Below are 143,679 nucleotides of genomic sequence, written 5' to 3' on the forward strand. Positions count from 1 at the left end.
ATAGGTTAGAATGTGTATTCTTCAATCTGCTAAGCAAAAGCCATAGCAAACATGAGCACCAGGATGTGAAACACCAGCAGAGGTAGAGCATACCCAGGATGAGGGTTTATTTGCCTTCCTGATTTTCTCCCTAAATGTCCTCACTATATTTCTCTGCAATTCTGTATTCTCTCTGCAAGGACACACTGCAGTACTCTGAGATCAACGCTTCCGTCATTGGAATGATAGGGGGAAAGCTGAGCAAGCTAAAGAAGTGACAGGTGAAATGTATTATCCTTTTCCATATATATGTGCACCTTCAGGACAGAAGTACCATCAGCAGCATGAAAACCACAGGCTGCTGTCATATGAGCTAAAAGGCATACTCCCCTAATAAGAAGCCTTGCCTCTTTGGCAGGGCAGCAGCTGCAGGCAGACGTAATTTCACGCCCCGACACAGGCCGGTAATGCAGGAGGCAGAAGAGGGCTGTCAGCCCCAGCCCCGATGTTAAGCTGTCACGGAGCAGACACGCGCTACATTGCCACCCCCATGGCACTTGTCAGGGATGCTCTGCTCACCTTGAACACAGACACAGCTTAAGTCTGGGTTTAGCTCACAGCTGTCAAGTTATTGTCTTCCTCTGCATAGGAGTATGATTGCAGGGTGCAGATGATACATTGCAGGGCAAACAGAGGTATGGAAGTGAGCCTCTAGCCAAAGCCTGTTTCTCATCCATCCAGCTGCAACGAACTTTGCCATGGGGCTGGGGACCCCAAGGAAGCTGGGTGCAGGGCAATGCACTTTGCTCTCCCATGTGCTATAAGCTAGAGAAACAGCACTTTTACCTATACTGAGTTTGACTTTGTTTTCCGCGTTGCAACTGACAACACATACTTTTTGTAACATCACTGAAGAATTTGATGACTCAGCCAGCAACTGACCCCGCTAGGCACACCCCCCGGGCTCAAAAGCAAAGCCACCAGCCCCAGGGGTACGTCGGTGTCATGGATGAGAAGGCAGTGGCTGCACGCCCAGCTCCCGCAGCTGGAAACTTCCATTTCTCAGGGTGGCCATGAGCTTGTCACCTTCAGAAAGACTCCTAAACACCCAGCTTGCTTTCTAGTGTGAACAAGTGCCTGTGGCAGAGCTACAGTACCCCGACAGGAGTTTGGGCTGAAAAAGGCAAGCTACTGTTTATTAAGTTAAGAATTACGTTCTTCTTACCAGGAGGGTTTGTTTCACAAACAGGCTTCAAACATCATTTGTTAGACATACAATCTGCCAAAGTGTTACCAAAAATTAACATGCACAAGCCTAAAAACCAAGCAAAACCCGTTTAAAATGTTCATTGAAAGCAGCAGAAAAATGATATTTTTTTAAGGGCATTTTGATCTAAGTAGAAGGAAACAGCCAGGGGTGCTCGGAGATGAATCTGTTCCTGCAGGCCTCCACTTACGTTGATAAACTGCCTCCATGCTCTAACCTTCCCAGTTACCTTACACTGAATACTTTCCAATAGCAGTTTTCTGGCTTTTAACCAACTCAGTGCCCACATTGTTTTCACTGCTCTTCAGGTGTGTTAGGCACACAGTTCTTCACATTAGCCTTTTCATTTTTCCTGGTAACCCCCAATTTCATGATCTTTTTAACCTATCTACCATTTTATTTAAGGTGATTGACAAGAGAGCATCTTCAGAAGCCACATTAATTAAACAGCAGAAATCAAAGGCTCCCATAGCTGTAAGACCTCTCGTTGACTCTAAAGCAGCTTTGCCACATTTTTTTCTAACTCCTGTCGATGTAATTGCTGCATTATGCCTTATATAAACCTCATTTCCTTGCTAGACCAGGAAATTTAGTACTTGGCTTTCTGGGGTATAGAAATTTCAACGATCCAAAGCTTTTTGGCGCCCAGTTCATCAACACTTTGCTTTCGAAAGACAAAAATGAAAGTTCGGATTATTTCATCTAACTCGCTGCTTAAAAACGAGAGCGCATAGAGCTCCGCTGCTCTTTGCCAGCAGATGCAAAATGAATTGAAATCCCAGATGGTCAAGGCTGCACCATATCTCCAGCCTAATGAGGCTGAGACCAGGAGCACAAGAGGGATATCGGGGAGTGCCTGGAGTGAAGACAGACGGGACGGGATCTGGCTGCATACAAAGACACCCAAATTTACATGTATACTGAGAAGTACTTGCATGTGTGCTGGGTTTGCCAGCTCCCATTACAGCCAAAAGAGATCTGTCCAATGCAGCCTTTGAAGTCAGAGTTGTGATTCATTTCATCCTGGAGGAGACACCGGCACCCAAGCACGACACAAGCCTCACAGATCTGTACCTTTGCAAAGCCACAGCAGGACACTAGGGTACCGCAGGTATCACTAGGTGCCTACCTGTGGGCAACTGAACTAAGCCCTAGATTCTCACTGGCTCCAGTGGGACCTCGGACTTCTGCCTTGTCTGTAGGCCACTACATGTACACACTTGACCTGTGAAACATGATCATCCAAGAATGAGTTTTCTAGTGTGACCTTTTTAAAATGAAGTCTTTAAGAAGCATGCTGCCTATGAACAGCCCATCTTCTAGGGACAGTTTTCTTCTTTTTCCCACTAGGCACTTGCTTTGGTCTTTCTTTGAATCACATAAAAGTATTTTCTACCTCAGTTCTTCAAGATAGTCATGTGTAAATCAACAGGGTCCTAGAAACAGCAAGGCCACCCAAGGAAATAAAGGTGAGAATCTATGTTCAGATGAAGGAAATAGCCACCTTTTTGTAGTGAATACATGAGCACGCAGTGGAAAAGGGATGCAAACAAAGCCAGTCTTATGGGTCACCTACTTCCAAGCAAAAGATGTGAAAACCTGAAGGTAAAAATAAGTTTCTGTACCAAAAAAAAGGTGCTTAAAAATAATTGTTGCAGCCGAGGTAGTACAGTTTCTCTGCTCACAAGCTCATGTGCTACATGGGCTGTGTTAACACAGTTTTCTTTGAGGGTATTGTTTTTACAGTGTATCTGTGTTGTTGAAATATGTGGCAATGGACTGTATAAAAACATCTTTTAGTCTATAGGCAGAGAAAGGAAATGCGAACACGGTGGAAATCGGCAATAGCCATGCATCCATGTATGAGCCACAGCCTCATGCAGGTGCTCTCCAGGACAGCCTGGTTTGCACAGCTGCACAAGAGAGAAGCATCAGCGCTTTGAGAAGCAGCATGGTTAAGGGATTAGTCTCTAGGACCATGGCTTCACTGCTCTGTCAGGTTGTCACGACCACATGAATACTGCTGGACAGAGAGTAATATCAGTCACAGGCTACTGGGTGACACACTCCAGCTAGGTTTCCCGTCCTAGTCTCACCTCCAGTCATCCTCCTGCACTCACTCAAGAAGGGAGAGAAAAGCAGCAGGAGATCCTTGCACACTCCAGGCACATGGGGTCACGCCACAGTGCTCTCTGTCACCTGTACTGCAGATATCCCAGGTGTATCTTAGGAGCTGAAGCCCCAGCAGCAACTCCCAGCAACAGCTCGTCTTTCACATACCAAAAGTATGGCCCATTGTCTGGAGTTGTTGCCATGTGTTATAGACCTACTATGTCTTGACTGTTCTGGACACACCACAAACCCTGTTGGGACTACCCTATACTTCTGATCTGGGAGAGTGTTAAGTCACTAATTTGAGGATGTGGATCTTCATGGTCCTGGGCCCAGAACAGCCACCAGCTTTGTAGTGACAGCTCACCAATGTCCTGACCTCAATCCCAGCACAGATATGGGTAATTACTCGCTTCCGAATGCTGGTCACATCAGTTTCCTATCCCCTCTGCCCCACATTAGGAGCTAACCATTAGCAAGTTCATGGTGGCCATCTTTATCACAGAAGCCTGCAAGTCATACTGTCATCTGCCGCCTCTCCAGCTCATTCCTCCCCTGTCCCAGTTCAGACCTCACCACCCCTTCCTATAGAAGCAGTACGCCCAACTGTCTTGGAGCCATTGACTGGACACCTATATCCCATGCAGTATCCCTCAAAGCGACGTAGTGGTTATTGCAGTCACAGGATGAGCAATTTCTTCATGCACTGAGGGTCCACCAGCCACTGCCACGATTCACACACACCAACATCATTTGCAAATACCATGCTGTCGAACTCTGGAGCCCTGGTCTTTCCGTAAGACATGTACCTATACTGACACCTAGGGTGTAATGATGATGACACTTGCCAATTTTATCACCATTTTTACCATCATTCTACCATCGTAGCAATCACAGTGTTCACTGGAAGACCAAAAGTGTTGCCATTTCCCACCTGACGCTGTCAAGCACAGATTTTGGTGGCTGAAGACCAGCTGGTACTACCTACAAGACCAGCCAGAGCCAAGGAGACTGCCTAGACCACTGTCACCAATCCGTGCATTTCACACACTGTGGCGAAATGGTGGGAAGTGGATGCTGAGTAGGTGGAAGCAGACTAGACAGTGTGGAGGGCTCTTACCCAGCCAGCTGACCACCTTGGACACAGTTTTGGTCCATGTAGGTCCCATAAAGGACATATATCATGCTACCTGAGGCTCTGTTCAAAAGCCCAACAAGAAAGGGAGAGCCAGGAAGGGAAGCACAGGGAGCACGTGAGGAAGGGGCAGCAGGCACAAGGCGGTGTCAGAAGATGCTGTAATTCACACAGGTCTGTCTGACACCATTCCAGTCCTAAGTGAATGAAGAATAACTCACGCTTCAAAGATAACCAACAACCACCCCCCAGTTCTTCAGAAAGCATAGTGCCGAATGACCCCAGTCTGCAATATTAGAAGCAGCAAGTGTTACACTCAGACCTTCTGAAATAGGCTTCCTAAACAGATTCCCCAATTCCTTCCCTTCCTTTTTAGGAAATTAACCTCAATTAAACACAAAGCATTAAACTCGTGGCTGTTAGATTTAGTGTTTGTACCTGCAGTGGTCTAACAGTCTGACAAACACATTGCTGTAGTGTTGATGCTGACAGCCTTGTCTGTAGTAGATAATCCATCTCAGACAGCCAGCAGATCATGAGGCTGGGAGGACCTCATCCATTCCCCAGCCTCAAGCAGGGTCACCTGCAGCCATGTCATTTCTGACAAATGTTGGTTCAATCTGTTCTTAAGATCCTCCAGTGATGGAGATGCCTCATCTTCCTCAGCCTATTTCCCTGATTCACTTCCTTCAGCAACAGAAAGCTTTATTCATTATCTAACCTGGATCTCCTTTGCTGCAATTGGAGCATGTTGCTTTTCACCCTGTCTATCACAAAGAGGGGAGAAAAATGCACTGTTCTTTGCAGCAGCCTCTGAACACTTTCACCTCACACATCTTCCTTCCTGTTCTGTTTCTGACTTACCCACAAACAGATTGCAGCTATTCGGACATCGTGGTCGGAAAAGTTTCCCTCAAAGCATCATGTGTTTTTAAGGTTTCCAATCTGAAGACTGCTGTTTGCTGCAATTATTTCACTAAACCCCCTGAGACCTCTTCTGCTCAGTTCAGCCACGGAAGAAGGCACTAATACTTACACTCCAGCTTCTGCTGAGACTGTTTGCTGACAGCAAATTTCAAATTTGCTTAATATCAATATTTGCTGAATAAACTTTGGCTGCACAAAAATATATGGGAAGCATGGCAAAAAGTTTTTCTGCAGACAGGCATTCAGTGTTCAGTGCAGGAAGACACACACTGCAAAAGAAGGTATTTAAGATCAGTCTTCACCATCACCTCCTACCTGCACCCTCACCCGCAGTTGCCTCCTGGACTCCTTAGTGCTCTGCATCTCCTGACCCACCAGCCTCCTCCTTGAGGCACCATCAACCATCTCTTCTTCCTCAGTGTCCTCCTCTCTGTCTCAGGTCCCAGTAGTGCCACTGCAGAGCCCAAACCAGCAAGATGAGCACAGCTCAACAGGGGGGATGCTGCTTTACCATCACAATGTATAACGGTGGCAGGACTTTGAGGTTCATCTCACCAGTTAGCAAACGGTGCTGTAGGAAACAGGCAGGACTCGTTTCACCTAGTTTTGGCCACACAGAAATGAGGCACCTGAGCTACTCATGTAGTCTTCTCCACTATGTGACAAGGACACAAATGACCCCTGTACAGGGACGTGCCTCCCTCCACCGTTTATAGGCGTAGCCCTAGTACCTAGGCAATTTAACAAATCCCACTCCCAGTGAAGAGAAACGGTTTGCATCATCAATGGCAAAGCCACTGGATATCACATAGTTTCCAACAAAACTCAAACAAGGAACAGAATTTGAACAAAATAGGACCATCTCACACGTAATAAAGAAGATGTCAAGGTCAGTATCAAAGCCTCACTGCAAAAGTACCTTTTCTTAAGATGCTTGTTTTTCTGCAGATCTCAGTGCCCAAGGACTTTGAAACCCGTGAGTTGTAAGTGAAAAAGACGACCATCAACTCCTGCTCGAGTCAACAGGAGCAGAAGATGAGAAACCAGCCTACATTCAACAAGCGGTTCAGAATGACACACTTTCTTTTTATCCCTCTTCAGCTGAGTGCCTATTACAAGAAGTGCTTACAAGTATGAAATGCCCCACACAGCATACATTTAGCTACCAGAATATTCTTCAGCAACTCTTATTTCAACAGAGAACTATTCCAGGAAACACACCATTTAAACAAGCACATGTTTACCAGAAAAAGAAACAACCTTTAGCAGCAAGAGGAATCTCAGGCACATCTCTCAGCTCCAGGCTTTACGGCCAATCACTTTTCATATGCCTCGCATATATGTATGAAAAAGTTGTTTTTCAGTGAAGTACATAAGCCCTGTATATAAAATTAAGCGTTTATCCTTAGGTGGCATTCTCAAATATCCCTGGCAGGCTCTGACTAGGGAAGGAGAGCTCAAGTGATTCCCGGCTCAGCTAGCAGCTGGCATGGCAATCCAGCCATCTAGCACATCTAGGACCAACTTGTACAATAGTGCCAGCCCTTCTCACTTCAGTCTTGTCTCTCTCCTTGCTCCACATACGCTGTGCAGCAGAGCCAATCCGAGGTAAGAGAGAGCATATCTGTAAACCTAGGACTGGATGGGATATCCATGTCTCTGCCCTGATGCCGTCCCCCAAACGCTGTTTCATACCATGTCTTTTACAAACAGACCACATGCACTTGAGTCTAGTTTTCCTATTTCTTTGTGCACCTTAGAACAGGAGTTTCTTCCAAAATCCCACTGATTTGACAGCGTGAGCCGGTGGGAGCTTGAAGCTCAGTGGTCTTCAACCCATGTGCTGGGATGGGCTGCTCCTCAGCAGCCATCTGGTGGCATTATAGATTTGGGCTTACCTCTACATTATGGCTTTCTGAGCTATCAAAATATTGCTGAATGGACAAACGTGACAGCTTACTATTCAGTTTCTAATTCTTCCAGGGGCTCTGAGTACAGCAGTGCTTGCTTAAACACAGCCTGGGCTATCACAGCTGCAGAGGGCGTATGTCTACGTAATGTTGCTGGGAAAGCTGGTGGACTCAGCTGTCTGTGACACATCCTTCTTCTTCCAATAAATTTGGGACAGTTCCCCAGATTAGCTCCCAGAAGTTGGTAGTCAAGCACATGAAGACACCCAAAGCATCATACCCTTGCCGTTGCACTGGGCAGCCACTTCGTTCTTCCAGCCCATGTACAAACCAAGGCAACCACAGGAACTGCTGCATGATGCCAGCAGACCATGACTTCCATTGCATTGTGTTGACATACTCCAAGGACCTCTCTCCTACCTCTGTCCCAAGGGACAATGAGATTCTGTCATGTATATACATGAAAATGGGTAAGACTAAGTTTGTCTCTCACCATGCCTGAGCTGCAGAACCAATACAGGGAGAAAACTCAGGTCCGTTTACTAGAAATCCAGAGGAAAATTCCAGTTTTGTCACTTTTCTGAGCTCTTCTGCAAAGGTATAAATGAAATCACAGCACACAAGGCAACAGCGTCACAGCCTTCAGGTTCCCTCTCCTTGCAAAAGAGCAAGAATTTATCCCACCACATGCCTGACATAAGCTTTGTCTTGTAGTGGTCAACACTTATATTAAGACAGGCTTCAGCCTACCCTGACTGACTAGGATTTCTATGTAAATAGTAATTTCTCACTTCTCTTTGCTTCTGCACCCACCCCACCCCACTTCAGAGACCAGCAGTCTCAATCCCCTGTGCACTGAGCTTTCTGAATGTAGACATGGACCATGCTCAGGGCCTCAGACCATTCTGAAAAAGTAATTCTTTTTTCTTTTGGTTGTAAATCACACAAAAAGTTCTAGTTTCCTTCCAGAACATGGTCAGGGAATGCCTTCTATTGTTCCCCAATACAGCACCCACCACATCTGGTTATTACTGGTAGGAGATTCAACTGTAACAGCTAGCAGTGGTGCAGAATTAGTAAGGCACGCTAAGATTTCGTGAGTGGTCCTAAACATGCTACTTGATGGAAACAGCCTGTGCATACCTCAGTGATAACCACTACAGCATTTCCATTGAAATACATAAATATGGGCATGCCCATCATTCTCAACCAAACTTAAAATCTGGATATAGAATTTGAGCTTCTCTCCATCTTTTAACTCCAAGATACCAGTGTGATAATCAAAATCTCAGCCTGGAGAAACCAGCCCCCCATCTTCTAAACTTCTTCCCAGCGTTCACTGACTGATTTTGGGTGGTGAGTTCAGCTGGCACAGCTGTAGCTCTTATGTGTGTTTCCACCTCTCTTCCCCAGGTAACCATTGCAGATGCAGGGTGGCTTAAGAACACCAATATCTCCTCTTCAGCAGTTTACAGTTCAGTGATTTAATAATGTATTTAAGATAGCCTTAATGCAACTATACATATTCTCCTCTTCCTCCTACACTGTTGCACAGTGCAGTGGCAGCTACAAACCACTGGGAATTTAAAACAACATCAAAGACAGACCAGTGCAATCATGTTTCCTAAAGTCCATTTTCAAATGTTTAATTCCTCCCTTGGAGAAAATTAGACAAAGGAATCTATTTCAGGAGATTTTCAACACAAACCAGCAGCACAGCCATCCGCCACTCATGCTTTGGGCATCTTGAAACAGCAGTGTTTCCAATTAACCTCAGTGTTAACTCACTAATATTTATTTGTCAGATCTTAACAATTCCTTGAAAAAAGTTTCCATGAAACAAGTAGCAGAAACACCATGAAAGTGTGTTTTCAAAACTGGCAGAGTCCCCAGAAAAATCAAAGTCCAAGCTTCATTTGTGGCTGTGGAAGGAACAGGAAAGTAAACGACTTCATGAAGTGTCACCTAAAGTTTCCATTCATTTGCATTACAGTAGAGCATTGACAGGCAGCATTTGTCAAAGCTCTGCAGATGGTTTCTGGACAAGAATATTAATGCATTTTCCAGTAAAGCAACAGGAAGAGGTTTCTAGTTAAAAATTTAACAAGCCATCACAAAACAGTACCTTCTCACGGAAGTTCTCCCGTCCATCCTTGATGGACTGAACTCTGCCAAACTCACCTTCTACAGGGAAGATGTTTCGGCCCTGGATTTCTCTTGACAAAGAAACAAAGTGTAAAACAGTGTAGTTATCCTCTACAAAGGGAAAGACAGTGCCATCTGATTCAGCTTCTTGTCCTACGGGTTTGTTTAATTTCAGATCCCCCTAGTCCTTGGGGTCTCCAATGTTGACTCTCTCTAGCCTACTGACCTTTAAGGCTCCTCTTCCCCCAAGAGCGTTCCCAAATCACAAGGGTAGAACCTTAGCTTTGCACTGACTAAAGTCAAACTTCTCTCTCCTGCTACTTGGCGATTACACTGCAGTCCCAGTTTTTTATCTACTATCCACCCACCCCACCCATGTACTCAGGTAATTCACCACAAGAAGTCTTCAGGAGAACAGCTGAGCTACATGATGGAAAAGGTCAGTCCACAGAAAAGCAACAAAACCTCTTCACCTGACTTCAGGTTGGGTTCACATGAACGGGACATAAACAAAACTCAAGCGCACCCAAAGAAAACTCAATGAATTCAGTAATCACTTCTAGGAACACAGGTGGGAGATGATCTCCTCTTCCTTGCACAGCTGCTGCTCCAAGCACCTTGGCCACCGGTAGGGGTATGCTTGGTCTCATCCACTCAGCGATGACCTGCTCCAGCGGCCTTTGTACCCACAGTTTTCTTCCTGATTTTTTTTACCTAAACCTTGCTGGTTGTACATTAAGACATTTTCTTTTTTTTTCTTGTCCTGTCCCACCACCTTTTCTACTGATGTCTATACAAGAATTTTTGTTCTGCCAGGAGGTTATTAAGTTCCCTTCAGCTCTCTCTTTCCTGGGCCAAACAAGCCCACATCCTCCAGCTTTCCTTCACACCTCCTGTGTCCTGCACCCCTGATAAGACACAATCTGCCCACAAATGCCTTCTTCCCCCAGAGATGAACACAGCCAAGCAAATACTTTTTTCTCTTGCAGACTCCTGTCCATCTCATTCAGTACGAGGTGTCTTTTGGCTTTTTGTTTTTGAGTTAGCAATGCCAGATTTGTTCCGTGCAGCTTGTGACAAGGGGCTTTTATTCTGCTGCTGAAATGCTTTTGTAGAGATATTTATTTTTAGATATGTACTCTGTGTTAGACTTTCTACGTGTTACGCTTTTACTTGCCTTTGTCTTTATTTCATCTCCTTGATTCTGGAACATTTGCCCAATTTATCAAAATCCATGTGAATTCTCCTCCTTCAAGCTACATAAAACCACTGACTACTTAATGTCATCCGCAAATGTTGCAAAAGTCCCAGGTAGTTTATCATCCAAGTCATCAATAAAAATAATGACTAAAGCTGCCCTCAGTTCTTGTCCCACAGGACTGCATTTGCAAAGTCTTCCTCCTTTGACAGTGAATCCTTGAAAATTATTTATGAGCACAGTTTTTCAGTTAGTTGTGCACTCATCTAGGAATGAAAATCTTCTCTGGACCCAGAAATGATTTGAAAGTAATTTATCCAATAGCTGTACCAGAGTTTGACTTAAATGCAAGGTAGATTACATTTCTCACTTCCCCTCATAGAGTGGCCATTATCCTGTCAAAGAATGAAACTAGTTTTCTTTGACACAATTTATTTTCAACAAATCTATGCCAACTATTTCTTTTTGCTTCAGAAGATGTATACAGTTTGATTACTTAAAAGTACGTCCTACATCTTTTCAGGTGTCAGAGTCAGTCTGGCTGGGCCTGTAGAAGGTTTTTATGTTTTAGGAATGATACTATTCGAGCCCTGTCTGCCCTTTTCTTCAACACAAGCACACTGAGTCTCCCCACACTCCTTTAATTCCCTGTGATAGTTGTTAATCACACAGTGGAGGCTTTGACTAGTTCTCTCCATACTTCTTTAATCAGACGCAGTCAGCCTGAAGATGTCAAACTTACATGTTCTTTTGACCTGTTCTTTGAATTATTTTTAGTCTGTTCTTTAATCACCCCTTCCCCCTTCTGGCCTTGTTGTGGAGAAGAGAGGAGAAAGTGGCAAAGAAGCAGGGCTGTCCTCCCCTCCTGAACCTGTAGCTTCTCACATTTGATTAGTTTTGATGGCATCTGCTGGCAGGCATGGGATATGCTGCTGCGAAGCAGAGAGGAGCCAGCAGACACGGACTGTCAACAGGAATATTTGCACCCCCATTACAGGAAACAAAGTGAGACAGAACTGTAAGGATAGGTCCCGATGAAAACGAGGATGTTTTGTGAGGAAATTATCTCTACCCAGCATCCAAGCTTGATCCTGCGCTGCCGGAAGCAACACTTCATGCAAATGCTACATGCAACTACATTTAACATTTACCTACACTACATGCAAATAGAGAGGAACACATCAAACTGCACATTACTCAGAAATACTAGGAGAGGGTCCAGGCAGAAGCCCTGCTGCAAGGCAGAAGCATGCTTGTGCGGCACTAGGACAGCACAGGTCTCGACATGGCTGCAAAATGTGCCTGTCAGCCTCTCCAGACACGAGAGCCACCGCCTCTGATTGCGTAGGACTGGCAGAAAAGCAGGTGTACGGCACAAATTGGGGCTGTCTCTGCCGACATTGGAGATTTGTGCTGCCTGCTGGCATCGCCACCATCCTGAGTCCAGCAGGGCATGTGGCAATGACTGCAGGGTATCCTGCAGGCAGGCACAAACACCCGTGCAAACGGTACCTGTGTCAGGATTAACTCAGTGCAGAAGGCACATTCCCTCTCTGCTTCTTGAATCAGCTTCTTCTATCCCTCTACCAGGAATTCCTGGCTAGCCCCAACAATGGAGGGAGACGCTGAACGCCCTGGGCAGCCTGAAGAGGACAGTCAGAAGTGAGGAGCAGAGGCAGATGCTGGAAGGACCAGGCACCCTGGACCATAGGGAGCCCTGCCTGCCTCTACCTGTCTCCACTTGGGTGCCTTCCTCCAAGATGTGGGGGTCCAAGGAAAGCAGGGAAGCTTCAAAACATGGTACCACTAAAAGCTGTAAAACTAGCAGGCAAATAAACTTACAATTTATTGCTGCTAATAATTTCATTAATTTTACGCTACAACCATAATTTTTGAGGCTTGATCTGTTCTTATTGCTCAGCATTTGGAGAACTGCTACGAACCCTGGTTTCTAAGAGCACTTTGTTCCTTGAGCAATGCGGTGAATAGGAGAGAGATGTGCCTTGCCTTAAGAGAAGTGTTCGCAGGATCTTCATGAAAAAGGCATTGGGAATATGCCTGTCAAAGCAAACAGTAAAGAAAAGTAGCACCAACAGAACTCAGTAATACCTCTTTCCTGGGATTAGTGTTCAGGAACAGGCAGACTTGGAGCATTAATCCCAAAATATAAGCCACTGTTTGAAATTTACACCTAGGGAAGTCAGTGGCATTGCGGATCCTATAGTCCCCATCCCACAGCAGTCCTCCCAAACATGCAAACTGTTTAAATACTCAGGATGAAATGAAAACAGGAGTAGGCGCCATTTAGTGCCTCAACACAACAGCTAAGGACTGAGCAGCCATTAAAGCCAGTGCCAAACCACTATAAACAGTGTCTGGGGTTCAGGGCGATACGTGACCACTATATGCTGGAAGCCCAGGGCTTGTACACAAAAGGCACAGACAGCCAACTAACAGTACAAACTCTTGCTCCCAGCTCCTGAGGCCAGCTCAGGAGCTTTCCATCTTTCTCCAAACTTGTCCTCCAACACTGGAGCCATACTGGAACAGTCCCCAGTGCTCTCTCCAGAAGCAGGTCTGAGACTTCTGCTGGATGGCATAAACCAACATGACATCATGGACTGTGCTAACAGGTCACCAGTATGAGACCAAGTAGCTGGGGATGTCCCCTGCCACTGTCTGAGGGTAGCCAGGGAGAGGGGACCTGGTAGGTGGAAACGTGGATATCCATCCATCTCTACACTCCAAATCCTTGCGAGGCAATTGGTGAGCAGGGGTCCACATAGAAGCCTTTTTATTGTCGTTTTGGGGTGGTTTTTTAATTGTTTCTTTCTGGTTTCTGGTCGTTTACCTCTTTGTTCATTCTACATTGCCGTCATGAAGTGGCAGGGATGGGGAAAAGCAGAAACTGGGCGCAGTGAGAAAACACTATAAACCTGACTTTTTAAACCATGCTTTAAGAACTGAGCAACGACAACTATTTGAAGAACTGTGCTTATTCTATACATTTCTTCTTTGGGTGTTTTTATAAAAAACAAACTTTTCAAAAAACTGTCTATTTTTCACTTCCAAACAAACCTGCTGTTTATCAGACAGGCTGAACTGATGGAGTTTGTTTTGACCTGCAGTCTGTGTTTTTGTAATTGCATAGAATCAAATCCTTACTGAATCCACACCATATGAAAGTCAGTAAGTACTCTTACTTAAGTAACAATATATTCTCAACAAGGCATATTTTGCAATCTCTGCATGTCAAGTCTCTGAAATACCCAGTTATTCCAAAGCCCTGCATGGATATGGTTAATGAAGCAGTCTCCCTCCAAGCCAGTTCACATTTAAGCTCTCCTGATCTAGCAAATCCCAAGAAAAAAATCTGCCTAAAATAATCGCGATGAAGATGAAAAAGTCAGCCCTTGCAGTTCTTTAAAGCTTGAGCTTTAAAGCTAGAAAAGTTCAAATTATAAATAGGGTGTATTTCTGTCTCACATTTTAAAAACTGTGAAACAGCAGATGGCTTTTCTATTGCTGTGACCTGCCATATAAAAGATATTTTTATGGTTTCTGATTTGACTACAAATAGGACACAGGAATGATACACTGTTAATTAGAAGTAATTCTACGTGTGAACTTGCTGTGGCTGGAGGCATTTATCAGGAGGCTGGGGATGCCCTGCCTTTCCACCACTGGATGGCATTCAAGGGCCATAAATACACCAGGAACTGCAGCAAAAGAAATTGCTTCTTAGAAAATTAAAAACACCAAGCGTCCAAAGCCTCTGGATTCTTGGTAATGCTTCTGTAATAAATTCATGGTTTTGAAGTTCCAAAGAAATAAATCCGGAAAAAATGAAAAAACAGTTTCTGAGGAGAAAGGAGCTTTCCTCTGAGATGCAATCGAATATGCCTGTAGGACACAGGACAGGAGATCTGAAAGCGGTATTTCAGTTAGAAGAATCCAATAGTCATATCTAGGCATCTGAGTCTACACCAACACTAATACAGGTTGGCAGGAGTCAGTTGGGTGAGACTTTTGCTTTTCCTTCCAGATGTAGACCCAACAAGGAGAGAAAAAGTGAGACGTATTAACTTGACCCTGGGTCAACAGAGGCATGAAGCCCTGGTTGTGCAATACCTGCACACACAAAAAGCTCTTTAAAGCATTTCTGCCTTTGTCTTCCTTCTTTAAAGCTCAGACCTGTCCTACCACCAGGCAGCACCATTAAAAGCCACCACATCTCACAGCTGTGAGAAGGTTGGGCTGGAGACCTCCTGGGGTCCCTTCTCACCTGAACCACCCTGCACTTCCACAGCCTCATTAAGAATAAAGACAGACTGAGTTACTTTTTATAGATAACACCCCACAGTAGTAACAGTGTTTGTGAGGGTGTAGCCAGAAGTGTCTGGGAGTGCAGGTAGGGTCAGGCTTGCAGAAAGACAGCTGCTTTTACACACCAGCTGATATACCCAGGAAAGAAGGGTGAGCTCTGGAACAGATGAGCATCTCCTCAAGTCTGAAAGAGCACAGCAAGCTTCAGGCTAGCTGCAAGCAGGCAATATTTACTGAGTTTCACCAATTAAAGGATTTTAAAGAAAAGGACAGTTTGCACCTCTGTGGTTGTAGTGGGTTTGCGTGGCAAGGTTTTGGTAGCAGGGTGAGGGCCTACAGGGGTGGATTCTGTGAGAAGCTGCCAGAAGCTTCCCCCATGTCCAATGGAACCAATGCCAGCTGGCTTCAAGGTGGACCCACTGCTGGCCAAGGCCGAGCCCATCAGTGGCAGCGGTAGCGCCTCTGGGATAACATAGTTAAGAAGGGGAAAAAAATCTGCACAAGAAAATTGGGGCAGAAGTGGGAATATGTGAGAGCAACAACTCTGCAGACCCCATGGGCAGTGAAGAAGGAGGGGAAGGAGATGCTCCAGGTGCCAGAGCAGAGATTGCCCCGCAGCCCACGGTGAGGCAGGCTGTGCCCCTGCAACCCATGGAGGTCCGTGGTGGAGCAGATACCCACTTGCAGCCCGGGGAGGATCCCATGCCAGAGCAGATGCATGTGCCCGAAGGAGGCTGTGACACATGGGAAGCTGAAACAAGTTTGCTGGCAGGACCTGTGGACCCGTGGAGAGAGGAGCCCAGGCTGGAGCAGGTTTGCTGGCAGGGCTTGTGACCCCACGGGGGACCCACGCTGGAGCAGTCTGATCCTGAAGGACTGTCTCCCATGGAAGGGACCCACGCTGGAGCAGGGGAAGAGTGTGAGGAGGAAGGAGCGGCAGAAACAACGTGTGATGGACTGACCGTAATCCCCATTCCCTGCCCCCCTGAGCCGCTCAGGGGGAGGAGGTAGAGAAATCAAGAATTAAGTTAAGCCGGGGAAGAAGGGAGGGGTGGGGAGAAGGTGTTTCTAAGTTTTTAGTTCTCATTATCCTACTCTGATTGGAACAGTAATAAATTAAACTTAATTCCCTAAATCATGTCTGTTTTGCCCATGACAGCAGTCGCTGAGGGACCTCCCTGTCCTTACCTCGACCCATGAACCTTTTGTCATGTTTTCTCTCCCCTTTACAGCTGAGGACAGGAGTGATAGAGGGGCTTTGGTGGGCATTTGTTGCCCAGCCAGGGTCAGCTCACCACAGTAGTACAAGAAAGGTTTGGAAGAGGAGCGGTGACTGAGCCATAGCCTCTGCAGTATAAAGATGGGGTACATGCCTTAGAGGGTAAAAGAGGGGGATCTGAGAATACCTAAGTTAAAATGTGGCCTTCTCCAGGTATTATATAGGGCACTCTGCAACAAAGAGAAGCATACAGCTGATGGGGCTTCATCTTCCTATTGCAGCAAATGTGTATGTAACGTTCAAGTAGCTCATGAAAGATATATATGTATTCACATCCCTGGAGATGTGTCCTTGTTCAGACATCCCATGTGGCATGTGGAGTGCTCTCCGCACAACAGCTGGTAGTATCTTAAAACCCAGCTACGCACAGCTTTTTGGGGTGTTTAGTTGCTGGTTTTCTGGAGAGGCTCATGTTGGTCCTTGGGTCTTTGATATACGATAACTTGTAATTATTGAGTTCAACTGTTAACCTAGCTCTGCCAAGTCCACTGCCAACTCCACCACTAAACATGTCCCTAAGCACCACATCTGCATGTCTTTTAAATACCTCCAGGGATGGTGACTCAACCACATCCCTGGGCAGCCTGTTACAATGCTTGATAAACCTTTTGTGGAACAAATTTTTCCTAACATCGAATCTAAACCTCCCACACACAATTTGAGGCCATTTCCTCTCATTGTATCACTTGTTACCTGGGAGAAGAGACCGACCCCACCTGCCTACAACCTCCTTTCAGGCAGCTGTAGAGAGCGATAAGGTCTCCCCTCAGCCTCCTTCCCTCCAGGCTAAACAGCCCCAGTTCCCTCAGCTGCTGCTCATCAGACTTGTGCTCCAGCCCCTTCCCCGGCTCCGCTGCCCTGCTCTGGGCACGCTCCAGCACCTCAGTGTCTGTCTGGCAGTGAGGGGCCCAAACCTGAACCCAGGGTTCGAGGGGCGGCCTCACCAGTGCCCAGTACAGGGGGACAGTCACTGCCCTGGTCCTGCTGGCCACACTGTGTCTGACACAAGCCAGGATGTCATTGCATTCATAGCTGCAAATGTTACTAAGGGCCATACAACTACCCATCTCTTTAAAATGTTGTTAGAGCCGTTTCAGACTCTTACCTCCAGCCCTGTACTTGGAGGCCCCATCAGCTGGAGCTCTTTCCCTCAAGCTCCCAGGCAACTGCACACCCTTATGTCTTTTCAAGAACACATGGCTCAGTGTTCTGCACTTTAATTTTTTTGGTGACTTTTCAGAATTGCGTTGTTGCTGTGTCCTCCTCTGGGAGTACATTTGCATGAAAGGAACATTATGAACCACTTATGACATGCAGACGTGGCACTTGGGAACATAGTTTAGAGGTGGACTTGGCAGTGCTGGGTTAACAGTTGGACTCAATAATCTTAAAGGTCTTTTCCAACCTAAACTATTCTATGATTCTATGATTCTATGACAGGGTCTGTATCTGATAAGGAGTCCTCTGAGCAGATGGTGTAAAAGAAGACAAGAAGATTGCTCCCTGAGAGCCTCTCCCTGCCCTCAAGCCCTGACGTGAAGAATAGTGCACAGGCTGGGAGAACAAGGTTGTACGTGCAGGACTATTGTAACTCCATCGCCTTCTTTCTAGGCCTCATAACCTATCAGGGAGATAATTACAAGCTATTATATATCAAAGACCCACAGACCAACATGAGCCGCTCCAGAAAACCAGCAACCAAACCCCCCTAAAACCTTTATGCCTTAATACCAAGACATAAAATAAGTGAAATTACAAACACATGTAAAAACACGGCTATTCCAAAACAAGCTAACACAAAAACTTACAGGCAGGGAAAAAAATAATTCCTCCTTCATGCCCTCATCTGGCCTTACCTTACTAGGCAAATTAATGAGTGTACACTCATGTCAAGGAGAATAAGGAATAACATCCTGTCTCCCTGTCTGCTGAGGATGAGAGCTGATGGGCTTCTGCACTCACTTGAGTATCATGATGGAGGAGATGGGTAGAGAATGATGAAGGGGAAGAAAATGGAAAGAAAAAAGAGAGAGAAAAAAAGACCATGTTGGCTCTTCCTCTTTAAACACCGGTTAGCTTAGCTGTGACCATGTGGTAGAAGTTACTGTGTTGATACAGGCTAGAAGTGACTTAGCATAATCACTTCTGGAAAGAGGAGAAGCAGGGATAGGAGCCGTGGTCAGAGTGGTGGTTTTATTTCTGGACAGATTCTTCTCCAGGCTCTCTCCATGCAGAGGTGCAGGAAGTGGCAACGCAGCTAGAAAGCTCAAGCCTTGCTGTCTCTGAGCCTAACTATAACTAGGCTTGCTCCTAAAGAAAATACCCTTATGAAATTTTCAGGAAAGGAAAACTGACACAGCTGAAAGGAGACCTGACTCCAAACCCAGCGGCAGGGTGAAGGCACTCTTAGTAGTCACTGGGCAGTTTTCGATCTCAGTCAAGCAGCAGCTTGAGGCAACCTGAGTTGGATACTAAGATTTGGGGTGTTTTAAAATTATAACACTGCAGAAAATGAAGACATGCCAAAATAATGTTGAAAGAGTGTTTTGAAAGAAACTCAAGTTGCCACAGAGTTGGAAGAAAGGCTTCTCTTAGAAAGTAAAAGCTGGCTAAAGGATAGGAAACAAAGGGTAAGGCTTAACGGGGCTTTTTTAATTTCAAGGGAAAATACTAGAATCAATTTTATTCAATATATTCATCAGAGACCTAGTGAAGGAAATCCACAGTGAGATCTCCATATTCACAGATTGTACTAAACTCTTTTTCAGGCAGCCAACCCTTACACTGATTGTGAAGAACCCCAGAAAGACCACACAAAACAAAATGGGCAAACAGGCGTCAGATAAGCTTCAGAGTAAATATATGTAAGTTATGTATTTAGGGAAAAATAAACCAAACCACACCTACATGATGCTGAATATAGGACTCAGAGTGGCATGCCAGAGAAAAAAAAGATCTTAAGAGTCATCATTGACAAGTAAGTCTCTGGTCATCTATAAAAGCCAAAAGCAGATCATGAAGAAGGGTACTGAGAACGAGACGGAGGGCATCATTTTGCTGCTGCATAAAACTCTGGTGTAACCACACCTGAGTACAGTACATGGTCTGCTCTCGGCATCTCCAGAAGCATGTAGTAGAGTTAAAGCAGGTATGGAGAAAACCAACCGAAATGATCAACCAGCTGCCTGACAAGGGAAAGCCTAAAAACGCTGAGCTCTTTGTGATGGAGAGGAAAACACTAAGAAGAGGAACAGCTGAGTGTTACAAAATAATGAAGGCAATATCTAGGAAATTGGTTTAAAACAGATTATTTTCTATACTTCTCTAACGTATCGTGACAGGAGGTTACGGAGGCAGATAATATCAGAAAGTTCAAACCAGACTAGATAAATTCATAGAAAAGAAGTGCATGGGTAGATATGAAAAGAACAAGGCAGAGAAGTACCCTCTAATACTCCCCAGTGGATACTGGGGGTGGCACAGGGGAAACTGACTGCAAGAACTGGCCAGACCCATGTGCTCCCATAAACAGCGTCTGATATTGCCAGCGTCAGAAACAGTACTTGGGCTAGAAGGATGATTGCTTTGACCAGAAAGGCACTTCTTATGCTTTTAGACCATCCAAATCATGGAGAGAGACAGATGATTGTAAAAACAAATAATCAAATGAATAAAAAACCAATTCCCACGGAAGTACACTGAGCTGAAATTTTCTGGCTTTTATGTTTCCCTCCACCAAAAGAATACTGGTTTCTCTCATACGTCAACACCCAGAATGGTTTGGCAGGACAGTAACTGTTAGATTTACTGCTTACACATGTGCATATAACGAGATGGCATCTTATTTCAACCTGATCACGGGCCAAGTGCTGGGTTAACATATGCCAGAGACATGGGAAACCGTGGAGCAACAGGGAAACCCCTTAAATGGGGAAATCCACCAGACATTAATGAAGTGATTAACTGTTAGTTTTATTAAATCACAAAATGTGTTTACATGTTTCCTAACATCATCTTCAAATCTCTCTTTTTTAATGGCAATCTTCTTTGACACAGCCAAATGCACTTCCCCTCCGCTGCAAGAGGCTCCTATTATACATGAATATATTTTAGTGACTTCCAAGTCAGTAAGGAACTTTCACCCAGCTGTAAAGGGGAGATGCACAGCCTGCACTTATCCAACCAAGCCCTGAGATAACCTTCTCTTTCCCCCTCACCACTATTTAAAATCATTGTTTAGGCAGGGTGACAGGGAGCGAAAATGAAGGCTACTGCTCACTTGGCACTTTTCAGTCTTGCTAGGAGTAAGAAGTCTGGTCTGAAATTTCAGTTCATTAAAATCCCTACAGCTTGACAGCTTTATCTTTCTGCTGAGGAGACACCCTTCCTGCATGCACCAGCTGTGGACTGGAAGTCCCACTATCTGTGAATCATCCAAAGGATTTTCAGGCTGGCACCTTGAAGCATCGAGGCCCTCACACTGTCTGTCTGTCTGTCCACACAGCTGTCAGACAGCTGATCCGCAGCAGCTGTTTAACCCTTTGGTCAGCTCTCAGCATTTTCCGGTGATGGGTAATGACCTCAGCCCTCGGAAGGTCTTACCAGCTTTGTGAAAATCATCACCTGCTAACGGCAAAATATAAAAATTGGGGTCTGATTGAAAAGAAATCAGTAGCAGCCTTAAGGAAGCACACCAAACACACAAGAGCAGCGCAGCCCTGGCTCTGGCTGATGGCTCGGCAGCAGCTCAGGAGGGCACCCCATGGGACTGCCCAGGGAGGAGGGAGAGGGGTTTGCTGAGGGCAAGGCAAAACAGATCTTCGGTGAGGCAGGGCACAGACCGTCAGGGATTCAAGCTTCACTGGACCCTCTGCTCACAGAATGAGTTTGTTACTAGGACTATGGTGATGTAGGTTTATATAGGTCACTGTGACAGTAAAGACACATCATTTTCATCTTCAGTCTGCTTGATCTTCAGCATCTTTAATCCATGGAATCAGCATGACTGATTTATTACTACTTATAAACCACAGTGACAAGGTCTTCATTTTATCTCTATGCATCTCTTGCCCTGTTCTTAAAATACAGATGCACATTGGCTATCTGTGTAAACAAGAGATCAGTCTTTCTTCTGATTTTGTGACATTGTCTCTCCATGCCCTCTCAAATATATATGATTGATTTAGCCTCCGTCTCAGCCATTTGCTATTGTAAGGAAACTATATTGTATTTTTTTTCTGTTTTCCATTTCTACCGGAAATCTGGTATTAAATCCTTACAGACGTAAATCTAGCTTGTCTTCCAGCATATATTTCCATTCGTATCCCATTTATTCTCTATTACTGTCAGCTGTATTAACTTCCTACCGACACATAGCATGGTTTTTCCTAGCCCTGGCTGTGTTAGGCTCACTGACCTACCACCACCACTCTTCTGACTATGGCTTGGGGGTTTATGCTCACTTTCAAACAAAAACAGTTAAATTCTGACCTGATTCTAACAGCTACGATCTCAAAAAATGTATTCAGAGAATATATGTTAAGGATGTAAAGGTTGGCTGCTGAATCCCGTGGACTCCAGGACCCAGGGATCCCTCCTTGCTGACTGCTGCAGCCCAGCCAGGGGCACACAGGGACTCAGGAGGTCTCTCCATCCCCGCCTGATGGACTCGGGTCCTGTCCCCGTGTGCAGGTTTGGCCAGCAGTGAAGGTGAGCACTTGTCCCAGACGGGCACACACACACATGTACAGAGAGGGCACCAAGGCAGCTGGACATGCAGACTACCCGACAGACCACTGTCTTCAGCCGCACTCACACAAAACCCAACATCCCTCACTTTAAAGGTAAGTAAGCCCAGTCCTGTTCCTCCTCTCTGGCTGATCAGATTGAAGTCCCCTATGAAAACATACACGCCCTCACCTTCTAGAATCGCAAGCACAGTCACATTCACAGATCCTCGAATACCTGCCCAGCACAGCTGTAAAGCCCTCGAACACCCATGCCCGCACTCCCTTACCAGGTAAGCAGGTCTCCTCCCATTCTCCAGCCAGTCCAGCCTGAAGTTTGCTCGCAGGCAGATATATGTGCTACACATTTGTCTCACAAGCATCCACACAGCCATGGATTCCTTTAATATTAGCACAGCTCCTCAGTCTTCCTGTGCCCAGACCCTGGGTCCCCTCACCCAGCATGGGCTCGGACCCTCGGACCTCAACTCCTTCCAGATGCAGGCTGCCTCCTGCTCACCAACTAGCCCAGCTTAAAATTTGCTTTACAATTGCACATCATGTACACACAGGATTAAATTAACTGGGGGGGGGGGGAATAAACAGACTTTGGTATTTACAGGTGCGGCTATTTAGACCTCTCCCACATAAACATACACCCCAGCCCCTCCAGTTGCTGACACCTGGAGCTACCAAGCCTTAAGTTCCATGAGTCCCACGGTTCCTCCAGCCGGGATCCCCCACGCCTCTCTTGCACATTGGTCTCTCTAGATGCTGCCACCAAGACCTGCGAGTCCCTTCCCCAGTTGCTGGCACTGGCACCTTGCAGCACTCACACGTGGGATACAAAATGAGATCATACAGAAAACCAAACCAGTTAAGTAAAGGGTTTAATGGGGAGGCAGGACAGGCTGCAGCATCCAGCAGGGGCTCGGTCACACGAGCGCACTGCCGGGCAGCCTGCACACACGGCCGGCCCCTTTGCCGCCCCTCTCCCCTGTGTTCCCACACTTGCTCCTCTCAGTCCACCCTCACCCCCGCCACCACCTTTCTCCACCTTTGGCCCTTCCTCTGAACATCCTCTAACAAGTACCGAAGGGTTCCCCGTCCGCGGTTTCGCGCAGCCCCCCCGTGCCCCCCGCTGACACCCCGCGGCGGGGGCAGCCCTGCCCGCCCCCCCAAAGCGGAGAGCTCAGGCTGCCCCTCCCGCACCGGCCCTAACGGCCCATCAACCGGCGGCCCAAGGGGTCTGGTCTTCCGTATCGTCTCCCTTACTGCCTGCTGTTAGGTTTGTGTATCTGCGTGTTTATTTTGTCACTTTCCTTGTTATCTCTTCTGAAGAGTGGGAGCCGGGTCACTTAACGAGGCAATGCTCCCGCATTCCACATCCCCCCCATACACACCCCGCGAGCTCCTGATGCCCGAGGTCACCTTAGGAGGGAGAGAGATCGTGAGTTGAGAAGTTCATGACTAAATGACTTTGTAACAAGCAGGAGGGAAGAGCCGCTGAAAAACAGAGGAGGCATCCTAGAATGACACAGGGCTACAGTATCTCAGGTCTTCCTTAAAGCGTGGGTTTCACTCCAACTGGTTACTGGTTTTCAGTATTTCTATGGGTTTACAACGCAAAATACAGAAACCGATTCCGAAGATGCAAACAGAAGTTTATCATGTCACCAACCTGCTACTGTGGGCAGCACAGGCATGGATAGACAAGCAAATACTTGATACTGCCAGAGGAGCTCACTTCAGCAAGAAGAGGTCATCCAAGAAGTTTGGCAAGATGAAAAGGTCCATCTCCCCTGCAAGTGAACTTCGGAGAATGTGTTTCTCCGCTCTCCCTTGCAGTCCTGTCAAAGTTATGAGAAAATGCAATACCATTCCCAAACCTAATCACCTTGCAGCTTCAAATCACTCCTCTCTTGTTGCCCAGAAATCCCAGGCAGGACCTGGCTCTCCTGCAGAAGTACCCACACCAATCACATTTAATAAAATTGTGCAACAACTTGGAATTATGAGTCAGCTATAGCAGCTGCTTGACATGTATTCCTGTAATGTCTTGAGTGATGATCTGGAATGAGAAATTCAACTTCCTATTGTGACAACCTGTATTGCTGATGTTATTGAACTCATCCTAAAGACCACCCTACCAGACTACCTCCCCTTTTACCAAAAGTAATGTCAAAGCAAATAGACATAGATAAAACATTAAGGGAAAACGTTGTAGAAGATTGAAATTTTCCAGCATGGTAAGAATAGTGAAGCAACAAGATCGGTCTCCTTGGCAGATTCTGGAATAACCACTGAGGTTTTTTTCAAGACCAAGTCAGGCAAAACATCTCCCAGGAATGGCAGAGTGCAGTTGATTCTGCGCTGGGACGTGGGCCTGGACCAGATCAGTGAGTCCCAGGGGGGAGAGGCTGAATCAAGGGGTTAAGGCATGGAGATCAGGAAAATAAGGTTTACTGGACATATGCTGAATAATGGTTCTCCAAGAACCTCATCTTCCCTATTTGTGAGAGGTCTTTTCTTCCCCACAAAGCCCCATGATTGTATTCTTAGAAAACAGCACTGAATTTGCACTCTGATAGACATACTGGATGAATCGTGGATTTTAAACCATCATTAGATCCTGGTCTTGGCCTGCTGAAGTGCCCCATCACAGCTCAGCCCTGGAGACTACTTCAGACATTTGGCACTGAGCACATATTAGCTAGGGCCGTGCCCCAGGACAGACCAGCCACCCTCACAGCCTCACCTCAGGCAGCTTTCCCTGTCCCCATTAGAAGCTCTTACTGCTACCCTCACAGCATCTGCTGCAGGGAAATCCCCCACAAATATATCTGAGGTTTTTTGAATGAGCACATTTAAACCCTTGCAGCTAACGACCATAGCAAGGCTGGTGTTCTCACCCCAAAAATTAGGGAAAGGAGCAGGCGAATTCACTCACTTTGGTTCCCATGGGTGGGCTCCAGACCTGCAAGCCGTTCCTCCAGAGACCTGAATCCAACCCACCAGAACTGAACAAATACTATCTCTAAAATCCCAGTTTATGTTATTAAGGTCATGGATTCTGAGTACGTATTCTGTGGTTCTCTTCTCATCTAACATAATTCCTGCCTTTCCCATTTGTGTATCTGGGTCCAGCACATTGTATTTGGGTATTACTAAAGCCCTGTACCATGCTGCTCAGACACACCTTACACAGCTATTACTATTGCACCGCTCCTCTATTCCACTATTCCACATTGCTACCTGAAACTGTAAAATCCTTTATAATGACTGATTCTGCATCCATTTACCCGTCTATATGGGAGGAGATTAACTTCAAAGAAAAATAAAAGATGGCACAGAAAGACAGAGCACTGTGCATAGATGATACACTGTTACACTTTCTGCCCATAAGGTAAAGAAAAAACCAGAAGAGAAACAGGAGAACCAAACTGTTGAGTCTTCAAAAAATCTAGTTGCTAAATGAATAAGGGGAAATTATTGCTTCTTTTTCTGTCCACTTTCCCATCCCTCCCTTCCTCTTTCCCTCCCTCTCCCACAAAAAAAAAAAATAATCTAGAAATTAACTGCAGCAGAATCATTTTTGTTTTAAGCTATTAAATCATCATTTTTCCTCAAGAAACATTGATGATCTAACTGACAGTTTATTTTAAAAATAGATCAAGCGTTTGGTTGTGATGCAAGTGCTGTATTTTATCCCTAATGGAAATAATTAAACTTACTTATATGCATGAAGAAGCAAAGAGGAAATAAAACAGCCATCCATCTTATTCAAAGGACTACCCAGTGTCTTGACCAGAAAACATAAGATTTTACACAGCGGTGCTATAAAAGCTGAAATCCATTCACCGTTGTCCTTGATCATTAACAAACGGACTGGCTTTAGGATTTATGATAGTAGCAGGTACTGCAGTGACAGTCTGTATGGTTCTCTATCTTCACATTGTCCTTAAGGGTAATCTTAAAAAAAAGAAAACACACACATATAACAAATAATTAGATTTAGCTACACAGTAAAACCAGCATTCTCAAGTGAAAGTTGTCTGGAGCCCTTTTCTTAGCCACAAGGTACACAGACTCCTTGGGGTGTGTGTACTAGAACAGCCTCTGGATGCCTGCCTGTGAAGCTACATCATCAGTGACTTCCGGAGCTATAAAGAGAAGGTTTTCAATAGTGACATAGTCTGGTGTCCTTAATTTGGCATATCTTAAAGTCTCTAATTTTCAAAAGATGTCAAGTAACCAATCTATGAAAAATCAGGCAGTGTCCTCATAATATTTCACATGGGGATTAAAAAAACTGAGGCCACAAACACAACAAGTCATCTTCATTTTTAATGTCAATCAAATTCTAGTTGCTGCCTCAGGGCAAGTATGATATTGGTGGTCTAGAAAAAGGTTTATGCTCTACTCAGATGAAGAGCCAGGATGGGTTCAGCTGTAGGTAAGTCAGGTATCTGGGCTCTCATCACAGCCAGTGGAGCGCCAGCGCTCCATTCAGCTGCACACACAGAGCTGTCAATTGCCATTTGAGATGTCAGAGGGGATCTCGCCAACCCTCCAGGTGCCACTCTAGAAGGTCTTTTATGGGTCCTGTCTGCCAGCCATACACAGGTGTCTTCAGCACCCCAGGGTATCTCAAATGGCACCAGATCTGTGAGTGGCCAACTGAACTGAGCCTCCAGTTGACACACTTAATGAGCCTGATTCAGATCACCATAGGATAGACACCATAGCTTGTTTCAACTAGCCCACCGTTTATTACATCCAATTTAAAGTTTCTTTACCAGGAGCAGAATCACTCCCAATATAATCAACTTTGGCAGAATCTCTCTTTAAAAGATCCTTGCAGATGAGTGTGTTAAATGCTCAAAGTAGTTGCACACGCTTACAGTTTCCTCTTGGTGATATTATTAAAACACAATCTCAGTTAATCTAATGAGCACAGATGGTTTTGGTCCCTCATTCCCATATATGTAATTGATAGTATTGACCAGCCACCTTCCTGGAGAACTCCTGCCTATGCAGGAAAGAAGCAAGGAAAATGACTTGTTAAAATCCAATGCACACTGCATTTAAGGGCAAGGTGCACATGTAGGAGAGTTGGAAACGAGGGGGACAAGTCCACCACCAGAACTGCAGGTGTCATGAGACAAAGCAGTTTCATTGAAGTCAGTGGCATTGCACCAATTTCCACATCCCAACTTAATATCAGACTCAGTACTGGTTGACACTTTAATTTCCTCTTGAGAAAAAAGAAAGAACCCAACTGCAAAGGATATAAATGCCAAGGGTGCTTCCCTCAAATAGTTTTCCAATGTCCTCCAGCAAAAACATATCCGTTTCTATTCACTGCTTCAGTCAAACACACTGCATCCTAAAAGAAGCTTAAACGGGTCTCATTCACACCCTCACCTTGGTAAAAGCCTTTGCTACGCAGCACGTTGCTTCTGATGTAATGTTCTTTGGAACAAGCATGGTCTTCTTGGACCTCATCGGAGTGGGATAGGCCCGGGAGAAACAGCACCCAGTGCACTGGTAAACGGGTGCTCCTGGCTTGGAAAAGAATCTGTTCTCCCCTAGCTTGCACTCTGGACAACCTGCCATAAAAATATAAGGAAAAGACTTTTACTCGGTCTCCAGCTGTATTTTCATTTCCAAGAAGAAAGGGAAAGCGCGGGCAGTAAGAGGAAGCACTGGCTACATTCTGCTGCTTGCTGTCTGCAGAACAGTCACAGACACCAAAGATCCCCTCTTCAAGGTCCTTCAGCTCTGCAACACACACCAGCTGTAAAACTAGACCGTGGCTTTCTAGGTAAGGCAAAAGCATTATTGTATCTTTTCTGCTTTTCTTTTCACTATTGTTGACAGTTGTGGAGGGCTTTTTGTATGTCCTACTGCACTAGCTGTCCCGAGAGAACTTCCTATTAGCTAGAGATAAATAGCGCCAGCATGACCTGTAGTGCTTCTCAGACGCTCCCTGTTTTCAGGCAAGACTCTGTTATCAAGTTTTTAAAATGCCCAGTGATCCCGAGATTTTTGTAGCTGCATTTTCCTATATTCAGTTTGAGGCCGAATAAAAAAAAAACCACAACCTTCAAACACACGCATCCCCCGCCCCCCGCAAAATAATAAAATCTTCCTAATACGCCCCTTTTATAGACTGCTACACCACCAACATCCCATATTCTGGGATCTACAGAGGGAAAATATTATGCATATTATGAGGAGAAGCCAGGCTTCTGCTGTTCCTGACATTATGTTGCCATTTAGATTTCAGGAGTACAAGAAACCAAAACGCTTCTATTTGATAATGTTTCAAGGATTAAGATCACCCACGTCAACATGAAGGCACAGTCATCTGGGAGACTCTTGACCTGAAGAAATGAAGTTTAGAGAAGAAATAGGAAGCATACTCATAGCAAAATTACCTTGATTTATTATACCTGCATATCTCAGTGTCAATAAACGCAACTGAATGATAAGATTTATGACCACATTTATAAAACTTGTGAAAACTTAATTAATACTCTTTACGACTAATTGCCCTATTCCTGAATGCTGAGAGCAGCTTACCCTGCATGAGAAACTCTCCATCGGGGAAAGCATGAAGAAGATGCAGAAATACAGACAAAATGGTCAAAGTGACAGCTGCATACTTCCCGTAGCAATCCATGATCTGTCTGGAAACACAAACACACACATCTTTAAAGGACTGTTTTGAACTGGGTGTAGTACTGGTTGGTATCCAGGCTACACACCGATAAAGCGCGTTCAGTGCAAGTAACAGAGACAATTTAGAACCAGGACTGGAAACTGAAAATGCAGTGTACTGATGTGCATTTTATGGGCTTAGAAAATTGCCTTCATCACAAGAACAAAAATCTGCCTTTCTTTCTGGCCTTAACAATTTTTTTCTGAATATTAACATAAGCCACAACACACGAATATCAAATGTCATAACTGTCTAATATTTATGGTAGACTGGATAAATCCAGCAAGCGCTTATGGAGAAGAAGAAAGAATCTGCAGAATCTGGGATATGGAGAGACTAATTTCAGAGAAAATAATTTCACATCAGGACATAATTTCCTGAAACAGCCTCAAGCTGTGCCAGGGGAGGTTTAGACTGGATATTAGGAAAAATTTCGTTCCACAAAAGGGTGGTCAAGCATTGGAACAGGCTGCCCAGGGAAGTGGTGGAGTCACCATCCCTGGAGGTATTAAGAAGACAGGCAGATGTCTGGGCACACAGTTTAGTGGCGGACTGGGCAGCGCCAGGTTAACAGTTGGACTCGATGAACTTAAAGGTCTTTTCCAATCTAAATGATTCTGTGATTCTATGATCTCTTTAGTGCAAAAGTCCCCATGAACGGATTTTCACAGTCCTGTCCCTTGGCAGGAGAAAGCTCCTCCGATCTATGTAATTAGAGAGGCACTGCACACCGTGCTCCAGAGCACCTGGGGAGACACAGTGCCAGACCGAGCTCAGGAGGGCTTGAAACAGCCCCAGGGCCACCTCCACCACCCAGGGTCAGGGGTCTTTTAGGCTCTTAGGCTTCATTTTACTGTGGCAGCACCTTGGCTTTTGGGCTCTGAGTAACAGAAAGCTGCTTTGATATAAATATATCCTGGTTGGCTCAAACTTTTACGATTTTTTTCCATAGATTAATGTTGTGCAAGAAGGCTACATGCAGCACTGCACATCTGTCCTTCTACAGCTAGCGCACAAGATGAAGTGGCCATAAATAGCATATCGCTTGTTCTCTGGGTAATTCAACAGAAATGTAGTTGTGTGGCTATATTTGATCCAGATCAAATCTATGCCACAGGGTAATGCATATCTCTGATACGAATAACTGGGGGAACCATAATATTAAAGATACAGAATATATAGTTTGTAACAGTATGAATATCATACAAAATTCTCTGCTTGTTTTTTTGTTTTTTTTTTTTTAAATTAATCTACTTTTTTCATTATTATTCACAATGAGATTTCCTGGTCAGGGCGGGGGGAATGAAACCTCAGTTCTCTCTCTATCCAAACATCAGATCTACTAAGTAAGGGCTACATGAAGATGAGCACGATGCTTCAGAATAATTTTAAAGGTCCTGTGGTAGTTACCAAAAAGTATTTCGTACGAGCCTGCTCAGACAAAAAAAATGGTCATAAAAACTTGTTGTTTATTTTGAGCCAGAGAACTGCTGTGTGCCTATGGCATGACCTGGGAGGACCTCCCTTACTGGAAGGTCAGGCAGGATCTAAGTTAGGCTAAAGATGCCACACATATTTTCAGATCTGCATGTCATAAACAACTGGTCAGCTAACGCTACTTTCAAAAATCATGGATTCAGCTGAGCTAAGAACACATAAAAAAAACACTGAGCCTCACTTCTGCTCTTGTCAGTATTAAAATGTAGTAATTTAGGTATGAAGTTTGTAACCTTCCTTCTCAAGCACTAAAGCCTCCTTATTGTACTGACAATTCTGTTGTGCCCAAGCAAAGACCATTTTGGCCCAATCTCTCACTCAGAAAGCAGAATTTCCCCCTTTAAAACTATTTTCTTCCAAAGCATAGAGCTGAGCCCGCCCTTTAGAGATGAACAGGAATTACTCATATCCCATGGTGAAGTAATTGGGTCCGTGGACAAAAGAGGATATAGGATATATGCAAAGGAGTAGAAAGGATGTTGAAGTATTAAATTCCCAAAGCAGGGCAGCCTGTGCAGGTGACAGAGACAGCAGCGCTCCTTCGCCCAGCCTGGCTGGCTGGGGGACAGCCTTGCCTTGGGGGATTGAGTTTCAGGGTCTTCTTATTGCTGAGTCACAGAGCACATTTCAACAGGGGGACTTCCCCTGCCCTTGCAGATGATCGTGTGAGGGATTCTGGGCTAAGCACCGCTCACCTTCACCTTGAAGAGAGAGGAGCAGCAGTGCCTATTTCGCTGGCCCCAGTTGTTGGTGACTGGCTTCACCCCAGGCAGCATCCCAAGCCAGCAGCTTCCAATCACCAGACTATTTACCTGCCTTCTCAGAAACGATCACACAGGTCTCTCTCCACCTCTGCAGGCAATGCCCCAGGCCATGCCTGGAGCTAACCCACAACTTGTCTGGGCACAGCCGGAGCTGCAGTGCTGAGGGCATCTCCAGACTGCAACTGGATCTTCTGGACAGTGTTTCTGTGCCTGCATAGATCACCCGATCCCTTGACTTCAAAAGACTAAAACTGTCACACAAGAGCATGATGTGCTAATGACTGATCTGTGGGATAAGGCCCCAAGCTGACAACAGATATATACATTTTAGATACTAAAAAACTACAGTGCTTAGCAAGCAAGCAAGCAAAAAAAAAGGCATTCAGTCCTTAACTACTTAAGAGGCTCTCTTCCAAATACACCAGTCAATGCTGCTGCTCCATGATAAATATTATCCAGGGACAGATCAAATTATGGCCCCAAATATTTCTGAAAATGAGGAGACAATGAGAAGGACAACTCTGCCAGCAACAAAGAAATTGATCTTGAGATTTGGTGTAGACGTCATTTAAGCTTGCTATACTGATCAGAGAAGGCACTGCCAACCCAAACTGGGAAAGATGGTAGAAAATCAAGTATAATTAAACAAAGATAGCTTTCACATAATGGAAATGCATTTCTTTGTAGATTTTGCACCTACCCAGCAGAATCCCTACAAGGACTGCCACAATGATGCAAACGTTCAAATAATGCCTGCGCACATCTGGAGGGAGAGGGAAACCTGAGGTGGTCCAACGAGTGAAGCCACTTGCCCGATATCATTATCTGGCACACCTGCATGTGTGCAAAAAATTGTATTGATGAGCAAGGGATGCTCCATCACTACACAAATTTCCAGAGATATATAGGGATGTGAGGCTGCTACGCACAGGTCAGGTCTTGGTTCATTGAGTAAACAGACCTATAGTACAGTCATCAAAGGCAGCAGTTCACATGGCAGTGGAGCACAGGCCCTAGAAGGTAGCTTTGAAACCCGGAAAAAAAATCAAAGACAGCTCCATCCTTGCAGCAATCAGAAAAAGATCATGCCCTGGCAGATGAGGATGAAACCAAATGCAGGATGACAATCACATGGCCCTTGCCTGACTGGGGTTAGCAAAGTGGAAAGAAACAAAGTTTATGAGCAGGAGTGATGTGCAAAAGTGGAAACAAGCCTCTTTCTATTTAAGATGGCAAAAACTAGAGATAAGAGACCAATCCAAAGCCCAGCTAAACTGAATGGCTAAGAGGCCAATGAGGTTGCAATTAATGAATGGCAAGGGCTGGGTTCTGGGTACAAGTAACTTGGCTTCCTCCCTCCCACCTGCCCAGTGAGTCAGTTCATGCTGGCAGAAAACAGAGCACAAAGGAGTTGAAAGGAGCCAGTAATGAAGAAGAAAACCCGCTGGCAGCAGCTGTGGAAGCACTGGAAAGAAGCATTTGGAAGAGGTATCAAAAAGCCAGTTCAATGTATGTATGTACACATGCAGGCTGAGTGCAACCTGTAGTTACTCATTTCTGCTTGAGCTTTTACCAAAACCCCATTCAAGTACGAGAAATAGTCTTGTGATGTTAGTTAACAGGCAACAAAGGAAACGGGGGATGCCATTAACATGGTAGATCCATGGAAATGTTGAACATGGCTCTCAGGTTTTTGAGAAGCAGCTGCCAGCTCTCTGCACCCTGTTCCCTCAACAAGAGTACCTGTGTCCTCAGGAGAAAGGTGATCCCTCACACCACTTAGATCCACAGCCTCCTACGGTCCTGCCAAACATTTTGGGAACTGAAGTGAGCTCAGCTGCATCTATGGAGTTGTGCTGAATAAATTGTCTGGATCCCTCTCTCTAGTAAATAAGGCTTTTTTAAAGGTTATTTATATATACTCTCTCCAGCCTCATGGAGGGGGTGTGACTGCCGGCAGACTTGTCTACAGTGGGACACAATTCCACAGTTTAATGTCAAGCCCTGCTCTATCCAAGGGGACATGCCCCAGAGCGTGAGAAGCCGGCTGGAGGGGCTCATGCACCGGCAGGAGAAGACAGACAGCCTTTTCCAAATTACCTGTTTCCACGCCATCCTGAGCCTTCTGATAGTCTGGATGTGCCAATGGCTCCAGTGAGATGGCATCCACAGGAATAACCCTTGATTGATTATTCCGTGATTTCATGCTCTTTGCTGAAGGCACGGTGGCACTCTCCATCCCAATTTTTCCAAGAACACACAATGCTACGATTTGGTACAAGTGTTTCAGGCAATCCCAGAGGGAAGTTCTTTAACTTACATTACATTACAATAACCAAAAGGGGAATTGAAATTGCAGTTTTGCACTTCCTCTATTGAGTCGGACTGTCAGGCTCATACCAAAACCACCAAAGAGCTAGCTGTCACTAGCACCCAGATGTGATCTCCTTTACTCTTCCATTGCAACAGCCATTTTTCCTAATGGTATTACCTGGTTCTTTGACTGTGCCCATGCTGCTAACCCAGTTAACGTCTACACTAACTACATTTCATCTCACCATCAAAGGAAGCTTTTACTTTGCCCTATTAAATATTATCTTTCTTAAGCGATTGGAACATTATATAATGCATGAATTTCAGCATCTCTTCGGAAAAATGGTAATTTTGAGTCTTCCCTAGCAGTTAAAAGTCTCACCTCATTATTTACAATATCTTGTCTTTTCCTGTAAATAAGTTGTCATGTTACCAGTTACCATCACAAAGACAGGGGATCATCTGTATTTGCAAACAGGTCTTCTGTTCAGGTACACACGGGACTCAGTGGATGCTTTTACATTCACCTGAGGCTCCACTGGATCAGAATCCCTCATCTAACCCTGTGGTCCATATCCTGGAACAGATATGCCCGCAAGCTCTGTTCAGCGGGCATCCTTTGTACTGATTGTGCTAAATAACCTGATGTTTTCAGCGTAAACTTGGGATGTCCTTCCATACTTTTTCATAGGGTGGTATTGTCATATCCAACAGAAGTTAAAACACTTTGCACATAGTGTTCATTTCTTTCTGGGATGCTTGGACACGAGGTACCGCTGTGTGACAGCTACAATGAACAACTGCCAGTGCTCCACTTGCAGCCCAGTGTCATGCACACAGCAATCGGCTAGCAAACTGCTGAAGACCGAGAAACCTTCACTAACGTGTTTGGGTTTTTTTTTCCCTTCCCTTAACATGTTTAATCACGACTGGCAATTTAAAGACTGTAAAAGATGTATTCACACCACAGGTAGTGTAACATTCAACATTTAACAGCAACACTGTTGACCAAGGAGAAAAACACAACGTTACTGATTAAGAATTACTAGACCCTAGGAGAAATCACAAAATACAAACATTAGTACAATTCTAAAACCTTGTTTTCTCTTACTTACAAAGCTAGTTTAACCAAAAGCACTGATGTTTTAGTCTAAAAGCAATCCTTAAGTTAAGTTTCAAAATAAAAACTCACAGAATGGAAGGAGAAGAAAACTTTTGGAGAGAAGGGGAAGAGAATGTCAAAACACATGCAATTGTTTCTCTTTAACAGTAACAAAAATTTAAAAATATATTACCTCAGTTGTTCAACAAGAATAAATCAGACAGCTGAGAAACTGCAGGATGGTGTTTGAAGGTAAATTGTCCTTGACGCTTGGATGTACGTTCCTGAAACTGATGTATGAAAAAGTTGCATCTTTCTTTTATACCAGTAAAGCTAGATTACATTCCTCGCCCACATCTAAGCCATAGGATCAACTGTACATTTTACCTAATGACTGAACATTACTTTATGTAATTACCAGCCCACCATGCTGATCTTATCTGCAACTTGACTTCCACAAAGATTTTTTTTTTCCTTATATAATGAAAGAAAGGTCAGCTTACGAGCACAAACCCAACGCTGTATGAGTTTCCTGGGGAACTCAAATATCAAGCATCCAGTCATTTGCTGCAGTCTTCAGTGAACACAATCTCATTTTAAAAAAGGAAGAGTTACTAAGGTTTCCTAATGCTTCTTATTAAACTGGAGAATAATATTTTTTTTAAAAAAAACAAACAACCAACCAAAAATAAAACACTTGTACAGCAATGGCATTTTTTTAGCAAAGAATAACAAAACAAAGAGCAGCAGTGATCTATACAAACATTTACAAGATGAATCTCCATTTGAATTTAATGCCCAGAGAATGAATTCAGGGATAAATACAGAAAGATTACCTTAATAAAGGTAAGATTTCTGGCAAGATCTCATCTTGTTTTTAGTAAAGCTAATGCAATGGAGGCACTTCTGAAAACTGCACTAGGGTGCAGATTCTAAAAGCTTAGGGACTTTTATGTCCTCAATTCCAAGTGACAGAGTCTATGCCAGTGCTGGCTAAATAAGACAGGTCCCACTCTACCTTCTGGCACCGAGGCCAAGCAGCACAGCAGGGCTTGCATCCACTCAGCTCTTCCCTTCCCCTTCCCAAAGGGGAGGCACACATCCAAAGCCTACCGGGAACAGCCCCTGGCAATGCAGACAGTCCTGGGTCATTCTTAAGGCCATTCCTGCAACTCTGTTGTGTTTTCAGGTCCTGGAGGCATGAGGGAGAGTCACTTCAGCTGTCAGAAGTTCACTTCAGAAGTTAGCTGTCTAAACCTGAGTTACTGCTCTAGACTGCCTTTATAGTCAATGGAGAGAAATAGCCTTAAACATCTGTTTTGATACAAGACCAAGTTACTTTTCCAGTGCACCTATTTTTCACCATTGAGAGCCCAGGGTAACTAGCTTGGACTGCTCACTGTCTCATCTTTAAAGATTTACGAGCACTTTATTAGCTTTAAGAAACTCCTAAACATCAAAAGGCTTAGAATTACCTTTTAAGCACCTACTTTTTGTCACTCGTTGTTGGAGATGCAATATTGAATGGGACCCCTGTAGCTTCTTATGTTCTATGAAAATGAGGCTTTGATTTGCCATTCAGTCTCTTCCAGAATGTTTATTATATAGGCAGATTTGGTGAATTGCACCTGTCCAGATTTCTGTGGTTCTCTTTTCTTGTCCCTTGCCTTGACTCTCTTTCTAATACAGGCAGCACCCCCTGACTCAGTTATTTCAGACACATTTATTGCAACCTTATCACTGACTTCACTAACATCCTCACCTGCTTCAAGGGGTTGGACACCTCTTTCTCTTCTGTTTGTTCAACTGATCACTATAACAAAGTTAAACTCAAAACAATTGTCCCCAGCTTACGCTCAGCTTGAAATTGGCTTCTGTTTCAAAACTGAAGACAGATTTCTGTACCTGGAAGCTTGTCTTGTTTTTATCCAACAAAATGAGCTGGTCTAATAAAAGATAAATAATAATAAAAAAAGTCTCTCTCCCTACAGTCTTGCTTCATTTAATAACAAAAGCATAAGGCTGACATTTGAAAGCTATTGGTAAACATAGTTTACTGAGAAATATTCCCCTGGAAGGCAGAAGCTTAATATTTCTTGTCATTCAAACCAAATCGATGAAAATTGCTTAAGTTTACAGAGTGCCTCTGACTTGGCTCTGTGCTGCCCATCTCATACTCACTCCAGCTTGCAGTCCAAAGGGAAACCCAAGATGACTTGTGATGCTTCACAAAACCCAGAAAACTATCTTCATCAGCAGGAAAATAAGTAATGATTGTATTATATATTCATATTTGGTACTTATTTGCTTGTGTATTGCAGTATGTCATCAACTAGTAAAAAGGAAATGCTGTACAAAATAGTTCTTTCATTAGAATGACTCAAGCACAGTGACAAGGCTATCCCCACAGTGTAAAAGAAAAATAAAAGTGCCCACAACCTGGTACTCTTTTCCTATCAGAATGTATTAGGAATAAATCTTGTGGAGTCAATGGAATTACACTGGTATAAAAGACAGTTTAAAAAAAGCTCCTATTTTTATTAAGAGGATTTCTTAGTTTAGCCGCTCCAAATCTCCAACTAAAAATACTTGGTCAAATCTGTCTTAATGTGTGACTGAATGAGAAATGAGAGAATGTGGCTCACTGTTTTGGGGAGGGGGGGCTCCAGTTTATCAAACAGGGTGTTCTCAAATCGCTTAACAATACTCTAACAGGTTTTTTGATACACTCTGATATGATTTTGTAACCTGTATAAGTATATGGATGAAAAGATAGGCAAATATGTGCACCAAACTGGACCATCGAACATGCTTCGGCAAGGTCAGTATTTTGTTTCCTATTCAGGGGTGGAGAAAGGTAACAAACTGCTAAAATGTTCAAGTTTCTTTGAGGCTGCTATGTTCCTAAATTGGACTGGGACTTTACTAAGAACCGTAAATGAAACTAAATATAGCACTTGTTAAGACCGAAATCAGTGTGAGCTGATACCTAAATACTATGGAGTTTCAGAACTTTTGGCTCTTTTCGAGGAGCTGGGTCCCTACAGCTCCTTCTCTGGCTTTCTCTGGAAAGGAGAGTTCATGTCTCTTCCCTTGCTCTGCCAGATGCTGTCTCAGGGTATCTGTCCTACTTCCCTACTTAGTGATATCTGCTTATCTGCAGGCTGCTTCCTGATGCCGCCTCTTCTTCCCTAGAGGAAAGCTTTTTTACTTTGCCATTCAGCACTGACAGTGCTGGGCATCCCTGCTGTCAGCAAAAGAATGGGAAAGGGCTCCCTCGCTTCAGAAAATAAACTCTTCCATTCAAAATAACTCCACTTAATCAATAAACAGACACACCCACACAAGCATGGTCACAGATTAGCGCTATTAAACAGAATCTACCTACTTTTAATAAGGGCAATACAAGGTTTCCTATATCTTGCCCCAACAGAAGAGACAGTACAGAGCACACCTACTTTTCTAAAAATTTAATTTAATTTAATTAGAACCATTCCTGCCTTCTTTCTTGGTTTTCCTACTCTTTGTAGATAAGCAAATGAGAAGTAACAGCCTTTGGAATGAAGTTCTGATGGCATTTTTGGCTTGGATGGACAAGCAGGTTGAGTTCTGGAGGAATTTAAAAAAAAATAATAATCAAATCACATTTCAGAACTTCCTCCAAACACAGCCAAAATCCACCCTTCACCAAACTCAGAAAACAGCAGCCCCCCAACCTGAGAATGGGATGGCTCGCTGAACGCCAGAAGCTTCTCTTTCCTATCCCCTTGCAATCTGTGAATACCTCCTTGGCTTCTTTGGCCAGCCCTGCCCTGCAAGCTGACACAGCACACACGAGCCCAAGCCTGCACCATACCCTGCACCAGAAAGTATCCTGAAGCACTGGTACTATCTCTTGCATTTTTGGTGTCACTTCCTTCATTTCTCATGTTATCTCCCAGGCATACCAGGAGGAGAGAGGTTCCCACATACTACAAGCTACTCTGCACTGATGCAGGCAACTTATCGGAGTTGCTGAAGAGAGATAACAACAAATGGCCCCACCAGAATGAGAGAGAGCATATCCTGGAGAGAAAAATTTGCTGGGGATTCAAGGAAAAAAGAAGTAATTTGCATGTTGAACAAAAAGATATACAGGTATTTCAATATTTCACTGAGTCTCCCCTCTCCTTCCCAGTTTGCTCGTAAATTTTCCAGTTGCAATCCATTTATTCCCAGAGACAGGAACACCAGCTGAGTAGACATACACTTAGACAAGGTTCCCCAAGGCAACAGAAAATACAGATATACACCATTCTGCAGTCAGGAGCTCTTGTCTGCTGAAATACTTCATACCATAATATGTGGAAAGCAAAAGTCAAGCTTTCTGCTCTTTTACAGATGTTGGCAACTGATTATCTAAAATTATCTCTCAAAGCAATACTTTTCAGCCGCATCTTCCTTCACATAAAATCAATGGGAGTTCTGCCATTATTTCAAATGACACTGGATCAGGACTTTTAAGATTAGCTATTAGTGTTCTCAACCTTCAGCCAAACATTGATTATTCTGAGATAATAAGGCTTTCAGTACTTATTGCACATAAATAATTGACTGCAAAGCCTCTCCTATTCTAAAACCATAGTGTAAAGTGGGTTCACTAATACATATCTTTTTTTTTGTTTTCAAAGGAATTAACATTACTGATAATTGCATTTCAGAAATATGTGCAATGATAATTATTTCACCAAAGCTAAGTAAAAATTGTGCCTTTGAAGAAAAATAGTAAGATCATAAGGAATACCATGCTTTTCCCCCTTTTTTATTGTAACTTGTCAAAGTCAAAATGTTTAATGATGACACATTATTAGGCAACTTATGGTTCTAACAGGATGATGGCTTGTTTAGCTCTGTTTTCATGCTTCTATTTGGAATAGGTTTATTTGAAATCCAATTTCTTTGAGCAAAATTAGAATAGATAATATTACAACTGTCACAGCATTGTGGAATGGCAAACAAAATGCCATTAACGTGTAGGTTTGACCTCAAGGGCTTTAGAGATTGTATTTCAATATTCTTTATCTCTACTGTTAATTAATAAAAGTAACGACACCTCATATGATGACTAAACCAGCTCACAAGGTCAGGAAGGACTATTCCTGCTACATATAACATTGCGCAGTTGGAGTAACCAGGTTTGTTAGACTCCTGAAACGTCAAGTGCTTATTATCAGACAGGGGTAAAACACTAGACTAGATAGACTGCTGATCAAACTGATTATGTCAAAATGTTCCTGCACCATAAGGGTAGTCCATGAGAGATAAATAATGCAGCCTTACTTTAAACATATTTCAGTATTTAGCTTTTTTCATGAAAAAAAAAATTACCATATGAATGGATCATTTCATGTCAGGTTTAGATCTGATAAATTGCCATGTAAAAGTGGAATGTATATCCAGAGCAGCTAAAACAAAGAAGCCTGATCAATAATGCAGGATGTCTCATTTATACAACTAGCACTTTCAGCAACTCTCATTATCTAATACAGAAATAATTGTTCAGACAATTAGCTCTTATCTTTTCCTAGCCCGAAATCTGAACACGTTCATGTGCTCACCGTATCACCTCTTCCATTAGTGGACATTTCTATTAAGAATTGCTTTCACATTTCATAGAACTGTATTTCTTGCTTTTTACAAATGAAAGCAGAAAAATCGCTGAAGTTCATCAAATTCCAATCAAACTGCAGTAAGCAAGAAGCAGCCTACAGTGCTGATAATAAAAAAAAATGCACTGACATAGAAACGTAACTGGAAAAGGGATTCTGAAGAAAATAGCTTATTTCTATCACATTACCAAGAGGCTTATTACCAGGTTGCTGTCACCCTCTCTGGTGTCACTGCAGAGAGAAACCTGGCTGCCAGGTTATTCTGCTGAATAAAAAATCCACCATACTTATGAACCATATTGCAGCAGCAGCTAAGGAACCGACATCGAGACCAAGCAGAGACAGTCCTCTGCCCCAGAGAACTCGCCATCTCATACTGGCTTTGGAGGGGTAAAGTTGTTCCCTCAAACTCCTCCCACTCCACCCACTTGGGCATTTTTCTGAAGACATCAGACCTCAAACTGATGTTCTTGGCTTCACCAAAATTTCCAGATGAAGTTCTAGGTCTATGCGGTGCTGTAGGTCAGTTCCCACACTCACAGTGGTCTCGTTTGATCACACATCTAAACAATTCCTTCACTCAGCCACTTGCCCCTCCAGAGGAACTGTGTGTAGCATATGTTTCACATTTGCCAGAGACTTTCAGAGCAAAAAATGAAGGGAATTACATGCGGTATTGGGTTATCAGTGTGACTCAGTGCATGGAAAATGGGCTAGTGCATTATAATTAATGCCACATTGGAAAGTAAAGCAGGCCAATGTTGCCCACCTCCGTACAGTTGCCTTTCAGAAATAAAAAGGGCTTACATTTACATAATAACACTTCAACATAGATCTTACAGTGCTTTGAAAGCTGGATATTGAGAGTTGATTTCCCACATTGTTGAAGTTTAGCCACTTCTAAGAGGCAGAACAGTAGCCATCCACTGCCAGCAACATTACGTGACTGTCCTCAGAGGGCCAGCCATGAATCACAGCTATGACTCAAATTTAAGCTAAATGTCTATCTAAGTTGACTGCAAAGGTCTAAGCTATAAATTTATGGGGAGGGAGAGGGCACGGAAGGTGGTCCAAAAACCAGTAAAAATTTTAAAGATGCTATTTTATATTGCTCTGTGGTCCAGGTTATTTCGTAGCTAAGGTTGGACTATAAAACGAAAGAGCTGAGAAAAGTTTAAATAAAATCTCCTAGTTCAAATAGTCTAGATGGTGCATGTGTCCTCTTTACAGACATGGAAAATGCAGTGGGAAATGCTTTAGGGGATCACTCCCTGCTTCAACAGTAAGGAATTATTTTGTCCATGCAAACTTCTGGATGCACTTCAATAATAAGCTGTCAAGAAGTATAGGTTATTGATATTTTACCCTTGCACAAGTGCATAGGAGAGAAGATACCACAGTGGGATTCAATTCCTCCCAGCTTTAGACATCTGTGGTACAGATGGACAGTGTCCAAGCTGGTTGGTCTGGCTACCTCTACAGTCAATGGGAAGACAGGCATTTTCAGAGAGCAGTTCACCTAATCTATTTTAGCGCTCTCCTTAGGATGAAATGGGTGATGTCCTACAATTGCTTGTTTCTCTCCACTGGTTATAGGCTGGTCAAAAAAAATGGCTTCAATAGTCGTACCCATTTTTTTAGATATCTGCACTTGACCAGATGAATCCAGCCCAAAGCATCTTTTGTTTTGTGGCTAATATGCAGAAAAACAATCATGCTTGGTTTTTTACACTTAGACTATCTGAGGTCCATGCTGTTTCCCAAGTTCTCTGTAACTTCCTACAGCCCATCTAGGAGGTTAGGAAGGGGAGGAAGGCAAGAATTGATCTTATCTGTTAACTACCTCCTCGATTCATTCCCTTTGCTTGTGTTCATTTGTCATCTCTTGACTCATTTGATATTTAGCTTGAAAATTCTCTGAAGCAAATGCTATCCTTCTATTCAATCTGGTTTTACCCATGATCAGGGCTCCTAGACAGTATAACCATTACAGACCAACACTCTGCTTGCTTGATGCTAAGAAGGTAATGCACCGCATCCTTACAAAGGATGGTGCTGCAAGTGCAGCTGCTGTGATGACAGTAAGCAGACTTTCAGAAACGTAATCACCTTCCCAGAGCTATTCCCAGTTAGGGATAACTTCACAGAGACGTAGAGCCTGATAGGCATAAAGAAGCCCACAGACTAACACAAAATGCATTTAACAGTACTTGCTTTGATTTCACAGAAACTTGTTTTGAGGTCCTTCAGCTTTTAGTCTTTGGTACAGGCAGACACTCACCAACCAGAGCAAAATGATGCCGGTGAGTGCCACACACAATCCTCCAAGTAAACCCTCAGCTCTGACTTTGGGATGTTGATGTCTTTTTCAGCAGTGTGCTACACCTTGCTCCAAAAAGGCAGCCAGACCTTTTGGTTAGCAAGTTAATAAAAACATTTCAATGCCACCATTTGTTAACTGACTGCATTTTTTCCTGGGAACATCCTTTAGAGTTGTTTCGATATTTTTTAAAATTTAAAATGTCATAGCTATATGTTAGATGGGTAATTCAGAGCTAGCACAACTCTGCTACTTCTGTTGGCCAGTACCAAATACCACCAAGTGAAGTGTCACTAGGTAACAAATGTTAATATCTGATATGCCTTATCAAGCTGAAACAAGAATTTTTTTATTTTAAGCAGAGCTTCACTCCAGCACTGAAGCAGGCGGAGTGCACTGGCCAGTGAAACCAGATTTGCTGCTGTTTGATATGCTGCAGAACAGGGCAATACAACTGATTCATTACAGCAAATAAAGTCACGAGTTTGCCATTGATTTATCGGTTTAAAGGATTGCATGTGTGAAATCAGCTCACTCTGACAGGGAAAAGTAAAGCTCAGTGCCAATGTCTTTGTGTTTTAACAGTTTCCTGGCTGGCTGCTTTAGCTCTTCCACTGATGTTGCTTTAATATGCAGTGAAACAGAGGAAGCAATGTTCTTGGGAAATTTTTCAGCCCTGATACTCATAGTAGTGTGCTTTAAAAAGCTATATTAAACAAATTGTGAACTCATAGACATACGATCAGTAGTCCTCAGAGCACAACTTACAGAATTGCTCTGTGCAAACAGGCAGGACAGGGAATGTAGTGAGCGAAGGGTTCCGTTTCACAGGGTATACAAAAGAGTCCTCTCTGCCTACCTTTGATTTATGTTACTCATCCTGCTGTCCACAAACAACTGCTGGGTCACGAGGTATCTGGGTGGTGGCCTAGCAAACCTTTGCAAGAAGTTGTTAAAATCCTATGCACATGCTTCCCCTCCCACTCAACCAAATCCTACATACAAAGTTGCAGTCTGTACCATCTACAAACCAGGAATGAGCAAGCACTAACCATGGAGAAAGTGATTCATCAGTCTAGCAAATTAAAGTCTAATAAAATAAAATTGAATGCAGATGAAAGAGTGGGGAAGAGAAATGAGAAAAAAAGCAGGCGTGGATATGAACTGATACTTTCATTATTTACTGTATTTGGAATGCATTTTTGAGGGTATGGCTACACATAGTGTGCAAAATTTACTAGAATAAGCCAGAGATTTGTCTCATCGAATGCAGGCAACTACAATGCCATATAGACACCTGAGCTGACTGTCTAGATTCCCTTAGAATCAAAAGAGAAAAAAGACATTTGTAGACCTCTTTTTGACAACTGTCTCAGGACAAGATAAACTGATCACTCTCCTTGGTTAAAAGGGGAACCTACACAACTCTCTCAAATGTAGGCATCCACCGCTGTACTTCAGATTCTTAACATTTGGTCAGATAAAGCTCACAGGAAGCCCCGAAAGACTAAAACTCATTTTTTAAAAGGCTGCCTAAATTTACTGTATCTATTCCCTATTTCAACCACTACAGCTCATCTCAGAGCATCACTACAGATACTGAGGTTCTGAAAGCAGGTTAAAAAGGGCCAAGGAGGGTATCGATGCAGATCTAGAGGCATCCTGCAGACACCAAATAGTGCCAGGTCATCCACCAGCGTGGTATGCCCCGTACAAACACACCAGCTCGGTCCCAAAAGAAGCGGAGACACAGCAGCATGCTGCCACATCTGAATGACTGAGTTCAGCTGAGAAGCAAGGCTTGTCACCAGAGTCACAGATATCCCGGTACAGCTGTACTGCTCGTGTACCCAGGACCAGCATGGCTTAGGCACCTCTGCACACGCTTCCCTGCTCGGCATGCAGCTCACCCAAGCAATCTGCCCGAGGCCAAAGGCAAGGCTCGGTGCTTGAGGCTAGGCTGGCACACATCCTAGCCTAACACCTCAGCAGCAGCCCAGCACATCCAGCAGTGACCACGCTTACCTCTCTCTTCCCCACCAACATGCTCTCTCCTTCTATCCCGGTATGCAGAAAAAGATGTAATTTCCAACAGCGAGTAGACGGTCAAATACAATTTAGTGCAGGGGATCACACCAGATCCCCAGCTGAGCCATGTGCAGTTGTTTGTAGAGCAGCCACTGGTGTGAAGTCTTGCTAACTTTGGTAATGTAGCAAGTCCCAGTGATTTCAGAAGCATTTAATCATGTACCCACACGTTGGCTGAGCAGGGCTGTACATAAGCACACATGCTTTGCTGATTACAACAATTTTTTGACACTAAGCACACACACCGCAGAATGGTATCAGGATTGTCAAGTACAAGCTTAGAGAGCCCAGCCTTTGATCCCATGATACTGGGGGTGGGGTGGGGGGGTGGGGGGGGTGGGGGGCGGGAAGTTAGAGATACTTAGGGGAAAAAGACATTAGAGGTGTTTAAGTTAGTGAGCTATGTGAGCTGTATTAGTGAGAAATTCACCATGAATGTTCAGAGAACTAGCTGAAGCAACGTTTGAATCACTGATGATCATTTTCAAGAAATAACAGCAAGCAAGGAAGGTTCAAACTTTCAAAAAGCATAAATGCAAGACTTATTTTTAAAAGAGAGGACAGAGGACTTAAAGCATTTTATACCTGTCAACCTAACTTTCACCCCTTGAAACGGAACAAATTATTAAATAAAGAATTTGTAAATACCTGGAGGATGATGATAATTATTAAAAAACAGTCAAAATGGGTTTGTCATGAAAGGAATCATACCAATTGATGCTAATCTCCTCCTCTGACAGGATAATTGCTCTAGCAAATAAGTGCAAATAGCAGATATGATGCATCTTGACAATGACAAGCTTTTGACACTGTCCCACACAGCATTTTCCTAAGCAAGCCACGACAGTGCATTCCAGAGGTAATTAGCAAGCCAGTAGGTGCACAGCATTTGAAAAATTGTTCTCAAAGTTCAGTAATTGGTGGTTTGCTGCCATTCTGGGCAGGTTTTTCCAGAGGAGAGTCACAGGACTTTGTCCTGGGGCCACTTTTATTCCCGACATCCATGAACATCCTGGGTAACGGCAGATGAGTGCACTGCCACAGTCTGGCAGTGACATCAGCCTGGGGGAGGTGGCAAAGTGCTTTTAAGTATGAAAATAACACTAAAAATGGGCCCCCAAAACTGAAGAAACAGCCTAAAATCAACCAGACAAAATACAAACACCACTTTGGAAAGAGAAATCTAACAAGGACAGAAAGTTAAATATAGAAAGGGAAATTACTGTGTAGGCAGAACACAATGTGGGAGATCACAAACTAAAGAGTCAACGGTGTACTAGATGACTTTGACAAAGAGTGAATTATTCCACTTAACCCAGTTCTGGTGAAGTCCCAGCAAGTGTAGTACTGGCTTTGGCATTGGTCATGTAGCCCACGAAAGATAAGGGCAATCAACCAGGGGGGATGTATGACAGCAAGAAGAGTTTAGGAAATACCAGCTGTGAGGAAAGCTAAAGGAATGACGTTTATGTGGCTTAGAAACAGGGCAGTAAATTGAGAAATTAAGAGATCAAGGTGGAACATTACAGCAGCACTCTAAAACGTAGGAAGCTGCCATAAAAGATTTGGTGGCCATTGTTCCACCGTGACAACTAGAGGAAGGACAAAGATAAGATGAATTTGCAGCAGAGATTTAAGTCGGGTATTATGATTACATTCAAAGAGTTAGGATTGTGGAGCATTGAAACAGGCTATTTCAGAGGCTGTGAAGTTTTCCCTCCAAAAGTCCTGATCCTACTTCTTTTGAAATAGCACGTAGCAACTTTATTTGTGTGATTAATAAAAATACTAAAGGTATATGTGGTCATCCATGAGTTTGAAAGGTCTGTTTGGTATCTGTAAGTCAAAAGTTACTCAGCTCCTAGTAACTTCACATTCATTGCAACTCCACACCACAATGATTCAATGTTTCTGTAAGCATGGGCTTTAACAGCAACAGGATTAGACCTACATTTTCCCCTACACAATGGTGCCTAAGTAATGAAATGCACATCTCAGATCTTTTAATGTAACATAATTTAATGAATTTTTTGTATTTGAATAGCATGCATAAATCACTCCAAAAGAACTGCTATCTCACTGTAAAAAGAGAGCTACTAAACTGTGTCCCCTAGACAAAGGAAATATTTTTCAAGTGGTTTGCCTGAGGGGGGATTTAGGAGAGGAAGTTAATGCATTCCAGCAAGAATCTCCATCACTATAATACCAGTGGATTAATTGTAAGTAAAGCTAAAGCTGTGAGTGAGGAAAATTTGCAGCATCAGGAATGTTGATGAAAAGTGTGGGATGGCTGTTGAAGATAAATACATAATTTGAAATGAATTTTATTTAAAAATGGTTATTTTTTTCCAGCATTTTGTTATTCCCATGACTAACCCTCAGCTATGAGTTTTTCATTTTATTCCAAGAAATCATTTTTCAATCAAGAATTCATTACATTTCCATCTTTTCATTTTCACTGCAGTGGTTTCTTTCTCTTGTGCAATGATTTTATCATCTGATTGCAATCAATATTGCTGTAACAGGCAGTACATGTAGTTCATCATCAGTCAGAGAATGGTAAGGGATTACAGAACATTTATACTACCCGTGCTTAAAACCCATCCCTCTACCTTGTCCTCCTGCCCTTTGCAGGCTGTACCTTTTTTTCTTTCTATTGACACTGGAATCTGCATTACACCAAAGGTTTTCAGTACTAATTTGATGAAAAATTCAGTGAAGTAGTCTTTTTAAAAATAATTATGTTGCTGTAAAACATACTCTTGCAATGCATTTTTCAGCTTTATCACAGTGAAGGGCTGTGTCCCACTACTAAGTAATAAACTGATTGTAAAATAACTCACCAAGTCAGGAATGCAGATCAACAAAAAAACCCAAAACTTCCTTTAATTGACCTCACACCTACCAGCAAATGCTTGCTTTACCTCTTAGCAGGATATTCACAGTTATTATTTTAAATAAACTCTTTCCCCATTCTCCCCAAATTGTACAAAAGAGGTGCCCTGTCCTGATGTACAATCCCTTTTTCTGGGCTCATGAAAAAGATCCAATTCTTAGACACAAAATTAAAATAAAATAAAATAAAGTGTTTCTGTGGAATCCTCCTCATTTAAATGGCTATCTTGTCAAATGGGGAAGGAAATGAAGAAAAGAGTGCAAATATGAGAAAACATCTCCATCTCCAGGACACCCTTTCTTTCTTTTAATATTTTTTTGAAGTGCAGCTAGAACTCTGTTAGATTCAGTGACAATAAAACTATTGAAGCTTCAGGCAGTGTGCACTGGGAAGCGAACAAAGGAAAATGATAAACAGAAAAGACAATTGGAAAAGTAGAAAGGCACCATTAATTACAGGTAAGAGTATTGTGGTTTGTATTAAATTATGTAAAATTAGAACATAACCACCCCCTTGCTTTTAAGGTAGCTCTGAAATTATTTTGCAAGATTGCCTTTTGAGAAAACAGCTCCAGCCATGACCAAGGCTGTATTTTCAAATGTGCTGTCCTCCTCATCATTAATTTGCTCCCTCTGGAGTAGAAAGAGTCTCCATGCAATATGAAAATGGATGTTGCAAAAACTTCCTCCTTTCCTCCTCCCTGTTCATGCAGAAGACAACCTACAGACCACACTCTGCACAGTTGATTTTTTTCTTGCTGACTTTTAGACCACTTTGATTACTGAGCAATATATAAACCTACATCAGTAATTTTCAATACATGTGAAAATGGTCCCAGGCTTGACAGAAGCCAGCAGTATCATTAAGAAAGTTGTGACTATATGAGATTAATTTTCTTCCCCCTTTTGGACTTTGTGTTTCATTTGCAATCAGTTTTCATGATCAGATCACCTTGCACAAATCTACCTTTCTACTGTTTTCACAAGTTTCTTCTGTAATGTTGTGGAGGAACACATAAGTGCTTCAGAAATAACACTATTTATTGTCTAACATGATAGCTATGTCTGTTCTGACGTATTCAAGTTAACACCAGTTTTTCTTCACACAGTACAATCCCTTTAGCTTGAAAAGCTTTCATCCTAACGGATGCTTACTTTTAGTGTTTCTAGACTGAAAATATACTTCTTTGCAGTTTTTGTTTCACTAAGCTAAATGAACTGTTTTTATTCTCCTCTCATAAAACAGATTCTCTATTTTACTGATCATCCTTTGAGTCCTTCCCTGTACCCCCTGCAGTGCAATCTCATCCTTTCTGAATAATAGTGACCAGAATTGCACAAATTGTCTCATATGAGATGAGACCAATATTTTTATCTGCAGTATCTAAAGGGAATAGCTGACCTGGCATGTTGTGTGATTTTAGTAACTTTTTTTGTAGCTCGATCATATTTATGACTTGGCCAACTAATACAATAAGCACTTTCTATCCACTGTCACTTCTAACTAATGAGGTTCCCCCCTAGCAGAAAGTACTGCTATCAGTCTCCTTGCATGTTGTGTTATTAAAATTAGTCCATTCTATTATTTAGGTTCTCAAGGTCATCTAGTCTTGCTCCTTCTCATATTGAAAGTGTCTCACTATTTTGTGTCATCAGCACATTTCATTATTACAGCTCATATTTTTGTACCTACTTCATTAATGGAAATTACTGGCTGAATAAAGATCTTCTGATGTTTCAGATGGGTATGTGATAGGTTTTTTGCTTTCACCTCAAATGTGGAAACATTCGTTTTCATTTCTTCTTTCTCATTAGCCCCTGCTTTAATTTCCTTTGTAAGGAAACTCAGCTGGGCTTCTGACAATTCTCACTTTATTCTTACCCTTCTTAATATTTTTCAAGCAATCATTTTGTTCCATTCCTTTCAAGCTTTTGATTGTTCCCAATAACCCTTTTGAAGTTGCTATTTATCCAGCTGGGTATGTCCCTCTTGTCTGAGATATGAATTCCAGATACTTTTTTTCAGAGACTTGACAGATGCCAAGTCTTCTCCGCATGTAAGTCCTCGACCACCTAGATGCAGCTGTCATCACCAACTCACTTCATCACAGAATGGTTTGGGTTGGAAGCGACCTTAAAGATCATCTAGTGCCAACCCCCCTGCCATGGGCAGGGACACCTTCCACTAGTCCCCAAACTGACTCAGACAAGTTCTACTTTATCTTTCCTGTTGCTGTTTGTTTCATTAATATCTATCACATTTGAGAAAACTAATCCTCTATCAGCCCCCTTTGCCTCCCAAACACCATGAGTGTTTCAATATTTTTGTGTTCCTGTCCTGATTTTTATTCTGTCATACCTTCTGTTATCCCTAAAAGATCTAGTTTTGTTGCCTAGGGTCCAATGATACACAAATATCACAGTTGTTTCTTGCTAACACAACATTTTCCCTGGAAGAATTAATAGTCCTCCTCCCGACTTTCAGCTACATACAGTCTAAGTAATACTGTCACCACTACTCCAACCCCTTCTTCTTGCTGTTTGTTGCCCTAACCTCTGGTACTCCTCTTGCTATTCACTTTATTTTCCTCTTCCAACATCTTAAAACCAGTAGTGGGACATCACATAAATTGTTTCTTAAGGCTATTTCCAACAACTGATAGGTAAATAACCCACATATAGGGGAGCTTAGATCACAAAGACTCCTTTTTCTCTTATGCATTTCTAGCCAGGTCCAGCATCCCAAAACACACAACCAGAGTATCTGAAGTCATAGGATATGCCTCCTCTTCATGTTAGGTTTATTTGAGACATGAGAATAGAAGTGTGGAGCTAGGAACACATTGCACTGTGGAAATACTGAGTCAGTCAAGGCAGTGACAAGAGAGTGGGGAAGAGCGTATCTGAATTCCAAAAGAATTTTTGATAATAAGGAATCTTTACTGCCACAAGCCCTTAACTTAAATCTTTATTTCTAGCACATGCTAATAATAAGCCTGTCAATTTCTCTTAACAACAAATTCCATCTTTGTAGTGGTGTAAACTTGGGTCCTTCCCCTTTCAGTCTTCCACCTTTTTTCTGTTCTTTCTTTCAGCCTCCACCATCTTTTTCTTCCTTGGACTGTTTTGGTTGATTTGGGTTCCTCTCCCAGGGGATTCATTGTCCTTCCGCGTACCTACATGTTCCTCACCTGCTTCTTTCTTCTCTGTATTTTCCAGTAAAGCAAATGCCTTCGTTGATTGTATTTCCCCTGCAATAGTAAGCATCCTCTCTCTTATATTTACTTTCTTTCACTGTCACATAGTCTGCCCCATAACTCCATGAAGAAAACAGGTATCTGAAAAGACTGTCTTCTGTGCACAGCATCTTTCCCTCCTGTCGCTGTCAGGCACCACCTCTTCTCTTCCACAAGCTCTATCTACCACTGTGTAGTTTCTGTCAGGATTCAAAGACAGGACAAATACCACAGCTTTGTATCTAGCTGTGCCCAGCATTTTTTTCCTCTTCCTCAGGCCACCGCCACACTTGCCTCAGTAGCTGTCATCATACTCTCACTATTGTCAAACAAGAAAAAAGGGAACTCCTCCTTTATTCACTGCTGTTTGTGGTCATTCCTTCTATTTAGTAACTTTTCCCTTGATCTCCTAGGTATAAGCTTAGCAATTAACTGCCTGCGAACCGTGATTGAAGACAGGAATCTTCCCTTGCACAAGGCCCCTGGAAGCCTAAGTGCAAGTCCTCCTCAGGGTAGGCCAGCTGAAGGATGTGTTCCTTTCTGCTTGAACCTGATGAGAACAAAACAAACCCTTACTCTACCATCTCCCAAGTGCGAACCTTTGCATGAGCAAGAAACTCATGTTCCACGTTACTCCTTCCTTCCTGGCCCAGGCTCAATTCAGAAAACCCTCTGGGCAAGGAGGAAACAAGACAGCAAGCTAAAACACGGACAGGCTATGAATATGAATTTGGCTATTGTGGTTTACCCTTAAGTGAAAATAATTACAAATAGCGCAATATAGGACTGAAAGAATTATCCAGAGGAGAAGCTATTTTAGCTCCTGCAGATAAATTAAGTGATTGAAGAAGAATAAATAGGTCTTTGTGCAGTTGTTTCTAGTATTTACATCACTCATTAGTACTGGTGCTACAGGCAGTTTGGTGGTGAGGAATACACGCAAACCAGTCACACTTTCTGGTACTACATTAAACCTTAAATGGGAAAGCTGAAAGTTTTCTTCTGCTTGGAACAGAATGGGTTTCTGTACCTTGTAATGTACATGTACCCTGTAAAATTCAGAAACTTAAAAGGTTTCAGGTTTACAATGGCAAATAAGGTATTTACTTCGTTGCTTGTATGGGAAACCAGAAACATACTACTTTGACCACTGCTATGACCCAAAACGTGGTCAGTTTTGGACCAGACTCCCAGGCCTGTCTCCAAAATGTTGCATATTCAGTACTATCACTGTGAATGTCTACACTTGCAGATTAATGTTCCTGCAATCTCAGAGGAACCTCTTCTAATTCCAGCTCCAATTTAGTGTTCATTCCACCATAGGCCTCAACTTTCAACTGTATGCAAGAAGTAGGTAGCACCGCTTTTCCTTTGTGACAAAAAAACCCTCCAAAACATAATCATCAAATCAGTCCGATGGTCATACAAGGTAAGTTGGTGGGTGTAGGATATTGTATTAAACCTGGGCCTGAGCAAGACTGCCTGAAATACTGAGGAGTCTGTAGCTACAGTCTCTTCCAGCCAAAAGTGTTACACCTGATTCATGTTAGTGCAAAATTCCAGTGTTCCCCATTTTCCAGATGATGTGAAATGCCCAACTTAACATGGTGCACCTTCTCTCACTGCTTGCTGGCTAAGAGAAATAATCCAGTCCTGACACGACAGTGTTCTTGCTGCAGTAACACGTTTCCTCCTCACTTCCCCGACGAACACTGGCAACACAAAGAGTGTGGAGCTGTCAACCTGTGTCAACCTACACAGCCTAGAAGACTGCAAAACATGTACCCCTGCCAATTCAGTGCCCATCAGGTCCATGTTTTCCTCATCATCCAATTCGATACCTGAAGCCAATCTCCAGTATTTCCAATACTTGGTGACAGGTGAAAGGATCTCCTCAGCTCCTTGGGCAGATACAGGGGAGGTCAGTGCCCATCAGTGGAGCTCTCCACTGCTCTGAGAACAGCACCAGTATGTGCGAGGGCACTTAGCCCAGCCACCAGGCCCCACAGGCAACAAAGCCCTCCAGAACCTCCCGCTGTTGAACAGCACCATTTGAAGAGCAAAACCGCACTCCTCACTTCAAATTATAATAAAAAATCAGGACAATCCAGGTACAGAAAGACAACTTGGCAGCACCCTTGAGGCAAACACACCCCGCTGCTGCCCGCAGAGGATGATAGGAGAGGGAATGTGCAACACTGCTCCAGTGGTGCTGCCCGTGGCCTACCCAGCAGTGGCTGGCACCCTCGGGCAGGAGCGGGGAGGCAGGCCGCCAGGCTGAGCCGTGGCCCCGCTCTGCTCAGTGGCGGCTGGCGAGGGGGAGGTGGCCCTGGTACAGCCGGGCCGCATGTACACTGCCACTGCCACCAGCATGGCTGCCTTCAGGGCTCGAGGGGAGGCGGCGAGCCCGGCCCGGCGAGGCCCCTCGGCGGCACCCCGGCAGGCAAGGCGGCCCGCCGGCCCCACCCTCCGCCATTTGCTGCCGTTTGCCGCCAAAACCCGTCGGCGGGAGGGCGGGGAGGGGCGTCACGTGGCCGCGCGGCCGCCGGGCGCGTGGCGTGGCGTCACGTGACACGCGGGGGCGCGCCCCCTTCCTCCTCTCGCCCCTCCCCGGCCCGGTCCTGCACAGTGGGGGATGGAGAGCGCGCGCGCGCGCGCGCGCTCGCCCGTCTCCAACGGCACGTGACCCCTCCCCGGAACGTGGCATTGTGTAATCACGTGACCTGGAAACGGAGCGGGGGGGGCCGGGAGGCCGAGGCAGAGAAGGGGGGGGGCTGCGTACGCGACGGAGCGGGGTGCGAAGATGGCGGACGAGGAGGCCGAGCAGGAGAGCGGTAGCCTAGGTGGCGGCCTCCTGGAGCTGCGGCGCTTGCGGGAGCGGCTGGTGGAGCTAGAGACGGGGCTGCGGGAGAGCCCCGAGCCGGCAGTGCAAGCGGCTACCGAGTACTGCAAGCAGCTCTGTCAGGTCAGGCCGCCTCTACCCTTCCCTGCCCCCGCCCGCGCTCTCCCCTCCCCCGCGGGGTGTGTGTGTGCGTGTGCCCGGGTGAGAGGGACGGCGGGGGGCCGGGCGGGAGCAGCGCCGCCCCCGCCGGGGCGCCGGGCGGGGAGCCGCAGCCAACGGCCCGGTGCGGCGGTTGGCCCGGGCGGGGGGGGGGGGGGGGGGGGGGCGCGCCGGGAGTTAGTGCTCCGGGCCGGGCGCCGCGGGGCGATTGACGCCGCTGTTCATTGTGGGCTGCGATGAGGCAGCCCGCCCCCCTGCGCCGGGAGCCGCTCCGGCCGGGCCTGTAATCCCCTTCCCCCGCCTCTCCTCCCCCCTCCCCGGCGGCCGCCCCGGTTCTCGCGGTCTCTAGGCCCCTTTGTTGTGTTCTGCGGCTCGGCTTATCGAAGGGCCCTTTGTTCCTGGCGGTGGCGGACCGAGGGCCCCCCCCCCCTTCCCTGTCCCCTTCCCTCCGGCACCCTCCTCCCCTGGAGGCGAAGCGCGGGGCGAAGGGCGGGAGGGGGGCGGCCCGGGAGATGGGGGCTCCGCTTCTCCGCCGAGCGGCCGGGGAGGAGCCGAAAGTCCGCCCTGGGTCCCCTCTGCGCGGGGCTCCTGCTCGGTGCCCGAGGACCCCCGGGCCCCTCGCTCCTGCCCCTCTGCCTTCCCCGTCTCATATCCTGGAGGGTCAGCGGAGTTCTTGCCATCCTGGGAAAGAGAAGGCGGTGAAGCGGCGGCGGGCTGAACCGTGCCGCCGGTGATGGTGGCGGGTCGGTGGGTCTGCGGTGCTGCTCGCCGTTTTCTCGCCCTGTCAGGGGAGCGAGTCCCGCCTCGGGAGAGGGCTCCTGAGCTGGCACCGCTGGAAGCACCATTGTGTGTAATTACCGTGCCCGCGGCTGCCGCCGGGAAAAGGCCTGTTTCCCGAGGGCATGGGCTGCTCCCGAAGCAGGGATGCTTGCAGGTGTTTCTTCTGAACTGGAGACCCTGCCGAGTATCCCTTTTTAAACAAACTTAGTGGTCCTAGCTCTACAGTTAAAAACAACCAGCTCCATTTTAGTCATGTACGTGTCTATATGTTGCACTGGTTTATCTTGGATTGACCTTTTTTCAGCTAGCATTAGGTACGACCCAATGTATAAAACAAGTTCCTAAATATTTTAGGCCTCAGAAAGTCACGGAAACAGCTACTTCTGTAGCTTTACTATGGGTTTAACAGTATCTGGTAGAAGTGATAATGTTTGTTTACACGTTACTGTCACTCATTCATGAAACCTAGGCAAATTGTTAAAAGGTGGAACGGGTAGGAGTGAGTTCAGGTGGTCGGTTTGAATTGCGTTTTATTTGTGATTTTGTGTCTGTTCCCTTAAAGAGTTGATTCTTGGTGGTAGCCATTGTAGCATGCTGATTTAGATGTCTTGTCGCTTCTGGATTAAACTGGGATCTACTTTTTCCTAGCCAGGGAGATTGACTACTGTATCTTAAGCATATTTCTCATATTTTATTCCATATATATCAGAGTTGTATTTCAGATGCTTTTTCTTTGGTCAAAAATTACCTCGTTTTGCATTTGGGTAGAATGTCTGTGTAGATGCACAGAAACAAGATTGGTTTATGTTGGTTCAGATCACTGTGTTCTCAGTCTATTTAATCTTTGTGCCTACTTTCTTAAATTCGTACACTGGGGGGTGGAAATCTGGCTTTCCTGGCTCCGGCTTGACTTCTAAACTTGTGAATGAGCTGTTCATTGAACTGAAGTAGATGGGTAGGTGGGAATGAAGATGCCATCCTTGACATGTGCAGAGTAGATTACTGGTGTCTAAAGCAGTTTTATCACTGAAATTTTGGCTGCTTGCGCTTAGTGAGTGGCTTCAGTAGCTGATTGATTTAAAGTTCAACAAAAATTAATGTTATTTTAATGGCTGTTGCAAAAGTCCATTGTAAGGTCCAGGTTTACTAATTTTCTTAAACATAGACCTCTTAAAACAAATCTCACTGAACAAAACAGGTGTGTAGAAACTGTCTTAGGTAAGAATCCATGCTGCTTTGGAATGAGTTACTGTCGCTTCTACACCAAGGTTCATAGGAAGGCTGTGTCAGGTTTTGCAGGCTGAAGACTAGTGAGTAACACTGAGTTGAGATATCCCATTCAATATTGAAAGATCCTGCTTTTCAAATTTAAAACCAAGGTCTAAACAGATGCTTAATGTATTAGGTAGTGGTGGTGTTTGGCAGATATTTTTAATACTGCTTCAACAGAGGTGTTTTTTTTTAATATGTTCACCTGTGCTGGTGGTGCCAAAATACTTACTCATCCTCATCTATGGTTTTAGTCATTTTTAGTGGGGCTAACACAAAATAGTATTCTTGATTCAGATAGTAGGCCTAGCTACTTAGCTTGCATTGCATGACAGGTTACAGAAAATTCATGTAATGGTAAAAGCCATAACAGAAATCTCTTTTAAATAACAGTTTAAAGGCATCTGCCATCATTTCTAGAATAAAGTCTTTGAATGCATGAGAGAGTAATTTGACTGGTCATACATACAAAACTTGGTCTTACTTGTATCCTAAGTCTGGAAGTGTAGCGCTGAAGAAATATTTTATTGTTTATCTCTGTATGATTTCACCTGTTATTTTTCTTTATCCTTAGTTTCTAGGCATGAGATAACTACACAGAACTTGGAAAGTTTTGTGTCCTTATTTTATTTTACCAGATAGTGACTCTGGAGCCCAGCAACCACGTTGCTTGTTGCCATAAATCAACTTTTAACTTACTTATTTTTTTAAAATTAGGTGGGTAGCATAGTATTTGAGAAGTAAGTGTATTTTCATAATGGAGGAAGCTAAAGAATGTGCAGTAGGGCATTGAAAGATTCTTAGGTTCATAGGAATAAGGGATTTAAGTACTCTCATTAAACGAAGTGGGAGTTGTAAAGCCAAATCCCTTATCTGGTTTTGAAAAAAAATCTGAATTCAAACTATTTAAACGTTTATAACCAAACAGTGTAGAGCAGCTGTTACAAACACAGAAAAACTGGACCCCTTGTACCTTGACAGAAACCGTATGTTTTCTTCTCCTAAGAATAAAGTTTACTTTGATGTATTTTATATGCAGCGTTTCGTTAGCTATAAATATTTCTGTGTTTTGCTGCTGATTGCACTGTGAAATGATGCAATTATTCTTAAATTTTAAGGGGATTATAGAGTGGACCTTAATCCTGTACCATATCTGTGTGAATGTAGTAGTGTTCTCCATTGTCAGCATGCAGTAGAGAGCATTATTTTTAATTGCTATCAAGTGAAATTCATATCCGTATGGATATATGTAAAATGACTTTTTGATTGTGATTCATGCTCTTCTGTTGCAATTTGGTAATTAGCAAATCTGTGACAAACAGTTACGTTGTCACAAACAATATGTGTGCACACTGGGGCAGACAAAACAAGTATCTTCAGCTGTAGTGACTAAAAATTGAAAGTGTGAATTCTACAGGAACTCAGAATAGACCAAAGAAAGATTGCTGTTCTTGTCACCATGTGGGGGCTGATTAGATTCTTTTTAAGCTTTGCTCTGAAGGGTGATCTGTTGATTATATTCAGTTAGAGAAAAGCAAAACGTTTTGGTTTTTTTCCTGAGACCTAGGTGAACATGATGCTGGTGGCTATATCACAGCTGTTCACTGTGGGCTGTGTTCCCTTCTGGTTGGTCATTACCCAATGACCATTATTTTCTTCAATACCAAATTGCAGGCTGGTAACAAATTTTCCTTTGTTGCTCATTAGTTGTGAAGTCTTTGCGGTGCCTCTGCTTATCCTGATGGTTTTTCTACAGTTGACGTACTTGTATCTTTGAGCTTATTGGTCTTCCCTCCACTGGTATTTTTGACTTTTCCTCTCTTCTGAATCTGCTTCTGAAGCCTTTTATTTTCTTTTTTTCTTCTGGTGTGCTTTGTGGTACAAATTCCTCAAAACTGTAAGGTGGTCAGGTTTGTTGTACTAATGTACAAGCTGTCAACATATAGTGACCTGTATCAAATATGTAAGAAAATATTTGGACTGTCATGTGGTCCTTCCTCAATAACTTTGTGTGTACTTTTTGTCTCATCTGTTGGTTGTCTTGTCAGGACTGCCTATTAAGAGAAAAATCCTGTTAAAATATGTTAACAAGTGTGCTTGGCCATTAGGAGACATTAATATCCTTCTAGTGTAGACAGTTTACTTAATAGTAACCTAGGATTTTACGAACACTAGCAGCAAAAGTGTAATGCTGATAAAAAAAATGGCAGGGTGTGTGTGGGGGGGGTGTGACAGGAAAGATTTTTAGCTACTTCAAAAGAAACCCCAAATCTTCTTTTAAAAGAAACTTTTAACTGATGTGACTGCATAGAGTTTTTCTGCTGTTTTAAACTTTTTATTGTGTGTTGAGGTTCTAGTGAAGTATTAGGATAGTACCTTAAGGTCCTATTCTTTATTTCTGTGTGCTGACATGCTAGAGTAGATCTTGGTAATATTGGGGAATATATACTGTACTAATCTAAATATAAGATTCCCTCCTAAAGGAAAATATGCATAGTTCTACACAAAAAGCTTATTTCATTACATACCTGTAATCAATATGTAATAGTTATAAAGTTTTCACTATTTATGTTTCCATTGGAGGTTAGTCTTACTTTGTTCTTTTACACCTTACTACATTTGACTTCCAGCTTTCACACCTCAGACTTCACAATTTTCTAGTGTTGTCACCCTCTCATTGTCATCATCTTCCTCCCTTTTAGTCTCTGTATTCTCAGCTTCCTCTTCAGCTCAAAATGACAGAATAATCTTCAGTTCTGTCCATAGGTTTTATGGCTTTACTTCCAATTCTTTCTTAAATGTTTTAGTTACTTCTGGATTTATCTAAACCCAGTCTGTCTTAATCCAATGACAGAGAATGTTTTAGTAGGCTTCTTTATTTTTTCCCTGTAGGAGTTAGAGTATGATACCTTGCCGAGAGTCGTTCTGTATATAAAGACCTTGACGGTCTTTGAAGGACTTATTTGCTGTTTCACCAAGCACCTTAGGTTCTGATGTCCTTCCTACTGATGTGACTGTAAGATTGGCATTCACTGACAGTGAAAAATACCATCAGCAAAACATGAGCTGCCCTTTTAATACAAGTAGAGAAGACATTTCCTCCTATATCACATCTGGTCTCTTATTCCAGACAGCATTCATTGAACTTCGCATTGAGTGTGTAGGTAGATGTTGACCCTTGATTTTGTTTGGCTCAACAGCTAATAGTGATCATTATGTAATATAGTCGCAAATTACTGCAATAAGTGTTGGTAAGGTTCTATTACTTTGAACTTTCAGTTTAATGATTTCCTGTGTAACCAGGTCCCTGTCTCTGGAGTACACACAAATTCTACAACTTAGACTTCCTTAAGTAAAAAAGTGTTTTCTTTTGAGTCCAGTGAGTGCTTTCTGCACTGAGCTAACTCTTAAAAGCTTCTGTTTTGATGTTTCTGTCTTTGTGCATTTGCCTTTACCGCAGTGTTTCTTCCTGGTCTCACAGTTGCTAGCTTTTTCAGTGTATGTTACCACAAGTGTAAGATTTCCACCATAACTTCTAATACTTTTCCATTTTGCTTTCATACTTGTGAACTCTGGATGATCTGCTGTTCAGGGAGAGGTGTACAGCTCCCAGAAATCACAAGGAATCCACTAAAGTATAGTACGGCACACAGATTCCCAAGTGCATGAAGAAAAACAACTGTCATCACTGTGTCATCTCATGCAAACTTGGAGCTGCCTCAGGCATTTTTGTGCTCCTTCATCACTGTAAGACCTGCCATGTCAAACAGTCATGTTATCTTACTGACCTGGGGGGGTGGAAGCAACACCCTCTGATTTTTTTTCTGAAGTTAAACTATCAGGAGTCAGGGAAATTGTCTTGCTTTCAAATAAAATAGTATGTGTGCATATCTGGATATAATGTGTTTGTGCTTAGAAAAAAAGCCCCCTACTGCTTAGGGGTAACCCTAACCACTGAGCACAGTTGTTTTAGTCCTTGTCCTTGGAAATGGCATCAAGCCTCAGGATCATGCCAGATTGGAGTTAGTCTTCGTTCTGAGCTCTGTACTGTAAGGTTTTTTTTAATACAGATTTTCCCTGTATCGAAGTCAGTCAGCTAGACCATGATTCCAAAGCAGGATTAATTATTGGTAAGCCATAGCTACAAATGCTTGTTTAACCTGTTCTCAAAACTTTCTGGTAAGAGAGAGTCAAAAGCCTCCCTGGATAATACATTTTAGTTCAGTTATCTTTGCCTTCAAACACCCCCACCCCACCCCTTGCAGTCTAACTGGATCTCTAGTCTCTTGTTGCAATTTAAGAGTACTGTGATTTATCCTATCCCATGTAGACATGGAAAGTAGCATGCTCCTTTTCTGTTGGAAGCACCTCTTAATTTTTTCAGGGCTTTTTTCAGTCTCCAGTTTTCACTTCTTTGAACAAAGTTTTTGTAGTCTTTGATTTTAAATTCCGCCCCCCTCTCTTCTTTTTTGCTTTGTTACTATATCCTTGGAATCTATGCAGTTTTGAAGTTCTTACCTGCAGGAAGGGCACCAATCTGATGGAAACTTGGTAAGAAGGTGACAACCCATGTAAGACTTAGGATTTAGAGTACTTTTCCTGTAAAACATACTACTTATCCTTCCAAGTACAAGTAGTCCACAGAAGAGTGATAGTTCTCTGAAGTGGAACTAATGAAGGTAGTTAAGAAGATGACAAAATGTAGATGGAGAGATTAAAATTAGTAAAACTTAAGAATCTTGACAAAAGCTCACCTTTCTATCTAAGGTGCTGCATCTGATACTAAAATCAAGCATTCCACTTTAGTTACTGTGGGAAAGAAAAAAGCTTTCAGTTCAGCAAATAGATACTTAATTTCATAGTTGCTGTGGTGCACAATTTTTGTTGAGTTGGTTACTTGCTGCTTTTACTGGAGTTATTAAGAAAACTACTATCAGCAAGCTACTATTTCTCCAAGAGATGCTTTTAGCCAGAAGTTAATACTTACAGGGTATGAAGTGTGGTTGATTAGTTTTTCTTCATAATATCCTTGATTCTTACTGCCCATTCTGAGTGAGAGGCATTCTGATTAATGCAGTCCTTCAGCGATTTAAAAAAAATCTGAAGACCTTACTGTAAATTTCAATTTACTCATAGTAGTTGACTGTAAACAATAGCTGTGCATCTATGCTAGCATAACTAAACTTATTAGCTACTTTCTGTACTGCCACGTATATTTCTGCCTTTACCTTTTCCCACAAATCCAAACTTTATTCCCCGCTTTTGAATAATGTGTATCATTGTCTAGGTTGCTTTCTGAAACTACAATTATTGAAGATTCACTGTTTAAAAAACATTAAATATTGACTGTGGAAAACATTTTCCTTATTGTGCAGGACTGTACAAGGAATCTATATATATGTATTTGTTAATATTAATGTTCAGTAAGGCATCTCGTTTTATCAAAATATCCCCATTGTGTGTCTCAGTTTCTTGATAAAGAAGTTAGATATCTATTTGAATGTTCAGTCCATTTTCTATCTCAGGTGGGTTTTTTTGATGGTTTTGTTAGAGAGTGAATACCTCATAAACCACAGATCTTGAGGGGAGACAGTAAAAAAAAAAGCGTACTTCTGGAGATTCTTTGCTTCCATTGCGATTAAGAATCGGGGAATTTCATCTGGCCTTTTCAGTTTACTCTGCCATTTAAATGTCCTTTTTTTTTTCTTTTTTTTTTTTTTACTCCAGGCTTTATGCAGACATACTAATATATTGTAGGTGGTTTCTACATGAGACTTTCCTAAATCAGGGATCGAACTGGAACCATTAGGAGACGTCAACATACTGTTTCTTCAGTGTGATGTATTGCCTAAAATGATACACAAGCCAAAGAAACTATTCAAATTTGTATAGGTGTGGAGCCTGTCTTCAAGAAATAGTGCTCCAGGCATTGATTGCTAACAAAAAAATTTTGATAGATATAATTGTTTTTTAAAGGCCCCCACATAAGTCCTTGAGTAGTTACAGTACAGTGTGTATAATTTAGTTTTCATGGGGGAAACTAGCATGACATTCCTATGCCATCAGCTTCTCTAAAATGACCGTGTACAACAGCTTGCAAATTTGAGTTTAAATAACAGGTAAACAATTAGAATTGAAACTGTCTTTTGAAATGGTACTCTTCTTTTTATTAGGTCTGTGCTTTTGCATATAAAGAACTTAATGTCTTACATATTAAGACGTGTGCAGGTGTTTTTTGAGGTGTGGAATATTTTTTTTCCTATTTGCCTTTCAAAATATGCATTAATGACAACTCTATTATACTATTATTTCTGGAATCTTTTATCTCTAAGGATGAACTGCACTGCTTCCATTTGGGAAGAGTTAATCTAATAACACCTAGTACTTGGCAGAACAAAGACATTCAGGCAGAAGGTATAGGTAACATCAAAAAAGCTGTGGAGCTTTATAAAATTATTTTCTGAAAATAGGCCTGATCCAATAGGAAATTGGATAAACTTGCAAAAACATGTGCCTGTAGTTTTTGATAAGAATAGTTTGATCAAATTTTTCTCTATCTTCTCTTCTGTAACTGTTGTATAGTCTTCTGGTATATAATATTTCTGGCTTCATGATGCTCTGTATGAAGGTAAAGTAAATTAATCTTTCATCAGAGAATCAGGAGAATCCTGTGCTAACTCATGTAGTTTTCACTTGATTATTTTGTAATTATTCTGAGCTAGTACACAATTCTTTGCCCTTATAGGGACTCATGCAACATGGACAACTGCCAAAGCTCCATCCAGCTTTAGATACTGACTCCTAGCGTTCAGTGTCTCCTAACTGCTGGACAGATGCATTTGTTGCTTTGAGAAACTTAGCTCCCTGAAGTAAAATTCTTCAGGATTTCTTTAGGGTAAAGACCAGTTTTTCTTTTGTAAGTCTCTCTTGTCTTTTAGGTTGAATATAGCAGTTAACTTTAGAGCTTTCATTTGAGCTGACAGCAAATATGGTGTTGGCTTTCTCAGTCTCCTGTATATCATAAAGAACAGAATTTGATAGGACTTCTTTTGTTTTCTGTTACTCAAAACGATGGAGAGGATTTATTCTGGTGAATAGTTAAATCCTGTTTGATATTTATGTACCTAATACACTGAATACTGTTTTGATGAATCAGTAAAGTACATTCAGTGATCAGGCATTAAATCAAATTACGACTAAGGAGTTCCTCAGTCTTGTGATTCCTGCTTGTCTCAGGAGCTTATGATAATACATTTTTATAACAGAATGAACACAAGGATGAGGACAGGAAGAGATTAAATGTTCAGAATCACAAAAGGCATAATCTGAACCTCATTTTTACTTTAATCATTGGAAGGTAGCTCTTATGAAGAGAATAGCTGGGAGAAAAAGTCACTTCTGATTATGAATCCATAATAGTGAAGATGATAAATATCCCAGTTCTGCAGACCTGGAACTTGCATAATCTAGCTGAAACTGGCATGGCAATAGAACCCTGCTTTTGGATACCCAGCCAGACTTCATGAACGGTATCAGTGTGATGGCAGGAACTCCTCAAGTTCTGCTCAGGGCTGCTGACATGTTCGGGAGAAAGTATAAACTTGGCTCGTCTCCTTCCTCACACGTGTACACGGTGTGGCAGTACCTTGATGCTAGTATAAGGACACAATTGGGTATTAGATTGTGTGAATCGGGTGGACTTTGCCTTGTTCTTTCACAGAAAATTAAATCAGATGGAAGCATATTTTGGGATATCAATTTGACTTGTGCTGAATAGACAAGCTTAAAATGGCAGTTAAGTAGCCTTTCTACTGAGGAAGAAGATTATCAATTAAGTTCTCATCAGAATTAAAAAGGTTTGAAGCAGTAGTGGGAGAAGTTGCATTCAACTGATAAAGATAGCCGATATGAGAACGTAACAGAGATGAACTACAGAAGTATTTGTAATGTCTCGTTTCACTTGACTAAGACAGCAGGTTCAAGTCACCTATATTGCAGGAAATGCTCATATTTTCAGATTAGACAGTTATTTCTGGCTATCTTCCTATTTTTAATCTGCCCATATGCCAGTCTGATAATTAACAGGTAAATTAGATTTCCTGGCAGTGGATAAAAGTTTACCATAATGAACATCCCAACACATTCCTGAAATGCCTGTTAAATAGCCAATTGCAGAATACTGGTTTTAACTAAACAGGCTAAAATATTAAGGATGGGATGACAACATTAAATTGAGACCTGAATGAAAACCTGAATAGAAAGAAATGTAGCCTAGGACTATAAATTCACTCCTTATGTAAGGATGTAAGAGAGAAATCAGATACTACTGGCAAGATCAGAAAGAGCATTTTGAATGCAAAATGTTGAAAGATGAAAGGCAAGCCTAAAGAATGATAATTAAACTACTGTATATGACAAAGCATGAGGCTTAATGAAGTTACTTCCTGGTATTTACAATAATTGTTTTAGAACAGTTTATGGCTGTAAGCAGAAACTGTCCGTTCATTTTCTAGGTTTTTCTAGCTCTTTTTAAAAAAACTAGCTGGGTTTTGAATTTTAAGCAAAATAATGACTAAAGAATAACAGGAAAAGTAACACCAAGGTGATTTCTCTTTTGTTTTCCTTCTTTCAATCTAATAATTAGAAACCTGAGCTCATGCAGTATGTTCAGCATGCCCAGGTGAAAAACATCCAGATTGCTTGTGCCTTTTGACTTGCATTTAGAGAGAGAAACATCTCTCCATTAACAGAAGGTTCTGTGTTTGGTAATTAACTTTTCTGCAGTCAGTCATGTCTCTTCCTTCCTGTGTGTTCTGTGATATTTTCTTGGTGATGGTAGATGACATAATTACTACTCAGAGTTGTAGCAGAGCCCCACAAGCTTTTCTTCTGTTTTTGCTTATGTATCTATTGAGGTGCTCTTTTTCAAACCTTCCTCCAATGTAAACTCTGCATTAGAAATGTAAATGTACTTTTTGATGGCATATTTAATATCTGTCTTGGTTTTGTATTTGTAAACTGGGGGCAGTGGTACTTGCCCACTATTCAAAGGTACGTACATCAGAAGACAAACGTGGATTTTTTTGTTGTTACTTTATCTGCCTGGTAGAGTAGGAATAGTTGGATGAGATACGCAGTTAACTTTTTTGTGCTTGTGTGCTGAAGACTCAGGGTGCTAACGATTGAACTGTAAGAATAGTTAAAAAATTTTTCAAAAGTTAATCTTAAGGGTGAGTTTCTTTATGTTGTCGATCATCATTACATGGATTCTTCCTGCAATTAGTCTTAACTTTTTTCTAACTGGAGAGTGTGAGTTACAGCGAAATAGTTTTAAGAACCATCAAGGTCCTCAGCGCCTTAGGTGGTGTAAATAAATGTAGGTAAAGGGTTCAAATAATCAGTGCACTCTTGCATTTTCAGAAACATTTATATTTAAGTAGTTTTTACATATTCGTGGTAACTACGGCTGTAGTAAGATTTATTAAAAATAAAATTTTCATGGAGGAGACCTAAGTAGATGTGGTTATTTGGGGAAAATCTTTTTAGGCAAGAGTCTAAAAATAGCTAATCATAATTCTTACTTTCTATCTTTCCTCAACTTTGATGTTTTGTAATTTTCATTGAATGGTATTAAAGAATTATTTTTTTTTTTGCATAATAAACTATATATAGTGTATATATACACACTATATAAACTACTACAAGATGTATGAATGTGTAGGGATTGAACAGAGAAAATGAATCGTTCACTGCAGGGTAGTTCATAGAATCATAGAACAGTTCGGGTTGGAAGGGACCTTAAAGATCACCCAGTTCCAACCCCCCTGCCATGGGCAGGGACACCTTCCACCAGACCAGGTTGCTCCAAGCCCCATCCAGCCTGGCCTTGAGCACTCCCAGGGATGGGGCACCCACAGCTTCTCCCGGCAGCCAGTGCCAGTGCCTCCCCACCCTCACAGCAAACAATTTCCTCCTACTATCTAATCTAAATCTACCCTCTTTCATTTTAAAACAATTACCCTTTGTCCTATCACTACACGCCCTTGTAAAAAGTCCCCCTCCAGCTGTCCTGTAGACCCCCTTTTGCTGTAAGGTCTCCCTGGAGCCTGCTCCGGGCTGAGCAACCCCAATTCTCTCAGCCTGTCTTCATAGGAGAGGTGCTCCAGCTCTCTGATCATCTTTGTGACTCTCTCCAGCAGGTCCATGTCCTTACATTGGAGGCCCCAGAGCTGGACACAGTACTCCAAATGTGGTCTCACATGAGTGGAGTAGAGGGAGAGAATCATCTCCCTTGACTTGCTGGTGACGTTTCTTTTGATGCAGCCCAGGAGATGGTTGGCTTTCTGGGCTCTGAGCGCACATTGCTGGGCCACGTTGAGCTTCTTGTCCACCAACACCCCCAAGTCTGTCTTCTCAGGGCTGCTGTCACTCTAGTTGATCACCTTTACTGGTTGTATTCTAATTCCTTCTATTAAATAAAAAAATAGAAGTTAGTATCCATTCTTCAACAGTTACCTTTTCCATATGTGTGTTTCTCTGAACTTATTTCCTCTTGTCTCTGAAAGTCTCCAGGATAGCTTTCCTTCAGCATGAACACAAGCAAGATATATGTGTAAGACTTGATTTCTTGCTCTTTCTCTGCATCTACTTTTCCCCTTCTGGTGAGGCTTGAGCATAAAATTTAGATCTGTATCTTTATTTTTCCAGTTTTGCCACAGAAAAATTGTGCAGTTATTCAGTTTCTTCTTTGTGTTCTGGTTTGATAGACAGCATTTCAAATTTACATCGTTGTTCTGAAAGCAGATAAAGTTAAGAGGAGGATGGTGAGAGGACAATGTTGGGGGGGGGGGGAAGGCTCATAGAAGGGTAGAATTTCTGCCTTTAAAACTGCTCAGAAAACTAGTACTTCAGCTAGAGTATTTTTTTGTTTAAATAACACCTAAACACATTAGTTCTTAATAAATGATAGTTATTTATACCAAAGAGTGCATACTGGTATCTTCAACACCCAGATACATAGGTAACAAAAATCAATGCCATTGTGTAGGTGGTACTTCGCTGTGAGTACACAACAGAGTGTGTGTGTGGGGGTTCCTCCATGGAAGGAGAAACACTGTAATGGAGACAACAGTATGAAAACTTAAATGCTCGTACGCTGTAACAAAACTACTTTTATTGTTCTGAATATTGCTCTTCAGTAGATGAACGAGAAGGCGAATGGTTGAAAGAACAGTTTTCAGATAAGGTAACATATCCATAGAAGATAGATGCAAACCAAAATAGCAGATGCCTGTATATTAACATTGTGGGTCAGACAAGAACTTCTCTTTATCTTCTGATCATACCTGCTTAAAACGCTTTGTTTTACATCATGGAGCACCTTTACAGTGTGGGAATTGAATGTATTTTGGGTGAAACTAAACCACAAACTGTGCTTCAGAACTGACTGCAGGCAATCTATTTCAACCACTAATAAGTATCCAGTTAATTGAGCCAGCTGAAAGTTAGTCCGAAATAAGATCTCCTGTGATGGATACACTGGGGACTTGGGTTCTCAGCACCAGCTTTTCTGCTGTATGGATCTGCTCCTTATGCAGTGCATTGCACTTGAAGTGCTGTAGCTATTGTGAGCTTTTTGTGGATCAAAACCAAAGTCTGAGTTTGCAGTTAAGTGCTGAACTTTATCTCTGAATGATTCTGTCTTGACTTTGTGAGTAATTTCTTGCACTCACTGATCTTGAATTTGCATTCAACTGCAGGATAGAGAAGCTAATGGTGTTAAGATGGGGGTGTACAGTGTAAAAGCAGTTGGAGTTTTCATTTGAAGGAAAAGCAAAAAACAGTGAAGACTGGAACTACTACCTATCAGTGGAGAAGAGTAGTAGTAATGGGAAGAAAAAAAATTGGAGAGCTCTGCACCACACCTGCAGAAATTGAGAATGAAAACAATTGCTTAAATACAATCTTGTAGTAAGTGATGGAATTAAGAGTCTGGCTTTAGCCCTCTCCTCTGGGCACAAGTCAATATCTCCATTAGAATTAAAGCAACATCAGCTGACTCTTCAGCCAAAGGCATCTTGTCTTTCTAGAGCTATGCTTTGCTTAACAATTTTTGTTGTGAAACAATTCGGAAGGCACATTCAAAGTAAAACCAGCACACAAACAACTTAATCTTGAAAGGTTTAAAAACTAAAATTGAGTACAAATTGGGATTGATCTTCTTTGATCATAACCATAATTTAAATAGTACTTGTACACTAGGAAAGATAATTATATTTGATTGTCATCCTTAGTTTTGAAAATGCAGTCTCATTCTGTACCTGCTGAAGTTTTGCTGTTCAATTCTGGATTGTGTTATAGTATTATAACAAACATGTAAGAGCTAATACTCTTGCTGAATTTGTCTTATCTACAAAATTGAGGTAGCAGTACTAAGCCTCGGTAAACAAATACTGAATCAGCTAACTAGTAGCAGTTTTAATTTGCCTACTTAAGCTGCTTTGGAAATTAATTAGAAGTATGATGCTTTGGGTTTTTTTTCTATATCAAGTTTTGACTTGATATAAAATTACCTCTCCATGCACTGTTCTAAATAGAAACTGATTTTGTTGACTTATATTGATTTGACCTTTTATTTTGGCATATCTGTGAGGGCAATGGTAATTCATATGGTGCTGTTCTGTCTAGTGTTTGTAGTGGGCAGGTTTGAAATATCCATGCTTTTCTATTTAAGTTTTATTCTAGTCTAAAAATCAGTTTGCCTCTAGAGCATCCCAACTAAGAAAAAAACTACAATGGAAACAGATCATTTAAGTTTGAGGCTTGTTGTTGGAGGCAGAGGTGAAAGGGAAATAAAGATGGATTATGATTATGGTGATAGGGAGAAATGCCTTGGTCAGAGGTTTGTCATACCACAGAAAAAGGAATGGATACTCGTCTTCCCCACCCCCATGCTTTTCAAAATGGACAGGAGGTATAATGGGGTTCATTACTGTATGTAAACATTTAGCTTACTCTTTTAAATGCTTCTAAAATCATCTGTCATAGTATTTATTTCTAATTCTTTAAATAGTGAAGTCTCGTGGGCAATCTGAGGTAGACTTGGTTTAAATTAGACATTGTATTGCTAAGGTTTTTTTGACATGCAGAACTATTGCAGTTCAAAAACTAATCAAGTTTTTACTTGACTATTCTGTTGACATCTTATTTGGGTAGGCTGTCCTCACATAATGTGGACATAATGCTGGTTGCATCCCAGCTACTCCTTAACTGCCTCTAGCCAACTCCAGTTAAATTGCCTTTCATGGGAACCTTAACCTAACAACTTCTAATAAAAACAAACAAAAAAACCCCCAACTTGCAGCAGTTATCGAAGACTCCTGCTTTTTATGTGATGAAAGACTTGTTCTCCATCTTCTGGTAAAATGCTGAACAACAAGGAGGAGAGAGAGCAGGTCATGTAAAAAAAAAAAAAAAAAGCGGTCTTCGGTGTAGGAACTGTAGATCATTGAGGCTGAGAGGAATGGTATTTCAACACCTGTAAAGATTCTTTTCGTGTCCCTTTAGGATGTAACTTTGTTGTGGAGCTTCAGAAAGAGATCGTCTGGTGTACTGATGCATTGGTACCAAAGCGTGACTTAAGGGTTGTCTAAACTGGGATATCTAACATATTTTTAGTATCCCAACTACTTCTTTAAAAAAAAAAAAAACAAACCATGAAGCTATCTCAACAAGTCAATCCCATTTTCCTCATGGTACAGAAGAGAGCTGTCGCAGGTAGTGTTGCTGCATTCACTTAACCAAGTTCTGATGGTCTGAAAATGCTTCTTGAACCAACTCCTATTTAGATGCTCTGGAGGTTTGAGGACATGACTTCCCAGTGCATCTTCTTTTGCCCACTGGTCCTGCCTATCATCCTAGCCATCTTCTAAATTGCAGTGGGTTCTTGGGACAGGGATGATTTCTGCATTGCAAAGCAGGACTAATGCTCCATTTCGAAAGGAGAGATCTGTTCAGTTATTTACAGGTTTGTTTTTATTTTACCGGTTCAGTTCCGTGGCTGGCACTTCATTTGATTCTGTAATGATGCTGGCACAGGGCTGGAGTTGCACAGAAGAGCTGAGGCCAGAAGTCCAGCTTAGTTTGTAAACTAGCATAAATTGCACCTTAGAAGTAGATGGTTAACAGCTTTCCAGGAATTTGAACAATGCTATTTTCATCCCATGCTCAGTTCTTTAATGGTTGTGGCAGCCAGCGAGATCATGCTTCAGGCTCACAGAGTTTTACTCTGACAAACACAGCCCTCAAAAATGAAATTTGGATGAGATGAATGTCTAGTTCCAGCCCAAGAATTAGCATATTAGCTGTGTCTCCCAGAAAAAAATCCCCAAACTTTTTGTTCCTGTGTTAAATCAGAAGACGTCATCAATATCACGACGGTATACCTAGCTACTTGATTGAGAATACAGATAAAGTCATCATGTTCCTCATGTTTCATTTCTTAGGATTCAGGAACTTTGCTGTGAACTAAGCTGTCCTTCAATTTTTTAGTACTTGATTACTCTCCAGGACCCATGCTCTATTGCTGTTTAGGGGCTTGTCACCTCTGCATGCAAGTTGAGAAATTTCTTCTTGCCTATCCTAAAACTAATAGAAAGCATTCTATCCTGTTATCTTTACTCCTGGAAAGCAGTGTCTTACACAGTGGACATTCACTGTTTTTTGACTCCTTTGATAAAGGTGTTTTATTTCTCACCAAATTTGTTCTGCCTCTGATCTGAGGAACTGTTTTATGTATAATAGCTTTATTTTCATATTGCAGTTTGAAATAGTCTAGCCCACTGATTTGTGAAATACCTCTTGTTTGTATGTATCTCGTGTAGATATTTAACTAGTAAATCTATCAGTATTAAAAAAATCAGTGTATTAATTTTTCAAAGAAATATGTTTGCTTCTGATATCTCAAAGCAACTCTATAAACCTGTATATTCATGAAATGGTTTTTGAAGCTTCTATATCTGATGGCCTAGCTACCAAAATTATACTGAAATCTCAAAATATTTTGGTGTCCCAAGCATCAGGATGTGTGCACACCCTTAGTGTGAACGCATCTAGAACTGTGCTTGTACACAGTTGCTGTGCATGCTTCTGTCTTAGTGCTGCACATCTGAGATGCCTCTGTTTCTCTTTTAAGATACTGGTCCTGAATGTAAGAGCTTTCAATACATCTGCTGTGTATATGTAACTGGTGGAGACCTCTCAAGTCTGAGCATGGAGTTGTGCCTGTGTGCGTGTTCCAGGGCTAATGAACAGTATCTCTTGCAGAACCATGAATGCCGCAAGAACTTCACTGGGTTAACAAATATTTTATGGTGCTCTTAATTCCCCTGGGAAAGGCAAGTTAAGAGCAGTTTCAAATGCTGTTCTTTTTGAACAGAACAATAAACACATTCTTTGTTTTCTTTTGAGTAGTAGTTAAACATAAGCAATCAATTGCAACCCATACCAAAAACTTCAACAATGTGAGGCATATGCCTGGAAAATACATTTTCAGGGAGGAACGGGTAGGTTTTAGTTTTGGAAGTGAAAACTGACTGAAGATTACAGACCCTTGGACTTAGTATTGGTGGGGTCTTTAATCTTACAAATTGGTCTATTTTTGTAACTGAATAGTAGACAGATCCTTTGTTGAAGTAATGCAGCAAAGAAATTACCTAAGCCTACTAGTCAGACTTTTAAATCCTTATGTTCGGTTAGTGATTATCTGCAAGGTACAGAGATAAATGGAAAAGATGATAAAATGAAGTATAAATTCATGAAGGGGAAACATTTTTTACAAGAGAAATAATAAATCTCGCTTGTTACTTTTAGAAGTGTCAAAAGTGGAAAGATGGCAGCTTAAGAATGAGGAAAGTGTAGAGTGCTGGGTATTGGGGTATAGTGGCCAAAGTTTCCATTTTAATTTCAGTTGATGTTTTTGTAAAAGTCTTACAGCTTACTTTCAGGACTATGCTTACATTTTGTAATATAAAAGAGAGGATTGTGCTGGTAATACAAAAATTGGGAGGCAGCATCTGTTCTGTTTTCTTCATAGGTCAGTATGACTGCATTGTCAGTGTTCTTCACATTCAGCAGCGGTCAGTTAACATCAGGAAACATCGATAAGTATTTTCATATCCTTACAGCGGCAGTGTCTGGCTTTGCCTAGTTCACCTGTCTCATCATTGCATGCTTTAGTAACTTGAACATTGACAAGCAGGAGGTATCTTAGATTATTATTGTGAATTACATTCTTAAAATAGTTGTGCATATTTGAAAGGTAGCTCTTGCTCATCTGAAGTATTGCACAAGAAATCTGAGGAAGAGTTGAAATAATTGCAAGCAGATAGTAACATGGGGCTTTTAAAGGTCAGTATTAAAGTTGCCACTCTTTTTTGTGCTGTTCATTAGCTGACCACAGGCAATGTATTTTGTGACCTGCAGGAAATAAATACACACAGCCTTGTATTTCCACAGTTTGCATGGAAAAAGAAAACTACACAGATGATGAGTAGCACTTGAGCAGTGCTTACATGGAGGAAACAGTACGTGGTACTACAAATTTACTCCCTTTCACTTTTATTGTATGTTTTTAAAAGGCAATGTCTGGCAATGGATTTGAGTTTTTAAGAAGATCTAATGTAGAAGATAGCTGTTTCCAAAGAACATCTATTAAATCATATCAATTTGCATATCTCTCCTAGTCTTGTAGCTAGATAGTAGTATTGCCACAGTGAGGTGGTTTATTTCTTCAGGTTAAAAAGAATCCTTGTTTTTCAGGATACTAACTGACCATTTACTTCTGTGTGATGTGCATATCTCTGGCATTCAAAGCTATTTTTAGAGAATTGTCTGCTTTTCTTGGTATCTGAAAAGTTATATAGCATTGTGACAAGCAACATATTTTCATGTACTTTTTAGTAGAAAAGGAAAGAGGAAAAGATTTTTGGCAGTAAATGTTTTTGAGCTAACTCTTTGGCAAGAATAATGATTTGACATTTTTCCCACAGCAGTCGTAAACTCAAAGTCTGAGACAAACTTTAGGCAAATACAGAAAGAAGTCCTATATGTGTATTTTCTGTGCTGCTTAATTTCTCTTCACTAGGTTATAATCTTCTAGGGAGGCAAAAATACCACAGATAGATTTCCTTTATTCTCAATTTAGTGAGACAATACGTTAAATCGATCAGAACTGTTTGAATATAACAGTATTTGTACAAGATTGTTTTGAAAATTGAGAAATAAAGCAGACACAGACTGTACAAAACCAGAGAAGAAGCCTGTCTGATGCCAGGGGAGTAACTCTTTGGGGCTTATATCTAGCCTTGTCGCTTTGCAGATGATGCCCGAGTAGGTTGCTCTGGATAGGGTGCAGTTTCTACAAGATGCTTGGTCTTCAGCTGAGCTTAGTAACATACATAGATTGCTGAAGAATAGTGAAGTGAATTAGAAAATGCACTCAGAAGACTCTTAAGCAAAGAGGGGAATTTTAGGTTTGACCAGTGAAATTCTTGGTAGTTCTAATTACTAGTCATACCCAATGCACAAATCATGAATTGAATGTATATGAAACATCTGTGGCCAGTTCTTGATTTTCATACTGTTTTAAAGGAAATTCTGGTTGCTCATTTCAAAAAAATGCATTAAAGTGGATCTGAGTTGCATGTTTTACAAGTATCAGCATACAAGAGATGAAATTAGGGAACATAGAAGCAGTACACGTGTTCCTGCAGGCAGTTATGAAGTCACTGCTTGTATTAGTGTTGTTCAAAGAAGAAATCGGATAAATCAGTTGTCCTACTGTTTTCGGGCAGTAGTTTAAGCATCTTAAGACTTCCTTCCTGAAAAGAAATTATTCTGCTTGCTTTTCCTTGTGCTGGCACAAGCGCTTGAAACTACACACTGAGCATATTTGGGGAGCTGATAGGACTTAAAACTTACTTCTTGCTGATGAAGGATTAGCTCTGGTCATGGACTTAAGGTGCTAATAGCCCTTACTCCATAAATGTTAGTTAAAAGATAATACAAAACAAACATTAGGAAAATGGCTGTCCAGAGTACAAGTGAAGCTACTAGTAAACACAGAATTACAACTTCTTTAAACTGTCAGTAGTGTCAGTAATGCTGGAAAAAAGGAAAGAAAACACTACACTGCTTATGGGAGTTTGATTTATACTCCTTTATTGATGAAGATGTAATTCAGTATTTTGGACCACTGCAGCCCGTAGGAAAGATACAAGCCATTTACCTTATTGGAAGCACTGGGTAAAATCTTTACTTTCAGTCCTTGTTCTTTAGAGCATATTAAAAACTTGTGCTGCAGAAAGAAATTGAAAAAGCTGTTCCTTCTTGGTTTGTATAAATCTGGGCAAAACTGTTCTTTCCACCATGGAACAATAGAAGAATGAAGATGTTGCCATAGCCTTACATTGGAGGAGACAGAAAGACAGGGCAGTGAGCTGGGGTCATGTCTACCCTGTGTATCTTGGGCTGTTGCAGAAGCTGGCAATGGCCTTGGTTTTGGTTTGGGTTCCCCCCTCGCCCCGTGTGATGAAACTGTAAGCAGTAAAGACTGTGAAGTTCGCCTATGCAAGAAACTAGAATTACTTATTTAAATGATTTATATACTGTGCTGCTACTTCTCCGGTGTTCTGTTTAGAAATCATGATGACACCTTATAGGGAGGGAGAGTCAGTGAAGTCATTGAATTCACAGTACTGCCTCAGGGATCTTGGTCTGAGCTGGTGTTTTGTGGGGAAGGGCAGGTTGTATGCCATTTGAAGAGCTGAATATCATCATATCAGCTAACATCAGGAAAAAAGACAACCAAGAGCCAGAAATGGTGGTTTTTTTTAAATGAAAGCAAAGACTTCTGTGGGCTGTAGACCTGTGGATCAGGCTCCAGGGTTGATTTTTCTGGCCTGGATCAGTGTATTGGGACCTGGTTTTGCACATATTTTTGTGCATATACAGGAGGATGTTCATGATGTCTTCAGCACAAAATCAGCTCTGTCCTACTAACTAATACTGGTACTAATACTGGTGTCTTGATAAATACCTCTTTCTGAGACATTCTGTGTTTTATGTAATCATAAGCCTCTATTTCAAGTCCAGATCTTCAAGAAAATACAAGCAGTGACAAAATAAATATTTTCACAAGCTGCTAATTCTTAAATGAAATCATGTTTTATAACAAAATATAAGTGCTGTGATAATAGATTTTACATGAAGTTGGAAGTTTATCAGGATACCAAAAATCTGGGTGGCTTTTGATTTAGACAACCAGAATTTTTTGTTCCAAGTGTGAAATGTTACGACATCACAAATTAAATACTAAATAGTCATATTTTAAACTAATGTTTACTTTATGTTTTTGCAGTTGCTGGCAGTGTGATGTAAGTAATCAAAACTCGTTCAACATCTGTGGTGTGTGTACTTATTAAACCTGGAAGATCTATTCCTATACTGAACTACTTGCTGGTCACATTGACAGGCAGAAAAATATCATGGTTTTTTGTTTAAACATTAGCGATGAGTTTTGATTTCAGGCAGTTTGAAGTGAAAGGTTGGGAGCTTGACTTAGGTGCTTCACTGATACACCTAGTATTTAACAGTGTTTGGATGGTGAATGAAGACAAAGTCAAAACTTTTCAAAAATGTCAGTGAACACCCTAGGGTGTCACACCCTCCTTGATAATTAGTTTTATAATTATTTAATATTATTTAGCTTAGCTATTTAAGTAATGTGTGGATTTGATGGGTTTGTATTTAAGAGTGTAGGTACTAACAGTCATATTCTGTGGTTGTGTCTGTGGGCTTACACACAGTAATTGTGAAGAATCTTGCTTCTTTCTTTGGTTGAGATTTAAATTACCTTACTTTCTGACACACTGAGGGGAAACACAACAGTCTTATCTGAGAAAGGAGAAGCATTGGTATAGCTACTCTAATTTGAAGCATGGTGCTCTGTTTGTATTACTGTAATAATTTGGCAGTAATTCCCATGCATACTAAGTAGCACAACTCTAGAACTTACCAAATTTGATAGGAGTCCATGAGAGAGTTTATAACTTGGAAGATCTCTCATGCTATTGTAAATGCTTTATTTTTATTATCCCCGCCACCAATAAATATCTCAAATCATCTCCATCCACCAAAAAAATTATACACTTTCCAAACAGGAGTACACTCACAAATTATATGAATTATTCTCTATTTGGTTTGGCTTATTCCAGTACTGCTGAACTTAAATGTCTTATATACCACGGAGTATATGTTTCACTATATAAAATTTCCAGATGCCACAAAGCTGAGTTTAGAACTTTACCCAGATGGCATTATGCTAGCCAAAAATGTTCACCATGTATATTAGCCAATGTGGTTGTCTTTGGGGTTTTTTAGGGTAATTGATAATACGGAATTTAGAAAAGGAGTAGCTTTCTTACAGAGGAACCATAAGACTCACATCTTTTTGGGTGGTTACAGAAATACTTTACTGACAACATACCTTAAGGCTTCCATCTCTGGAGGTATGCTAGTTTCTTAAGTTTATTTATACCCCCTTTGGCAATGTAGCTTATTTGTTCAGTCTTTTCAGGTAACAAAAAAAAAACAACCCGGTGTAAGAACAACCAAATTATCATAGTTCCAAAGCAAGAAAAGTGTAACTGAAAGGAGATTTGTCTTGGTATGATAGCCTGTGTATGTATTTGTGCATATGCGAATTACGTATATATTAAGACAGAGAAACTTCTTTATCCTTGAAGTGTTGCTAGAGGTTATGTCCCTGCCCCATCCAGTTCAGTATTTGGGTGTGGGAAGGGGACTTCACCTAGTTTGGGTTTTCTGCTAGGACATTTGTCAAGACTAAATAAGTGTTCCACAGTCATTGCTGCAATGCCTTTGTTCCTTTACTCAAACTGCTACATCTTCCATCATCACTACTGGCAATCTTTTGTTAACATTCACTTCTTGGTGTTTTCCACTAACAAGCCTCATGTAGATGGGCTTTCTACCCAGGAGTGGAATCTAACAGACCTTGACCGTGCGCTCACACTTGCAGCGTGCTGCCTGGTGGCATTGTACATAAGCTGTTCTTGAATACCTGTTTGGTGTAAGTGCTCTTTGTGTACACATCTCGAGGCTGACTGCCTTCAGTTTGCAGGTAATATCCCATTGAAAGTGTTTCTTGTTTTGAATGATCCCTTATACTCGCCATACAGACACATCATGGCTACACGTTATTCCTGATACGGCATGTCAAACCACATTACTGTGATAGACCTAATCTACCATGCTGCACTCAATACTTTCGGTTTGTTGACATTCCAAGTTATTTAGCAGAGTTTAGTAAGCAATGTCAGCTGCTTTTCTCCTGATCTGTACGATGTTTTTGTTCTGGATTAGTTATGGTATGTCTTCTTCCCTTCATTCCCTTTAATCCTAGCATCCAACTCTATAAACGAGTCCAGAGTAGTGAGTGGAAGCTGCTTTGTCTGAAGCAGTTATGGTGTTGGGCTCGTTAGGCATATCTCTGCATCTTACTCTATATGATGATACCGAACTCGGGATCCCAAGTTAATTTTCATTTGGTCATGATCCATCTAATACTACAACCTGGGAATGGCTCTGGTCTTTAGCGCGTACCTGCCTTCTTCAGAGGGGAGAATCTTAAGCCAGGAAAAAGGTTTCTAAGTCATGTGCATGGTCGATATGGGACACCTGCTTCACTCATTTTCTTTCTCGTTCTTGACTGTAGCTTTCACTTTCTTTTGAAGTTCTCGTTGATGCTAGGAGAATTTGTAGCCATTCTTTACCAGCTTTGAAAAAAGCTTGCCCTGTTTTCTTGAAACATACCCTTTGATGGTATCTGTAGAAAGCATCTGCTCTTTGAATCAGTGATTGGCAGGTATTGGAGGGTTGTGCCAGCCAAAGGGGAACCATACCTTTGTGGGAATGTGCTCCACGTGAACGTGAAGTGGGAGACCGATCTCACTGGGAAGTGCTGTTGCTCCTGAACCTGGCTGTTTGTGTGGAGCTCAGTCATCACTTGGCTACCTCTGCCGCTGCAGAAGCTGACCTCAGGAGGGAGTTCTTGCAGCCGCTCTGTGTGCAGCTCCTAAAGATGGATCTCCAGATAACTTTATCATATCAAGCTTGTTGCTTGGACTCTTCCGCATGGTGTGCTTGAGGGACATCACTGAAATAGAGGTTTTGCTGGTTACTGGCGTGGTTTGGGAGATGCAGCTTATCGTATGACCACTGTCTGTCACTTTCCCTGCCTCTTAGTCCCTTGGGTTTAGCAGGGAATGGAAATGGCAGTCCCAGTTATGTTCTAACCTATTTAAGTAAGCTTGCCCTTACCCAGATACCTACAGGGGTAAGAATTTCATCTTAAGAGTTAAATATGTGGATGGTGAATAATGCTGCCTTTTAGTATGAAACATATTTTAACACAACTTTGGTGTTGTAGGCCTAGTTTTAGCAAAGCAGGTTGCTCAGTATAACTTTTGAAAGTAGCAGTGCACCCACCAGAGGATGCTTTTCTACTGCAATATTCACGTAAGGGTTCTGATAATAATTGAAAAGGATAAGATGTATTGCCTGAATATTACCCGTGGCTAAATATTTTCCACAGTTTAAATCACAGATATAATATGTACTGATTTTTACTATACAAATTGAGATGATTCTATTTTTTTTGGAGCATTCTTGCCTGTGTGAGCTGCTGCTGAAATAAAATGCCCGTTTCAGTTTCACAGAGGAACAGAACTTTGCTGCTGTGCTCTGAATACAGCACTTGGTTTGATTAACAAGCATGTCCTGACTAGGGAGATAAATAACTTAATGAGGCCCAGGGCTGGGGGTAAAATTCTTTCTTTTTATGGTTGTAAGCGGAGCACAACAATGATTCATTAAGCAAAGCAGAATGAATTTGATTTTCTTTGTACAGTGGCAGTGCTGTATAGTCTAGGGACATCTAGACAAGGAAATCTATCATACTGATGAATACTTTTGAAGGGTGTGGTGGGTGTAAGTATTTAATATAGTTCATATAATGGCTTGGAAGTGTCTGATATAGATACAAAACCCATAAAAATAGCACTAATACTGAAATAAGTGCCACTATGTTATAGTGCAAATGCCTTTGCTTCCTTTACACAGTGTCTTTGCATCTGTACACACTGGTTTTAGAGGACTATACTGGTAGTAAGAGTTCACCAACATACTGAATACTTTTTTGTTAGGTGGTGGATTCTGAGAATTTGTCAGTGTTGATTATATCTACTTTGGTTTTGGCTAACTACTACTAAACCTCGTATTTTCAAAACTAAATTTTATTTGCTTCAGTTTATCCTTATTAATCTGGATGTGGATTGGAGTAGTGTTAGTTGGGCTTCCATAGGTTCTGCAAGTGCTTTTGTAATTCTTACCCAATGGAATTTTCTGCTATTAATGACTACATGGTATTTCAGTAAAGTTCCTAATTATTTAGGAGAATTCCAGTTGGGTTTCATCATCAGGGGCCTGCAGTCTTCAGTATTCTCTGTTGTGCAGATCAGATGGTGATACTGCCGAGCTGGAGGGGTTTTAGCATGCTGAATACCTATAAGGTCTCTCTTTCCTGCCCCATGAAATATGAGATCTGGTCTGGTGTTGCAGGTCTCCATGGTCACTTGTCATGGGTTGCTTTATGAATCAGTGTCTCTCTGCCGAGGCTATTGTTTTCTTCTTTAGATTTTTAGGTGTTGCTGTCTTTGCAACAACTGGTAAGAATCCTCTTTAATTCTTCAGTCATGCTTCTCGGATGACCAATTGCTTAGTTACATCTCCCCACTTTCTTCTCCTTCCTCATCCCTGTTGTCGTCTTTTTCCTTCTTCTGCTCTACTTAACACTTTGAGACTTCCAGGATGTGTTGTCCTGGCTTGGTAGCTAACTGTGAAATGTCCTTCACTTACCAAAGTTTGCATTAATTTTGTTGCTTGCTGCAGTCTTCTGAACAGGACACTAGTAAAGTATAGTATATGGGCCACATTCAAATATACACTGAGTCTTTAACAGGTAAACCTGGTGTTTCTAGTATTAAACAGGATTAATTACTTCATATATCATCTTCCTAAATATGAACTTACCTTACTGGCAGAAGCTGTTTGGCAGATTCGTGATGTCCAGGCCAGCTCTAGCAAGTTTGGACAATCAGCTGGATAAAACTGAATGGTAGTTTATGCAACCTGTTATTGCATTGGTCTGTTAAGCTAGCTTCTGCTTGGGTGTTTTGGTTGGGGGAGTGTTTGGGGTTTTTTTGCAGGAAGGGAGTGTTAATATTTACTCTAAAAGAAGAAATATGTTGTTCAAATTAAATCGAAAAAGGAAAGTAATTCATTATGACAGTGTTAGCTTTTACTCTTCATCTCTGGTTTTGAAGCTGACTCTATTTGAGCTAGGTAGCATTCCAAGCTAGCACAAAGAATTTTCCCACATTATTTTAAGAATCCGTATGAACAGTAAGCTGCACAGAATGTTTTGTCATCATGTTAGTCCATCTTTTATTCAGTGTCACCAGCCACTTGGTTTTGCATTTCTCCTTTACAGGGAGAATTGTTTCTGTTAAGCAAGTGTAAGGTTGGTTAAGCTGTAATATTCGTTTCACATAAAGCAGTTCTGTGTTTTCTTCAGTGCAAAAATACTAGCTATACCTGAGCACTTAAGGAAAAGTTTATTCTCTAAGGAAAAAGATTATACAAGTATGCTTTTCATTGTAAATCTTCTATAGTACGATACTGTTAAAGGTGCTCTCATTGATTGCTCTGTATTCTTAATAAGAAACAACATCAAGTTAAGGAGAAAGGGCTTCTCGTGCAAGCCTGTGGCATTCATGTAAACCTGAACTCTTTTAATGTGAATACTTGTATCAGCTGGACAAGGGGAAGAAATCATTGCCTGTTCCATCCAAAATATTGCTTCAGGACCCAGAGAGTGAAGGATTCAGCTTCGTTATTTTACTGCAGCCGTTTTACCGCTAGCATTCTTAAACATGTCGTGTATGACAAATCAATAACTGAAATCATAGTACATCTGGTTATGTAAGCATTTGGGCAGAGGGAGACTTTCTACTGGAGTTTCTTTCAAGATGATTTCAAGTATACTCCCTTGTTCTGATTATTCTAGTGTATTGATCAAAATTGCCAAATGGTACCGAAATAGATGTTTGCTAACATTGTTACGTTGTTTATTCAGTCCTCCTTTGTTGCTTCTTCCGTGTTTCTCCTCTGTTTTATTCTTTCTTGATTTCTGTGCCATCATCTGCAGTGGTTTTTTGCTGCTGTTAGGAGAGCATCGTATTGGATGTTACAGTAAAACAGACAATAAATACTCCCGTTGGGTTTGAGGTTCCAGTAGGGAGCACTAGGTGCTACAGAAGCATCTGGTGCTGCAGCAGACAGGTAGGGTATGTAACTTCTTTTAAGATGACTGTGTATGAAGACTTCCTTTTAAGACCAAAATAGGTTTTAACGCAACAGTTTACCAGAAACTGCATGTTTCTTACCTGTTACATCCTTGACTGGCATACCTTTGGTCCACGTTTTGGCTGTGCTGTAACCTGGTGGTGATATTGTGACTGTGAGCAACCACACTAAACAGTTTTTTGTTCAGTTTAATATAGTTGACATTTTTTGAGAGGGTTTCTTTTGGACACTGCCCAATAAGGGAATTTTAAGTATGTTCTTTATGTTTGCAAATTGACAGGAGCAATCAATACATGGGAGATTAGGGAGACTATTGAGAGGCACTTCAACATCCTGGGGGAATGGGCTGAGACGTAGTTCAGCGGAGGTGAGCCCAAAGCCCTATGTGTGATAGGGGGTAGCCCCATGCACCAACAGGCTGGTGGCTGGGGAGCAGCTCTGTGGACACCAACCCAGCTGTCCTGAACAGCCACCAGTGTGCCTGTGCAGCATCGCATCAGCTACACCTTCAGCAAGAGTGCAGCCAGCAGGTTGAGGGAGATAAATGCCATTACTGAGAACCTGTGGGACTGCATCCAGGTACTGATGGGGTGAAATCCCAATAAATGCTAGCCAGACTCAGAAGCAGGTTGCCCACAGAGGCTGTCGAGTCTCTGTTCTTCAGGATGCGTACAGCTCCATCGGACATCACTCCAAAAAACTTATTCTAATGGCCCTGCTTAGGGCAGGGTGTCAGACAACCAAAATTGCTATGTTACTCTCAGCTTTCTATCTGTTACACCCCGCAAGAAGGAAACAGCAAAGTTGATCATTTTAATATGACGGACTTGCAACATGCCATAGTGTAATTGGCAATTTGTTAAGCTGTCCCAGGCTTGAGAGCAGAGATCCAAGGGGACTATGATTTGGATGGTGGCATGAGAACCCTTCTAGCTACTGTACCTCAATGTGTGTCCGAGTCCCCTGGCCCTGACTGAAATGATTGGCAGCCTTTTGTACTTTGTGTGGCGGTGATTCAATCAGTCTCGTGTGTATCAGCAAGGCGGCAAGAGAAAGGAATGTAAAACTGTTCCTGAAAAGCAGAGAAGTTAGAGTAAAGGCTAATACTTTCAAATTTACTTGCTTGAGAAGCTGAACTGTTAGAAGTGAATGTCTGAGTTTTCAGTCCCTTAATTGTGACATCCCGAAAAAAAGGAAAGTATGTATGTTCCCAGATAATGCTCTTCAGGCTTCTATATTGGGAAAATATGAATTTAAAATGAATTATATGGTGATACCATAGGGCAGAAGTGTCAGTCGTAACATTTTAATGTGATCAGAGAATGATTGTGTGGGGACTCTTTTAAGTTCCAACTGTTAATGAAACAGTAAATTTAAAGGAAAAAAGGCATGCTTTGAGAACATGTAATTCATATTAGGGAGACAGATGTAATCATTAAGAAAGAAAATCTACTAGTGAGGAGTATGAAGCTAAAAACTTAAATATGTTCCTGAATTTTGGGGTTGTTTTTTTCCTTTTCCTAAACAGACTTTGCTGGAATATGCAGAGAAGTGGAAAACATCGGAAGACCCTCTGCCCCTGTTAGAGGTGTATACAGTGGCTATCCGAAGTTATGTTAAAGCACGACCTTATCTTACCTCTGAGTGTGAAAATGTAGCGTTTGTGCTTGAACGTTTAGCACTGTGAGTATGTTTTTCAGTTACTAAACCCAGCCTGTACAGTATAAACTTTTTACTGCCTAAATGCTTTCCCAATCCAGTTCACAATCTATAGAAATTCTAAATAGATTGGGAAGCACCTACCTTCCTCATGGTGAATGCTGTATGTGAGAGGGAACTTTTTTGGCTGTTGGAAATGGGGCAGTCTTGAGAGTGACTCCTGATCTAGGGCAAGCCAACATCGCTGGCTTGAAACACTTCGCTACTATTAATTTGCATGCAATATGAAAGTGCATAAATTCGCGCAGGCTGTTACAGGTTTGGACTTCAATGGTGAATCTAATTACTTTTTTTAATCTGTGTCTTTGAAAGAGTTTGCTTTTATAGTTTCTGCAAGTGTACGTGACTGCCTCTTCTTTATATGTGCAAAGAAACCAAACTAGTTTGTGACTTTGGTGTTTCAAACAACTGTTTGGCTACTAGAATAAAGAATTGATTATACATTTTAAAAACCAAAAATTACCTCAAATAATATTTCCATTTCACTTCCAGAAGCTGTATTGAACTACTTCTGTGTCTGCCTCTTGATTTACCTGAAAGTAAATGGGAAGAATTTCAGGCTTTTGTACAGGTGAGTTTTATTCATGAAATAAAGACTTAACAGCTCTTAAGAATGGTTTGGAAACCCGGGGATGTTAAGTAGTATGTCTGAAGACTTGTTTCCTGGTGGCTGATGTAGATCAAGGCCTTCAGCTGGAAATCCTATGTACTCTGCAGTAATTGCTGTCAGTCATATCTTTTGTCTGTCGTGGTTCATGTGGCAGCTGTGGAGAAAACAATATTTTCAGATACCTGAAAGAAAGCTCATGTTTTAAAAGGTGATTGTGTATTAACACTGTTAGAAGTGAAGTAATACATTATTCTTTACTAGTTATGGTTTTACATTTGAGACTGTGAATGAAAAATCTATCAATACTGCAGGATTGCTAGATATCCCACAGGGCATTAGCTGGTTAAGGATTAGAGCTCTGCTTGAAAGGAGAGTGTTGAAACAATTCTGGTCCTCGCTATCTGTTAGAAATACACATTGGGAGGTATTGCCTACAGTTAAAAAAAGGGGGGTTTGGAGGAGAAAGGAGTAATAGTGAAAAAAACCTAGATACAGTTACCTCAGGATTCTCAGCCTCAGTAACACAGGAAGTGCAAGGCTGATTTTTAGAGTGAATTTTGACTAGCAACTGCCTGATATAAATCAATTCTCAAGGGATGCATCTGATGCTGGGAGGTTTCACAGCCTTCAGAACAGGTGGAAAAGTAAAAGTGAAGAGAAAAACATGAGCCCCCTTTTTTTAAGGACCAGTGTTAGTTGTGCATTGCTACTTAAGCCACAGATTTTTGCAGGTATTTAGTTTGCCCCCGAGCATACATCTGCTTCCAGAATTTGTTCTAGTATCTAAATGTAGTAGAAAGTATTTTAATTGATTTTAAGACTCCAGCCTGCCTTCATCACATTTGCATATAACCATGCAGGTGAGGTCTTAGAGTTTAAGTCTTCTGCCATTACAAAAATATTCTTTTCAGTGTCTCTGGGTGCATAAAAATTGAGCTGCCAAAGAGTCCAAAATAAGAATTTAGGCAGCTGGTGCCGGACCATTATGTGGAGCAGAGAATTTACTCATCCATTTTAAAAAGGAAGGCCTATTTTAAAATTTAGTTTCAGAAATTCAAGCAGCCGTCCTGTTTAATAAATCTCAAGGTGAGTTTGGAGCACTCAGTTGTTTTGGTTTCTTAGCCTAGGCAGAAATAAAGCCTATATAGGCTGAATATTAAGGTTGATTTGTAATACATTTAATCTTTATGTGATAAGGATGTTGGGGTTTTCTTTTTTGACATAAGGTATAAATGAGGCACATATTCTTAGTATCTTTTTTAACAATACTTTGTTTCATAATATATATTATTCAGGTGGCTCATAAAAACTTGATGGAAAATGGCAGCCGGGAACTGCACATTTTAACTACACTTACACAAGAGAAAGGAGTGTGGAAGAACCCAGTGTTGTGTGCTATTCTTTCCCAGGAACAGTTGGATCCAGATAAAGGTAAAATTTAAATTATGGTTGGGATAAAATATGCCTAAATTTTATAATACATTGAAACATTATTATGATATATGGAAGTCTTTTGTTGAATATAGTTTGTGATAATTTATAAGCTATATAAATACATAAATATATAAATTCTTTGTATATGCCTAGGAGTACACTTTCTTAATTCAGGCAATGCTTATTTATTTAACATTGGTATTTTGCATAAAATGTAATCATACCTGTAGATATCTTGCCATTTTCTTCATAAGCCATGTGAAGGGAGATTACATGCAGGGTATTTTACAATGGGGTAGCTTCAGTACTGTTATACAAAAATTACTTGACATAAAATAAAAAATACTTTTTTTAAAATGACAATGGCATTTACTCAGTTATGAAATGTAAAGAGGGCCATTACCAAAGATTCATTTAGACCAGAGTTCTGAGAATGGCTAACAGCAGTTGCTCAGGGAAGAGTGTATGATCAGCAGAGGCTTACAATGATATTTTCGTGGTGTATTATTTCTGTTGTTAATGATTTGCAATTCAGAAGTGGTATCTTTGTGTTAATAAGTCTTAGCTGGTTTTTTTGCTCTTTTTGATTCTTTGCCTAATTGGTTTTAGAATCTATATGAACCATCACACCTAAGCGTCTGGCAGAGTTAACAGTTCTCATATCAAGTAGTTCCTCTTACTGTCTGCCTGCTTTTAGTCTGATGCCTGCTTATTTCATGTGATACTCTCTATTTATTAAGTAAACTGTTCTCATGTCTTTTAATGAATGCATCATAAGATGTGATTTGTTAGACTGCTGTCACATCCCATCTTCTCTCTCCTGTAGTCTGTTCCATGCTACCTTCTAGCTTTACTGTCCCATGCCTCATATGGGGGCCCAAAGCAGTCAGCATGTAGATGTACTGATCATCCGCTTCATTCTGCATTTCTTTCATAATGTTTCCTAGCAGTAGACTTGCTTCTTGACTGAGCACTGAACTGATGTTTTATTTAAAGTTGTCTGGTTTAGTCCAATTTCTTTCCTAAGAAGTAGTACCTATTTCAGTGTTGGGATTTTCCCATAACTGGTGGCATGTTCTTACCCTGCTTTTATCAGCATGTTTTATCACAGTGTTCTCTATGCCCCTTTTCCAAATACTTATAAAAATGCTGGACAGCAGAGGTGCTGGTGCAGATCCTCAGGGAACTCACTGAGGTTTTTTTTCTTTTACCTGATTATTTATTCATATGAGGATATTCTTTTTACTGCCAACATAGTTTGGTATCTTCAGGGGTTTTGAGAGACTTCTTTTAATACCTTTAGAAAACTAACTGGATCTCCTTTATTCATATTATCATAACTCCCTCAGATAAGTCCAGTAAATGTATAATGCAATTTATTTTTTTTTTTTTTTACAAAAGTCACGCTTACTCTTCCACAAGATTTCCATTTTGCCACTTCTTTTAATAATTTATTGTGCTTCTAATACAGATTTTGGATTGGTATGCAGTTCTCAGAGTCCCCCAGAGTATTCTTACACTAGCTTCATATCAACCATCTTCTAGTCCTCGTAACAGTAAGGTACTTCTAAGAGAGGTTTAATTAATATATTACTTGCCTTATATTTGAGGGGGTTTTAAGAACTCCCTCATGAATCTGGTTTTGATGACTATTTGTTTTGTTGGTGTTTTCCTGCATAGCTTTTTTTTGGTTGGGTTGGTTTTTTTTGGTGGATATTTCAAGATTCCTTTTGCCACCTGAGTGTTGTTTACCCAGGGGTGCTTCTGCCTTGGACTTTACTGACTCCTGCTACAGTTACTTGTATCAGTGGCAAGATTGTCATATTACATATGACATTTTTGTTACTCAGTTGACAAGCTGTTGTGTAGCTATTGTAATGCTCTGTAATACTGCATGGTTTTATGCAGTCTTGCTAATTTGAAGGACGTTTTAGTAATACCAAAACTCCATTGCCTGGAGAGCTACTTCATTGACTGTAATCCAGCACCCCCACTGGTTACCACTTACCTTCTTTCAGTGGACAGCTGTCTCTCAGCAGTCTTCAGCCTTAACTCTGGTATAACAGTCTTTGCAATATTTGTAAACTCTGCTTACAGGATTTTGTGTTTGTTCTTAATGTTGCCTTTACCATTTGCTATTTCAGAAGTTCCCAAGTATTTAGGGTGTCAGCTTGTTACACTGAGATGTTGTAATTTGGCATATTTGATCAACTCAGTCTTTGAGTAATGGTTAGTGTAACATCTGTTGGAGACAAAACAACTAGTTGAGACAAAGTGGTTTTCCTCGTATCGTTCTCTTAAGGTTTTGTTGCCTGTATTTTAGTTGTTGCTTCATATTTGTTTTATTTCAGTCTTGGTAGTCTCAATTATGACCTATTCAGTATCTTTGACATAACTGGGTATCTGCTCAATTTTAGGTCAGTGAAGTACTCTTCTTGAAGTACACTGTTGTTGACTCCTGAAGGTCAGTTTGCCTCTCTGCATCCCCTTTAGGAAGCACAACTAGGTGTCTGTTTCAGATCCTTTTGAATTCCTCTGTTCTCAAGTAGTACAAACTCAGGATGTAGTGTGAGAGACAAATTCATTTTCTCTGACCCCACAGCACAGCTGCTTTGTTCTGATTACAGTCAAGCAAATGCAGGCTTGTCTGAACTGGACTCTTCTTTTCCTCTTGGGAATATGCTGTTGCATGAGTTCCGTCTAAATATGAGCAGGTAGTACTCGCTGAGAGGTTAGGGAGGCCGTTCTGAGTGCCATGTCATTAAGTAATTGCCTTACTCCTGACTGCCTTGGGCACAGCTCAGTTTTCTGACAAATGTATGTCTGTAAGGATTCATGCACTAAGGAGCTCAGAAGAAGTGGAGGGTGGATAGCCAGTTGTTTGAAGCGCTGACAAGAACAGTATGTCTGCCACCGATTTCTTTGCTGATGAGTATTACTGCATCACTACAAGATGTTCATACAGTACTATGATATAAAATAGTGAAGTCTGTCTTGTAGTTCTTACAGTACAGTTCATGCATACAGTAGATACAGATTTTGTGTCCTTGTATAAAATCTTTTTGCACTGGAAATATTCTTGACCACTTGATTTGCCACCTGCTTGGGTGACAAACATTGACATTGCCCTGTCTCTGACCATGGATGTTGAGAAACCTGGCTTTAAGTTACCTAATTCTGTGCAACAGATGTCACCAAAAAAAATAAAATCTTCTCTTGGGAGCTGTTGTAATGCTGATACCCCACTTAAGTTGTTCCTGAAGAAAATTATCTCTCTCCCCCTGCAAGTGAAACATCAGCATTGTCATTTGGGACTGTGTTTGTTCCCACATTGTGCTTGTCTTTTGTATGGAGGACTAGTCTGGAAATGGGAATTTGGATTCCTACTGAGCTGAGGAGTGTATTTTTTTCTTATTCTTGACTGGTGACTCCAAAGAGAATTTATTTGCAGAAACTAAGTTGTAAGCAGGGTCTTTGGATGTCATTTGTGGGCCCCCTAGGTGGACATCTGGAGTTGATAGCACTACTCATGACTGCCATCTGAGAGAAACCTGAGTTTCCTGAATCTGTTTGGTATTGTGTCATGGATCAATCTACATTCATTTGAAGAATGCCCAGGCAACCTTCTGCTCCCTCAGAGCAGTTCAGTGCCAAAGTCAAGTCCTTCCCCCAGTTACACATCGTTTCTTACTTCTGTCCCTTGCCTATGTCTTTACCTGACAGGACCCACGACAATTACGTGAGTAGGCCTGCAACTTCTTGATTCAAATTCTGGTTCCTCAGCAGTATTATCTCTTAAAGTGTGCTTAAGAGCTATAAACTACTTGGGTTTTCTTCATGCGAATTTTCTTCTTTTTCACCTAAACCTGTCTCCTGTGCATTTAAAGAATGTCTATCAAATTTTCGTGTTTTGTCCACGATGCTATACAGACATTTTAGACTTGAAAGATCACCCAAAGTTACATGATCCCATCAGGTCATGAGGATAGCAAAGTACTAGTCTTCTAAAATAACACTTCATAGATCTGTTACTGAGTGCTTTGGTAACATTCTCTCTGTGGAGCACAGCTCAACCAGTTTCCACCTCAAATAGTGGGAGCAACTACCAAAAGTTCACTTCCAGATTTCTTTCTGCTTTGGTAAGGTATCCTAGATGTGTGAAAATAAATTATCCACATCATTTAAATTCAAGATGGCAGTATTAGCTGTGATCACTAAGTAGTCTGAAAGTAAATGGTTCACCTGCTTTAGCGCTTGTCAGCTGTTTTCATATTACTATCAGATGTTGCATTGCATTTGTGTGTTGACTGGACCTGCTACTGTTTGAGGTTTCAGCTGCGTGACTACTTTTTTCTTGAGATTGTGTATGATGAACAAGAAGCACTTACATTTAGAGAGAGGAATTTTCCATGTTTCCCTGCTTCATTAATTGATTAGGGAAAGAAACCTTAAGCTGATGTTAATTCTTCACATGACAGTAGGTCTTCTGTCTTACTGGCCTCCTTCTGAACTACCAGATAGCTTAATTTGAGATTGGGACTGATTTTAATCTTGAATTGAGGCTGATCTGCATTCATGGCAACCAAAATTTATGGTTTTTTGACATTGTGTGGCTAATCTGTATGGCCTTAATGCTTAGTGCACCAAAGACTGAAAATTGGAAGCATGCCCGATGTTTTGGGCTATGTGGTAGCCTATATATGATGTTAAAACACTCTACTGCACTTTCATCTTCAGTATTTGTCAGAGTGGCTTGTGCTCTTCAACGTGAATCTATCTTTCTGTTCTTATCATGTTCTTGCAGTGATGGTCAAATCCTTCAAAGCTGTCATTGGTATCCTCAGCTGGTACTGAGGGCGAGTGAAGGAAAATATCTGAGAGAATCCTACAAAAAGCCAGATGGCTGCTGCTTTTTTTATCTGATTCTGATTATCCTTAGAGATTTAAACCTGGGTGCCAAGAAGTAAGTTCTTGAAATTTTCCTAAGTTTGAATATAGTAGGCATACTTCTGAAGTATGTCCTACTGAAAAGAGCTTCAAGGAAACAACCATCGCTATTCAGAGATTATCAAGGTGGATAACAGGCAGGTTAGAACTTAAACAGCCAGCATGGAACAATTTTCAGTAATCAGAGCATCCACCACCAGAAATCAAATGATACCAGCAGCCTCACTTTAAAAAAAATAATAAAATAATAAAAATCCTGAGTGTATTCAAAACAGCCACCTGGAAGTTCTCTTACCCTTTCACCAAACAATATGCCATTATAGGAGCATCCAGGGTTGGTGCTGCATTCAATAGAATTGTGCTAAGGTGGTGTTTGTGTGAAGGATTCTGAGACCCAGCTCCAGATAAATATGGAAGTGTGCAGTACTGTTCAGAGTCACCCACAGTGTGAACATGCATGTGGACTAACGCTAAAGAGGTTACTGACTAGTAACTAAAGTTCTTTGAGATGGATAGCCCATATGTACGTTCACCTGCTTTCATCCTCCTTGGCCAGAATGAGGTTGAGAAGACATGGTCTATGGTAGGTTAATCTATACGTACCCAAGAATTGGTGTAGAGTAGTAGGATTGAGTGCTTTAAGGCAAAAATTCTCTGCTTTTATGTTCTACAGTTTCTGCAGTCAGCCAAAACAGGACATACGTGTGAACTGTCCACCATAGAGAACTTCCTACTACAGTACTGTGCTTGTGGCTTATTCGTGCTGCTCTTTTGTGCTATTAATCTATGGATTACATATTTTTTTTTAATCCACGTATGGTGTGTTACCTGCTATAAAAGTTCATAGTAGTTCTTGCGGGCTTGACACAGAATCACTTGGTAGTATGATGTGAGATGCTCGCTATAGGATTCAAAGGAATAACAGGGAAACTGTGTCTAAAAGGTTAGATTCCAGTATCTCCAAGTCTATTTGCTGGATTTAGTAGATCATAGTATCATCCGTCAGATGTCATCTGCTAGTCTTTTTTTTCCTCTCATGTTAGTTCTGTAATCTTATATGAATTCTGCACGTGCCTTGCACAAACATAAGTTTATGAATTTTAATGAATGGTGGAGCATTGCACAAAAATGACATAATTTTTCCAAGAACCATGCCATTGATAACTAGATCATTCTCATTAAATACTTCAGGTATTGTGCTTATAGAGGCTCTGACTTGCACTGAAAAAGCACTTGTGCCTCAAAGCGTATTTGTGAAGGTGTATTTGTTATGGTAAACTAAACATTTGTTTACAATAACTTTGGAAATAGACATTGCACTATAAATATATGTTTACAAAGTGTTACATAAAAACACCCCAAAATCTTGTCCTTAAGACTCTTCCTCATGATAGACTTGCTTCTGCCACCTCAGCACTGTTTTCTGTCTCAAAATGCAGTACATAGTTCAGTTATGAAATAAATATAATTAAAACTTGTGCTTTGAATTGGCTTTCAAATGTTAACTGTAATGATTATAATCACTTGGATTAGAATAAAGGCTTAAGAGCTAATATGTAGCTTTAACCCTGAGGTCTTCCTGTATCTTATTGAGAAGATAACGGAAAATGTTCTGATGCTTATGCAAGGTAGGCTGGCTGAAGCAGTAAACACTAGAGGAGGAGGATTACTGAGGACTAGCAGACAGAACACAGTCTCTGCAATATTAAATGCAGTAATTATAATAATAAATCAGAGCAAAACATCTTGGGTTACCAACATGGCTTAAAGTCCAAGGTCTTCCTGTATCTTGTTGCGGAAATAAGGTAAAATGTTCCAATGTTATTCCAGGCAAACTATCTGGGAATAAATGCTGTGGGTGAAAGGATTACAGGTACCTGGTAGAAGGAAGAGCAAGGCTAAAACTATTGAATTTAATTCATCGCTGGGTCATTTGTGGGTTGACAAAAGAGTATGAGTGTTTGAGTATGAAGCATTGGTAATGACATTAAAGGAACGTTTATTCTACTGTTTAAAAGGCAGATGTCCTCTAAGAAACACAAAAATGGTTATAGTCTACCAATTGTCTGTTACTGCGCTCTAGTTTTCCTTTATTTCTGCATGAACAAAAATCTGGTCATATACTCATCAACATGGAGAGAGGAAGAAAGAGCGCATATTCGACTGAATATTCTTACACATCAGTGAGCCATGGCTGATCATTTGTAATAATGCACAAGGATCCCAAATAACTAACCAACTAAGTTGGTTGAAATGGTAATTCAACCATGAATCTGAAAATGCATGAAAGATAATGATGGGGTCTAACAGGCCTGTTTTGTGCAAAAGGCAGTATTTTCTGTCTTAAAATTGTGTGCACTAAAATGATAAAGAAAACCGTTGACCTAATTTCTGTTGCAAGACGGGCTTTTAGTAATATCCTGTATAAGTAGCTAGAAGAAGGAGAAATCATGAGATAAAATGAAAGACAGGCATGAATCAAAAACCAACTAGGATGGAAGGAAGCAAAGAATAAAATGAGATGGTCTTTTTTTTTTCTTTTTTTTTTCTTTTTCCTTCTCTGAGTAAACCTGTTTGGTATACTAATACTGAAAATACTAGAGAGACAATTAATTTTGCATATGCTGAAATTACTGAATTATTTCATCAAGACCAAACAGGACTTTGGAAGTAAAAAAAATGAGGTGAATGGGCAACATAATTCAAGTGGAATTCAAGGCAAGTAAATGAAGAGGGATGTAATGAATATTTCTATGTGTTAGAAAGTGAGCACTGCAAATGTCCAGAAGGTTTCAAGAAAGGATGAAGAAAATACTCAAAGGATGGAAATATTTTTTTTTTTTTTTTTTTTTTAGGAAAGACCAAGATTTTACCCTAATGCTGAAAGACTATTATGTATCTTCCGGTTTTTGTGAATGAATGGAAAAAAAACCCAGTAGAAACCTGTTGGTTTTAAGAGATGAGAGAATGCAGTTAAGATGTGGATAACTGAAAACCAAAAAAGATTTTTCCACACAGCTTGTAACTAGCTTATGGAAACAGTTGTCACAGGGAGGGGTTGATGTGAAAAGGTTTAAATGAAGTCAATTGTCTCCGTGTCTATTTAGTTTTAATAATTGACTTTAAATATTTTGGAAGTAATACTAAACCTCATGCTTCAAAGCTGAAGCAATTCTGATCTTGAAGATCGGGATGAGACCTGAGATGTATATGTAACAGTAGGAACATTAACCTATGCTTCCCCTTTCTTATTGTAGAATTCTTATACTTTCCACTGAAGCACCTGGAGTTGGGTTGTTAGTGTAGACAGTTTTAACTCTGGTAGTAGTATACCTGCAAAATATAATTGAATAAAATACAGCCATTCCTGTGTCTTTTGAGTTTTAAACTATAAAACAGTCAAATTTATACAAGATAAGCCTCTTTTTCAGCCAAGTAAGTTTCCTACAAAAACTTATAAAGGAGTTTGACTGCGTTCTGTGAATGTGTAATACAAAATATTTAACACCAATAGAAAGGACTTCAGATACTTCTACACTTGTCACATTTATCCTTTCATAGCAAGGTCTTTAAAAAAAGGCAACTATTAGCAATAGCATAGCTAATAGTTGTATATATGTATAAAGAAGGTTGTGAGAGTAGTGGTTTTGTGTTGTTTGTCTTTCTATAGAATATAATCAAATGGTATCTAAATATTTTAAGAAGTGTATGTTTAAGTCTGTTTTGTATGCAGCTGTTTTCCCAAGAAAGTAGAATGAATTAAAACCTGCAAGTAGGTAAAAGGTCTGTAGCAGGGAATCCTTATAATAAACAAGTACAGTTCTCAAAGATGCTTTTTCTCATCTTTGTTTCATACCTTTTGTAGCTTTTGTGATTTGTATAAATTTTAGAGGTTAACCATGAATGAGTAAATGACATGTGTTAACTCTTATGACCTGCTGTCAAATGTGTATGTAATAATTTGGCTTGTTTTTCTTTGAAGTGAATGAATTTTTAGTGTTTGAAGGTCCCGTCCTGCTGGATATGCGAATTAAGCACCTAATGAAAACAAAGCAATTAATGCAGGCTACTGCCCTGGCAAAACTGTGCTCTGACCATCCAGAAATCAGTGCAAAAGGCAATTTCAAGCAAACGTACTTGGTCTGTCTTTGTTCAGGATCACCAAATGAAAAGCTAATGGAAGAAGTAAGTAAAAAACCGGAGAACTTTCTTAGACTTATTTCTTTAATGATAATAAAGTCACCAATTGTAGGCTATTTTTCTGTAGAAGAGGTTTTTCTTGTAAAATATGATGTAAAATATTTTTGATATTTTGTTTTTTCTTTTCATTTAAGTCACTTTTAAATGGACTAGTAATGACTTGATTAAAACACTTGTGGAAGCGTAATACTAGGTTGCTAGCAGGAATTTCTGGCTTTGCCACAACTTCATGGGGTTTTTTGTTCGAAGTATTTTAGAACTCTGCCTCAGACCTTGTTAGTAAGGTGAGGATAGTGGTTTTCCCACTCCTACTATTTTAACTGTAGCTTTTTGTGTAGTACCCCATACATAAATGGGGCCCTTTAGATGTTAACGTTTATTCTCTGAACCGAAAGTAGCATTTTTTGACCCAAATGCCCTGGTAAAAGTGAAGGTGAAATCAGATACTTGATCTGGCTTGAAATACAAAATCCTTCTTATTTAAATGCAGAAGTCAAAGAAGAGATAACAGCTTTGCTCTTCTGCATTCTTTAGGTGATGTCTTAATTTCTCACCCCATCCCGTCTGACCTTTTTTCATTGTTAAAGGAAAACTAACTGCAATTGTCAGTTTTCTTGATTGTCTGCATCTCTCTGCTCTCTTTTTGTCTCTGTCATCTTTTTATTTTAATAAGTATTAAGCATCTTAAAATTGATCTTAAAGGGATGAAAACTATGCAGTGATTAGAGTTGGAAGTCTCCTACCCTAGATAGAGGCTAAGTTCTAAGATGACAGCTTCTCACTGGGCACATTCTGCTGATGCTCAGTAGGATGGGATTGGTCTTACCCTGCCAGCCCTGGCTGCTGTAGGCCATGCCAGAACAGGCTCAGGAGGAGCTGTGACAAGGCTGTGCCAATCTCATGTTTGTTTGCTGAAGACTCAATGGAATTTGGAATTAGTGACCCTGCAAACGTGCTGCCTTCATTATTCAGCCCCACCATGCTCCCAAAGCAGAATGGTCAGTGGGTGAGCCGTGAATCCCATGGACAAAAGGAACGGGGTAGCCTTGTTTCTTAGGATGCCATAACATACAGATAAGTTCAGACTGGGTTATCACAGAGAACCTAATTCAGAACTTTCCAAACCTTGGATTGCTTAGCTTTGGAGCTTCAGCTAATATTACCAACCATTCTGGAAAGTTTGTGTATTACCAGGAGAAGACAGATATGCTATAAACATGTCAAGGTGAACTTCTGAACTGAGAAGGATAGTAATTTTGTAGTGTGAGGAAATAAGAAAATGGGGGAAAAAAAGGTAAACCATAAAGAAGTATAGCTCACTCTGTGAAGGTGTGGGAATTTTGATACCCATTCAGAACAGGCAGAAAAGTAGCATTTGAACTCATTTTCAGCTTGGATTAGTCTAATGGTTTGGTTCAGTTATGTGAAGAATTCAAATCTGCAGTGTGTGAAATGATAGACTGACAGATGTGATGGCTGGACCTGTACAGACCTTTGCTCAGGCTGGGTCCCTTAGGAACTCTGAGGGGCTGGAAAAGCATTTCAGAAAAAAAATCCCTTTATTGTAAGTTCAGTTTCCCATCTTCTTCCCTGTGGTTTGAACTGATGGATCCTGTCTGAGATGAGGTGCTCAGCAAAGCAGACCTTCAGTCTAGATTGGTACAACAGTTATTTTAATGCATCTTCTCTAAGGTCTTGAGAAATGCAGTTTTCTTTAGAAGATGACTTTGAGGTTACTAAACCTTAAATGGTGTTCAATGAAGGGTCATTAGTATATTTACAAAATGTCAGTTCGGGTGAAAAAAGAGTTCCTTTACCCTTCAGAATTGTAGCTTGATTGCTGGACCGACACCTGGATACCATGGTGATCACCCCAAGCTGTGCTGCCACTTTATCCAAAGTGCTGAACTAGCTGGTGTTTGGCCTTTCTGTTTCTTGCTTTGGGTGGTGATGTGATTTCTCAAGAGAGACTTCTGACAGTGCCGTTGCAGTGGTCAAGTTATTCTTCAACTGCTTGTGTCAAAGAATAAATACCAGCAAGTCCTGCCAGATGTGCTGATTGATGTAATCAAACCAGTCTACTGGAAATCGAATTAGATCGTAGTTGTTGTAACAGCTGTGCTGATTCAGGACTGATAGTCTAGTAGTACTGGGTGACTGTTTTTTCCTTTGTTTTGCTACAAAAATACGGTGCTTCCATCATTGCTTGAACAAATAAGTTGCATTGCAGGGACTGTAATGCTCTTCTAGAGGAGCATTCAGCTTTCCTCTTTTTATCTTTGATTTTTTTTTAAAAAATACTGGGATGTTCATGGTAAACTTTGGATTCATTAATAGCCCAGCCTATTGCATTAAAGCAGTAGTAATATCAGTGACTAGTTCTAATCTATGTTAGAATTTCAGGTAATAATCTTTTTGTGTTATGCTGCAGTTTGAAGTTATAAATCTGCTTGTTATAATTATCATATGTATGTAATGTATTTTAATAATTAATGTTGTACCTAAAAAAATTTAGGAAGTGTAGATACAAAAGAAAAAGTTTGTTCACTTTAATAGAACAATTCTTCTGGTGGCATAATCAGTCTATCTTTTTACAAATCATCAAATGACTGTGTGTCTGAAAACAAAACCACTTTCTTAGTCTTGTGTTCTTTCCTACCTTCTAGATCGCGGAAGTAGATTGTAAAGATGCTCTAGAAATGATCTGTAACCTAGAATCTGATGGAGATGAAAAAAGTGCTCTAATTTTATGTGCAGCATTTCTATCTCGCCAGCTGCAGCAAGGAGAGATGTACTGTGCCTGGTGAGTCTGAATATTGCTTTATGCCTAGTGGAACAAAAACTGGTTTTGTACGTAAGCCATAAGTTAACTTACTTCAGGTGATAAAATTCAGGAGCTAAACAAGAAGGAGGTGTGGCTCTCAAAGCTAAAACAAAAAGAATATTTGACAGGATTAGCTTCCATTATGGGAATTTGAAGGCTGCAGGTATGATGAGGCATTTACAAATACCAGTAGCTGGTTAATGATTTTTCTTGACAATAATCTTAGGCTGTAGAAATAACTAATTTAATATCTGCAGGCAGCTAGTCAGCATTATGTCAACATTTAATGCATAAATGCAGTTCCCATCTGTCCTTACATCATAACACAGTATTTCTTTCTCTAACAAACTTCTAGAAAAGGAGGTCTATGCTACTATAACCAAAATAATAAGTTAGATGAAGATACTTATTTTTTAAGGCTTGCTCTCATTAATGTGAGAACAAATAACTGGTCTTTGGCAGCTGTTCGAGCTGTTAGGGTCTGAATTTCCAACTGCTGAGTTTGGTTGTACTCCAAACCTGTACAATTCGCTTTCTTTGTGCATGTCATTTTTATGTGCAACAGCATGGGAACATCTGCTAATGCAGGATTTTGCTTTAACAGATTCTGCTAAAGTTTTGGGGGTTACACCATTCCACAAGGTACTAAATACCCCTGGCTGTTTGCACCTAAGGAGGAATGAACTAGTGACTTAACGTAGATGCAGTAATACTGTTTGGCTTTGGTTCTAATTTCTCACTAAATCACAGATTCAGCTCTTAGAGCAGCTCAAGAAAAATGTATCTACAACAGAGAAAAGCCATCCTCCTATAGCTCTTAGTAATTACTAAGGATTCAGAGGTGTAAAAATTCTGTTCTGTGAAGAGTAAACTACTTTGCAAGACTTTTTTCAAGACACATCATAAGTCTGTAAATTATGTAGCATAAACTGTGATAATACTGGTTGTATTCTGATCTGTCCTTCTAGAATTGAGTCATGGTAATAATTCTGAAAATCAGATACTAATACTGTGGGTAAATTAATAAAAGCTTTTCCCTGTAAGATAAGGTGTGAATAAATTCAGATTTTTTTTTCCTTTCCCAAAGAAAAAATAGAAACTGTTTTCAACCTTGCATTTCTTGTGATCAGATTAGTGGTTGTGTTGCTGGCCCTGAAATATTGTTCTCTTGTTCTAGGGAACTGACTCTTTTCTGGAGTAAACTGCAGCAAAGGGTAGAGCCTTCTATTCAAGTGTATCTAGAGAGATGTCGCCAACTTTCTGTGTTAACTAAGACTGTTTATCACATTTTCTTCCTGATTAAAGTAATTAATTCAGAGGTAAGGATACTCCTGAAAGAATATTTTTGGCACTTTTAATGCAACTGTAATCAGGAAAATTTATGAAAGCTGCTTAGACATTCTGTCTCTTTCTGTAGCATCAGTTTTGGGGCAGTCCTAATTGGTTTTAGGAAAGGATGTAGCAACCTCCTTTTGCAGGTAAACTATCAGTTGGTCCCTTTTGAATCATTAAAATTTCTTTGGTCCTTTGGAGAAAAATAAAAGGGAATAAACAGAAGAGCTGGACGCCACAACTGAGATCAAGGAGAACTGAAGGTTGGGGTTATAGCCTCTGCTATTGTCCATGTCCTCTAAATGTATTTTCTGTTAGCAGGTCCTAACAGACCTTTTCAGTATTTTCCATATTTCAGCTGTTACAGAAAATAGTGAGGAAAAGCTTATGAGGAGAGGAAATGGAGGCTGTATATTAGTAGATAAGAAAATTACAAAAGCTTAAAACCCAGTCAAACAAAAAAAACCCTTTTGAATTGCCACTTAAGAATGCAGTCTGTTTTGATAAATGAAGTACTTGCATTTTGTGGACTTAGATCCAATGTTGTATTAAAAACTCTGTTCATCTATCTCAGCTAACCTTGTCATCTAATTTTCCTAGTTTCCTCTCAGTAGTTAGTAGTAGTAGTTGCACTATTTAATGCTTATAGCTAAACTGAGCTCTTCCAAAATCTTTTAGTTGGGAGATTTTCTGTAATTTGGTATATTCTAAGAATAAAAATTCCTTTTTAACTGTTGCAGTGTTCTGGTATGGCTAATCATGGACTTCTAATCTTAAAGATTATTTTTTTCCAAAGATCTGAACTAAATTGGCATTAGAGAGGGGGAGGAAAATAACTTTCATAGAGTCTTGTGATCATAAGAGCTCTGTCCGTTCTATGCCATACTGATTTTTCTCTCATGAGCCGTGGATCATTTCACTGATGGCAGAAACTGGAGACCATGTGGGTAGTAGGCTTGTGTATTCATAAATTTGCTGGGCTTTATTCACATGTATGCCACAGTCTCTCTGTGCAGCCTTGGCAGCATAAAGGGACTGTAAAGTGGATGTAAATGTAATTTACCTTGCCTGAGGGTATGAATGAGAAAAGACCATGTGACATTTGGAACACTTTAATGATGGAACATTTAACTATACTTATCACTTTCAGTTGGAATGAAGTTATGTGTTCAGTTGAGGTCAGTTGACTTTGAAGTGGCATAATCTTTAAAAATAAAGGTTTATTTTTATAGCTTAAGTGCTTTCCAAATTAAGAGATCTTTTAGAAGATCTCTTGCTTCTCTTACTTTTAGCTGTAGCGCTTTTTACTGTTTGTATTCTACCCAGTGTTAATTTAAGGCTCCATAGAAGCTCATCTCAAGTGATGTTGACACAACTGGCAGGCTTTATTTCATGGAAAGGCTCAATACTGCTAAACTGGACACCTCAAACATACAGTCCTGAAGTCCTCAAACTAGACAGGACATAAAATTAATTTGTTTTAGCTGTATGTAAACTTTCACATTATTTTTTTTTTTAGTAGCATGAAGACAAATTACGAAACTTAGGGAATAGCATCTAAAGGCAAACCACTATGTTTCTTAAAGTAAAAAGTAGTATTACAAATTCCAGGTGCTTTTTTTTTTTTTTTTTTTGACACTTGGGGTTGAATAATGATATCTTTTATTTACAAATACAGAAAGGGTTAAGATAAGGTGACTTACTAAAATTAGTCTTGCTTTACAGATTGATGGTGCTGGACTTGCAACCTGCATTGAACTGTGTGTGAAAGCATTGCGCTTGGAATCCAGTGAAAATACAGATGTAAAGATATCTATTTGCAAGACTATCTCCTGCTTGCTTCCGGATGATTTGGAGGTTAAACGTGCTTGTCAGCTGAGTGAATTTCTTCTTGAACCCACTGTGGATGCATATTATGCTGTTGAAATGCTATATAATCAACCTGACCAGAAGTATGATGAAGAGAATCTTCCAATACCAAATTCTTTGCGCTGTGAGCTCTTACTTGTACTGAAAACTCAGTGGCCTTTTGATCCAGAATTCTGGGACTGGAAAACTCTCAAGCGTCAGTGTCTGGCACTTATGGGAGAGGAGGCATCCATCGTGTCATCAATAGACGAACTAAACGATAGTGAAGTTTATGAGAAGGTTGAGGATTGCCAAGAAGAGACTAAAGAAACTTCTGTGAATGGGCTTGCTGGCACTTTTGATGAAGCTACAAGCCTCCTTAAGGGTATCAGAGATGAAAAGCAGAAAAAGAGAGAAATTAAAAAACTCAGAGAGAGGGGGTTCATATCAGCTAGATTTAGGAACTGGCAAGCTTATATGCAGTATTGCGTGTTATGTGACAAAGAATTCCTAGGTCATAGAATAGTTAGGCATGCACAAAAACATTATAAAGATGGAATTTACAGTTGCCCTATTTGTGCCCAAAATTTTAATTCTAAAGAAAACTTTGTTCCCCATGTAACTTTGCATGTTAAAAAGTCCAGCAAAGAGAGATTGGCTGCTATGAAACCACTGAGGAGACTGGGAAGACCTCCTAAAATAGCAGCTGCCAATGAGAATCAGAAAACTGATTCTGTATCCAAACAGGAGCAGCGACCCATTAAGAAGAACAGTCTCTATTCAACAGATTTCATTGTGTTTAACGATAACGATGGCTCAGATGATGAAAATGATGACAAAGATAAACCTTATGTACCAGAGATAGTGCCAGTTCAAAAGCCACTCCCTGTTAATGAATTCACCTGCCCTGTAACGTTTTGTAAAAAAGGCTTTAAGTATTTTAAAAATCTGATAGCACATGCAAAGGGGCATAAAGATAATGAAGAAGCTAAACGTTTTCTTGAAATGCAAAGCAAAAAAGTGATTTGCCAGTACTGTAGACGACATTTCGTAAGTGTTACTCACCTGAATGATCATTTACAAATGCACTGTGGCAGCAAACCTTATATCTGCATACAGATGAAATGTAAGGCTGGTTTTAACAGTTATGCTGAGCTGCTGACACATAGGAAAGAGCATCAAGTCTTCAGGGCAAAGTGTATGTTTCCTAAATGTGGCAGAGTGTTTTCTGAAGCTTATTTACTCTATGATCATGAAGCACAACACTATAATACTTATACCTGCAAAGTCACAGGCTGCGGAAAGGTGTACCGTTCTCAGAATGAACTGGAAAAGCACGTTGACGATCACAACAAGCAGCCTGAAAATGTGCAACAGCCTGAAAGCCAGACTAATCAGCCTGATCTTAGTCAGTCTTCTAAAGCTAATGAAAATACCAACGAAGTTGCTGTTAAAGAGGAATTGACATCTCCTCCGGCGGACAACCAGAGTAGTTTTACTGAAGGAGAAAACACTGGCTGGAATCAAATCAAAGCAGAACCAGAAGGGAATGAAAGTGTAAATACTTCAGTGAGTATACCGCGGCAAAGCGATTCCTTACCTAATGCTGGTTTGGAGCAGTCTCCTGCAGGCTCAGTGAAGACAGAAGTGGCAATTCCAGCAAGCAGCATTAAGGTGCCTGCTGTTAACCAGAAGATCCGAGATAACTTTGTAAAAAGAGGTAAATTGGCTGTTACTGCCGTTAAAGTAGATACCACTAAACCTGGAGCCCAGCAGTTGTGCTCGTCGGTTGACTCTTGTCTTTCAGTTTTCCAAGAGAGAAAGGAAGAAGACTGTCTCAGTCAGACTCAGAATATTCAAAATATTTCTGTGACCTCAGACACACTAAAACCAGAAGCCCTTGAATCAAAAAGCTTAGAAAGACAAGTGAGTATTGTAAATCCATTCAGCATGCAGAATCAGGCAGGATATCGAAACAGCGTACCCATTCCCAAACTTGAAATTGAAGACAGTATTAAGGCTGCCGCTAATCTATATAACCTGCCTTTAAAAACTTTAGAAAGTATTACGTTTATTCCTTCGCAGCCTAACATAAACAGCTCTTTAGTTCCAGCTGTGTCACCAGCAGCTCCAATTCAGAAATTTAATTGTCAGGTTGAGGGGTGTACTCGAACATACAACTCATCACAGAGCATTGGCAAACATATGAAGGCAGCACACCCTGATGAATATGCTGCTTTTAAAATGCAGCGTAAAAATAAGAAACCACGAAAATCCAGCAATCTGCAAAATGTGCTGAATGATGGGAAGATTGTGTATCTTCTGCCATCACAAGTGGGCAATGCAAGTGGTGCTGCTTTTACTGCACAGAACAAACCTAATTTGAATCCCACCTGTTCCAGTCAAGTGCAACATGTCTCAAGTACACTTTTCCCAACTCACCTAGAGAATTTGGCCAGTCCTATGTTACCTATAGTGGAAAGTGTCATAAATCCAAGTTTGTCTACTCGTATTAAAAGTGAGCCTGAGAGTGTTTTATGTTCACAAATGGAAAATATGTCTGGTGCAACCTTACCTTCCCAGTTGGACGATCTGGCAAAAACAGTTATGCCTCTGAATATTGACGGGGGTTCAGATCCTTTTCTGCCTTTGCCTGCAGAAAATGGTCCAATGTCTCTCTTTCCTTCATCAGCAGAGAATCCTCCAAATTCAGTCTTCTCACAATTGGACAATGACACAAATAACTTTTCATCACAACTAGAAGGAAACACTAGTTCTGCTTTCCCAAAAGAGGAAATTGTTGATCAGATATTTCCCTCGCGATTGGGTAATGAAAATAACTTCAGTGAAACTAGCTCTCAACATGCAGCTTCAGAAAAAGTAAAAAAAGATCGTGGCCGGGGCCCAAATGGGAAAGAAAGGAAGCCAAAACATAACAAGCGGGCAAAGTGGCCAGCAATAATTAGGGATGGCAAATTTATCTGTAGCAGGTGCTTCAGAGCTTTCACTAATCCTAGATCACTTGGTGGTCACTTGTCTAAGAGATCTTACTGTAAGCCTCTTGAAGGATCAGAAATTTCTCCAGAAGCTCTGCAAGCGAATGGACAGTCTTTGCTTGCCAGTATGATTCTTTCCTCAAATTCACTAAACTTGCAGCAGCCCCAGGAGTCTGCTTTCAATCCAGAGACATGTTTTAAAGATCCATCATTCCTGCAGTTACTTGCAGCTGAAAATCGTTCTGCAGCCTTGCTGCAGACCATGTTTCCACGGGCCAATGTGAGTAACTTTAATACCAGTGGGAATGAAGAAGGAAATCAAATTATAAAACAAGCTTTGGAAACTGCAGGCATCCCGAGTACCTTTGATAATACAGAAGTACTTCCACACGTGGTTACAACAAGTTGCGTCACAGATACGACTCCAATAAATGCAGCTGTTCTCTCCAACTCATCTGCGTCCCCTCTGCTGCAGACAGTCTGTAACCCCAGTACCCTGCTAACAGACCAAAACAGGACCCTCAATGCCAAAATTCCTCCAATAAACGAATGCAAGAGTTTGCCAGTTCTTGCAACAGAGGACTTAATGCGAAAGACTATTGAAAATGGCTTATGTCCTAGCTCATTTTCTAATGCTGTTGCAGCAGCACACAACTTCGCAGGGAACAGTTCACGAGTTTCAGTTATAAGTAGTCCCAAGAGTTCAGGATCAAGCAACTTGAATAAGAAGGGAACCAGTGCTTCAAAGAGGAAGAGGAAAGCAACTACACCCTTGCTTGTACCTGATATATCACAGAAAGTAGCAGTAAATAATACAACTGTGGAACTTCTAACCAAAAGCACTGAAGGAAATGTGCAAATACAGGGGGAAGGTTTTCAGTCCAACTTACTGGCAAATTGTGGCTCTCAAGCAGTGGTGGAAAATCTCACACAGAAACTTAATAATGTTGACAATCAGTTATTCGTGGCCAATATCAAAGACAACTTCAAAACAAATACCGATGCTCATACAATGCTACCCCCTTTAAGAGTAAAAACTGAAAATGGGGATTCCCAAATGATGGCTGTAAATTCTTGTGTCCAAGCAAATTCAGAGGAGCAGATTTCAGAAGACAGTGTTATGCAGAACTTTGAAAAAACCCTGGAAATAATCAAAACTGCTATGAATTCACAGATACTTGAAGTGAAAACTGAAATTCAGGATACCGTTGCTGCTTCAGGACAGAGCTTACAAGCAAATAATGCACAGGCTTCCTTGGGAAATTCTGCACATAGTGTAAAATTACCTACTCCTACACAATTTGCTGTGCACGTGGGGAATGTCACCACTGCAAAGAGTAGCCCTGCTCAGTCTGAGACATCTCAAAAGGATGATACTCAAATACTGGAAATTTTGGAGGGCTTGCAAAAACTGAAACTAGAAAATGATTCACCCATTCAGGTCTCTGAGCCTGTTTCCCAGTGTCCTCCAGCAGATACGCTAGCACCAGCAGTTCCTGTTGTATCATCAACTGAAAGTAAACCCCTTGTCCAGATATCTTTGGAGGCAAGTAACATTCAGTTTAGTGATAAAGTTAATAAGCCTTTTGTATGTCAGGATCCAGGCTGCAATTATAGTGCTATGACAAAAGATGCATTATTTAAACACTATGGCAAGGTTCATCAGTACACTGCAGAAATGATACTAGAAATTAAGAAACATCAACTGAAGTATGCCCCGTTCAAATGTGTTGTAGCTACCTGTCCAAAAACGTTCACAAGAAACTCTAATCTCCGAGCACACTGTCAGCTTGTACATCATTTTACGACAGAGGAGATGGTAAAATTAAAAATTAAAAGGCCTTATGGCAGAAGATCTCAAAATGAGACTGTAAACACAGCCCCACAACCTGTTGATGTAAAAACTTTGCAGACACTAGTAATAGAAAACAAAGCTGCAGCTCCATTGGTCAAAGAAGCTCAGATAAAGGAAGCTGTAGAGCCTGTAAAAATCTTGGAAAAACTTACACCAGAAAACAATATCCCTGAAAGACTGGAAAAACCTCCCCAAGTGGCTTCTGTTCCACCAGGGCAACATAATGGAGCCTCTATTTGTAGTACACAGGCACAAGCCAAAGTACGGAAGGTTAGGAGGTACAGGAAGGAAAAAGAGGAGAGGAAACGTAGGAAACCCGTAACAAAATCTCTGGAGTTTCCTACTAGATACAGCCCTTATAGACCGTACCGATGTGTCCATCAGGGCTGCTTCGCAGCTTTTACGATACAACAAAACCTAATCCTTCATTACCAAGCTGTGCACAAATCAGACCTCCCTGCCTTCTCTGCTGAAGTGGAGGAGGAGAACGAGCCAGGCAAAGAGGAACGCAATGAGGTGGAAACCAAACCCACCATCAGAGAATTCAGGTGTGAGGTGAGCGACTGTTCTCGCATCTTCCAGGAAGTTACCAGCTTGATACAACATTATATGAAGCTTCATGACATGACCCCAGAGCAAATTGGAAATATGAAATCTGCTCCAGAGGCAGGAAGATTTTCTTGTGATCAGTCTCAATGCAAGTCTTCATTTACAGCATATCTTAACTACATTGTACATCTTGAGGCAGATCACGGTATTAAGATAAGGCCAAACAAAGTAGAAGATGACGGTGTATTCAAGTGTGACTGTGAAGGCTGTGACCGTATTTATGCTACTAGGTCTAACCTCTTGAGGCATATTTTTAACAAACATAATGACAAGCATAAAGATCACCTAATAAGACCCAGGAGACTGACACCAGGTCAGGAAAACATTTCAAGCAAAGCAAATCAGGAGAAACCATTGAAGTCCAAACAGAGAGGACTAAAAAACAGATCGGGAAAAGAAGGTAACAGGCTGTCAGCGAAAACAAAACGAAAGAAAAATGTCAGCCTGGAAAACAAAAACTCAAAAGGAATGCAAGTTCAAGAAAATAAGGCCTATTCACTGAAACGCGGCAAGCATGTTTATTCAATAAAGGCTAGAAACGATGCGTTATCGGAATGTACAAGCAGGTTCATAACTCAGTATCCATGTATGATAAAGGGATGTTCATCTGTAGTTACAAGCGAAAGTAACATAATAAGGCATTACAAATGTCACAAGCTGTCCAAAGCATTTACTTCCCAGCACAGAAATCTGCTTATTGTATCTAAAAAGCACTCTGTCTCACAAGTAAAGGAAGCCTCTGGTGAGCAAGAGACTGAGAAAAAAAGTGATGTGAAAGAGCCTGAACAGAGTGTGGTAGTGAGCAATAATGATTCAAGCACAACTATGTTACCGCAAAAGGAAACTGAAAAAGGTGAGAAGGATGAAGTTGATGAACTGACAGAACTATTCATTACTAAACTGATTAACGAGGATTGTTCAAGCGCTGAAAATCAAGCGAAAATCTCTTCTAGTGTAAATAGTGACTTGCAGGAAACCGCCTCCTGCCCCTCAGAAAAGCAAAAATCAAACAACTTAAAAAGAGCAAACAAAGAAAAAAATGTATCTCAGAGTAAGAGGAGGAGAGCTGAAAAAACTGAGGAAGTACTGCCTGCTGATGTGAGCAGCATGCCCAGGGAGGAAGAGACTGCTGTCGCCATTCAAACGGCTGAAGAGCAACCTGCAGCTTTTGACTGGAGCTCATTTAAGCCAATGGGTTTTGAAGTGTCATTCCTTAAGTTCCTTGAAGAGTCTGCTGTGAAGCAAAAGAAAAACACTGAAAGAGAGTACCATAGCAGCGGAACCAAAAAAGGATCCCATTCAAACTCGCGAAAGTCCAATGAGAAGACCTCCGTAGCAAGTAATGTCACTTGGTCATGTTCTGAAACTGAAACCCTCGTACCGTTTGCCAACCCATCACGGCTTCCATGTGGTGATAATGTAAAGATAGTTTTAGACAAGACTCTTAAAGACTGCGCTGAGCGTGTGTTGAAGCAACTTCAGGAAATGAAACCTATCGTCAGTTTGAGAAAGCTCGAAGGACGTTGGGAGGATAATCCAGAGGTTACAGCTGCAAAAGTAATTGTTATGGGTGCCGAGGAAGGGGAGGCAAAATACTGAAAACCTAATGTGTTTAACCACGATCTGTAATAAAATTTATTTTGAATAGGAAGCCATCAAGCATGCTAGTAACTGTGGAGCTCTTTTATTTTGAAGTGATTTAATCTAGCAAAAAACATGACATGAGTCATGTAAATGTCTTATTTGTTTTTATCCCTATGGGACTTGAAGAACAGAGTAATTGCTTCAGTTTTGTAAATACTTGATCGAAACCTCAACTTTCTATCAGATGTCCTTTCCATGAACTAAATCTTTGTGAGTTGTCTGTGATTGGTATCTTTCACCAGGTTACTTCTCCTATATAACAGTACTCTTTATTTGTAGATACATTTTTTTTGTATATATTTATTATTGTAAATCATTTGCTGCCACCAGCAGTCTGTAAGTCTAAACTATTAAATGACACATTTATATTCGGAATTTTAATTTGTAACTAAGTAAGCAAGTTTTTAAAGCTGTCCTTTACTCATTTTAAATTAAGAACTTTTGAACTAAAACTAGCTAAGTCTGTCATATCCAGTTTATTTTGCATAAAGCATTTATTTACAGGAGAGGAGCTGGATAAGATCACATTTCATAGGTTAAACGTACTGACACGCTCTCATTTTTGTAAATTTTAACATCCAGTATCTATGGATGATATTCATATGTAGTTAACACATAAATATAATAGTTTTCTTATAGCTACATTTTTCATTGCTTTTAATTGGATACAAAGCATTTATGATTCCATAATAAAAATGGAAATGTGAATAAAAATAGTTTGCTACATTGGAGATTTAAAACAATATTTGGTATTAAAGAATCCATTGTGAATGTGATAGAAAATTAGTAGTGTGGAGCAGTGTATATATTTGAGGTGGTGATTTGTGAAGTAGCCCAGTATTGCCTTAAATAAAATCACATTTCATTTCTTGTTTTATACATGTGATCTTATAAAGGTTATTTTTGTTTCTGTAACTTAGATTGGTGTATAGTTTAATTTTTGTTAAAAAAACAAAACAAAAAAACTTCAGAAACCGTTTTTGTAAATAGTGGGTTTATAAAACAGATGGTTTATTTTGATAATACCAATTTGGTATCTATCTATAGAATACGTGAGTCTTTATGCCATACCATTAAAAACTGAATAAACAAGGCACTTTCTGAAAGGGAAGTGAGATTGTGATCTTACAGATAAACTCGGTGGTTGTGCTCTATTGATGGCATAGACTCCCTCCGTGCTCTTCTGCCTCTCGCTGACTGTATCTGGCAGCACTCTCGCCACCTCTCTCTTTTCCACACTGGAACAAGCCTCAGAAGCGGTGCCGCTTGTAGTGCCCGGGATTGGAGCAATTTCTCTGTATGCTGCTAACAGAAATGACAGGTATCCACTTTGTTGAGTAACCAAAAGTGTGAATGCGTTGGTGGGAGTGGTCAGTACCCAGGAATCTTCAAGTGTTGTTTTTCATGCGTGATTATGCCTAACTCGGTTGGGAAGAGCCAGCTGGATTGTGTGGTACCAAAAATTTTTCTTGGCTTATTCTCATTACTGGATGTGACCTACCTTCAGTAATATAAAATAGTCTTTATCTTGGGAGAGATTGGCTTGATACTTTTTTTTTCTATAAACTTGTCTTGCCATGTAAAGCTTTGCATTAAATGCTACACTTGATTGCTCTTAAGCTATTCACCTGGAATCTTTGACAGTTTACTTGAATATCAATGCAGAGGGCACATTCCTACAACCAAATGAAGCGACTTCCTGTGAGAGTGAGGATTATGTATGAAAATCAGAAAGGCAACAACATTTCAGCTTGGGCATAGCCCTTGGTTTCCTACCTGGTGCTAAATTGCATACCCGCACAGGAGGCCCGTGCTTCCATTTGAACGAAGCTCCTTCGCTCCTCTCGCTTTAATCCCTCCCAAGTGACTAAACTGATAATTCTGCAAAGTTAGTAAATCAAAGGTGCTATCTGAGAATGATAAAACCAAAAGAAATCCTTACATTTTAACTCGAGGAGAGATCATTATATTTGCTATAAGCACATGATACCATGTTCTACCTGCCAGAGGTTGCGCCGTCTCCCTGGATGGGGGTTGTTGTTGGATGCCAGCCGCGGTGATTGTAGAGGGGATCTTCTGCAGGGGAGAAGAGGACCAAGAACCTCCTCTGGAGTGGATTCACAAAGCTTGCCTGAAATCATGTTTTCAGATGTACCTAACCACTGTAATAACTGTTGACAGACCTCACAACTTAATTTTTAGAATAATTTTGTGTTGTGTAAGTTAAATAGTTTCAACATTGACATTCCTAATGTACGTAGTGCATCATTTGCCGTTTTTAGACTGAGAATAGCATACAACTATTTAGCTCCACAGTGCTACACTAGAATACTATTTCTTTAAAAAAGAAAAAACAAAATCCAGTGTCCTAAATAGCCAGGAAATAATTTCTGGTTTGGATCTGAAAGTAGGGTCTGAATTTCTGAGAATGAAATTTCAAATACTGTCTCATTCTTATCCCAATTAATCCAATTAAAGTAGATGTAGTACCAATATAGTCTGTGCCCTCCACAGCACACTCCCTTTTATGTGGGTATTGACAGCCTCTCCAACAGGTAAGCTATCATGATTTTTTTTTTTTCCTTTTTAAAAAAAATGCAAATTTAAACTTAAAGCAAGGGGCCAAAGGCAGGGTGTGATTTAAGATGTCATGGAAGGGGAGGGCACTGTGGTTTAATGAAGCCACCAACAAAAGTTTTTGAGGAAATATATTCGGTATTTGTATTATGATGACTGATGTATAAGAATCTCCTGCTATATAGGTGCAGTAGCATGCCTGAACTGACAGCTCTTGCAGAGTCTGGAGCCGTACCCCTGCCCTTGGGGCTGCCGGGCGGGATGGGGCTGCGGGCTGGCTGAGCCCAGCTGTACCAGCACCACCTCAGCCTGCGGGCTGCCCTGACACCCATAGGTGCTGCTGGCCCCTGCCCTGACACCTGGTCCCTCTCCGTCCTCTTCCCCTCTCTCTCCTTCCCCTCTGTGTCTCTGTCTTCCAGACATCAGTGGTGCATTTGAGCAGAGGTGCTTTTTTTTGAAACCCTTGTCACCATGAGGAATATGACGACTACAACAGGAGTTGCTGATCAGGAAGCAACCAAGGCAAAAGAGTCTGGATACAGACTGTTACGTGATGGAAAGACATCTTTAAACTGGCAATCAGCCTCTTGTGGTTGGCTGTTTCTAAAGAAATCTTAAATTGTCTGAGGCCTAATTTGAGTAGTGCGTTTGTCCTCACATGTGTTGGGGTGGTTGTCATCAGCGGGATGGAAGGACTGTTGGTCCTAGAGTATTCTGCTGGGATGTCCTGCCTACAGCTGTTAGATAGCAAGGGAGCGATGCCTGTAAAACTTAACTCTAGAAACAGCCACTGGTTCAGGTGAGGACAAGTAGTTGGCTGTATTGCAATTGGTTTCTATGCCCAGGAGTTGGTTGGGGCTCCCAGCTGCGGGCGCAGGGACACGCTGCCCCGAGGCTGAGGCCGGCTGGGCGAGAGGAGCTTCTGCTTCTGCTCCTGCTCTGCCTGCTGCTTGCTGGAGCCTTGGTACGGAGAAGATGGTCCTGTAGAAGGGGTGGGAAACAGGGCCAGGGGTACTGGAGATGGGAGCAGAGGAAAGAACTATTGGCAAGTAACAATTTTTTTTTTTCCTGTGACTTTTTTTCAAACCTGAGCTGTCACAAGGCAAGGAGATTACTTGGCTTTTAAAGAAAATGAGGATCTATATAAGACTTGGATCTTTTAGTGTTTGCAGAGATGTTTTGAAATATGAGCGAGGTAAGTAATTTTTTTGTATGAATGTGTATGAAGTGATCATGTTTCTTCATTACAGTGTGGGCTTAGATCGGCTTCCTACCATTTGCTGTGTGTTTGAGGAGACATACTTTTACACTTCATAAATAACCATACCACTTGAACTGAAATTTTCTTAAACTTGTCCAAGTGACTTGAAAGTTGAATACACAAAAAAGCCCTTAAACCTTTAGTTTAGGGACTGAGCCTACAAACTCATTTGAACCAAAAGTGTAAGAGCAAATGACTTCAGGGACGGATGGGTGAGTGAAAATTACACTGGAGCACAAAGAAGTATAAAGGTGGGGGAAAGGATTGTGGATGGGAAGAAGCCAGTAAAAGATCAAATACTGGCCAAGAACAATGGTTCAGAAAGTAGATTAGTTTGTTTCTGTTCTCTCAGGTTAGATAGATCTGACAGAGTTGCTTTGTGTGATGCTCATTTCATTAGCAGCTCTGTCAAACACTCCTAATTTTGCAGCGCATGACATAAAAGCCACTTGGTGGTTTGCTGCGAGTTCATCAGGGGTTACACAAAGATTGTACACAATTTTTCAGAATATTTCTTATGTAAGGTACTGGCTTTGTCAATACTGAAGTATCCTCCAAGACTTGAAAACCTGGTGATTTTGGAATTTTATTTATCATTTCATGGCTATTGAAGATAGAAATAAAACCTTGAATATACATTCCAAAGAATTAAAAGTTCTTGTTTCACAGGAAAATTTTTGGTCTAAGTGGGAACCTCTAACGCCACAGGGCTTTAGGGGATGGTCTAAAACCACTGAAGCCCTGACTTAATATACATTTTTATTAGAGAGCAGCTAATGCACAAAATTAATCAGAAACCTGTGTTGAGTAAACTGTGTTTGCTTCTCTTTGTTTTCCCTCAAATAAAACTTGTTTTTAAAAAACGAATGAATACTTTTTCATTCATGTACTGTCTTAAAATCTGGCCTCAATAAGTAAAAAACGGACATTTTGGAAGCATTTTTTATTTTGATAGTGTTGCCCTTGTCTTAAAAAATGATGCATTAGGGTACAAAAGAGCCAAGATAATTTTGCGTGTTGTTCTGTTACTCAAACTGTGGCGGTCACGGTTACACAGGGCTGATGGGCAATGGCTTTGCTTCATGCACTGCTTGGTGGGTTTTGCTCAGTAGCTGCAAGAGTTTCTAACGGCATTTCTGTCATAAGCCATATTCTGTGTACGTAGAGATTTAACAGAAGATGTTCTGAATTGTCTAAAGTGCATTGTCTCAATATACACACTGATTCAGCGCCACTCATGATGTAAAACTTTAACTGGCCACAAGCTGGCAAGCTGTCTCTGTTAAGTTCAGCAGCAACAAATGTTATTTCACCTTTTATAAAAGCAGATTTACGTTAGCAAAAAAAAGCTTGAAAATCAGAGTCAAAAGCAGATAGCTTATTCATTTGTTCTTAATTCAATAACCGCTACCCCAGTACTCATAAAAGTAACACACTGTAACTAAAGCTGGAGGCTTTTAGAGTGAAAAAAGGGTTACATGCTTTTGGTACTGTTTCTTTTTATCCGGTCACAATAAAATTGGTTGAACATTCAGGCAGCTCTGCTTACTGCAGGCAGTGGTTATCTCTAAAGGGTGTATTTCAGTGAGGCTCAGTACTTATCTGAAGGCCTTTCATCCCAGCAATGGAAAGAGAACACTACCCTGAAATAAGTAATTTTTGGCACTAATTTCTATCATTTCAGAAGTCTGGATAGTTTCAGAAGTCTAGGTTTAGGTTTACCAGAAAATGTCTTGGCTAATTTCTGTCCCTTTCCTGTTAGCCCAAGCAACGCATAATAAAGGGCAGAGGTGTGTGGTGTCAGAGATGCTCTGAAAGGGGGGGGGGGGGGGGGGGATATGGGGGAAATAGCTGTGGGGTTTTTTTACTTTGCTTCTCCTGGAGGCTTTTCATATTTTTAGATTTCACACATTCTTCTATGGCAGAGCAACCTACCGAAGGAGTAGCAGTGCCTTCAGCCTTACTAAAGGGACCAGATTCCTGGCTACTGAATACTAGGATTACTGGCTACTGTTTTGCCATATTGTGCAGTCTACACTTCTCTACTCAGATCTTAGGGAACTAGGAATGATCTTTTCCCTTAAATGCCACAGCTGCACAGCAGAATAAAAGTCTGGGGGCTCAGGAGCTGCTTCGTGCAGGTGACCAGGAGTTAACTCCGTACTCTGATATATGCTGCCTGTAGAAGTCTGAGCAAGTACCTTTTTGTACATGATGTGTTCTGATGAGAAATACCCTAAAAACTGTAAAGGACTCACATACCTTCAGAAGGAGGTGCTCCACAAATAGCTAAATAACCAGGTCTGTCTTTATCACCAGGGGCTAAACTAGATGTGTCTATCTGCTCCTTTTTCTTTTTTTTTTTTTTTTTTTTTTTTTGGACATGTTTTACAGTGGTAGAGTGGAATGGGCTTGTGAGCATCCAGCTCACTTCCAAGACACTAGCAACCACTGTATGCTAGCACTTTCCAATTGCAACTTCAAGAGTTATCACATCCACCCACCTGACAAACGCTGTACAGCACCGTACTGTTCAGTGTCTTGATCAATTCCAGGTTCTTCCAGCTCTGCATTTAAAAAGCCTCTTTGCTTGTACCAAAGCAATTTGTGTAATACTCAAGACACAACTGTCTGAGCAATTGTTTCAACATGATTTATCATAAGCATCTGTGTTTATATTAAAACTTCACAGAATTTTCAGACCGCTACACCTCTCGTTTCATCATGAAAAGATCTAGATTATTCTGTGTATGGCATACATAATGCAACTGAATATATCTGCTCAAGTAAGGAGGAACTAATAGAGAAAAAGTATTTCTTACGTAGCTATCCTTCCAGTTCTGTAAAGCACTGATTGGAAAAACAATTCATGAGATACAGCTTGTGTAACAGGAAGGTGCTCTCTAGCCTTCTTTCAAGGCAATAGGGAACTTTTTCCACATTCATCCTGTATATTCAGAGACAAGGACAGGGAGCTGTGGTGGAAATGTCCTGCAGCTGCTCGTCTGTCGTCACAGATGATTTTTGATTTGTGGCAATTGCTTTTCAAGCCTTGATGTTCTTTTATGTACTTCTTCAGATAACATTTTATGGAGTATTTGAAAATGAGATAACTCAATTCACTTAAATTTAACAAAATGCACAGGCATGACGTTGCCACCAGTAAATAGAGGAAAATCATCTTCTCTGTGGGTTTGGAAATATAGCAGTCTACGGTATTGGGACATGGTCTTATGTCACATGTCACAAGACGTGGCACTTTGAATCCATTGTACAATTTATAAAACAGAACAAGAAACACTACTTCAAATCCTGTTTTTAAAATAATGCTGACAAGGTAAGTGCACAGCAATCCACCATCTATCTGTCCTGGACTTTTATAAAGTTTCTGGTTGCGGTGTTTCTCTCTGTTCTCTCGGTAAGCAACATGAAAAACAACCAAGAGTGAAGGTGTGGAGACCATGATTAATTGCAAAGCCCAAAGTCTGATGTGGGAGACAGGAAAAAAATGGTCAAAGCAGACATTTTCACAACCAGGCTGCTTGGTATTACATTCAAATTCATCATGTTCATATTTCCAGATGTTTTCTGCGGCCACAATGTAAACCAGTAAGCGGAACATGAACACAACTGCTACCCAAATTCTTCCAATTCCTGTTGAATATTTATTCACTCCACTCAGCAGGTCACGTAGGAATCCCCAGCTCATTTTTCTTCTCAAGGAAAGAAGGAAAGCTCTATTGAAGAAACACAAGATCAGAGAGATGCTTTCTCTTGGGTGAAGAAAAACGAAACGCTCATTTCAAGGTGAAACATAACCAGTAGCTAGGCAACTTAAAATTATTATTTAAAAAGGAAAACAACAGCAACAAACTGCTCTTAGTTCTGATAATTTGTACCTTCTGAGGCTGTTACACAAAATTTATTTACTGTTAAAATAGGTTTTGTCAATTGGACTGAAGCCTAATTGTACTGTTAAACTGTCCTCTGCAAGTAAACGTGCCTGTTATTCCCAAGGGTCTCCCAAGCGTCAGGTAGAGCTTTCTCTGGCGAGTTCAGGCTAGCAGCCTACCACTGAGGTACACTTAACTTAGCCCTGTCAGTTATGCAAATACTAAGCACAGTTAAATCAGATTTCAAGTTCAAATTTTTGTATAGGAGCCACGTGTCCCATAATAAGTTGACTAACAAAATGCAAATTGTTTGCTTTTTATCTGTGATCTAACTTCTCGGTAAACTTGTGCAATATTTTAAATCCTGTCCTACTTCCTTAGATTTTATTTGTCATATTTCTCATTATTTAAGAATTGTGTTGAACTTTACTTCAAAAATTGGATTTTTTAATAGGTTTTTTTCTGCACAAGTCTCAACCATGTCCTAGAACACTTCTGGAAAAGAAGAGCTGCCTAAGAAGCCATTGGCAGCCACACTCAAAGTCAAAAGAAGACCTGAGATAACCACCGAAAGCATACAGTCACCTTCCCACCTCACCCCACCTTTGAAGTCTGTGCAGATCTTAAAGGATACCAAGCTCCTTTGTTTCGTGAGAGCAAAAAGTAGCTGTATTCCCAGGACACAGAATGGCTGGGAGACATGAGACGGGAAATCTGCGAATTTTCCAGATCTGTGTTTTCTATCTTTTAATATTATCTATAATATAATACTATTATATTACATATATAATTGTAACTTATTATATATATTAATATATATGTTGAATAAAATATAATAATATCTTTTAATGTCCTCATCCTATCTACTGCTCCTGCAAGCTCTGCCTAGCAGGAGAGAAAAATGTACCTCTCTGGGGCAGCAGTGGCACGTGCAAATCCTGCTGCCAATGCTGTAGCTGCAGTTAGTACTGATGTATGAGCAAGTACGAGAAGTAATCGGGCCACAGCATCACAAAGCTTAACACAGATGGAAAGTTCTTCTTTTGCTCTCCCTTGATTCTGCAGCCCATCATTACCGCTGCCTATGGCCTATTTGGGTGTTGCTACATGGCTACCGTGAGAGCTGGTGACTTACTCGAGGAGCTGAGGGACTGCTGCAGAAATTAGTATGTTGCTGATTTATACTGGGAGGGATGTTGAAAAAAAGGTGTTCTCACGCAGAACAGTTACCAAGCTACTCCTTTATGCTGCAAATAAAAAAGAATAACAGGGGAATATCAGTTGGTTTATATCCTATCAGACATACGCTTGTATGCTTTTAAATATGTTTGGCAGGGTGGTGACTTTATCATTAAAGAGCTATTTCTGTCCTCCATGTCTGCAATTAGAGCTCAATAAGAAGTTTAAATCAAGCTCTTCAAGACATCAGCACTAGGGCTTTAATGCTTTCTAGATAAGTAATGCAGTCAATACGTCAGTCTCAAAGGAGGTGAATGGCAAAGCACGAAGATACTGCTATGTGATAAAGCACAGGCAAGGAAACAAAACGCTCACGTGAGCGAGCATGAATATTAACACCTATGAACACATCTTGTGGATGAGCTGTCCTCTAGAGGAGATCTGAAGGAAAACCTCAAAAGGCCTTTCCTAGGATTTTAAGATAAAGGGAAGACTGAATTTTGTTATCCCATGGAAAATTAGTACAGCTGTGAGTGGCCTTTTGCTAATGGCCGTAAGAGCTGCTCCTTCCCTTTACTAATATAAAACCCATAATGTCAGCTGTCAATCTATGACTGGGGTTACACCAGTTCTGAGCCTCCAGCTGAACAAGTCAGGACGGAAATGAAAGCCATGCTGGGTCACCAGCAAGGCACAAAAATCAGTGGGAACCAACACTGGTGGAAATCAGGCCATGCAGATACCTAAACACAGACTGAGACATTTACCTTGAGGTCTCTTTTTTTTCCCAAAGCTGAACCACTGCTTCTTTACCTGAGCAACAAAAGGGATTAGAAAAGAACAACTTTATTTTGCCAGTCCTATGTTGAGGAGGAGGATGTGAAGGGGAAAAGAAAGTCCTGCCCAAAGAAGTGCAGATCAAGGATTTGATGAAAATGTCCAGCAGATCCTGAGCAATGGGCAAATTCTAGCCAGCCAGAAGATCGGATGGATTAAATTTCTGCAAAGCTATTTGAAAGACAGCAACACATTCTGCCGCCTAGATGTCTGGCAGTGAGGCAGCAGGGACTTCACAGAACTAAAGGTGGTTCCTGGTCTATGTGCTCTGTGGATGAGAAACTGACATTTCTTGAAGGACTGCTGGGGAGGTCTTGTAGCCAGCGGTGCTTCTGCAGCCAGAAGTCTGCAGAGCTTTGGTTATATTTTTCCACTTGCAGCCCTCACTTGATGTCGAGCAGCGGTTGTATAGGATAACCCTGTTTCATGGTATTGTTGGGGTTGTAACCAGCACAGCTCCTCTGTTCAAAGGAGCTGCAAATGTGCCTTTAAAAGCTTATGTTTGCTTTATGCACCACTGTTCCTATAGAAGATTGTGGATGTTAACTGACGCTTTTGTATCCTTTGAAAATACAATTAATTCACTGAAGCATTGCAAAGAACATATGGAATGGGAAAAATAAAATGGACTTCAAAGATAAAGAGTTACTCAACAGGTGAACAAAATAAAATTGACTTCGCAGGCACAGACTGATGAGAGGTTAAGTTAGCTGAGGCTAGAGGAGACAAAGACATTACATGGGCTGTATGAAATTCAGAGCAAGGTGAGGATTCAGACAACAAAAAAAGGGAAATCTTCAAGTAAGCACACAATTGAGCAGCAGGAAAAAGATGACAGTGTATGAGGTTTTCAACACTTCTGCAAGTGGCAGTACAGGTGGAAGCAGATGCCAAGCGTAGTGTCAGAGCATGACACTTCAGCAAAATTATATTCTGACTAATATAAAGACTAGAGATGAAAAAATGCGATCCAAATCCTTGTAGCCAAAGAGAAATTTCACCCTTAGCGTTCCAAGGAGGTTCAGAATGAATCAAAGGGAGTCAAGAAAGGAAGCTGGCTAAAGAAATTGAGCAGATCGTGGAAAATGTAGATGACATTAATTTGCATCGAGGTAATATCCAGTGTTGGGGCTAACAATGAAATTACTCAAAGGTTTAAAAAAAAGCAACAAAAGGGTTAAAAGGGGATCTGTTTGGCACTGTGGACATAAAGACCACAAAAAGACTTAGCCTCTATTGCAATTTACTTCAACCACCTGCTCCACACACATACACGCACACACACCACAACTCGGGCAGAAGCTGAAGATTAGAGATACGTCGATTCGTTGTACTCCTTTCTAGCTGAAGTACTGGGGATGAGCGTGAAAACAAGTGCCTGGGCTGCTTCTGCTACCAGCCAGGCAATGGGGCAGGTAATCTCTCTTCCTCCTCACATGTATCATTTATTCCCTAGATTTAAACACACACACACCCCAACACCCACACAGTTTGTCCTGCTCACTAGAGACACAAATGACCAGAAGAGCCTCCACAGCCCGTTTCCCTCAGATGTTATCAGTGACTTGATTTCCCTCCTTACGGCTGCACACATGCTCTCATGAGCAAACAGCAACCTGAATACACCATTAACTTCTGATTGTGCTGAATGTAATTTATTGGGCAAAGTGTTTGAATAATGCTGTTGTTGTTGAATATATTCATCAAATAATCATTTCTGGCATTCAATGAGGTCTACAGAAGGCTGGCTAATGTGTATTGAGCAACGCATCCATTGAAAAGCATAGCACTCAGAGAATTAGTTCACCTAGATTTCAATCAGCTTTGCTAATTTAATTACTTTAAAAGCAGAAAAGGTATCTTTGTGTAGAAGAAAATGGGGAAAAAAGTAAGAAAATGCAAGATCAAACTAAGTAGAGAGGAAGTGGGGAAAGCATTCAGAGTGTTAGGGGCAGGCAGCTTGGAGCTTGGGCAGCAGGCAAATTACAGGAAGAAGGTGCAGTATTATAGGAAATGGAGATAGAACGGTGAGAAATAACAGAAAGGACATGAGCTTGGGAATAGTATGAATTCTGTACAAGCAAGCTGAATAATCCTCACATGCTGAGAAATGGAAAAACACTTTCTTATTCTGATACAAAGATTGCTAATGGGAGTATTTTGCTGCACCTACAACTTAGCCTTTTTTTTTCTTTTTTTTTTTTTTTTTACGGGAAGAAAGAGACCCATAAATTGTGGCAAAAATGATAAAGCAGAGAGTAAAAGTAGAAAATCACGGAGAAGAATATAGGATCATAAAAAAGCAGAGCTGGTAACAATCCTGAGAGTTCACCCTCCGTTGTTTTTGTTTTACAACCTAAAGCATCATTGCGGCTCTTTTTTGCTTTTTTTTAACACCAAGGATCATCTCAGTGTTACGAGGAAAAGAAAAAAAAATACTGCCACAGTGGGTTCCATAAACAACAAGGAACGAAATTTAGCTTCAGATGTTCATTCAGTATCTGCATTTTCCCCTTATTTTCTTTGGTTCCTGATACAAGGAACCATTTTATGGTCACTGAGTCTTTGCACTTGTTTCATGGACTACCCATGGAACAGATTTGGTTCATTCTCTGGCCCCAAGAAGGCTTGGTTGCGCTTGTACTGTTCCTGACAGTTCAGTCTGCTCTTAAACTGATGGAAGCTCCACTAGCCTCCCCACCCCAGCACAGTGCATCTCTTCCAGTGCTCTGCTACAGAAGAAGGGGGAGCAGGAAACCTCCTGGCTACACCAAGGTGCAGTGTAACTCCATTCTAAGTCACCCAACCAAGCTGCGTGTGCACCAGCTATCCAAACCGTTGCACATCTGTGATAGGAGCTGAAAAACTATTGCTACGACTCACTAACCTTGCAGTGCCTTTGTTTCTTGTCCAACAGTGGGAGTGCCAGTGTAAGGCGATTTCCAGGCACTTGTGAAAGAGTCAACAAGAGAAAACAGAGAAGTCATAAAAATTAGCCTAGGTATTTATTTACCAACTAACTACAGGAAGGAAAAGACTAGATGCAAGAGAGCTTACTTGGTCATTTAGCACGAGACCAGAGCTGGTTGCTTTGGCCTTTACACCTGACTTTCACATAAGCTTCCACAGCAGCTGGGGACAAATCTCCTTCCTTTCTGGGCTTCAGGATCTTAGCTGCCAAACATTCACTTCTCTGAAAATATCACTTCTAAACTACATCTTCAGTAGGCTTTGTAACCTTAAGCAGGCTTGGCGCTCTTTTCTATAGCCAGTGATGGCAAAATCCCATCTTGTTTTGTACTTAGGGAAACCACAAACACCACTTAATAACCCAGCAGCTGCTGAGTGTGATGCTTTGCCAGCTGCTAATTGCTGCGGTCTCTCCTCTGCAGCAATGAATGGGTTTTGAGAGAGGGCAGACACAGTTCACTGTTTTCTTTGTTACTTTGGTAAACTATGTAATTAAAAAAAATTAAAGCCAAAATGACTTAATTTTTTTTTGAAGTCATGATGTCTGTATTTCGTCTACACAACTACTACTGCATTTCTCATCACCTTCACACCAAAGAGATAAGCCACCTCTCCCATACTCTTCCAATGTCAACAAAAAATCCCTCTACATCAAACGATCTTCAACATTAAGTATTACTGCTCCATTCAGGCTACTGTTGTAACATTTTCATCAACTTGTAAAAAAACTGAATTGACTAAGTCAAAAGATTTCCACTCGAACAAGTGATTGTCAATGGCCACATTACAGTTTGTAGCTCTTTAGTAGTTATAAAGTACTGTAATAACACAATGAAAACAGGATTATATCTGTGATTTATGCTGGCTGATGGGACACTTTCACGAGACTCTTATCAAGCCTGTTTGACATTAGAAAAACAACTTTTCGTTCGGTAAAACTGTTTTATAACAAGAAATGCTAACTTACCTGAGTCTCAGTGATCAGTTATAGCTGAACCCCAGCTTTCTAGTGGCATTAACAATCAACAATTCATTTCCGAGAAAGGGAGTTACTGCTCTAAGCCTTGGAAATGGAAACTGCTCGTCTCCTAGGTAATATAAACTAAACGAGTGAAACCTGATCACATCTCCTGGCACACTGTTCAAACCAGAACCATGATGTGTTTTGTATTATCAGAAAGATAGGAGGAAACTATGGCATTTGTTTAAAGTCGCAGGCTTTATCTGCATCTTTTGAGCATTCATCGGTATCAGCTCCAACGCTGCATGCTTTGTGCTTTCATGTTAGCAACTGCACAACCTGAAGGCATGCATGCTGGGGCGTCCAAAGCAGCGGACAATGATCAGTGACCTTCTATGAGACCCATGCAGCCTGTGCTCTTGCAAGCCAAGAAGTCACTTGACCAAGTCAATCATGCATGAACGTGTGCAGAAGACTCCCTGCAAAGAGCCTGTCTTTCATATGCCATTCCTACGGGAAGGACCTGGAGGCTCTGGGTAGCTCCCCATTTCAGATGCTGCTTCATTACTAACTTTTGTCTCATCCAGCTTACGCTGTCTCTTCAATATTAACTTTACTGCAATATCAAAACAGCAAAAAAGGCCTTCGTGATACACTTCTTGACTCATCACCCCTTTATAGTATGGCTTCTACATTTTTTTTCAGATAAACTTTGTCCACGTGAAAAACTTGAAACCACTGTATGGAATTATGATAACCTTCTGAAATCAGGTAACTGACCTAAGTGCCTTAACTCCCACCCTGTTTCCTCTATGACATTTTACGTCAGATTTGCGTTTTGGGTGCTCTTTAGCAAGTAAATTGTCTGCTAAAGAAAAATATTCTTTAGGCACACATTATGCCTAACAGGCATATGTCCAGACAGGTCTTTCTATTAAAATTTTTAAATTACAGTGATTTCCTCAAGTTACTGAAGCCTGTTTTTTGTTACTAAAATGTATTTTGGTTACTGTACATGCTAATCAATTCCCACATTGGACTTGGGACCTAAGACACTCCCCACCAGAAAGCCCATAACTTTATTTTTAATAACTAAGTAATGGAATAAGTTCATGCACTCCAAGGCTGAGCAGTTTGAGTTTCTTCTTTCTAAGCATTCTTCCTATGCAAGGAAGGCCACAGCAACCACAACTGAAAGCAGGTCTCCCTTTTCACCCTCCTTTTTGGAGGTGCAGTCTTAGATTAGCTCCAGTTTTTCTTTAAACCCCATTCTAAGGTATCTGGCTGTCCATTGTTGTAGTGAGCAAATTCAGTGCTGCACATGTTTTTCTGCTCTTCCTTTTTAGTAGAAACTAGCTTTTTATTTCCAGAGGGGATGCTTTGGGTTTTGATATTATTCTGTTCCCAGTCGGAAACAATTTGCCCACTCATTAATGAAAATAGAACACAACAAAGTGCCTTTTCCCTTCTGTATTTAATTCAGTTAAAAAGATTTATAAGCTTGATCAGTACTTGAAGAATAACAATTGCTTTAATCTTTGCCAGAAAGCATGGCCGGGTGATTGTTTGTCTCTCAGAGACACATCTGGCTAACAAGTGTTATAGAAGACATACACATAATGTTACGAAACACAGAGGAGTCACTCTAACAGATTTTTGTTTCTAAAATGCATATTGCCTTAAAACTGTTCTGGCTTGTCAGTGGTAGGGTCCCAACCACTCCATGCTGCTGTGTGAAAACTGCTTTCTTTCAATTGGAATTATACAAATGAGCAATATCACCTGAAAAGCAGAATAAGGGCTCTTGAGACTGACGTGAGCCGAACAACAGGCGCACAGAAAGCTCTCAATGCCGCCTCTGTCTAGCTGGAGCTCTGTTTGTTTCTTCTTCTGCATTTACGTCCTTAATACAGCAATACTGTTTCACATGCCTTAGCGCAATAACGGTTCCCCTCACTGTTAGCTGTAAGGGGGAGGGAGCACTTGTAATTCATAAGTTTTGTGTTCCTTTCTCCCCCGGTTTTGTTCAGGGGAAAAAAAAAAAGTCCCATTTGTCAACTCTAATTAAAATACCATAAAACTCACAGTGTATTGTAAAAATCAGGCAAAGCAGGAATGCAAATACAGACTACACATTCACATATGAAAACCCTAACAAACACGTGGTGGAAGTGGCACCTCTCACTACAAGTCATACCAGTGCTGAAGTCCCAGTGTTGGTGCAAAAAGAATTTTTTTTTTTTTTTTTTTTTTTGTCCACAACAGCTTTGTAACTGTGTCTCTAAAGTAGGGGTAAGATTATCAGTAGCTTGAGGCATCCTATCTTTATTTTGAACACAATGTGAAGCTCTCTTCTTGTGCAGTACTTGAAATAAGCAGGAGCTGTGAGGTGAATCAGCAAAGACGTGGAGGCGCACTGCTGCTCCCCGGACTGCATTAGGCTGGCTAGCGCATGCTAACGACGTCTGCGGGACACAGCTTCAGGTTTGCTCTGTTCTCTGCAGAGGCTCTCCTGCAGCTCAAACAATGAGGGGATGTGAGTCTCAAGAATAAGCAGAAATTGCTATTAAGTTCTGAATGGCCATGGCATACAACACAATACCAAACGCAGAATCCCAAGGGAATTTATTTAAAAGAGAAATAAATCTCGGTAACAGCCTCAGGTCTGGAAAACGAAAGGGGTTTTTGCATGATTACTTTTCAGGAGAGATATAGTAAGAGGGTGGGTGACTCAGAAATACCACAGATGTTTACAATTCTACCCTTTACAGAGTGTCTGCTATAAAAAGATGCCAGACAACTTTATAAGCCTTGATGGATTGAGCATTTAAACATCCTGTTGGGTCAGATGATAGCAACATAATATTCACATTAAAGATAAAATAAAATGCTTTCCCATAGTCATAAAGCAAAACTAGAGACAGTAAGGAGTCCAGGCTTTTCTTCACTGCAGAGTTAATCTGTTTAGCACCTGCTCAATGTATGCCAAGTACCACCATTCATGTCAAACCCCATTTCTAAGTCCTTCTCTGCTTCTCTTTCTACACATAAAGCCTTATCCCACAACTCTTGATATGAAGAATATTTTCTTTCCAGCCAATGGTGTTCTTTTAACTGCGTATGATTTCGTCCCCCACTAATGATGTCTGGGACTTACTTGTCCTTTGTAAAAAAGATGGGAACTGCTAGAGAACTAGCAGCAGTCCTTGCCGTCCTTATCAGGCAAATGTGTTCTGGCATAAATCCATCCTATTGCGACCTGGAAAATACTGTCACAACCCTGGCTGACTTTGGGTCAGAAGTTTTATCTTGCATGGATGGGGTCAGGTAATGACAGTAACTGCTTGGGAAGGGGTGCATGGGCTGGTAAGCAAGGGCACTTCTCAGTCTAATGATGTAAATCTTTTACATTCCCATATACAAGGTGTCAGTTACTTGGGAGCTGTATGCAGGTCTCCTACAGTACTGTAAAAACTCCCCCTTCCCTCAAGAAAACCAAGCTACCTTCCCAAAAACCAAGGCTCATGCAAAAACCTTTTACCAGCTTCTTTCAATTACACAAACATGAAAACAAATGCGAGCAGCAACCTTCACTCAGACGTGACTTTCTACTCCATAGTTTCCAAACAAAATCAGCTGTGTGGCATATGCTGCCAAAACAATAGCTACCAGATTAGCAGATGGTATGTCGTGAATGAAATGTTGACACAAAACCCAGATATACCACTCAATCCTCTCTTGACACCAAAATTTATTTCCCTACTATTTTTCTCACTTCGTGATATTTACACACAGCAAAAAAAAAAATACAATTCTTTATATACTCCATCTGGATTTAGAAGGGACAAGCTAACCTGCAATATCCTATTAATCTGTCATTTTTTAAAAAATGCAGTTTGATTACTGCAAAAGAAAATGGAGCAAGTGGTTCTGAGAGTCTGTATATCTCTGTCCCCCTCTGCCTCCATGGCTGCAATAACCAGGCACCCCACCGAAGTCCCCTCGTATGCCCTGCGGACACAGGTAAGTGCGTGCCAGGGCACTGGGGTTACTGAGCCTGAAATACCCGTGTGCTGACCCCCGGCCTGCTGCAGCCAAGCCCCGCTAACGTCACCGCTCTCGTCTCAGCTCTGCCTACCTGATACCTAGCAGAGCACCACCGTGGGTCTCTCCCTACCCTCCAGGTATTGGCTTTTCTAAAAAGTTAAATTTCTACCCTATGTGGCTGAAACTGCCCGATGGCATCAAGGTCAGCAGGGACAGCCAGGGAGGCTCGAGCAGGCAGACGCGATCGCACGGGCTTCGTTTCCTCCGGGCTCCAGGCAATTACATTAATTTTACTGTTTACAAATAATAGAAACCAAAACGCTGCTGCAAAGCAGCATTTACGTAACCAGGAGTTTCCAGACGCCTGAGACCTTGAGTTCAGATCTAAATACCAGAAATCGGGTGCTGAAATCGTAGCGTATTTCCCTGCTGAGGTGGCCGCGCCGCAGCCCGGCCCGGCCCGGCCCGGCACACCGCTCCCGGGGCCAGCAGGCCGGGGTCCCCCCGCTCCCCTTTCTACATTCCCACACGTGAGCCACAAGTGCCGCCGGCCCCTTTGCCCAGGTCGGCGCTGGCCGGACGAGCCACTCGTGGCACAGCCGCGGGGCGCCTGCGGGCCACCGCCAGCGACCGCCCGCCACAGGGCCACCGCCTGCGCCGCGGGGCGCTGGGCCGGCCGCGCCTGCTCGGGCGCTGCGGGGCGGCTCTGAGGTGAGGCGCTCCGGCCCCCCGCACCGCCCCCTCATTACGCGGAGCTCTGAGGTGAGGTGAGGGGACCCCACCGCCGCGGCCCGGCGGGTGCACCTAGCCCCGCCGTTCGGAGGGGACGGGACGGGGCCCGGGCGCTCTCCCGCCCTTCCCGCCCCGCGCCGCCAGCCCCTCCCGCCCGCGCCGCCGGCCTCCGCCCAGGAGGGGGCGCACAGCGCAGGCCCGGCCTGTCCCGCCCCCCGCGGGGGGCCCGGTGCCGGCGCGGGGTGAGTGGCGGCGCGGGGCGGGGGGCGCGGGCGCGCGCGGCCGTTCGCGGTACCCGCCGCCTCCTGAGGCGTGGCGGCGGCCTGGCCTTGCTCGTTATGTCCCGGGCGTCCCCGCTGGGCATTTCCTCTGGGAAACTCCCCACCTCGTCCCCGGCTTAAAGCCAGTAGCGGCGTCGGGAGCTGGCCGGCCGCCCCGGGGGAGGTTTCTGCCCTTGCCCTCGCCGCCCCGGCGGTGTGTTGCTGCTCGGTGGCCGGTGCGGGGAAGCTGCTGGGGCCTCGGGTATAGGCTGGTGACGTGCCACCCTGTGCCTGGCAGCACCTTGTTCCCGTGGGGTCGCCTTCAGCTGCCCTGGCCTCCCTGCTGTGCCCGGGGCCGTGCCCGGGGGAGGCCCGTGGCGAGTGCTGGGCCGGGTTTGGGAGCCCTGGAGCCGGCGGGACAGGGGGGTCCTTAGCACCGCGTCTCCTCAGCCCCTCATAACCGGGGTTAACCGCCGGTCTGTGCTGGGCACCTCTGTGTCTTGCAGTGAGTGTAAAAGTGAGACCTGAATCCCAGGGTGTCGGGGTAGGTGGGTAGAGCAGCAGCACTACAGCTGGGTGTGGGCTGGCCTGGCCTGTCACATGTGAGGTTTAGAAAAATGAAATAATGTTCCCTGGCATTGTCTTTTTCGCCAGTAGTCTGCAGACTGCTGCTCGGTCCACAGGTAGCTAAAGCGCTAGTCAAAGGCAAGTGAAAAAGCCCAAGCCCGTTATCAGGAGACTTAGATTTGCTGTGTCCGGTCCATGAGATTATTTGTAAGTGATATCTCAGCTCTTTGTTGCATCTCCAAAAGTTAGTTTTAGCATGCACAAAACTGACAAGATTGAAAATTGCTGTGCTTAAACTGGGAATATTAGGTAACACAAAAGGCAATCAATATATACACAAACTAAAACTCAGGCTGTAAGAAGACAAGCTGAGTGAAAACTTGTACCCACTGAATGTAGTTCTTTCAGGTTTTTAGGAAAAATGACATCTATTTTTCATTCTGTTCTTAGGAAGTATTCAACATCAATTAAAATGTCTTCTACCAAACCTCCAAACGAAAATGAAACACCCAAAGAGAGGAAACCAGGACTGAGGAGTGTTCAAACAACTATGCTGTTCCGAGCAGTGAACCCAGAGCTTTTCATTAAACCTGTAAGAGGCTCATTCTGAGAGAAACAAAATATGCTTGGAGTGACATAGTTGCTTTAAAATAATCATTGCAATTCTGTGTGCATTATGTAACCATCTCTCGTTATACAAACCAGTCGTAACTAAAAATATTTTTACTTTTTTTTTCCCCACTGTTCGTTAAGAGCTCAGAACATTACATGGTTTAATCTGGCTTTTATTTCACTTTTATATTGTCTGATTCTCTTCTGCCTAGCCAAGTTGCTTTCAGAAAGACTGTTTACAGGCATATTACCCATGTAATTTGACAGGTTAAGTAATAGGAGTCCTTTTTTTTATTTTTTATAATTAAATTTGTAATATATTACTATAAATATATAGAAATATATTATAAATTAAATTTAATATTTGAAAGAGAACAAAATGCAAGGGTTTTTATGTGAAAGGAGGGGATTTTTGGTAGCTTTTCAATATTTTGGGGTTTTCTTTTTCTTGCTTTTATAATTAAGTCAATGATACTCAGCTTTTATTTACACTTGCAGAACCCAGCAAGAGCGGATGAAATTTTGTGCATATAATAAAAGTAGATTTTGTGATAGTAATACATAATCTGTTTTAGTAATATAATCAAGGTTGCTTGGCAGAAGCAGAATGCATTGCCCTAGCAGAATATCCAGAAGAATTCTGTTAGAAGTTTGCAGTAGTTACCGTCGGTAATTGGTTTTGGCCTGTTCATTCGTGCTCAAGCAGCATTTGTGACCAGCAGAAGACAAGAGCACTGGGCAATGTGATGTTCTGTCTCCAGAAAGGGTCTTCTCTTTCCAAGGGAATTCCTTTTGCCATCAGGAAATCAAGTCTCCCCTCTTGTGGCTTTTCAAAGTAATTTGGATCAGTCTAGAAGAAGGCAATGTGCAGATCTCACAGTAGTTTACGGTTCACTTTCTAAGCTAAGATAGGAAAATGTAAAGTTTGTGTTGAAAGAAAAATGTTTTGACTAAAAATATGTGGGGTTTTTTTCTTGTCAGAACAAGCCTGTGATGGCATTTGGACTCATAGCAATTACCCTCTGCGTGGCCTACCTTGGTTATTTGCATGCAACTGTAGAGAATAAAAAGGACCTCTATGAAGCAATTGACAGTGAGGGGTCCAGGCATGTGAGGAGGAAAACTTCCAAGTGGGACTGAGGACTGAAAGGAAGGAAGTCAACAAATCAGTCGCCGAACTTTTCAAGGCAACACTATTTTTTCTCTGTCTATTGAAAGAATGTCTTTCTTGCTATTTAATCCAATTTAAGATCCTTTATAAAATGCTGTGCGCATACAAATAAATTGCAATTGAGATACATATGAACATAAAAGTGCTTTTAAGAATTGTTGTCTGTGATCTCCACAATATGTCAGAAGACAGGAAATTACCTCAGATGTGCAGTCAAGACTGCTAAGTGCCTTAGAAATTTATGTGATAATTCAGCTCACTTCTCTCTTTGCTTTGATTAAGTGAAAACGGGTTAGTCTTTTATTTTTTAAACAGAAAGCATAATGAATTGTGTGTGAAAAGGATAAGTTGATCTCTTGATCTGTTGAAAGTTGATAATTAACAATGGTCCAAGTAAAAGAAACTCCAGAATATGTGGTGGGAAGGCGCATACCAGGTGGTTCCACCACAGGACCTTATTAATGTTCTGGTTACATTTTTGCACTCAGTTCCTCAGATTTACAACCCCATCAAAGGCTCCCAAGAGACTTGTTTGTTAACCCTCTTCTGGCCAAGGTGGCTTCTGTCAGGCCAGGGAAGAAAGAACATGCAGGGACATCTGCTTTGCCACTCTGGGAATTGCTTTGGGTTTTGTTATCGAAAGATTTTGTTATTGAAGATAAAAAAGGTGACTGATTGCCTTGAGAAACAGCAGTTATTCTATGGGATTTCTCTGTATCTCCCTCTAAATCCTTTGCTTTGAACCTGTGATTTTCCTCCTGTTAGTGTTTTGTAGTTGTATCCTAATGTAGTATCTTAAATTCAGCTGGGCCTTACTTAGCTGCCTCCTTCCCGAGAAGGGAAATGAACTCTACCTTTGATAAAGCTATAAAAAAATAACATTTTTACAGCCTTTAAAAGCATATTCCCCTCTGTGAGCCTAGCTGCCTCACAACAGCAAGGTCTTGGGCGAATCCAAAAACCTGCCTTTTGGTTGGTGAAAGAATTTCTGGGTGAATTGATCAAATATTCATAACTATCACATACTGTGCATATCCTGTAGAATATGTTTTGTTTGATAGGATGTGATGGATCTTTAGAATTAATCTGTTCTTTTAAAAATGGTCTGTTGCCTTAAAGGGGAATGGAGTAATTTAGCAGGAAATACCCACCCCCTCCCTGCCTTCCAACATTCCTCACCGAGGTGAGAGGTTGGGTGCAGCTAGGTTTAAATTCTAGGTGATGTCCAATTTACCACCTCCTCCAAGCAATTTCACAACAGGGTCACACAGGATTTTAGCTCTCTTCAGTTTATTAAAGTGTACAAATCTTGCATGTTTGCATGAATTTGACTAAACTATTCCAAAATCAGGAAGCATTTTAACCTGTTTTTCTGCAGGCTTTTAAAGTACACACTTTGATCCTTATACCTGCAGGTGATTGGAAGTGAGAGAGCCCAGTCTCAGTTTTTCATATACTTGGGAATAATACAGGATTTGGGTTCTTAAAATTTTGAATTATTTTTGTGAAGTGAGTATGTATCTGGAAGTCACTGGGGGAAAGGGGGTATGTGTGTGTGTGTGTGTGCGTGTGGAAGGTAAAGGTGTGGGACTGACCTGGGCAGGGTGGAGGTGATGTGCATGCCAGCGGCACTTCATAGAAAGGCTGTCTGAGATAGGGCCTCTTACCTGTTGGCTGAAGTCCTGTTAACCAGGTTAATTAACAAGTGCCCAGTCTGAAGGCAGAGTGAGTATTTAAAATTGTCTTTACTATTAAGGAGCTTCTCCGTACTTACTTGTGGCAGCTGCTGTACAAGTAACTCTCTTAATGCTACAAAAATTATGTATGAAAAGGAGATAAAGCAGTGCAAATACAGAGGAGAATGTAGTAAATTAATGGGTGTTATAGTATCATTACTGGCATTTGCTGTTTTTAAGTATTTGATTTATGTCATAAAAACTATGTGTGTAGGGGGGGTAAAGGGGAAAAAACCTACCCAAACAAAACTATATCAGTAACAAAATTTGTTCACTCGGCTCTGAAAGCACAGCTCCCCTTCTGCATCTGGAGAAATGGCAGCAATACAATTTCTTTTGTTCTGCTTTTCTCAATTTTATCTTCAATATAGTAATAATTATCTGCAGTGGGTGGTAGCTGGCTTGACAGGAGCTGTGAGTCAAAATGATTTCCTGGGCAGAGTTTTTTGCCAATTGCTTACTATCTGTACTGGCTTTCACATCTTCACCAATAACAGGAACAAAATGCTAGGATTCAGGTATCTGGAACAGTAGCTATTTTACTGCTCCTAAAATCTCCTTAGACTACATGGTTTGAATAGGAATTGTTGACATTTAACAACAACAAAACATTAAAAAGGCAAAGCCTGCTGTGATACCACTTAACTGTTAGGAGGGAAAGTTAGTTCTTTGTGAGCAAGGCCAGCCCTGCCCAGTACCAGTTGCTGCGTAGGGAGCTGCATTAAGGCTGGACGGGTCCCTTCATACAGCCCTCCCTCATCATCTGCCTGCAGCATGTTACTGAGTTGTCAGCATGTGTGAGCTTGAAGGCAAAAGTTTTGGCTAACGGTAAAAAGTAATGGTCAATGATTTTTCTCTCTTCACCAGCTTGCATGTTTTCTGTAGCAACCGTAAGTGTTTTACCTGCAAGCAAGAGATCTATCAGGAATGGAATTCCAACATTTTAGTAACTGTATATACCACAATGATTAGAAGTCCTGATCTGGACTTCTTCGTTGTGATGAGTGTTCCAAAATAATACCACTACCACCTTCCAAGGCTACTTTTGATTGGATCCGGGAGTATAAGCCTTTCAGAACACGGTATTACACTCATCATGATATACTGGGTAAGTTTGTTTCGGAAATCCTTTCCTCACAATTTGATATTTGGGAAAACTCCAAGAGCTGTTGTGTCCATTTGTTCTTGACTGTCATGATGGCATTCACATCTTGGTAAGAAAGAACTGCACATACCTTCTAAATATTAATAAATGCAGTATATTCAGAGTGGGGACAGGGTCACCTGTCCTGTGGTGCATGGCAGCATTCAGGTTTGGGCATAATGAAGTGCAAAAGAGAATTACCTGTAAGACCATTAGCAAATGTTTTGTAAGGCTCAACTAGTTTGGGAAGAGCTATGGTTGACTTAATGTTTGCAAAGATCATCCCATCATCCTTTGACAGGACACAACGGGGATGTTTTATCCTGAATCCTGCCTTATACTTGATTCTGGCTACTGACCTTGGATTGAGGCTCTGTAGAGCCTCTTGAGGTCTGATTTTTTTCTGGAACACCACAATCATAACCTCAGCGATGAAGCGTATGGTAGCATTCATATGTTTGAGGATCTAACGAGGATCTGAAGTATCTTTATATGCTGTGCCTAATTGTCATAGAGGTTTCTGATCAGCAGTGTTAAGTTTTGCAGAAATTATGTAATGCATTTTAATTAACATGTGTTGTGAAGAGGAGTGTGCTTGGCTTGTATTTTAAACAATATCAAGAGATTGTCAGTGTCCTGGGAGCCCCGGCAGCAGGGTGAGTACCATGTGTGTCTCTGAACACAAGGCTTCAGCCCTACATCGGCACGCACGGTGTAAAACACATCCAGAAGGCCAGAGACAGTATCTTCTGAAATTTATTTTCTGTTTACTGCTTAATATAATAGACTGGGGAAAAGCTACACAATCAGAGCACGACATGCTTGTTGCTAAGGTTTATGCACTGTTGGACTTCTATTTTGCTGTTGTGAGTTGACCCCTTTGTCCCACCCTGCTACTGTTTTCCATGTACTTAGTGTTAGCTCCATGAGGGGACTCTGCCCACCTGTATGAAGCGGGGAGGGGACTGGAATGAAAAAGGGAGACTGAATCCTCCAGTGCCTCTGTGAAAGCCAGGTCTCCTGTGTCCCTAGTCCTTTTTCATTTTCCTTTATAATAACCCAGGAAAATGTGACTCCGTGGCCCTGTCAAGCACAGAGAATGGGATCCAAAGCAGTGCCCAGGCTTGCCACTGAGTAGGAAGGGCCAAGGCAGAGGATCTGAAATCCTACTGTTGTGGGGGCAGGGGGGAAGTTTTGGGTTGCAGGAAGGCATCTTTATCCACCTCCCTCTGCAGTGGCTTCTCTTCTGGGCAATTGAAGACCAGCCTTTCAAATGAGTTAACAGGGCTACCTGTTTGCTTTTACAGCATGTCCACAGGAAGAGATAGATGGTGATGCTAACATCTCGCTTCTACCCCATCCATATTGCTAAGGGGAGCATCCCTGGCCTAGGCCCTGTGAAGAAAGCTATGTGGCTCACCTCCGTGCTGCTTCACTCCCCCTTTCTAGAAGGGATTAGCTGTGCTCCTGCAGCACTGGTGCTGCTCGGGACCTGGACAAACACAACAGCACTGGAGATGGAGGGATTGCTTTATGTGTGCATGCTCTGTTCCAAACACCTGAAATGTTCTGCCATATCCTGCCAAGAATATTTATTATGTGCCCCAAGAGTGGCACGAAGGAATGTAAGGGCATCTTGGAGCAAGAGACCTTGCTGAAAACCTTGGAGGACTCTGAGGGCACAGGGAGCCAAAGAGGGCACCGTCTCACCTGTAGCACCTGAAGGGAGCAAAACCATCCCCTGAGCTGCCATGAGGTTTAGCCACAGACATAAAAGGGTGAATCATTCCCAAGAAAGCTGAGGAGTGAGTATTGCTTGTGCTGTGTAGATGGCCACCAGAACAAGGAGTCAGGAGGGGCACCTGTGATGCTCTCCAGTTGCACAGCCTTGCCTAGAAGGTGAGAGTTGGGTTCAGCACCTTCCTATTACATTTGTGGACCTGCATAAGGAATAATAATTGTGTTTTCCTATATGTGAAGTGAGGGTGCATGTTTTTTAGCCTTTTGATTTTTAATTCAGCTGTGGAGCATAGCAAAAAGGTCAGGAGAGAGGCACAGGTTCCTGCACCCCGGTTATTTGCTGTGCATGATCTGCTTGTGTTGATTGTGCAGAGGCCGGAGCAGACATTCAAAGGAAACAACATGGAAAGAAGGAGGCAGAGATACAAGAGTGCATTGAAAAAGGAAAGCTGAACTTTGGTCTCAGGTAAATTAAATTATGCTCCTGTCATTTAAATGATAATTATTCTTTGGAGTAATTGTTATAGTACTAAAACAGTTAATAAAGAACTTTGAGGTCACTGCTATAGAGCTGTCATTAATTTCAGCTCCTCCGTTATTCATAGATTTCTGCGCGCACATATTTCTCCAGTTTCTGATCACAACAAAGTATACTTTGAATTAATAACAAATTTTGCATCTGGTCTGAAAATGGCCTCTAAAGCACATAGAAGTTACCAGCTGTTAAAGCTGTTCCCCATAGTGCTATGTAAGGTTCTGAAACTGCCCTTTATGTTTTATATATATAGCAGTTACAACTGTGGCACCTCAGTGCTATTGTGTGGCCATGGTTTAACTAACAGGAATCACTGCAATAAAACTGCCAAATGGGCCAAAATGTATTTAGCCATCTGGTTTTAAATTTAACTTCCTCTGATTTCTTAAATAGAAAATACAGAACTATTGATTATGTGACCTCTGTTTCATCTTAATAGGATGTTAATAGAATGTGAGCAGCTATACTTAAGTAGTAACTTGTTTTAAAGGCTGAAATGCAGAGGGAAGATGCAGTGGATAAAACTCTCAAAAGAGGCAGCCGCTAACCACAGTGCATTTGTACAAGACCTTAAACAAAATCTTGGAAAGGAATTAAAGGTATAAACCAGTTTGCTTTCACTGGAGTTTTTGAATGCTTGCCATAACCAGGACCTTTACTCATCTGAGATTTGAACTCTGGTGCCAGGAGAAGTACTTGGCCTGAAAGGTTTGTCTTTGTGCTAGATGAGATGGAGCTGGAGCTAGCTAGATTTTTAATTCACTTTGCAGCAAGTTTCACATTTTTTTAAAATTTATCTAATGAAGATTGTGAACTTGGTTGAAAATTCCTTGTCAGGCCTTGATTCAGCCAGCCACTGAACTTGATTAGGTGTGTTTCTTAAGGACAGTTAAATACGGGCTTAACTTTAAATCCGTCCTGAAGTTTCATGCCCATCGAAGCTAGAAAGGTGTTTAACTGATCTGCTGAACCTGCACCCTAAGTGGGGTGGAGGAGAAGGAAAACTGCCAGCATGTGTATATTCCTAAATGAAGCACACAACCTGTAGCTTTATATTTCTATGTATGCTTAGCACATGCTTTATGTGGCTGTTTGGATATCTGAGAAAAGGCTCAGAGATACACAAAGAGAAAGGAAGGCAACTGACTTGTGGATCTGAGCCTTCCTGTTTTATGCACCACTTCACAGGGCTTTTTACCACTAGAGCATCCAGGCACTTCTCGGTCAGGCATTACACAGTCCGTCTAACACCTGTCATCCTTAGTCTTGCAGCCTGCTACTAGTGGATGAAGGGCACACAGAGAATTGTTGGAGTGTTTTGCCTTGGAATTTTATTTTATACGAGTTTCAAAATAGCTATCTGTTTATACTGCAGGCAATCAAAGCAATGTGCTTGGCATCTGAAGAGGAAAAGCAGGGAGGTTTACAGCAGTCTTAAGTTTCCAGCAGAGTTCATTCCATTTTATGGAGCTGTTTTCCATGGGAGCTGTCTTTTGTTGTCATAGCGTCTGCCAACAATACTTGGCAGAAGCTTAATTTGTGTTTAACCATTCAATTACTTGCCATGAGCTGATTCTATATCTTCATAGACCTGAGTGCTCAGAATTTGAAACATGTACCATTTTTCCTGATAACATTGGCATCAGTGACTAAGGACTAGGGAGCAGATACAGAATTCTACAGCTGAAACAAAAGAAGAGGCAGATGTAACTAAAGTAATTGCAAGATGTTTTAGGCTGGGTGGGCTTTTTTTCTTGCAGTTCATTTTGAGAGGTGTATTAACAGTGAGCTAACTGCTCACTAGCAGCTAATTTGGAGAGGTGGTGGCAGAAAATTTGCCTAGCATCTGTCTAAGCCAACAGTGGCAGGCAACAGAACATATCACTGAATGAATGACTGAAGTGAGTTTTTACATGTAGGATAGGTCAAAGACAACTGCTTTCAGCTGATAGCCTCAGGAGTGACTTTTTGCAGCAGTCTTGATGTGGCTGTTCCACTACCACTAATGATCAAATGGTTTTAAGCTAGGGTTCTTTCAGGCAGGTCTTATTATTTGTCACTTCACTTGGCAGCAATAGACAAACAACCAGTATTCACGAAAATACACAGAATACAGAGCTCGTACATGTGTGTGCAAGAGATTTATGGCAGACCTCATGTAACTCTGCTTATCCTGTATTAGAAAACCCACCAAGATCTAAGCAGCCAAAGCTTTCCCAGTAGTGTCTTGCCACTTTCACAGAAGGTGCACTTGTCAGGGGTCTTGGAAAGAACTGTGAATGGTGGTAAAGAGGCATAGATCACCAGGCAGTGAGTTAAGTTGGTTGGATTGCTTTACTGCATGGCCAGGTTTGGTGTGGACTATAATGGCAACGGAGGTATATTGGTATATATTGAGTTGTCTGATATTCCAGATGTATTTATGTCCATTTGGACCGCCTAAGATTAGTGTTGTCATACCTTTATGTATCGGCCCAAGCAGTATCTTGCTAACATGCATACCCAAGGCCAGGCTGCTCCTCCATGTCACGCTAAAGCCATGCCACCAGCCATGTGAGCTTGTGAAGAAAATGTATTGGGAACTTTTTGTGCCTTTTGTAGAAAACAGGGATGATGTGGAATGATGCTGCAATAAGACACTGTAATTGCCCCGTAATATCTGCCTTAAGTCTGTTCTGCTGGGTTTTGCTGGGGATTGTGTAAAGACAATAAGCTGTTGTCACTACTTCCATGTACTTTTAACTTCACTTAAGGAAGAGGTGAGGAAGGCAAAGGCAGAGATGCAGCAGTACATGGAGGATGAGCAGAAGAGAAAGGCTGAAGCTGCAGAGCAGCACATGGCTCACAGAGTTCGGTGTGCCCTCATGGAGTGTGCCCGGGAGAAGATGCAAGCAGTGTGGCTGAAGCCAGGAAACAGGAGAGGGAGGCAGCCCTGAAAGAAGCAGCCAGGCAGCACAGGTGCTCTTAGTGTTTCCCCTGACTTGGCTGGTAAACATACTATGCTAATGACTGGAATTGCATCCGCATTGTGCAGATGTGGGTCTTCTAGGAAGAGATTGTTAGACCCTTCAGAAAAAAAAAACTTATTTGGAAATGTCAAGTGACCAGCAGGAGTCACAGGCTCATTCTCACTGATGCTCCATGTAGAAATAAAACAATTTTTGTTCCTAAAAGGAAGTATCACAAAGCCGTTTTCACTATTAAAGCATGACCTTTCTGACAAAGGTAAATGACAATCCACATAAATTTAGCTGTTCTCTAACTTGTCATGTTTGCAGAGTTCTGGGAAAATATCTCCAGCAAACTGGAGGGAGCAATAACAGAGGGCAGAAATAGTTTTCTCTACATTGAAGTATTTTGCTCAGTAACTTCAATGGATGCCTGATACACTATTCTTTATATGTCCTTGAGCCAACTCTGGTGAATAGCACCCGTAACGTTTTGACTACATAATATAAATTGTATGTTTTATTACTGATGTGTTAGCACAGAGGTGTTCTCAGTACCACTTAAAAGTACAAATGAATCTATAGTCTAGAAATCAGTTCTTAGATTTCACTTCAAGACAGCATTTTTACTTGAGGAGAGAATTGTTCAAAGTCTGTTTGAAAATCAGTATGTACTTAAGTGCTAGCTCAAAAAGAGACCTGAATGAAGAGTGAAACATTAATCCTTTATATTTTTCATTGGAAGCAGGCATCATTAATTTATCACTGGATGTGACACATGCAGAAGTAGAATCTTCTGCAGCTGCCTTTCTCTGTGTGGCCTTCTTTTACCCTATTTTATTTCAGAAGTTCTACATCAAGTCCTGATTTCATGTATATTTATAGTTGAATAAGAGAGGTTTTATAACAACCTGAATACCGTTAAATTGGTTTTTAAATAATCTTTAATAACAGGTGTTCCCTACAAATATTTTCTTCTTTTTCTTTTTTAAATAGAAAGCACTTAGAGCAACTCAAAGAAGAAAGTGTGTTAGCCGAGGAACTATATCATAAGAGTATAGAGCAATTAAACAAAGAAAAATGTCATGAGATTAATATTGCCCTGAGTATCACATGAAAAGAGAATCAGATTGGGACTGAAAAACAGCTCAAAGAAGCAGAGACCCTACATCTTCATGAGCTGGAAAAAGTGACGGTTATGCTGAAAGCAGCAGAAGAACAGGCAAAGACTGATGCAAGAACTGGAAAAGATGACAGATTGGAAGGACAGTCTGGGAACTGAAATACAAGCAATGAGACAAGCTTTTCAAAAGTATATTGATGCCGCATTTCCTAATCTGTCCCCTGGATAATGAGATTTTACTCTGCCATTTAGAAAAGCATTTGAGCAGAAGGACACCCCAGAAGAGGCAGAGGACAGTGACAAGGAATATAAAAGAACTAGTATTAGAAGTGTGAGATTCACAGCCATGGATAAACACAACTACAAATAGGTGATGCTGAAAAATAAATTAATCTCTGCTCACTGAATGATATGAGTGTGGTTAGAATGATACAGAGGAAAATAACCACCACTATATTAAATAATGATGTGATGAGACATGCTTAGAAATTATGCATTAATTTTTGTTTTGCAAATGCTAGGGCAGAGGTTGGAATATGTAGCACTTGAGGAGCTTCCCACTGAGTTTTTCTTGAGAAGGAAAATATCTGAAAATCTGATCAGAAAATCTGTCATTTAGTTAAGCATCAGCACTTGGACTGTCTTCCCCTGAATACTCATGTGTAGAGTAAGACATGCAAGCTTTGAACACTTGCAGCTTGGGTTCTGAGATTTACAGGGCAGTTATTCTAGGTAACAGTGTGTATGTCTATGTAGAGTACTTGCAAGTGAGTGGTTACATGAGCAGAAAACTCACCTGGCTTGAGAGACAGCTTTTGGGCAAAAAGTATGTGCCAGCAGGCACACAAAATAATTTTCTTATGGGAGAACTCAAGTTTATCTATTCACACAAGTTTGAAGCCTCATGGCTTTAGGCCAGCTTCAATACATCGATTGGGTCTGAGATTCAGCCTGCCTAAACGTTTGCTTAGTCTTCACTGTGTAATAAGCCTTCTTAAAGCATTCACTTAATATTCACTGAAGCTTTGTGTCTATCTCATTTTTTACCTGTTGCTCTGAAAACACTGTATAGCATCTTGAGCGTGAGCTGGGGAATGTAAAGGAGCTGGTCTTTACTGTAGGTGATAGAAAGTATAATATGGTGAAGGAAACTCTCCATAGGCATCTTGTTTAAGGGAATTTTAAAAGCAATCTGTGCTGCCTTCTTTTTCTCATGCTCATAAAGAACCCCAGAAGACAAAAGAGCAGAATAATCTCAGAGATACCCATCACTGTACCAAACCAAAAAGTGAAGACAAGTGAGGTCACTGGTTTCTTGTGGAACAGTTTAGTTCATATAAAATACTTTGAACGGATATTTGGCATGCTCTGGCACTATTTCTGACGTAAATGCCTGTAAGACCCTACCTCACTGAGTCGTGGAAGAACTGATTCTTCCTGTTTATTTCCCCTCTTGTGCTCCCAATGAAAAGAATCCAAAGTTCATGTTGACCAGTTGTCTAATCAAATGCATAAACTTCACAGACCCCAAGATTAAACTCGTGTTTACATCTTAACAGTTCTTCGGCAGTCTGAAATACTCCATAAACTACAAGCCATTTTTTTAAAGAAAACATTTACAAGTACATCAAGCATAAAAGTCTTTTGAAACTGCAGGAGTAAAATACTGGAACTAAATAGCAGCTGCATCATGAAATAGCTAAAGCTGATGAACGCTTTCTGTTGGGTTAGCTGATGAAAGGCTCACCTCAGCACACACTGCAGAGGCCAGAGGCACAGCAGCAGCTGGGGGAACCCCAACAACGCAGTCAGAGGAATAAGCCTGCAATCCAGCCCCTCCCAGGAGGGCATCAGCCCCATGGACTGGGAGTGAGAGCCACCACTGGAGAGGCTTTCTAGAGCACCTTGCAGACAGAGAGTGGATACAGCCTGGAGGTATGGGACTCCTTGTGGGATGAGGGAAGAGCATCTTGGGATTGTAGAAAATCTTACCATGGGATGTTTAGGGAAAGAACTAAAGGTGGGGAAAGGGGAAGAAAAAGAGTGGGAAAAGAGAGGGGTTTCATGTAAACAGAGGCTGGTTGTAGCTGACCATGGCCTGTGCCTGATCAGTGCAGTCTGTCCTGTCTTCTCATTAAACTCCATTTCTAACTTTTTCCGGGGTGCAGGTCTTTGTCTGTGTGCACGTGTATGCATGGAGGTCTACCTGCTAGCAGCTGGAGTTGAACCACAGATGACGGGGGCTGTGGGCTCAGGATACTGGAACTCATATTATGTGTATATGTATGTCAGTGTGTAATCACTAGCAAATACCAAGACAGGCTAGCTGGCAAATAGGGTAAGAGGTGAGGGAGCCAAGTGGTGGAGTGGCCATAAACCTAAGATACTGGAGAGACCAAACCACCTGAGATTTAGCTACTTGAGGGGCCAGATGGTCAAAGCCGGTGACTGAGAGGCTGTGAGGTTTGAGGGCTGGCTGCTGGTCATGGCTGCACCAGCTACCAGACATGCTGTTTGCATGTGTGTGTCTGTGCGTGAGACAACGAGGGGCAATTCTGCATCTTACTTATCAGAAAACCAAGACGATTAAGTGCTTCAACTCCCCTTGAACAAATAGTTCAGCTTCTCTTACAGTGATAGATAAGTTGATCTTTGTGTTCTCTGCTGAGAAAGATATAATACAATCATCATATACTTCTGCAATGCGTTACTGTTAGCATTTGTTTCAGAAAAAAATAAGTCACCCTGTCTGAAAGGGTTAGTCCACCTTTTATCTGAGATACAGTGGCAGTGACTGATGCAGACCGTGGCTGCTGCAGGGGCAAGTGTTCTCTGTGGTGGACCTTAGTCCTGGGTACCTCAGTCATCCGGACAAGACCAAGGGCCCCTGTGAGTGCACATCCCATGCCCCTCCTGACCCACAGCCTTGGGGGCATATTTGGAGACAGGTGGAAGGGGCTCAAGACCTGGTCAGCTGTGTCTATACATACATATACTGCAGGCACGTTCTGGGATGGAGTTACTCACTAGTGTATGCACAGCATATACAGCTGTCAGACACTGGAATTGCTTCTCATTGCCTTTTGGGAAAGGAAAACCATTTTGGTTTACTGCTTTCAAATGTCAAGGTGAAGTTGTGTTTGCTCTGCTTAGAAACAGCATGTCCTCTGAAATCTGTGTGCTTGGTTGTGTAGAGATGAAAGGAGCCACAGCTTGGCCTAAGTGCATAGCTCTGCAGCATAAATGGACAAAAAAGCAAGCAGTGGAATTGCTGTGTGAACTGGAGAGCCATTTGCCATGGACACTGGTATTTCGAGGAAATACTTTAGAAGGTAAAGTATCTAACTAAGCCTGATTTAAGAGATTTCTTTTTCCCCTTCTAGTTGTACTCACTACACACTATTAATTATGGTTGACTGGCAAGCCAAGAAAAAAGGCCATTTTTCATATTCTGTAAGCTTCTGCATGTCAGATACTTAACTAACGAAATCTGTGAGCACATGAGCTATTGGTAGCTAATAAAAATTGGAAGTTCAGACATACAAGTAAGCCTTTAATTGCATGAAGCAGAGACAGCATATGTTTGTTGGCTTGATTTTGTTCCTGTGTGAGGACTGCAGCACGAAAAGTAATACTACCCACTTAACTTGCAGTCTGAATCAGAGATAGCATGAATACATGCTTTTTGACTGTTGGTCTGAATGATGTAAAGAAGCTTTCAGATAACATCTGGATGCTAGGGTGCCAGTGATGGCACATATTGACAGCAGAGTGCATGAGACAAAACCTCAAACAGGGAGCTGTAATGCTGTGATGAATAATACACAAAGCAGGATTTCTCTATTAGTCATTCAGGAGATGTCTAAAATTGCCAGAAATAGTGCCTGACCATAGTCTCAGGCACAGTGAAACTTTCTGTCTAAGGCAATGCTATAAAAGACTGAAAAGTGGGTTTTCTAATTACTGAGCAGCTGAACTAGTAGGGAGCTGTGGAACACGGCTGATAAGCAGCTAATTAATAAACTAGAGACATCTTGCTTGTTAGTCCCTCAAAGGTCTGCAGAAGAGATCTGTGATGTCTTAAAAGGAGGATATGCAGATTGTGAAATCTCTGAATGCCTGGCATGGAGAAATGAAGTGTGAAAGGAACTAATCATGCTGGTAGCATTTGGAGTGTGAGTGCACGCTGTTTGTGTGTGTGAGGCAATTAAGGAACTGCAGCGCCTCACGGGCAACAGACTGCAGAATGAATATGCTCTGTCTATGCGTGGATATAGTGTACCCATACAGATATAAACCGAGTAATTGTGATTTAAGTTACTGATGTGTTTTCCTTTGCTGGGCTTAATTAACAACAGTTCAGTGTTACGTTTGATGCAAGTTACAATACAGATTGAGAAATGGAATGTGAGTGACTAATCACAAAATGTATCAAGTGGCTGGAGGGAGATGCAGATGTTGGAACAACTAGCATTAATATTGGCTAATAGGCACAGTACATGGATGTTTTGGGGATGTGTAGGCAGGGTTCTGCCTGAGGATGTCGGCAGTGACCAGAGGGAAAGCCAAATCCTAGAAGGAAGACTGGGCCAACAACAATGATAGAACCATCCTAGGGAGTGAGGAAACCTGTGCCTCCTCCACTGCCGTTTACTGGGACTAGCAGTTAACACATCAACTTAGCTTTCTTTGGTCCAGTGGGCAAACGAAGAGTCAGGTAAACAGCTTGACTAACAACTTCTGGTAAACTAATTCCAAGTAGTACTCCAAGTACTGTACCCCAGTGGCGACAAGGCATGCCCACATCTTGGCTTTTCTTCTAGATGATCATTAACACTTTGTCTTGCTCGTATTAGAACGGTCTCTAGCACTTTATTTTGTCTTCTTCTAAAAATATGGCTGTCTCATTCTTATTACTGGATCTTGCCTTTCTTTTGCGTACTTGGATTTTTACAATATACAGCTTGTAGTCCTTTGTTATGCTTGTTCTAAAACTTGAGTGACTAGAGAAAAATCCTACCCATGAAAGTGTCTAGGCACCACATTTTTCCATTATTTTTCTCTTAAGATTAAATTCTTCCTTCCTCTAATAAACCTTCAAAAAAAGGCACAGGCACTTTCAGCTTGTTTATTTGAAGACTTAAGCCACGCTATAAATGGAATGTTGCTGGCTGAACTTAAGCTACACTTCATTCTGTCTTCTGTCAAAGCTTCCCAGGAACTTATATTGCTGATGCCAGATCAGTTGCAGGGCTCTGGGTACTACTGCCACAAAAGCTGCAGTCCCTTCCCTATACTGCTTGTGGCATCCCACAATGATTCCTGATTGTTGTGGAGGTTTTTCTCCTTACCTGCCAGTACTGCAAGTGTTAGGTTCTCAAAAAGAGTAGTTTAACTCTGAGGCTAGCATCTGAGCCACTTTGACTTAATACCTAAGGTGTTAACCATCTTTGATGTTTCTGATAGTCCCTCTTTAGTATGAGGTTTATCATCCTGTTTTATATCCAGTTCTGTCTAAAAGTCAGTGATCTGGACCTTCAGCCTTGAGCTTCACCTTGAAGAATCTCACAATTTCATTATATTGGTAGGAATCTGATGGTGAGACACTTCACTATTCCAGTGAGCACCTGCAGCCCTTCTGTGACATTCCCTTTAAAATACTAAATCTGTCTGTCTGCAAGAAATGCTTATTTCTGGATCAACTAGGTGGTTTCATCTCATCCACAAAACCCATTTTCTGCTCTCCTGCTTCGAGCTGAACAACATCACCATTCACATTTGGTGACTTTTCAGATGTTGCATCTCATTTCTCAGTTACGAAGGACATTTCAAATAGCAATAATAGTTTCTATTTGAAGGTATCCTTTCCTATATTTTGAGGAAAATAGTTTTCTCTATTGTATTTCTTTTTTCTGTTGTATTAGAAACACCACCTTTGTATATAGAAATGACATCTGGAGACTTTTGAAATAAAGGTAATGAGGAGATGAATTCTCAGAAAAGATACCTGGACTAGAACATTTAATTGCACCATTAAGAGTTGACTGTCATGAGAAAATGACTGAGGAGTCTGGCTCCAAAATACTGTTCAGTGGGATAAATGTTCTCTTACATTCCCAGCCTGACTTGATAAATGATCTACATAAGCTGTTGTTTACAGTCATAGCTTTAAATAGCCTTGGAAAGCATCTCTTGAAAGTCCCAAAACGCTTCCTTTA

The 143,679-nt window shown here is 41.4% G+C and overlaps 5 protein-coding genes and 1 long non-coding RNA gene across 9 annotated transcripts; 3 read left to right on the top strand and 3 right to left on the bottom strand.

Annotated features, from left to right (window-relative positions):
• Positions 1-25,898: 25,898 nt before the first annotated feature.
• Positions 25,899-28,692, bottom strand: CGA (glycoprotein hormones, alpha polypeptide). The gene is made up of 3 exons (XM_005236916.2): positions 28,593-28,692; positions 27,432-27,616; positions 25,899-25,976 (listed from the first exon to the last, which is right to left on the bottom strand). Exons 1-3 carry the CDS (start codon positions 28,690-28,692, stop codon positions 25,899-25,901), a joined length of 363 nt encoding a protein of 120 aa, XP_005236973.1.
• Positions 28,693-53,217: 24,525 nt separating this feature from the next.
• Positions 53,218-108,787, top strand: ZNF292 (zinc finger protein 292). Of its 2 annotated transcripts, XM_055810033.1 has the most exons (8): positions 53,218-53,559; positions 82,679-82,833; positions 83,362-83,440; positions 84,775-84,910; positions 93,843-94,045; positions 96,727-96,863; positions 98,062-98,203; positions 99,942-108,787. In XM_055810033.1, exons 1-8 carry the CDS (start codon positions 53,398-53,400, stop codon positions 107,121-107,123), a joined length of 8,196 nt encoding a protein of 2,731 aa, XP_055666008.1. In that variant the 5' UTR covers positions 53,218-53,397; the 3' UTR covers positions 107,124-108,787. The 2 variants fall into 2 exon arrangements, with proteins under 2 accessions (XP_055666008.1, XP_027641778.2); XM_027785977.2 differs by lacking the exons at positions 53,218-53,559; positions 82,679-82,833; positions 83,362-83,440; positions 84,775-84,910; positions 98,062-98,203 and having other exon boundaries at positions 93,904-94,045.
• Positions 73,554-83,470, bottom strand: LOC114012003 (uncharacterized). The gene is made up of 4 exons (XR_003554179.2): positions 83,333-83,470; positions 82,093-82,222; positions 81,231-81,284; positions 73,554-81,005 (listed from the first exon to the last, which is right to left on the bottom strand). It is a non-coding gene; the product is annotated as an uncharacterized LOC114012003 (long non-coding RNA).
• GJB7 (gap junction protein beta 7) lies at positions 108,229-114,727 on the bottom strand. Of its 2 annotated transcripts, XM_005236914.3 has the most exons (2): positions 114,022-114,727; positions 108,229-108,365 (listed from the first exon to the last, which is right to left on the bottom strand). In XM_005236914.3, the coding sequence occupies exons 1-2, from the start codon at positions 114,713-114,715 to the stop codon at positions 108,229-108,231; spliced, it is 831 nt and encodes a 276-aa protein (XP_005236971.1). In that variant the 5' UTR covers positions 114,716-114,727. The 2 variants fall into 2 exon arrangements, with proteins under 2 accessions (XP_005236971.1, XP_027641779.1); XM_027785978.2 differs by lacking the exon at positions 108,229-108,365 and having other exon boundaries at positions 112,924-114,727.
• A 10,992-nt stretch (positions 114,728-125,719) lies between these two features.
• On the top strand, positions 125,720-128,390 carry SMIM8 (small integral membrane protein 8). 2 transcript variants are annotated; one of them, XM_055811130.1, is made up of 3 exons: positions 125,720-125,867; positions 126,903-127,044; positions 128,046-128,390. In XM_055811130.1, exons 2-3 carry the CDS (start codon positions 126,925-126,927, stop codon positions 128,202-128,204), a joined length of 279 nt encoding a protein of 92 aa, XP_055667105.1. In that variant the 5' UTR covers positions 125,720-125,867; positions 126,903-126,924; the 3' UTR covers positions 128,205-128,390. The 2 variants fall into 2 exon arrangements, with proteins under 2 accessions (XP_055667105.1, XP_005236970.2); XM_005236913.4 differs by lacking the exon at positions 125,720-125,867 and adding an exon at positions 125,913-126,390.
• Positions 128,391-128,520: 130 nt separating this feature from the next.
• On the top strand, positions 128,521-139,453 carry C7H6orf163 (chromosome 7 C6orf163 homolog). The gene is given in 10 exon segments (XM_055811131.1): positions 128,521-130,963; positions 130,966-131,079; positions 133,228-133,296; positions 133,299-133,321; positions 133,881-133,919; positions 133,921-133,989; positions 136,144-136,284; positions 136,287-136,348; positions 137,335-137,565; positions 137,567-139,453. Coding segments are annotated over 10 exon segments (1,167 nt in total). The 5' UTR covers positions 128,521-130,809; the 3' UTR covers positions 137,832-139,453.
• Positions 139,454-143,679: the final 4,226 nt, after the last annotated feature.

Source organism: Falco peregrinus, chromosome 7 (assembly GCF_023634155.1).
Source record: "Falco peregrinus isolate bFalPer1 chromosome 7, bFalPer1.pri, whole genome shotgun sequence".
NCBI classification, from domain to species: domain Eukaryota; kingdom Metazoa; phylum Chordata; class Aves; order Falconiformes; family Falconidae; genus Falco; species Falco peregrinus.

What these genes read in the sequence shown, in the direction of transcription:
- CGA (XM_005236916.2), bottom strand. Translation starts at nt 28,692, where the DNA reads ATGGATTGCTACGGGAAGTATGCAGCTGTCACTTTGACCATTTTGTCT. An exon ending in TGGAGAGTTTCTCATGCAGG is followed by an intron (nt 27,617 to 28,592) that starts GTAAGCTGCTCT and finishes TTTTTATGGCAG; the next exon opens with GTTGTCCAGAGTGCAAGCTA. An exon ending in TAGCAAAGGCTTTTACCAAG is followed by an intron (nt 25,977 to 27,431) that starts GTGAGGGTGTGA and finishes CTTTTTTTTAAG; the next exon opens with ATTACCCTTAAGGACAATGT.
- ZNF292 (XM_055810033.1), top strand. Translation starts at nt 53,398, where the DNA reads ATGGCGGACGAGGAGGCCGAGCAGGAGAGCGGTAGCCTAGGTGGCGGC. An exon ending in ACTGCAAGCAGCTCTGTCAG is followed by an intron (nt 53,560 to 82,678) that starts GTCAGGCCGCCT and finishes TTTCCTAAACAG; the next exon opens with ACTTTGCTGGAATATGCAGA. An exon ending in AATTTCAGGCTTTTGTACAG is followed by an intron (nt 83,441 to 84,774) that starts GTGAGTTTTATT and finishes TATATTATTCAG; the next exon opens with GTGGCTCATAAAAACTTGAT.
- GJB7 (XM_005236914.3), bottom strand. Translation starts at nt 114,715, where the DNA reads ATGAGCTGGGGATTCCTACGTGACCTGCTGAGTGGAGTGAATAAATAT. An exon ending in CCACAAATCAAAAATCATCT is followed by an intron (nt 108,366 to 114,021) that starts GTGACGACAGAC and finishes TGCCAGATACAG; the next exon opens with TCAGCGAGAGGCAGAAGAGC.
- SMIM8 (XM_055811130.1), top strand. Translation starts at nt 126,925, where the DNA reads ATGTCTTCTACCAAACCTCCAAACGAAAATGAAACACCCAAAGAGAGG. An exon ending in CAGAGCTTTTCATTAAACCT is followed by an intron (nt 127,045 to 128,045) that starts GTAAGAGGCTCA and finishes TTTTCTTGTCAG; the next exon opens with AACAAGCCTGTGATGGCATT.